Source organism: Phodopus roborovskii, unplaced genomic scaffold (genome assembly GCF_943737965.1).
Source record: "Phodopus roborovskii unplaced genomic scaffold, PHOROB, whole genome shotgun sequence".
NCBI lineage: Eukaryota > Metazoa > Chordata > Mammalia > Rodentia > Cricetidae > Phodopus > Phodopus roborovskii.
This window is the reverse complement of record NW_026126625.1, coordinates 2146317-2290495: the sequence shown is the minus strand read 5'-3', so window position 1 is coordinate 2290495 and position 144179 is coordinate 2146317. Positions and strand designations below refer to the sequence as shown.

General features: G+C 40.2%; 1 protein-coding gene across 1 annotated transcript; it reads right to left on the bottom strand.

The window, feature by feature from the left end:
• Window positions 1–56781: 56781 nt before the first annotated feature.
• Window positions 56782–120019, bottom strand: Agbl1 (AGBL carboxypeptidase 1). Its single transcript, XM_051206580.1, has 5 exons — window positions 119714–120019; window positions 64976–65039; window positions 64079–64225; window positions 60837–60968; window positions 56782–56999 (listed from the first exon to the last, which is right to left on the bottom strand). Exons 1-5 carry the CDS (start codon window positions 119762–119764, stop codon window positions 56782–56784), a joined length of 612 nt encoding a protein of 203 aa, XP_051062537.1. The 5' UTR covers window positions 119765–120019.
• Window positions 120020–144179: the final 24160 nt, after the last annotated feature.

Sequence of the window (144179 nt, the reverse complement as noted above, 5' to 3'; positions counted from 1 at the left end):
ACTGGGTAGGGAAAGTCACAGTCTATGTGGAAGGATGGGATAAGCACATTAGTGCAGTGAAGGCTATACCAACCTGTTGGTATTTGTCTATGGCCACCAGACCAAGGGGAGCACAAAGTCAACCATCTTCAAACACATCCATTCTGAAGAGATGCCAGCACGCCTAGCATCTTTGGCAAATCTTGAAATTGGTCTATCTTGGAAACTTTGCAGTAGAGCAATCATCTGGTCACTGTGTCCTATAGTATCTGCACTGCTGATACTACACCAGGCTACACCAGGTGTTCATTCGGGGCATGAGGCTGTCCAGCCATGCTAGGCCTCAGGGTGTTCAAAGGTTTGCCCTTCCTTCCTATTCTCTGCAGGAACACTGCTGCAGGCTGTCCCCAGACAGACAGAACATTAACTAGGAAGGGCTGTGAGAAGTCTCATCTTCCTGCCAAACTTTCCATTAGCTCTCTTGTATACTCCCCTCCCTCCTTTTCTCTGTGTTCCTTTCTCTGCTAACTTCTCTCAGCTTCCTCCCACTCTCTAGCTTCTGCAAACTTCCAGAGTCTTCTAAATGCTAATTCCTAAGTAGGAGAGCAATATGAAGGAGTCTCCTCGTTTCCTTAGTAAGATTTAGGGCCTGAACCAGACAGAAGGTGTTTCCTTGTTGCAAGATTATGACCTTTAAATCTGGGCAGCAAGGTTAATGCCAAGACATTATTAGAAGATTCATCCCTGGGGCCAGCACAAATCAACTCTAATCCCATCGCTGCCCCTCATTCAAGGGCTGCTTCCAGGGTCACAATTTTTCATAAATACATTCATGGTTAATGCATGTGGAAAGGAGGTTAAGAAACAAAAAGGAAGAGGGAGGGGCTGCGGGGACAATGATACCAAGAGAGGGCTAGGAAAGTGAGGGAGAAGGGCAGCGAGAGAAGTGGGAGAAACAAAAGCTCAGTGGAGGGAGGGCAAAAGAGGGTGAGAGAGAGAGAGAGAGAGAGAGAGAGAGAGAGAGAGAGAGAGGGAGAGCGAGAAAGAGGGAGAGGGAGAGGGAGAGGGAGAGAGCACAAGATGCTGTTTGGCTTGTTAGAGAAAAACAACACAAGCAATTGAAGCAGTGCGATTTCTTAATCAAGGCTTTATTAAATTTTGATAATAAAAAGCTAAGTGCTTTTGGATAGAATAAAATACAAAAAGGCAAGTTCTTGGTGCAGGATCATTCGGTGGAGAATTTGTGCATGTGTGAGCACAGAAAGGAACTGATTGGAGGAACGATGTGGAATTTAGATCAGACCATTCTAATCTAAAAGACAGAAACAAATGGACTCTTGAATACACAATATTTTTTTTTTCGTTTATAGTGTCAAATGGCTGAGATGATTTGGCAAGGGGCCTGATTTCTGAGCAAAATTTGCCTGCCCAGGAATTGAAAGAGATGTGAAATACCTTTTGCTTCATTTCTCTTCCATGTATCCTATTCTTGTTTTCCCTGAAGCCTCTGTTCAATAAGGGAGAGAGAGCCAAAGAAATCTGGTAAACTCTCCCTAATGTGATGGGCAAGCCCCATACCTCCTGAAACTCTGAGTCCTGGTTTTCTGCCACTAGTGCGGATCTACTCCAGACATCCACAAATAAATAGGGTCCTGGTGACCTCAGATTCCCAAGTCTGTCCTAGTATTGACTGTCATAGGAATACTGACTACCCCCAAATAGTAAATATTTTCATCTAGTTTTATTTAGACAGGACAATGTCCTCTGTTTGTAATGCAGTTACTGAAATCTACTACAACTGCTAACTTTTACAGTCACTTATGAGTAAACATCAATGCCAGAAGACCCATCACCTAAAAGAAGTATGTCTTTTATAGATTAAAGTTTGACTATCATTCCATGAGAGCTGTGCCACATGCAGTTTGAATTTTAGACAGAATCCAACTTCCTACATTTAAGTTCAGGTGATAGGAACTCACTCTGCAATTCAAGTTAAAAGGAAATCCATGCTGAGGCTTGGCAACACATGACATGTAGACATCATAAAGTGACTAGAACCTTCCATGATACTCAAAATGCATAATGTTGTGGACCTCCAGCCCACCTGATTGGTGTCATCTACATCCAGATGTGTGATGCCATGTATACATCAGTTAGGCTAATAGTCAATGATGGAAACTGTTTGGTAATCTGTTATTGCTCTTCAAGCCCAGGGTTCAACTTTTCCATCAAAATGCAGCCTTCTTTAGTGCTGAGCTCATATATAATCTCAGAACCCTTCTACCTACACACTAGAATTGCCACTTGTGATAAAACCTACCTGACCTCTTCCAAAAGTTTCCAGATCTTCCCCAGAAGGTTTCTCTCCAAGTAATTTGTGAACATTCATAACAATGGTCTCCCTTCTGGGTTCTTACTGCTTATGGATGCATATGAATGGTGCTTGATGTTCGGGAATCTTAGATCAATTATGAATGATGAAAATGTTTATGAAATGCCAAGAAAGGCATCTAAAGAAGGACTCTTTGAAATTTTGGGTACATTTCAGCTCATGGATATACCCAAATAGTTATTGGTGGTTCTCAAAAAAGAAGCAGGGTGGTGTAGGTTGTTACATCTAAACACAATGCTAAGTGCTATTGCATAGAGATCAGGGGAGTCACTGAATAGTCTATAATGCATAGAACAGATCCTGACAAGAAAGAAATATTGAATCCAAAATGCCAATGGTGCTCAGGTTGAGAGTCTGATATGGATGAATGCCTCGTAGTTAGTATAAGAAAGAATATTAGAGAGCTTCTGGTGCAACTGTGCCATGGTATGAATAACCAAAGACCCAAGCAAAGACTCATATGGACAGTTCAGCAGAATTAGCAGATAACTCCATGTATCTTCCTAATGGGACAGGAAAGCCTGCTTTGTATGTGGAAGACAGCAAGCTTTCAGTCCCCTAACAGTCTATTAGTAAAGTAAATAGAGATTAGAACTACAAATGTTAAGATCATTGGTTCTAGGCATAGATTGTTAGATTTAGGTTATAAAGAGCAATCTCACTATTTCGTGTGGGTAAATATCACAAATCATTCAATTAATTGTAACCAACAAATATGTACTTTCAGTTTTGTTGTGCTGCTACAAGAAACACATGGATGAATATAGATGATCCCTGTCCCTTAAAAGCTTTTGCTGAGAGACAAGGACAAAAACAACTTCAGGACAGTGAAGTCAGTGCTGAGGCAGGAGAGCCTATGGGAACACGGAAACAGTGCCTAATCAAGTTATGGAAGGAAGGCTCTTCAGAGAATAAGAGTTAGAGCCAACCTCTTAAACAGTGGTTTCAGACTATGGATTGTGACCCTTTTGGGAATCAAATGATCCTTTCACAGGGGTTGCCTAAGACCATTTAAAAACACAGATTTTTGCATTACAATTCATAGCAGTAGCAAAATTACAGTTATAAAGTAACAACAAAAATAATTGTATGGTTGGGGTTTGCCACAACTGAGGAACTGTATTAAAGGGTCACAGCATTAGGAAGGTTGAGAATCACTGCTCTAAAAGAAGAATATAAGTTAGAAAGCCCTGTACCTCTGAGGCTCTCTTAAACACAGCCAGTGTGCAGAAAACCTAGGCACAGTGTATAACTGAGTCCATTCATATTTAAACATACTATGTTCTTTTCCCAGCCCAAGACACCATGATCTCTAAAGGTCAGGATCATGAGACTAATTTCAGATTTTTCACGGATAAACATTATGAAAGGTGTACATTATGACACGGTTCCTAACTTCAAGCTTAAGGGATAAATGGGTGTGTATGTTAGAGGTAAGGATAGCTCTCAGGACTCTCTTCCCAGGATGCATTAAGTTTTCCATTGCCAAAGCTAGACTGGGAGGACTCAGGAGAAACCTATTGTCTGGAAGCACTGTATTCATTGATTAGCCCAATGGGCCTTTGCATCTCTCACTCAACTGCATCAAACAACAAGCATTAGAGTGGAAAACGATACCACATGACATAATGAGAATCAAGACGCTAAACCTGTAATAATTCCACTCTGAAGAAGCAATGCTCCTCGCTAGAAGCCACAAGTAACATCTTTCCACCTTAGGAACTCCACGGACTCCCTCTCTCCCCTTCCCAGTCTGCTCTCATGCCTTCAGTCTATCCCATGTTTTAAAGCTGTGTTTGTGGGCAGACTTGGATAGAGTATGAAGCTCCAATCAACCAAATGAATTCAAGATTCATTTTTCTCTTCAGTCTATAAAAGGAACCATCATATGTTTGGCTTTTTCTCCAGGCTTCTGGTTGCCAGAGATGTATGGTTGGTGGAGAAAGAGTGGTTTGTATTTATTTATTTATTTATAAGTTTTATTAAAGTTTACCTATTACCCACAGGCCTCAGGCTCCCTATAGAGAAACAAATATCACCATTGAAGAAGTTGGTTTCTAAGGTGCCAAATTAAAACAGATGAAGCGATAAGGAAGGGTGGAATAAAAACATTAAGCCAAGATTTCACTCCCAAGTGCATCATACCACCTATTATATTGCACACGTGAAATTGACTCCCAATGTAATTAGACTAAGGCTATGAGGCAAAAAAAAATCTTCACAATAATTCAAACCCTTCAAGCTATTCTTTTGCAATCACTCATATAGCTGAGGAAAGAAATAACTTTTTAATAAAAAAGAAAAAAACTTAGCAATATCTACATTGTCCAAGTAATTCCCAACACCCTACCTGCCCAAGCACATAGAGTCATGAGCTAAGTTAAAAACCAAATGCAAAAAACTACTACCTACCCAGTCATAGCCTTTCTTCCACTGGACAGCCCCACAGGCTGGGATTTATTCTAGTAATGCTTAAGGGCTGCTTTCTATGTCAGAAGGAATTGAAGAGTCCCCAGGGCTGCAACAGACAACTTACTTCCTTGTAGGGAAGGCTGTCTTTGCCTTAGCTATCTTTCTTGCTGCTGTGATAAAATACTCTAACAAAATCAACTCAAGGGAGAAAAGGTTTATCTTGGCCCAGAGTTCAAGGTACAGTTCATTATAGCAGAGAAATCAAGGCGCCTGAAGCTTGAAGCAGCTGGCCATTTGCACCCATAGCCAAGAAGCAAAGAGCAATAAATGATCTCTACCAGTAAATGGTTGTACCCATATTGGCCAGATTTCCCTTCCTCAATTAATTAAGTCATGATAATCCCTCAGAGGCAGGCTAAGAGACAGTTCTCTCAGGTAACACTAGAGATGGTCAACTTGACAATCAACACTAATGGTCATATATTATAAGTGGACATGTCCACGTGGAGATATAGTCACTCTCTTTTCTACAGCCATCAGATTCTCTTCTTTCTCCATTAGATTCAGGACACAGCTCTCTATTTCTTCATAGGTCAGAAAGGAGCAATGGAACAAACGCAAAGAGGTAACCCCCCTTTTAAAGGGATGCTTACTGGATTTCAGCAATGCTGCAAGAACTTCAGTGGCTGACCTGGGGAGAAAAAAGGAAAAGTGAAAAGTCAATGTTCAGTGGTCTTTTGTTGTTGTTGTTGTTGTTGTTGTTGTTGTTGTTGTTAGCCCACAGACCCCATTGGCAGCATGTTCATGGCTGCCACCTATCAGACTCATTATTAACCATGTATAAGGCATGCTATTGACCTCTGCTGACCATTAAAGAAGCATAAATGTAGAAATCACATTAAATGAGGTGTCTATCTTCCAAATCGGTCTCAGGGGTCTCTGCTGCTGCTGAAAATATCCTTCTCTCCCCTCTGTTGCTTCACACCTTCCACCAACTTCATTGCACAGCATTCTTCTTTTAAACTGATGCTCATACCAGCCAGTGTGCCTGTCAGTTTCTTGATTTGTACCTGAAAACATGTGGAGACTCTGGAGGATGACTGAGAGGGAGAGGGTGAGGAGGCACACTGAACATTAGCAGTTCAGTGCAAACTTCCTGAACCACCCATGCCTCTCGGGATGCACTGGAAAATGTGCATCTATTGGGAAGAGAAGCTGTTTTCTTAGGATGGAAGACTGTTGCTTGAGATTTTCCTCTAACCACATTACTTGTGCCCACAGAAAAATCTACAACGTTTGCAGCAAAAAGCAGAGGAAAATAAAAACATCTCTTGTTCCATGTCTTAGTGACTTTTCAGTTGGTTCCTGAAATCTAAGAATACACAAAGCTGTCCCACTACTAGCTTTTGAATACATCCTCCACAGCTTCCTTTCCTGGGAACTTAATTCATTCATGCATCCATGGTATTTTGATGTGAAGCTATGGAAGACTGATTAAACTTACATGAGTTGATGAGGGTAAGGTCCCAGGATGGCATTTGTGGTTTGATTAGTCTTGCTACTCAGTATGTGGGTCTCTGCCTACAACCTCACATTTGCTGAGACCCAAAGAGAAATGTAGAATCTCCAGTCAACTCTTGATCTCTTGAATTATAATCCCATCATAACAAAGCCTCATGCACACCTTGAAGAGTATTAATAATGGGTTTAGAGAATGCATCAATTTGGTCCCTATCCACCTGGCTGGTGGTCCAGTAGCACAGATACTGGGACATTCTCAAACCTTTCCTGCCTTCAGGCTCACATACTTCCCTTCTCTTCTAATATGGTTTGGAGAGGTTAATTTGGCTGCTCTAATATTTCCTCTACATACTGAGCTATTTCTCTGACTTCCATTTCCTTTCTTGCCCATTCCAAAATAGATCCTATGTTCTGTAGCACTTGGATTCTGCCAATCTCCATGAAGTTATGAGTGGGGTTGCAGAAGCCAAAATTCAAATTGGGAAAAAAGATGTCTATCAGTGAATAATGGTAGAGTTTCACTGAGCTGAGTGATTGTCTCTGCTATGAGTTTGCACTGGGGGTTTGTGATCCATTGCTTTTCACTGTTGTAGAAGTCCTGAAGTTAGGAGATGCAACTGTATCTCAAATGCTTTTTTCTATTTTAGTCTCATTTTCCCATTTGTTTGTCTTCTTAATACTGCTGACTGTTTACATTATTAGACAGCAATCTGCAAAGAGCACTATGAGCTAAGGAATTAGCCAATGAGAGATTCTGTAAGACAGTATGAGGAATGGAGTCCTGGTTTAGGCACAGGTGTATTCACCTGTGTGTGTGACATAGAAAGAACAATCCAATCTCTCTGGCCTAGTTCCCCAATCTTCTGAGGTGATCATATGACTGCTTCATAGGCCTTAGCATAAGTTACTAGGATCATATTACTAAATCTATTATTAAAAAGAACAAATAGCATTCCTCCAAGATTCATGTTGTGTTGCTCTCTAAGTCAGTGTTTTCCTCTGTAGGTATCATAGTCTATTTTCTGTTACTATGACAAAATACAAGAGATTTCATAATTTAGAAAGAACAGAGGTTTATTTGGCTCATTGTGTTAGAGTCTGGTAAATCTAAGAGTATGGACGCAACAGGTTCCTGATTTAATCCTTCTTGTTGAATAACACAACAAAGAACACTGCATAGCAAGGCAGAAAAGACCAAACAGATTAGAAGAGAAGAATAAAAGTGTGAAATCAGGAGATTATGAGGAATATTAAAGCAAGGCACCTAACCTAGTCATAGATCACCAGCCAGATCTATAGAAACAAACTACCTGGTATGACTGATTTGCAGAACACTAAGACAATAGGTTCAAGGGGCAGAGTAGAGGTGAGCAGACAGGAGGGGCTAAAGGAAAATTAAGTCTTGCTGTTCAAAAGGTGAGTCTTTACCAGCAGGCTCACATTTGTTAAGAGTCCAATAGAAAAGCAGAATCTCAAGCCTGTTCCCTGACAAGCTGAATAAGAATCCCATGATAGTAAATCCTCACATGCACATATAAGCATGTCAACAAATGGTTTGGCCATGAATCGATGGGCTTGGTCATTCTTTGGTTGAAGTTAGAGGCATTAAATATGACTCTAGATCTTAATTCTCCAGATAGTATCAAATAGCATGATGGCATAACAAATAAATATGAGGCCAATGGTGACATTCTATGACACAGTCAGTGTTACAGTCAAATTGAAGCTGGTTCCTGATGCACAGGGGAAGATTCATTGCTTTGGAGGTCATGATTTGGGAATTGACAGTTAGTGTCACAAAGAACACACTCAGGGAAAAAAATGATGGAGGTCAAAATTAAGGCCAAAGTCCAACAGTAGAAAGAATTCAAATCCAAACCTTTATATAATAAGACATTATTCATTTTCTTTTAATTAAAAGGTATGATGTCAGTGATGGAAAACTGAGATGAATATTACATTCACAAAACATAGTGACAGAATGCAAAGGAGAGGAAAGAGCTGAGTGACTCTCTGAAATACTTGCCTGGGTAAATCTAAGCATCAGAAAGTTACGGTGATGAAGAAGAGAAGTCATATTAGAGAAAACAATGTCTTTCATTTAGGACAGGCTAAGTTCAAGGTAATCTATGTAAAAGCTACCTGAAACTAGTCAGAATACTGCTGCAATCATCCACCTACAATTTTGGAAGGCACTCAGATGTGGGACTAATTTCTACAATAGCTACACTAGTTTGTAGACTTGAGAATGGGTATCTTCAAGAAAATTCAACCAAAAGCTGGGGGTGCAGCCAGGGAAGGTAGTGGAATGGGAACTGGGTAGGAGGCCAATGGGGTGGGATATTTAGCTTAGAAAATAAAAGTTACTAGATGGTCTAAATCCAATACTTTTTCAAGCTTCAATCTGTGGCTGTGTGGTAGGTTTTAAAAATCAGTTTTATTGGTTTTTAAATTTATTGGATTTGCAATAAAATATATTGAAGCAGAATGTAATATATTAATGTCCTGAGAAACTTTTATATCAGAGAGAGAGAGAGAGAGAGAGAGAGAGAGAGAGAGTGTTTATTAGGAATGTTATACAAATGCTTTGCTTCAAAGGAAGAAGTAGTAAAGATGTTGTTTGTGGTGTAATACTTGTATAACATTTAAAGAACAAATATCTAGAATAAACAAATGAGTAACTGAGAACATTCAATATTCCAGTGGTCCCTGACATGTGGAACCCAGGTTACTGCATGAATGCTACCAAGACGCTCTTTGTTTTTGATCTAGTCACTGGGCAAGTGTGTAGCCATGATGTACTGTCTGAGCAAGACTCCACAAATCTGTTTCAGTGCAACATGAGAAACAGTAACACACAGAAGATGAGATAACTACTTTAATCAACCGATGACTATACCAACAAAAAGAAACAGAAGCATTTGAGAGGCTAAAATAGGAAGATCATGAGTTCTAGGACAGAGTTAGCTACATACTGAAACCCCACCTCAAACAAAAGTCAAAATTAAGCCATTGAGCTTAAACAAATAAGAAAGCTTAGCTACTTCCACTTAAAGAAACCAAGTCTATTGCATTGGGAAAGCAAACCTGGAGTCCCATTTTGTGTCTTTGGGACACCATCCTGCCTCCTTCTGGATGTCAGTATCTAGCAGCTGTTACCCTGATAGACCCACCAATTCTATGAAAGGACAGAGAGGACATGTTCCCTTAAGTTCATGTCATGTTTAAATTCATCATTCCTTACTATCACCTCATACTGTTTGAGTGCTGACTTGTAGAATGGAAAGTAAAATCTTCCAGCTTTTTCTTCCAGCTTTTTCTGCATTCCTATTAATGAATGGGTCATTTAGGAAATGTTCGAAGAATATTTTGATTCAAAGAACTACAACAGCACCCAAAGACCGAAAAACAACATTTGTTCCACCCATTCTTCAAAACAGGATACTCCAGGTCAAGATTTGAGATACCACGATTACTTCCATTTTCATAGCAATGGCTAAGGCCAAATTGTTGGCAGATTTATAAATATTCTCCTGCCAAGCATTTACAAAAGAGCTACAGAGTTGTAACAATGCAATTTACTTCTTGAAATAAATTTTAAGAGCCGTTTACTAGAGAGTCTTTAATAATTGTCAGCACTACTTAGGGAGCCTCTATAAGTGTCAAATGTTACATGTCCTGTATTCATCAGTATACATCACTTTTGAACTTCACGGGAATGACAGATGATGACATTACTTGGTACAGGATAAATAGCCCACCTAAGGCCCTGCAGCTACCTAGCAACCACACACTGAGGCACAAGTCTCCTTCTGCCTCACTCTAAACATAGTTCTCAACTTCCTCCCACTTTCAACATAATTCTAGAAGGGGTCCAAAACGACTCTCTGTAACTTCACTATCTTTCAGATATGAGCTAGAGTTTATGATCAGATGACAGAAGCAACGTTCTAGGGTCAATGCACAACAATGGAACAAACTTGCCCAGCTGAGTCAACTTCTTGGCTCAGCTCTATTTAGAACAATCATTCTATATCTTGAGACTTAGACTTAGATATTCAATGGTGGCCATGGAGACAAGGACAGAGAACTTCATTGGAGCCAGGTCTTGAATATGTCATTTGTTCTAGTAATAGGTGTTTACTGAGTATCAACTACATACCAGAACTAATTGAAAGAACAGATATTGTATTCAAAGAGTTTGTTATCTTGGGGGCTATAGCTAAATAAATAGTAAATAGTAGTGTTTTTATACAGTCCGCAAACCTTAGACTCTCAAATAATAAGTGGCATTTAAAAAGTAAGGCAAGGGCTGGGAAGATAGCAGTTAAGAGCTCTCCTTGCCCTTGCAGATGGCTCAAATTTGCTTCCCAGCACCCTCATGATGGCACACAACCATCCATAACTCCAGTTCCAAAGGATCTGACACCGTCTTCTGACCTCTGAAGGCATCAGGTACACACATGGTACATGCATGCAAGCAAAACACTCATGCACATAAAATAAATAAATTTTAAAAAGAAAACATAAAGGTGGGAACAGGGTGAAGAGATGATCTGTGTAAGGATGAACCACAAGTTCAGAGAGCATAGCAGGGGTAGTCATAGCAAGAGCATGACAAGGTAACATGAACAGAATGTGAAGAAGAAGAAGAAGAAGTAATCACGTAAACATCAGGAAGAAGCCTGTGTCAACATGAAAAAGAATAGCCTGCACAGGCATAGAGCCATGCTAAACCAGCAGACGGAGGCAGCGATATTATAACTATGGATAAAATGAAAATAGGAATAAGTTAAATAACAGTTGGAGAAAACAGGAGGTCCTTTACAGGAACTGAACACATTGCCGTGAGAACAGACACCCAGAATGCCATCTGGTACATTCCAGCCCCCTGACTAGCTTGAGGGGAAATAGAAGGGTAGAAAACAGTCACACTACCACCTCCCACCCTACCCCACACACACACAAGCCAGGTGACCAAGAGAAATGGACAACACATGGCTTTAACTGATTATTTCCAGGAAAGAGTAGAACCCAGAGGTGAAGACTGAGGTGGACCATGCATGGTGGGGGAAAATAAAAACCATGAGCATATGGTACCCAGGCTGAATCAGATCCTGCGCCCAGCATGGAGCTTTTCCATTTCTCTCTGGAATGGAAAAAAGAAAGAAACACACTTACCCAGCTCTGTCCAGATGCTGTCAAAGGCAGCTTATGGGAACTATCATTGATCATTATAAATTGTAACAGAAACTGAAACCCAGGTTGATTTGGCACATAACACACAGGAGGGAGAGGGACAGAGGATAGCTACTGAGATGGAGACCTAGAGTCCAACTCTGCAGTGAACGAGTCCCACCCTATCAGAGTTGTCATATGCAGAGGCTCTGCAAAGTGGGAATGGGTTAGAACGTCTTCCAAGTCTTCAGGCAACAGCCACAGGATGGAGGCAGCCAAATGTTTGTGAGAATTCCCAGCACCAGAAGTAAAAAGCTAATGTCTGGGAAGAAAAGAGCAGGCTGAAATTGCCATCGGCTCCCCCACACAGGAGAGTCTCTTTCTACTTGGGAATGTGACTCTCAAATTAGCACTTAAGGTAAACAGCTTCAATTTCCCTAAATTATTCATAAAGTAAGATATACATTAATGTGCAATTCTAATCCCATGTATAATGTGTATATATAAATGTATAATGTGCAAAGTCTATAATTAAGCATATATATGCAAAATAAACTTTTACAGAGTGTGTGCTAAATGACTATGGTAGAAGAAGTGTTGTACCAATCCTAGTTGAATAAAAAGCTCAGACTTAGTTTTATAAGAGCTACACTTGGCCTTTTAATGATGTCTATTCAACTTGGGCAAAGGAATTCTCATGTCTATGTTACTGGATTGTTCTTCCCTTGTAGGTAAAAATCAAAGTCTTCATAAACCAGATGATAGAGAAGACTTTACGAAAGAAGTCTCAATCTTCTTTGTTTAAAAGATGGGATTATTACTATGAAACTCCCACAGTGGCCATAGTCTCCCAGAGAACTGTAAGCACAGTGTACTGCCTGATATCTTGCATGTACCACAGTCTTGGCACTGTTCCACAAGTTTCAACAAGAAGTCCTGTGGTGCCCTACAAAGTCATCCTTGTTTTCATCTTTTTTTTTTTTTTTTTTTTTTTACCCTATCCATCAAAATCCTGTTCCCTCATCTACCCAAGGGAATCTTGAAATTCACAGGCAACTGGATAGGACTAGAAGAAACCATCCTGAGTGAGGTAACCCAGTCACAAAAAGACAAACATGGCATGTACTCACTAATATATGGATATTAGACATAGAACAAAGGATTACCAGCCTACAATGTACACCACCGAGAAGCTAGAAAAAAATGAGAACTCTAAGAGAGACATGCATGGTTTCCTGGAGAAGGGAAAGGGTCAAGATCCCCTGAGCAAATTGGGAACATGGGGGGAAGGGGAGAGGGAATTAGGAGAAAGAGAAGGAGAGAAGAGGAGGGAGAGGAGAACATGAGGGAGCAGGAAGATTAAGTGGGGAGAGAATAGAGAACAGCAAGAAAGAGATACCTTAATAGAGGGAGCCATTATAGGTTTGGAGAGAAATCTGACACTTGGGAAACACCCAGAGATATACTAGGAGGATCCCAACTAAGGATCTAAGCAATAGGGGAAAGGCTATCTTAAATGCCCTTCCCCTATAATGAGATTGATGACTACCGTATATGCCATCCTAGAGCTTTCATCCAGTAGCTGATGGAAACAGAAACAGGGATTCACAGTTAAACACTGAGCCAAACTCCTGGAATCCAGTTGTAGAGAGGTAGGACTGATGAACAAAGTTGTCAAGACCAGGCTGGGGAAACCCACACACACAGCTGACCTGAACAAGGGGGAGCTCATGGACCCCAGACTGACAGCTTGGAAACCAGCATAGGACAGAACCAGGCCCCCTGCATGTGGGTGACAATTAGGAGACCTGGGTAGTCTATGGGGCCCCTGGTAATGGAACAACATTTATACCTCATGTACAAATGGACAAATGGCAGCCTACTACCCATAGAGGGATACTCTCTCAGCCTAGCCACACAGGGGAGGGCCTAGGCCCTGCCCCAAATGATGTGACAGACTTTGATGATCCTCCATATAAGCCTTTCCCCTTTCTATGGGGCAGAAGGAGGGGATGGGGATCAGTGGAGAGCATGGGAGAATGGGAGGGAGAGAAAACTGGGATTGATATATAAAATAAGATTGTTTCTAATTTAAATTTAAAAACTAAGGAGCATCTAACCCTTCTGACCCTGAAGTATTGTCTCTGAATCTGTTAAAGACAAATGGACTAGATATGTTCTCTGAATTTGTCAAACACAAATAGACTAGACATTGTTGATGAACTTGTTGCCTGTATTGTTGCATAAAGTTTTTCTTATGTTAGTTGTAGCCTTCTTTTTGTATTAGACAAAAAATGGGAATTGTAGTGATATTTATGATTATTAAGGCTTGACTGAGGAGTCATAAAAGCAAAGTTAGCCTCAAGCTATAGAGATCAGGCAGTGGTGACACACACCTATAACCCTAGCAGCCAGCAGCTAGGAGGTGGTGGTACACACTTTTAATCCTAGAACTCAAGATTAAAAGGTAAGCTCTGTGAGTTCAAGGCCACCCAGATCTACAGGAGCTTGAGTCAGTCTAAAACAGTAACTGGTCACATGTCTTTAATGCCAGCACTAGGAGGGTATAAAAGATAGAGGCAAGGTTTTCTGTAGTCAGTATCAGGCATTCATTCTTCAATCACAATGAGTAGGAAACATTCATTATCCAGCCACGATGAGGAGAGGTTACAGTCTGAGGCTTGGTGAGAGCTGAACCCCAATATCAGTCTCTGGGTCTTTTTTTTTTTTTCATGTTACATGACCCTATGCAAGCTACTGAAGTATCTAATATGATAGGCCTAAGTGATTAAAGTACCACACAAGTGTAGTATTTACCAATCGAAAGAATGACTTAGATTCCCTAGGTGGCCCAAGAGGTGGGCATAGTCTAGGGATGTTCTTGTTAGCGGCATCTAGGTTATAAGACCTTCTAGTCTTCTTGATGATACTCAAATAACATCACTTCATAACAAATGAACCAAGGTCATTTTCTTAGATGTGTGAACACATGAACTTCTTACTCTGTGACTGGCAGAGGTTAAAAGGGAGAATTTGACATTTGCCATGATGTCATGGCAACAAACTTCAATATCTTTCCCAGGTTTTAAATGATCCCTAGACAAGTCTGGTATTCTATACATAGATACTTTAAACTATTATTATGCTTTATTAAAATTACATTAATGCAATAGACAAAGTATAATAATGATAATGTATGAAGTATTTAAATATAAGTATTCATGCATGCTGTATCATTGAATATCTGCTTCAACAAACACAGTATTTATTAGTATAATTATATCTATTATACATTATCACATGCTTTTACTATGTAAAGGTGTTTGGGGGAGACTTTAAAAAGCTTTTTAATTTCATGAATCTATGATTTTCTTTTGAAGCAACACCATTATGCGAACAAGTGAAAAACTTGGTGGCTACTAGTCTATAAAAACAATGTAATAAGTCTTAAAAGTGTTAATGCACATGGAATATCTCAGCCTTGGTGTCGTAATCTAATAATTTGTAAATTGCTCATATTTGTGCCATAGATGAAATAAATGAGGTGCTAAAAATTTAGTGAACTTGGGGAAGAACTTTTTTCTTAACCATTTTTGAAAACAGAACAGAAAGTTCATTAAAATTCTTAAGTGTCTGATCCATCAATTTAATGATGCTGGTGCCTTTTCTTTGCCTCTGTGTATATGTCCACCCTCCTAAAATAACTCCAAGCCAAAACAAGGCATTACAAATGAAGATACAATTAATTAAATTTTGTAATTATTTAAATATTAAATTGATAGATTTTTTTCCCCAAATCTGTGGACCTGAAAACATCTGGGTCAACAAACTGAGATATGTGGATGACAAATGGGTAACAATTACCAATATCCATGTGGGATTGGGACTTGTGGAGTTAACTTTGCTTTGGAAATCAATCCAATCCTCCATGAAGGCCATCCCTTGTCTAGGATAAACACAGCAATATCTTGGCTCTTGCAAACAGGATAGTGTGTAAACTCACAGGCATGCTAGAATCATCCATGTTTATTTTAACAACCCCACTGATAGGATTAAATGGGTTTAAAGATTAAATGGCTTTACGAGAGTGGGTTTTGTACATATGTAGAATGTTTGTTGATAAATAAAATTAGATTCAAATGGTGTAAATTATGAGAAGCAATTTTCCTTGTAAACACTAGGCAAATTTTGAAAACTTTTCTAGTGAGGCCAGAGTCTTTCATGTTGCCAAAATCCTGCCTACAAATTCATTAGTCAGATTCACTCTATTCAAGGCATGCATGGAGCTAAAAAGAGAATCAGTCCAAATTGAAACAAGTCAGCTGTTGAGTAATGTCATAATTTCCATAACAGTAGAGTACCATGAATGAACAAGCAGAGTGTGATCCCCTAAAGAATGGGACCTGAGGAGTTTTGATGCAAGGGAGCCAAAGGATGCTGATCAAGCATTGAGTATGTAGTAGGACCTAATCTGACCATGCCCTTTGGGAAATATCAGCCAGATTCATTCTGCTGTGGTCAAAGAGCCGATGGTCAGGAGAGATTCAAAACAGTAAATCATGTTTAGGACAAATTGATATATAACATAACTTCTGGATTAGCAGTGTCAAAAAGTGTCCTGGAAAACAAAAGTCCCAGATTTTCTATTCAGATAAGTGTGGGCACTGGTTAAGATAACACTACTCACACAGAAATGATTGAAGAAATCATACATATACGCAGTGTGTCTGTGCACAAAGAGTAAGTTGGTATTTAATACCTTTTTGAATAGAAGAAAGCAGCTCAGATAACAATAAAATGTATGTTTAAAATAAAATTTAGGTAGGGTCTAGGGAGATGGCTGTATAGGGTTCGATCCCAGAACCCACACATAAAAGCCATGTATGACATGCTAGAAATCTCAACACTGAGATAGAGACAGGTAGATCTGTGGGATTAGTAAGCTAGCTAGCGTAGTCTACTTGGAGAGTTCCAGGATAGTAAGATACCCTATCTCAAAAAAGTAAGATAAGTCATTGCGTACGGAAAATACCCTTTTCCATAACCTTCACCCAAGGTTGACCTCTGATCTCCATACACCACACACACACCACACACACACACACACACACACACACACACACACACACACACACACACACACCCCTAAAATTTGAACTTCCAAACTGTTACCTAAATAAATATTTTTACTTTTAAATTAGTTACTTCATGTGCTGTTTTATAATATTATAAAACTGACCAATATGGTCCTAAATCTGGTGACTATGTCTTAATATGTATTATATATAAAACTTCCAACTCCCCAGAAAATTAGATACTTCCAAATGACCTCACCTTCAGAGAAACTCAAAGAGCACACCCGTGTATGCTTGTCTACTTTGGTCTCAAAGGAACACAAGTACATCTAACCAAACCAAATTGCAAAACATCCTACCTATATGCCCTGCACTAAGGGACCTCCCAAGGGGTAGAAATAGTCACTGTGCTTCTACAAGAATTTAAGGGATGCTTGATTGATATCTGCCTTTTCACTTAATGAATAAAATCCTTAAGAACAGATACTACATTATAGCATTCCATATTGGTGTCCATGTAATAACCTCCCTACAGTAAGTTGTCAATAAATACATGATGAAAGAACAAATATATAAGTGAATGACACATTAAAAATCCTCACAAATCAATTGATGAAGTAAATCACTCACTATGAGTGACTATAATAAAAGAAAAAAATTTATGCTCCTCATAAGATAATGTCTACAAGTAGACAAGAACATGTCAAAGACAGTATATTTGAATCAAGTTCTGCAGAGAGAGATAAATTATAGATTGTAGAAATATGTGTCTTTCTTTATATATGTCTTTTACTTAAGGCCCTGCTAGCTTATTCCTGTTGTGCTGAGTTTGATGGAGTTTGGACTATGATTTAATCATCACAGTGTAAATTTCCAGGCTGTGACATTCATGTTAGAATAAAGAGCTGCCTGTGTATCTCTGAAAGCTAGCATATCCGCTCCCTGTCCTACCTACTCAGCATGGAATCAGGAAATCATTTCACATTTTAACATCTCTGCTTGCCACTACTCAGATTACAGGCTAATTTGCAATAAAACTGGCTTGTGAATCAGGGAGTTACGTGTTCTGGTACATGGATACAGACAAAGCATCAATTTCCAGAACTCTCTGCTTCGAAAAGCACCATCATCACAGAAATTCAAAAGCACATCAAACTGAATGATCTTCAGAGTTAGACAGTGAAGGCAATCCTGAAATCCAGCAAAGCAAGCAGGAAGCAGAAGCAAAACCATGGGAGTGAAGATCCCAAGGCTATAGTCAAGTAGACATGGGACTCCTTCAGTATGTACCACTCCTTCTTAGCAAGACCTAGACAGCCTGACAAATGAGCAGGATCATGGAGAACACTGAAGAAGATGATTAAGGGAGTGGAATAACTGATATATGAAGAGAGAGGATTTTGAGAAATTTAATTAGAAAGATACCCAGCCAAATGATGAGTTTGCTGAGGAAGTGCAGATGTACTTCTGGTTTGCTCTCATGAGCAAAGACACAAGCAAGATAAAAAGAAAATGTGTTAGCCAAAAAGGATGTGAGTGGGAGTGAAAGGAAGAAATAATAAAGGTAGAAATCAAGAACCAGTGTCAGGGCCAAGTTCCCACAGGAGAATGTGTAACCCATGCCTGGCAGTCTCATTCTCAGAAAGAGCATGTGAGCTCATTCTAGTCACTCCTTTCCATGCCTCCTCCTTGGCACAGCGGGTTAACCAGGAAAAAAAAATCACTTGTAATCAGTATAACTGTTTAATACAAGCAGCCTTTGTATTTATAATAGGAGCTTGGTTTAAAAGTAAAACAAACAAAAAGCTTAGGAAATACTCCAAAACCAAGGCAATTTTGAACCTCCTTTGGAATCTGGATAAAACTGTCATGCCAGGGGAAATGTGAGAGTGTCTCAAAAGTCCCATAAGTCCCATAATCTGCACCCTGGTGCCCTCTAGTGTGTCAGGAAATAGGGTTTCTCACTCAAATGTCTATCCATTTCTCCATGCCAGAAGGGTCTTCCAGAGCCCTAACTGAGAGACCCATGAAGCCTGTTCCCCACTACTCTGTGTCTATGTGTATGTCTCAGTTACCCCAAGATTGACCAAAAGCAGAACTCACTAGGAATGGAGATGTGTCTGTGTCATCTCAAATGGGCAGCAGAAGGAAGGTAAAAAAAAAAAAGGCTCATGTGAGCTGCAATGACACCTGCTCATCGATGAAAATGCCACCCAGGTGTTGCTATATCCTTCTGCTCTTCTGCGAATGACAAATTCTTGACCTGGAAGTTCACAGTCATCCATATATATGGTAGACTACTCTCGTCCCCATGTCTATATGGCAGACCACAGTCGCTCATCTTTATATGGCAGACCACAGACCCCCATCTCTATATGGTAGACCACAGTCCCCGTATCTATATGGTAGACCACTATCCACCATGTCTATATAGCAGACCACAGTACCCCATTTCTATAACCGTGTTCTTTGGTTTTTATTTTTATGTTCATACTCTGGCACATCCATTGGTACTCTATCCTTTGATTTCCTGTCTTGGCAAAAGAATGCTGGAGGAAGCCAGGGAATTATAGAAGGAAAATCCACTCCTCCTGGTGACATCTCTAAAGAGTCAGTGAAGCATCCCATCTGGGGAGAAAATGTCCCAAGATCCCTTCCACACATTATGGTGGCTAGAGTGAGCATAGTTACTAATGGATCAAGAAATTATCTTTCACTAATAATTATTTAGCTTTATAAAAGCGATATTAGATTAAATTTTTTAAATGTGCTAAAGTTAAAAAAAATGTGTAAAAAGCCAAGTACAAAGTTAAAAATCTGATTTTGGAATGTACCAGAATAGATCTAAATAGATAGATGAATGTAGTGGATCTATAACTGACAGATATCTAAAGTAGATGATTATATGGATATATGTACATGAATATTAATTGATCATACTATACAGTGTGTTCTAGAACCTCTATCTGGATCTATCCATCTCATTAAATCCAATCATATTATTCTATACATTAAAATTATTTTCCTAAATATGATTATTCTATGGCTGCCTAGTGATGTTACTTACATGCTATTATTCACTTCATCAATACTCCATGGTTCCATTGAAAAAATATCCTTTATCCCTCCATTGCTGATGGGAGTGTAAACTTGTACAGTCTTTTTGGATATCAGTGTGGCAGTTTCTCAGAAAACTAGGAATCAATCTACCATAAGACCCAGATATACATTCTTAGGCATACACTCAATGCCCAATCATGGCACAAAAACATTTGCTCAACTATGTTCATGGCACCTTTTGTAATGGCCTGAAACTGTAAACAACTTAGACATCCCACAACTAAGGAGTAGATAAAGAAAATGTGGTGCAATTACACAATATAGTATTACTCAGCCATTAAAAACAATGACACCAGGAAATTTAAGGCAAATGATTGGAACTAGAAAAAAAAATCATCCTGTTGAGGTAACCCAGACCAAGAAAGACAAACATGATATGTACTCACTTATAAGCACTTATAAGCGGATATTAACTATAAAATAAAGAACAACTACGCTATATTCCATAGCCCCAGAGAGACTAGGTAACAAGGAAGGTTTAAGGGGAGGAGAGGAATGCATGGATCTCCCTGAGAAGGGGGAAACAGATGATTATTTCATGAGTTGACTGTGGGTGGGTGGGAATGAGAACACGCAGGTTGGGGGTAGGGACATAGGGGCAGACTACTAGAAAGGGGGCATTTCGGGTCAGGTAAAAACCTGGCTCAATGGAATCTTGTAGGAATCTATATAGGTGACCCCAGCTAAGAATCCTAGCAATAGTGGACACACTATTGAGCTGGCCATCTTTTGTGACTAGGAAAGATTTCAAGTGGAGGGAGTGGGACACCAACCCAGCCACATAACCTTAGACCTAAAGTTTGTCCTGTGTGATGTGCTGGAGTAAAGATAGCCTGGAGATTGAGGGAGTGGCCAATCAATGACCAGTCTAGCCTGGCACTGCCTGAAGCACCAGAGACCTGGGATAGAACCAAACACCACTGGAGGAAAAAAATGTCAATGTAATGATACCTAATGATACCTAATCATTGCCTAATGATACCTAATGCTATACTCATAGATTGCTTCCTAGCCCAACTGTCACCAGAGAGGCTTCATCCAGCAACTGATAGAAACAGAGATATTAGGCTAAGATCAGAAAATCCTACTGAAGAGGAGGAGAAGGATTGTATGAACCAGAGGGGTCAAGGACATCACAAGAAAAATCTACTGAATCAAGTAATCTGGGCTCGTAGGAGCTCACAGAGTCTGAATTGACAACCAAGGAACCCGCATGGAACTGACCAGGACACACTGCATATATGTTACATTTGTGTAACTCAGTCCTCTTATAGAACTCATAGCAGTGGGAACAGGGGCTGTTTCCAACTCTTTTACAGGCCTTTGGGATCCTACTGCTTATACCGAGTCACCGGGCCCAGCCTTAAATACATGGGGAGGTGTTTAGTCTTACTGCAGCTTGATGTGCGATGTTTGTTGCTATCCATGGGAGACCTGTCCTTTCCTGAACAGGAAGAGGAGTGCATTGGGGTGTGGGGACAAAGGAGTTGGGGAGGGCTTAGAGGAGATGAGGGAGGGAAAACTTCAGCCAGGGTATAAAATAAAAATTAAAAAATATAACGCTTATCTTTTATTGTTAGGAAGGTTGTCAAGATTCCTATGTTCATAAATATCTGATCAGTTAAAAGAGTTTCAAAGATGAAATTTCTAGGTCAAAGAAATCAAGCACTTTTACAGCCTTTAATCAGCATTAACAACTCTGATGTATGAACAAATCTATTTTACTACATTCTCCCCCAAACTAATGCTGTCATTTGTCAGAATGACCCATATGCTAGATAAAATAAACAAGTGTCTATTCCAAATAGGTCTGCACATCAAGAGACAGTAAGAGGGGGTAAATATGATTAAAATACACTATATACAGGAACTAAAAGTCACAATGAAACAAATTATTGTATATTAATATATACTTACAAAATATTGAAAATGTTTGAATCTGTGTAAATTAGGGGTAGTGAGAGTAGGTATAGACTAAGAAACTAGATAAAAGAACACAAGGGGAGAAGAGGTTTTGTAAAAGTGGGGGAGTGGACAAAAGGCCACACAAAAGCAGAACAAAAGCAATTGGGGTCAAGAGGACACACAGGGCTGAGTGGGGCGGGAAGGGGGAGAAAGGGAGGAAACAATGGGAAACAACACAAACTTTCCTTGAAAACATCCATGGTTAAGCCTGACTGTAAGCAAATCAAATATCTTAAAGCTACCTAAATTAAAGTACGAAATACTTGATAACATAGAATTATGAAAACTTGTTATATCCTTTTCCTAAATTCACCTTGATATTTAACTGTAAATACAACCAATGACTTACCAGTAGTGGTTAATAAGTGTATGATTCCCTCAAAATTACATACGTAATTTCTGTTTCATGACCAGAAATGTCCCTATACTTTATTCTAACTTTTTAAATTGCTTTGCTCCAATCCCCTTTTCATAAAGTTTTGTCTCTCTATGCTCTACTGAACTGTAAGGGAGACACAATGGACAGCTGCACTTGCACGCTCCATCTACTGGCTTAGCATGACACACACTGCTACCATGACTTGGGAATGGCAATGCTTTAATAGCCATTACACTTTTTTATTGATTTGTTTTTATTTCCACATGCTATTCCTTGCCCTCTTTACTGTTTTCCATCTAATTTTTTTTCTGTTGGAATGTCTTTTTCTGTAGTTGCTGTGGCTGTTGCTATTGCTGTCTACCTGTTGCTATCTACCTGTCTCCATGTCATTATTTAACAAAATTTCTCTATTAAATGTCACATGGCCAGCCTTTGGAAACCAGACTCAGGCAATTCATGTTTATCGGGGTGTGCCTGGATATCTGCTTTCTTTTGTGTTTTTCACTGCCCAGACATACTTTCTACTGTCTTTTTTTTTTTTATAGTTAAAATCCTTGTTTCTTTTTCCTAGTCTACAGATATAGAAGCTGAGGCTTTTAAATTATTTCCCAATGGTTATTTGTAATTTTAAATACACATGAAAAATGCTGAGAGTTAGATTCAGTGAGAATTTTACTTAAGAAAAAGCATTTTTCAGGGGATGGGATGAGGTTGGTGCGGGGTGGGGGTGAGGGGACAGGGGAGGACTGGAGGGCACAGGAACTGGGATTGACATGTAAAACAAGCTTGTTTCAAATTTAAATTAAAAAATTATCAAAAAAGAAAACACATTTCTCCTTTTCTTTTCAATCTTTGTGAATTTGAAGGTTTGGGAGGGTTATTTTATTTTATTAGGTTTCATTTTAATTTTTATTAGTCAAATCCACTCACCACCCCCAATTCCCCTCTGATTGCCCCCCACCACTTTCCCTCCTAATACTTTATACTCTTACTCTGCTCACTGACCAATTGTGGGTCTCTTTACTAATTAGCAGCTACTGCCCAAAGTTCTTGTATGAGGCTGATAGATGTGCTATCTGTGGGTATCGAGATAAAACTTTAGGGCAGTCTATTACTATGTCCATGTAGGCGATCTGGTGCCCCTCATAAGGCCAGTGACCTAGCAAATCTTGGATTTTTTGTTCCAGTCAATAGTGGCTTTTTATTAGGGTGAGGGGCAAAGAGGTGAACACAGAAGTCAGCTAACAATTCCTCTTTTTTTTTCTTTTCTGTATTTCTAAATGATGTTTGCAATTTATAAAGTTAAGAATAAGAATAGTGTTCACAAATTTTGTTGATCCCTCCTGGAAGGTATCACCCTCCCTGTGGAGTGGGGGGGCATGGGAGGGAGGGAGGGAGGGAGGGAGAGAAGGGAGGGAGAGAGAGCTGGGATCGATGTATAAAATAAGAGAAAAAAACACACACATGGACATTGGGTGACAGTTATGAGGCCTGGGCAGTCTATGGGGCCCCTAGTAATGGAAAAACATTTATACCTCGTGTATGAATAGACATTGGGTACCTACTCCCCACAGAGGGACACTCTCTCAGCCTAGACACATGGGGGAGGGTCTAGGCCCTGTCCCAAATGATGTGACAGACTTTGATGATCCCCCATAAAAGGCCTCACCCTTTCTATGGAAGAGGAATGGGATGGGGGTTGATGGGGGGCATGGGAGAATAGGAGGGAGAGGTAATTGGGGTTGATATATAAAGTACAATTGTTTCTAATTTAAATTAAAAAATAAATAATATACAAAAAAAAACCAAAGTGCTATTCTTGATTGAAATAAAATCCAGATTGATAGATTGATGTGGAAAACAACAAAATACTGCCACACTTCTCTTTGCATTTAAACCTCATTCCTTGACTAGAAATAGGACATAGCAGGTAAAATGCTCAGCTTCCAAATGTGAGGACCTCAGTTCAGATTCACAAAGCTGGTATAAAAAGCTGGGCCCAGTGGTACAAATCTATAATCCTTGTGCTACAAGATAGGGCCAGAGACTGAAGGCCCTTTGGAAGCCCACAGGCTAGCTACCCTCTCCTACACAATAAAGTTCCAGGCCAATCAGATACCTTGTCTCAAAGGTGTAAGGTACCTGAAAACTGATGCTGGAGATTGTCCTTTGACCTCCACACATGCGACATCACCATATCCATAAGTGTACACATAAACACACACACACGCACACACACACACACACACACACACACACACACACACACACACACATACACACACACGTACTACCCAGAGGACACTTCTTAAATAGTATATTTCTCCTACTAGTTATCTTTACATTGTAAATGACACACTGACCCTGCTACTTATTGGCATCAGACACTGACTGTGGACTTTTGTTCTGTTAGATGATTCTGCATTGGCCTCTCCATACCCATAGATAACTCTTTGTCTTGCTTTCACCAAGGATGAAAAGCTACAACACCTCTCTTGACTCCCATGAATCCAGGTGTGGCCATGTGATACATCTCTGACCATTGAAAAATGCAAGGCTCTCTGGGGAGCTTATTGCTTCCTTCCCAGAAAGATAAAATTACACTAGTGGAAAGCAATTTGGTCATGTCCTGCATCCACTTTCCCATCAAAACAGGAAAGCACAATTACAGTACCTCAAGGATGTTGAAGGAAGAGCACAGACAGAGCTTGACCCCTGATGATACCATGTTTCTAGTTCACCATGCCAGATCAAGGATTTCAGGTCACTCTGGTATGATCTTGTCTCCCTCATAATTGCTATATTCTTTCCAATTTGTGTTTAAGAAAGGCCAGTTCTCCTTAGATACCATAATCTCCGGCTTTCATGTGAATGTTGACATTCTAATTATGTTAATCTTTATTGTTGTTTGTATTCGATCATTACAAGTCATTTAGTCATGAATTAGTTTTCTGTCTGTGTCTGTTCTGTCCCCATCCTATTAATTGCATTTAAAAGCAGAACTTGTGTTCTCACTCTTTCTTTCTCGGCGATCTCTCTCAGCTCGGCTGTCTCTATGCTCCTGAATCACTGAATTCATGGACTTAAATAATTCTACACTGTGAAGCAGTTGCTGGAAACAACCATTTGTCTCTTGAGTAATATCTTCTTCATTTAGGTTCTCCATGTGCCTTTTGAATCCTTCCATGCTTACATATTTAGAAGGTTTTCATTCACAGATTGTTACTTCCTATACTAATTAGGACAGTTTGTAATATATATTTTAGTTATCTTACATGAACTTAGTTCAAGTACCCACTAGTTCATTTCCCCATCATTTGACCCCTGGTTAATTTCCCCTCAAATATGCAATAAAGGTACAAGCATTTGAGATCTTCTGCTGTATGAGCTTATAGGGACAGAAGGAATGTTCCAGTACCTGGTTCTGATACATTCACTAAGTAGAAATACAGAAACTTTGAAAATCAAACTAGTAAAAATAATAATATAAAAACATGTATGCATTATTGCTTTAAATTTAAAATATTTATTCAGAATCATGTTATCCCTTATTATTTATTTTTGTTACATAAGTGATAATATTTACTTCAAATATAAGACTAAAAGTCACAATTAGCACTAACTAACATTAGGCATAAGCAAATAATGTAAAGGGAGGTTATAATAATGTTTTATATTTATCCCCTCTCTGATAGAGTCACTTATTTAAGTGTCTCAAACTCTTTAGTGGGCATTGCAGCTATGTTGGACTTGCCTTGGTCTATGTTAATATGTATTCTTAGCATATGTAGAAGAGTTTTTAAACTAAGAGCATCAATATGACAAAACTAAGCAAATATTAACTATATGTAAAAAAAAAAAACAGGAACCAAGTTCCCATCTCCCATACAGTCAGACAGTCTGACCTTTCCATTTGCTTCCCCAGTGATGCCTCTGTGAAGCATCTGCGTGCATTTGGATAGCCTAACTTTCTAGTGTGCTGAGACAAAACTGATGTAATGAAATTCCTTTTGCCTTATAGCTTTTCTCTTGTGGTTCATTCATCACACTGGCTTCAGTGTTATGTAGACCTGGGGATGTCCAGGTTAGGCAAGTCTGCTTAACAACAGCATTGAATCAAGAAAAGTTTAACATTTTATTTACTTATAAGAGTAGGTTTTTAGACATGTAGAAATTCATTTCCACTCTCAAAATGACTGTCTACGTTGTTCCTACAGGCTACTTAGAATAGACTGGTGTGAAGTCTGTCCATTGGGCATTTTATGTCTTAAATGGCTAAAATAGCTATGATTTAAATGCTCCAAAGTCAAACATCTCTCAGAGAAAATGGTTTTGAAGCACAATTTAATCTCAACTTCTAAAATAAGAGTTGAATGGAAACACATAACAATTTCAATGAATAATTGAGAAAACTTTTTTAATTGGCTAGATTTTCCCATTGGCATTTTAAAAAATTCTGAAATAGTCCTATTTCCAGATCTTGAGAGGTATTGCTGCTGCTGTTGTTGTAATGGTTACTGTTGTTGAGTCATTCTACATAAATGCCAAAACCTAAAGCAACTCAAGTACAACCTATTCATCCTTTCTCATAGACCATGGAACCCATCTGAAGACAGAGCATATAAATCTGTATTACAGTGGGTTCCTTTCTAATTTCCATCCTCAATGTGTACAAATCAGAGGAGATTCTGCCATCTCACACTTCAAAGGTGTGTTATTGCAAGTCTATGTTTTAGGATGTTTTCTGTAGATGGTTGCAATACAAAGTCTTACAACCTCATAGGCTTGTGTCTAAGAGTGTACACTATTCCATTTACAAGTTCAAGCATGTTATTAATAGTGCCTACATGCTGTAAGGAGAACTACAAGCAACTGGCTTTATTAGGAAAACTCAATGTGGCAGGTAAACAAACCACACATCTTTGAGGAAACAAAACTGTGAGGAGATGTGAGACCTGTAGCATGTAAGATCCTTCATTTTCTTTAGCAAACCTTTTATTAAGTAGCTAGAATTGTCAAAATTGACATAGCTCAGTGTTCTGGAAATATGCACATAGATGAAGAAATTCCAGGGCACATTTGGAAGGGATCATCAGCAATCTTTGCATCTTCATTAACATCTCCAGAAAAATCAAGAAGGTGGTTTGAGTATCCATTATCCTAGCCCAAAGTTGACACATGACTCAATCCTATGAAATACATGATCTTTAATGAGAATTGACAGATCCCATACCAGCAAGACCCAAAGAAAGAAAACACACACACACACACACACACACACACACACACACACACACACACACACACAAGCACACACAGAGAGGAGAGGGGGGAGAGAACAATAAATAATAGGAATTAATAATCACTGATTGTAAGTACCTCTCAATATCAATGGACTCAATTCACCAATAAAAGGCCACAGACTAACAGAATGGATATAAAACAGGAGCTATCCTTCTTCAGCATACAAGAAACACACCTCAACATCAAATACAGACATTACCTCAGAGTAAGGTTTGGGAAAAGATTTCTAATCAAAAGGACTTAAGAAGCGAAGCAAACTAGTATAGCTATCCCAATATCTAACAAGATAAACTTCTAACAAAAATTAATCAAAAGAGATGGAGAAGGACATTTTATATTCCTCAATGAACAAATCCACCAAGATGATGTCTCAATTCTGAACAACTATGCCCCAAATTCAATGGCATCCATATTTGTAAAAAGAAATATTACTAAAGCTTAAATCACATATGAAACACCACACATTAATAGTAGGAGACTTCAACACCCCACTCTCAACAATGGACAAGTCTGCCAGACAGAAGTTAAACAGAGAAATAATGGAACTAACTGATGTTATGACTCAAATGGGGCCTAACAGATAAATTCAAAATGTTTGATCCAAACACCAAAGAATAAACTTTATCCTCAGAACCTCATGGAACTGTCTCCAAAACTAACCACACACTCGGTAACAAAACAAGTCTTAAGAGATACAAAAAAAAAAAAAAAAAAAAAAAAAAATGGAATAACCCCCTGTATCTTATCAGATCATCATGGATTAAAGTTGGAGTTCAACAACAACACAAACTACAGAAAGCGTACAAACTCATGGAAACTGTACAGCTCTCATCTGAATTATCACTGGGTCAAAGGAGAAAGAGGAAGGGAGGAAGGAAGGAAGAAAGGAAGGAAGGAAGGAATTAAAGGCTTCTAGAATTCAATGAAAATGAATGCACAACATACCCAAACTTACAGGACACAACAAAATCAGTGTTAAAAAGGAAAGTTCATAGCACTAAGTGCCTTCATAAAAAAACATGGAGAAATATTATACAAGTGACTTAACAGAACACCTGAAAGTTCTGGAACAAAAAGAAACAAACACACACCCAAGAAAAATAGATGACAGGAAATAAACTGAGGACTAAAACCAATAAAATAGAATTTTACAAAGAATCAATGAAATAAACAGTTCTTTGAGAAAATCAACAAGATAGACAAACCTTTATCCAAACTAACTAAAAGACATGGAAAGGCTATCCAAATTAACAAAATCAGAAACAAACAGGGGACATAATAACAGACACTGAGGAAATCCAGACAATCATTAGGTCACACTTTAAAAACCTGTACTCCACAAAATTGGAAAAAATCTAAAAGAAATTCATAAATTTCTTGGTAGATACCACATACCAAGTTAAACCAAGATCAAATAAACAATTTAAACAAACTATAACCTCTAACAAAATAGAAGCAATAATTAAAAGTTCTCCAAGCAAGAAAAGCCCAGAGCCAGATGGTTTCAGCACAGAACTCTAACAGATATCCAAAGAAGTGCTAATGTCAATACTCCTCAAATTATTACACAAAACAGAGACAGAAGGATCATTGCTAAATTCTTTTTATGAGGCCAAATTTATCCTGATATCCAAACCACACTAAGACAACAAAAAAGAGAATTACAGAACAATTTTTACTCATTTATATTGATTCAAAAAACAATAAAATACTGGCAAGCCAATTCCAAGTATACATCAAAAATATCATCCACCATGATCAAACAGGCTTTGTCCAAGAAATGCAAGGATGATTCAACACATAAAAATCCATAAATGTAATCCACCATATAAACAAACTGAAAAAAATGGATTATCATCTCATTAGACACTGAAAAACTTGATAAAATCCAACACCCTTTCATGATAGAGGTCTTGGAGAGACCATGGATACAAAGAACAAATCTAGATATAACAGAGCAATATATAGCAGCCCTTTAGCAAACATCAAATGGAGAGAAACTCAAAGCAAATCCACTAAAATCAGGGACAAGACAAGGCTGTCCACTCTCCATAGCCATTCAATACAGTACTCAAAGTACTCAAAGTTCTAGCTATAGCAAAAAAGACATCAAGGGGATACAAATTGGAAAAGGAGACGTCAAAATTTGCTATTTGCACATGACATGGTAGTATACATAAGTGACCCCAAAAATTCTACCAGAGAACTCCTACAGTTGATAAACACCTTTAGCAATGTGGCTGGATACAAAATTAACTAAAAACAAAAGCAGTAACCCCCTTATAAACAAATGGTAAAGGGTTGAGAGAAATCAGGGAAACAACACCCTTCACTATAGCTACAAAAAATATAAAATATTTTGGGATAAATCTAACTAAGCAAATGAAAAACCTGTATGACAAGAACTTCAAGTCTTTGAAGAATGAAATTAAAGAAGGTAATAGAAGATGAAAAGATCTGCCATGCTCATGGATTGGTAGGATTAACATAGTAAAAATGGCCATTTTCCAAAAGCAATCTACAGATTCAACACAATCCCCATCAAAATTCTGACAAAATTTTTTACAGACCTTGAAATAACAATACTCAACTTCCTATGGAAAAACAAAATCATCCAGGATAGGTAAAACAATGCAGTAAAATGAAATAACTGCCAGAGGTTTCACCATCCTTGGACTCAAGCTCTATTACACAGCTATAGTAATAAAAACATCTTAGTATTAGCATAAAAACAGACACACTGATCAATGGAATTGAATAGAGAGGATTGTGATGGTTTAGAAGAAAATGACCCTCAAAGGAAGTGGCACTATTAGGAGGTACGACCTTGTTTGAGGAAGTGTGTCACTGTGGGGTGGACTTTGAGGTCTCTTGCTCAAGCTTCCCTCAGTGTCACTGTCAGTTGACTTCCTGTTGCTTGCCAGCCAAGATGTAGGCATCACCATGTCTGCCTTCATGCTGCCATGATCCCTGCCATCATGATAATGTTCTGAACCTCTGAAACTCTACACAATCCACCACAATGAAATGTTTTCTTTATAAGAGTTGCTGTGACCATAACGTGTCTTTACAGAAATAGAAAATTTAACTAAGACAAAGACTCAGACATTAATCCACACATCTGTAGATACTTGATTTTTGACAAATAAGCCAAAATTATACAAAAGAAAAAAATCTTCAACAAATGGTGCTGATCTAACTGCATGGAAGCATGTAGAAGAATGCAAATAGATCCATATGTATCTATCACCCTACACAAAACTTATGTCCAAGTATATCAAAGGCATCAACCTAAAACCAGATACACCAAACCTGATAGAAGAGACAGTAGAGAATATACTTGAATGCATTGGCACAGGAGACAACCTCCTGAATAGAACAATAGTAGTATAGACACTAACATCAGCAATTACTAAATGTGACCTTGTGAAATTGAGAAGCTTCTGTAAGACACAGGATCCTGTCATTGGGACAACTGGCAGCCAACTGAATGGGAAAAGATCTTCACTAATCCCACATCTGATAGAGGGCTGATCTCCAAAATACTTAAAGAACTAAAGGAACTAGATAACAAAACACCAAATGATCCTATTTAAAAATGGGGTACAGAGCTAAACAGAGAATTCTCAACAGAAAAATCTCAAATGGCTGAGAAACGATTGTAAAAAATATCCACCATCCTTTGCCAACAGGGAATTGCAATTCAAAATGACTCTGAGATTCTATCTTATACATGTCAGAATGGCTAAGATCAAAAACACAAGTGACAGTTTATGCTGGAAAGGATGTGGAGCAAAGGGAACACTTCTCCATTGCTGGTGGGAGTGTATACTTGTACAGACACTTTGGAATTCAATTTTGTGGTTTCTTAAAAAATTGGGAATTAATATACCTCAAGACTCAGCAATACCACTCCTAGGTATATACCCAAATGATGCTCAATCATACCACAAGGACACTTGCTCAACTATGTTTACAGTAGCTTTATTTGTAATAGCCAGAATCTGTAAACAACCTAATTATCCCTCAGTCAAGGAATGGATAAAGAAAATGTGGTACATTTACACAATGGAGTATTACTCAACTGTTAAAAAACAGTAACATAGTGAAATTTGAAGGCAAATGAATGGAACTAGGAAAAAAAAATCAACCTGAGTGAGGTAACCCGGACCCTGAAAGACAAACATGGCACGTACTCCCTCATAAGTGGATATTAATTGAAAGTAAAGGATAACTATGCCACAATCCACAGATCCAGAGAGGCTAGGTAAAAAGGAGGGCTTGGAGTGGGGGACAAGGTGGACACGGGTATCTCCCTGAGAAGGAGAAACAGAAGATATCCCCTGGGTGGATTGTGAGTAGGTGGGGATGAGAACCTGAGTGATTGGGTTGAGAGGTCGGTGGAAGGGGAGAGTACAGAAAGAGATAACTGGAAGAGGGGAGCTTTGGGGGACAGGTAGAAATCTGATGCAAGGGAAACTCCCTCATGTCTATAAGGGTGACCTCAGCTAAGACTCATAACAATAGTGGATACATAGCCTGAACTTGCCATCTCCAGTGATCAGATTGATTGCTGTCTCAATTGTCATCAGACAGCCTTCATCTAGTAATTGATGAAAACAGATGCAGAGACCCACAGCCAAACAATAGGCCAAGCTCAGTGAATCCTGCTAAAGAGGGAGGAAGGATTGGGGGAGCCAGAGGAGTCAAGAACATAACAAGAAAACCCACAGAATGAACTAACCTGGCTCATAGGTACTTACAGTGTCGGAACCAACAACCAGGGAGCCTGCATATGACTAACCTAGGCCCTCTACATATATGTGACAGTTGTGTAGCTTAGTCTACTTTTGGGACCCCTAATAATGGGATTAGGGGCGGTCCCTAATGTTTTGCCTGGCTCTTGGGAGCGTATTCTTCATACTGGGTTGCCCAATCTAAATGAAAGTGGAGGTGTTCAGCCATACTGCAACTTGATACATCATGCTTTGTTGATACCCCTGGGAGGCTTTCCCCTTTCTGAATAGAAACAGAGGAAGAGTAGATGGGGGAGGGGTGAGAGGAGAGGAGGAAAGGGAAACTGTGGTTAGGATGTAAAATAAATAAATAAATAAATAAATAAATAAATAAATAACAGAGTATCTCCACATAATGAGAAGCCAGCACAACAGCTGTCCTGTCTTCTCCTCCTCCCCTGTTTTTCAATCACTGGGTATTTTCATTGTAATCCATGGGACAGGAAGTACTACTCTGCTTCATAGAACATTCAAGAAAACAGTAGGGTAAATATGGTAAATGTGCATTTGTTTATGCTTTGTCCTTAAGCTAATTTAGAGACCACCACTTTCAGTTGAGCATCCCATCACCAAGAACATGCAAAACAAAATGAAAGGGTTTAATTACTGAAGAAGGACTTGGTTGTCTTATACCAAAGTTTTGAGACTCTGGTGTCTACCTCTTCAATCTGGGTATGATCATCCTTCTATTTGTCACTAAAATTATACAGTATACAGCCTTCTTCTAAAGTGGCTATCATTTTCACTAACTGCACTCTTTAAAACCCAACCATAATATCCACAACATTTAAGGACAGAATCTCAGCATCCCATTTAAGTGGCATTGCTCAGAGTGAGGAGACAATGGAGTCAATTTCTGTAGGCTACAAATCATGTTGCCAACATCAGCCAACATAACAGCAATATAGACAGGATCTACTTATCCATCTATCTACCTATGTCATGTCTGCAACACTACATCCATCCATTATCTTAGAAGTTCCCACATGCCTTACCTTTCTCCAAACTTCCTGCATCCATAGTGAGAAACAATGGTTTTTAATAATTTATTGAGTGGTTTTCTAGAACACAAGACTTTCAATGGACTCATTACTGTCTGGTTGAAATGATTGTTCACCCTTATCTTAGAACATATATTGGCTTTTGTTTGTTTTGATCTTTGTTTTTGTTTATTTTTAATCAGGATTTTGAGAGAAAGAGACAATGACAGAGAAACAGCAACACAGAGAAAGAAAAAGCATGAAGTTGGGGTGGGTTAGGGAGAAGTTTGGGGTGGGGAAGGAGAATGGGGAAGATGTGGGAGGACTTGGGGTGGGGAAAGAATGTGATAAAAATATAAGAAAAATTTTAGATAAAAAAATCTAATGACAGAATTCAGTTTACAAAGATAACAACATATACTATTCACATGAGCTTTGTTAACCATGCCTCTTATAAACTTTGGGCCATGACAGAAATCATCAACCCCGGAAGTTCAAAGAGAGGGTTTGGGAGAGACTTCTGTAGCGATGTATGATGACATTTCATCTGGGGGAAGCAAAGGTCTGAATAAAACTCATGGGCTTCTCTAAATAAAACTCAAGTTACTTCTCTACAAGGTCATGAGAAACTTTCCCTAGGTCTCTGTCTTAGTTACAGTTTCAATTTATGTGTAGAGACAAGATGACCACGCCAACTTTTATAAAGTAAGACACTTAATTGAGGTTCACTTACAGTTTAAGAGGTTTAGTCCATTATCATCATGGCAGGAAACATGGTGGCACAGAGGCAGACATGGTGCTGGAGATGGAGCTAAGGGCTCTATATCTTGATCCACGGGCAAAAAGAAGTGAACTATGTAGCAAATAGCGTACTTAGAGCAAAGGAGACCTCAAAGTTCACCCCCATAGTGACACATGTCTTCCTACAAGGCCACACCTACTCCAAGAAAACTGCATTCCTAACAGTGCCACTCCCTTTGGGGGGCCATTTTCTTCCAAACCACCACAGGCTCCTTGGAAAATATTACCTTGTAAGTTTGCCTAAAAATGTGAATATTTGTTGTTTATTTTACACAGCAGTTATTTTCTTTTTTAAGGACACCATGCCTTCATATTACACTGGAATTAGGTGGTGCCTACCACCTTAGACACATTTTAAAAGTTTGTCAACAACAGTAAAACAACAAAAAATTAGAAATATTGCATAAAGCAACTGACTTGGCATTTGTGTGAAGAAGATACACAAAAAGTCAGTGTAATGGCCAAACTTGGTTGTCAATTTAACACAACTGAGAATCTGAATCTCACTGCATCAGACTGGCCTGTGGACATGTCTATGAGTCATGTTCTTGATTGACAATTGATGTAAGAGGGTCAAGCTCACAGAGAGCAAGCAGTACCATTCTTTGATGGGAGATGCCATTCTGTAAATATGTTTCTTATTGGTTAATGAATAAAGCACTGTTGGCCAATAGGGAAGCAAGATAGGCAGGACTAGGAGACTAGGAGAAGAGAGGAAGTAGTAGGGAGGAGATTCAAGATGGAGGACTGGGAAAGCAGAATGCTGGCCCTTCTCTCTGGTAAGATAAGACCACATGGAAATACTAAGATTAATAGAAATGGGTTAATATTTAAGACAAAGCTAGCCAATAAGAAACTAGTAACTGGCCAACAGCTTCATATCTAATGCAGTGTCTCTGTGTATTATTTGGGGCTGGTGCGGCGGTGGGACCAGACCAGCAGTGAAAACCGCTCATAACAATTCTTAGACAGGTGAACCTTACCTTTCTAAGAAAAGTAAGTGAATGTAAGCCTGGAAGCAAGCCAGTAAGCATTCTTCCACGATTTGCTTCAAGCTCCTGGCTTGAGTTAGTGCCATGGCTTTCCTTATAGGACTATAACCTATAAGCCAAAAACACCCTTTCTTCTCCCAAGTTACTTTTTGTCAGAGTGTTTTACCACAGAAACAGGAAAGCAAACTAGAATAGCCAGTGAGCAATAAAAAACAAAATTCCACCGCATTAGTCTTCATAGGAAGGTATATCAAAGGAGATACCACCTCACTGAAGACCAGAGTGAATTAAATAAAAATAAAAAGGAAGTATCACAAGTTGGTGCAGAGGTTGACAACTGTTAGAATCCTCATTTATTACTGGTGGGAATAAAAATGGTGCAAATATTGTAGGAATGAATCCAATGGCACCTCAAAAAGTTTGCCTTGTAATTTTTGTATAAACTAGCAATTTTACTCTTATATATGTACCATAGAATTAAATGCAGGTAATTGAATATATGCACATATATGTTCTTACCATCACCAATCATAACAGCCAAATGGCAGAAAAATAATGTGCATGAGTTCATTAATGGATTCACAGAATGTGATATATCTGTTCAATGGAGTATCATTGATTCATAAACGAGAGGTACTGAGGCATGATGCCATATCAACAGACCTTGAAAATAGCATACTATATGAAACAAAAGGTTAGACAAAAAAGAACACAAGTTAAATCATTTCATCTATATGAATCATCTAGACTAAATAAATGAAGAGAGACAGAAAATAGATTAGAAATTATTAGGGGTTAGTGGAGGTGGGAAGAGAGGTAGGAATGAGAGTGAATGTTTAATGGCTGTAGCTTTTTCCTTGAGAGGGCAATGAAATGTCTTCTATAGCTAGATAGAGATGGTTATGACACGACCTTATGAATGTATAAAGTGCCACTGAGTTGTATACTTTGAAATTGTTAATATTGGGTGCTAGAGAAATGTTTCAGTGGTTATGAGCATTTACTGTTCTTGCAGAAGACCTAGATTTGACTCCCAGCACTTACATGATGGTCCACCAGCATTTTTAATGCCAGTCCCAAGATACTGAACACCCTCTTCTGACCTTTCTGGGCACCAGGCAAGCACTCAAACATACATGGAGGAAAAACACTAATACACATAAAATAAATAAATCTTAGTTTTGAAAATTGGTTAATCTTCTGTTATGCGAATTTTACCTCAGATGCAAAAATAATGATACAAGACATGTTTATGACCTAACTTATGAAGTATCCATAAAGTATCATTAAATTAAAAATGTAATAGAAAGCAAATAGCTTTAGGACAGTCTTATTTTGTAAAATAATAAAAGCTATCATGCACATTATAAATATGTACAATTTAGTGAATATGTAAAATAATTCTAAGCATTATAAGGAATTACTCAGAGAAGTTAGCTATGGACACAGAATTACAGGAGACATCCATTATATACATATTACTTTCTCAAAGAAAATATAAAATATGCAGCAAACTTTTACAATATAATTATAGATTCCTCCTAAACATAAGATGAGTAAATTATCACCAATTTTTAACCTACTTACATATCTCAGTTTTCTATTTTTGTGTGTATAGTTTTTAAATTTTAATATTAACATTTTTAAAAAGATATTTCACCTCCATCTGTACTCATGCTAACAGCTATCCTCCTACATTAGGAAATAGGAGAAAATGGAAATGGCAAGGTGGACATTGCCTCCTTCACTCAATCTGGACCCTGCAATACTGTAATTACAAGAAATGCTTTAAGTCTTCTAGCATATGTTGACCCTTAGTTTCCAGCCCTGAATGCTTGCAGATACAGGGAGATGGTACACTCTAAAGTTCTTGTCTTACGTAGTCTACATATGACCCTGGAAGTTCTACTGAAAGAGTTTTGTGGAGTTACCAATTCACATTTGTGGAGTCCTAGAGTCACAGACACAATGATGGGGTAGGAACATTTTGGAAGCAGAGGTAGTCCTTATCTGCATTCTTTGGGAGTCCCATGTAGGGATTCATTTTAAAAAGAAGCAGGATCTTCCACTCTAAGGAGAAATTCTTTAAAGAAGTCAGACCTTGAACACCCATGAATACACAGCGTAATGCCTTTCTTGCCCTATACCCTTCCTACTCACTGATCCTGTATTAGATGCTGTTGCCCAATTGGAGGATGCAGATGTTGGTTTTCAACAGGGTGTGTGAGGTGCTGCACAGTTTGGAAATTTTTTTTCTTAGAATCGAAGAGGAGTGTGCTTGGTTTGAGATAGTGTCAGCATTGACAGTCCATAGACAAGCATACACCCAGCCTAGGGCTGCACGAATTGAAGACTATGAAAGGAGTTTAGCATTTAGAATTGGGTACTCTGACATGACTCCACCCTGACAAGACCTCAGATATACTAATGAACATACCTTGTCTATAAGGTGGCGATACCAATACCACATTCATACTCATGTAAAAAATTAAACAAGATAATGGATTTGAAAACTTCTCTTGTGCCTGGGGGGTACAACTGATGCTTCATTTTTATTAATGCTGGTGATTCAATATTTTAAAAATCTATGATAATAACAATCCTCCATGAAACTTATTTATGAGAGACCCTTCTATATAACAGCCCCAGGGTTTCATGTCAAATTACCTCCTGAGGACAAAACAGCAGCACACAAGGAACATTTTGACAGATTTGCAGCAGGCATGCTCTATTACTTAACACTGTGAACAAAATCCCTAGGAAGAACAGTACTGTGCCCTGAACCCCTGTGAGGATGATTAACTGATGAGCACTTCATTGTTGTGGAGAGACAGCATGCTGCAGACCCAGAGATTAATTATAACTTTTCTTGTATTCTCCTTAGCCTCCCTGACAATATTCCCTGTCCACCTCCCTGTCACATCCAGCATCTTTGTGACCAACAGCCGAAAACTTTAGGGATGTAGTAACTTAGCTTTGATCAACCAATAGGCAAAGAATATTGTCAATTTGATAGCAACCAAGGCCTTCAACTGAGATTTCCAAGTTTTGATTTAACCCACCAAACTAATGTTTCTCAGTGTGTGTTTAAAAAAAAATAAAAAATAAAAATTAAAAAAAAAAAAACTTGATTTGGGGCTGGGGAGATGGCTCAGCAATTAAGAGTACTGGTTGTTCTTCTAGATGACCTGGGTATAATTCCCAGCTCCCACATAGCAGCTCACAAATGTATGTAACTCCAGTTCCCACAGATACAGTACCCTCACACAGAAATACATGTAGGCAAAACACCAATGCACATAAAATAAATCTTATGGAGGGAAAAAAAAGTTAAAATAATTTTTAAAAAAGTGCCTAGATTTAGGACTTTCTTTGTTCTATTAGTATAATGGAAGATGGAATTTGTGATAGCTTGACTCTATGTTTCTAAGCCATAGTCACTCCTATTTGGCTCTAGAGTAAACTGTATCCTATTCCCTTTGAGATGAGAATTGAGTTTTTATGTTGATACCCCAACACTTAAAATCCTGGTTACACAAAACAAAAAGATAAATCTTTATAGTTTATTAATGATATTAATTGTCTCATTTTGCTTTTAATTAATGAGCAAATAAGGTCCAAAGATTTATACTGGGGTGAATGACTTTTCAAACTCTATCACAGTCTATGACAAGGTACCATCTTTCATAGATCTGAGTGAATTCAATTCTCCAAGGCTGGGATACTCATATATTAGTTTTTGCCATGGAACGCCACTTTCTAGCAATTCCTTAAAAGAGAATTATTCATATATCAGTATTGCACACACATACACACAGGCATAGGTATACACCCATTCAAGGTTCAGTAACCATCATGGAAGAGGTGGTGAAAAGATTGTAAGAACCAGAGGTTAGGAAGGACTGCCATGAAACACTTTCTTCTAGACAACACAGCACTCAGGAACTCACAGAAGCTGTGGTTACCTACACAAGATCAACACAGTCAATATTTAGCACAGATGGGGAAGGGCTCATGAGTCCCCACTCCCAAACCCATGCTGAGTAGCTATTAGCAGTTGGAGGCTTCTGGGGAATGGAGAGTAACTTTAATTCAAGAGTATACCCCCCCGGCAGGTTATCATACTCCAGTAGATGGCTTTTTATGTGCAGAGTTAATTGGACCCAGTGAATTATTTTTTTTAAAGAAAAACAAAGAATAGGCCATGAACCTAGAAGAAAAACATTTTAGGTGGGGGTCTGGGAGGAGCTGAAATGGGGAGTAAGTAGATATGACCAAAATACCTAGTATACATCTATGAAGTTCTCAAAGAACAAATCATATATATGTGTGTGTACAAACACACGCACACACACACACACACACACACACACACACACACACACATATATATACACACACATATATATATTCTTGGTCACAAGTTTTTTATTTTGGAATTCCTTTCCTAAGAAACAAGAAATTATTTTAGAACTGTGTTCTTGAGTTGTTTTCCTTTAAAGCAAGCAAGACTAAAAAGGCAAGGTTAGAATGTGTACAAAACAGCATTGAAAATCAAAGTCTTTTCAACAGTTGCCTTCCAAAATACGCTCTTCTATTTATGCTTTTAAAAACAGAATAATTATTGACCCAGTGACTAATTGTTCAAGGAACTCACTTCAGCCTTCACCGGTAGCTGTGATCAGAAAAAAAAAGAAAAATAATAATGCTCCTTTGGAGTGGGCATGTATCCTAATCAGAAATAAAACTTAAGAAGTCAATATTTGGGCCCTTCAAACAATAGGGAGACGATAATAGCGAACTGAATTTTCTAAAGCTATTTTCGTTGAATCGCTTTGAAATGACAGGTTTATATCTAAATAAGACTAGTTTGTGAACATGACAAAATTGAGCTGTAATACCTACAACTACCAACAGATGGCACAATGTTACACATGCTCAGGATTCATGGTCTATTGTCATCTCCAACAGTCCTTTGTATTTCTCTGTTTTACTGACTGTTGGTAATATTTCAGAAACATTGCCATCCTCTACTGCTATTGCCTGATTATTTTCTGCTCTCCCTCTTTCTCCTTTTATATTTTAATCTTGCAACTCTATTATATAACCCTGTAAGAGCATCACATAATTGGGGGAACCTTGATATTAACTTTGAAAATCCTTTTGGGGGGATTCATTTGGCCTGCACCAAACATTATCAGGTGGGATTATATTATATGTGATGATGATTACTATGATTAGGGTGGGTCATTTTCAAAGACAAATTATCTCAACCTCCAGGAATCAGAGGCCTGAGACTGCCTCTTTCCTCTTTAGAGCCCTTGCGCTATAGTAAAACTGTCCACTGCACATGTTTTATTTATTTATTCTAGCCAATTCATCATTTCTGTTTTTAAATTATACTGAGAGAAAAGGCCATCACACTGCAGCCGGGTGTGCATGTGAGAGAATAGTTTCTCCTGCCCACTACTTGCTTTGTTACAGAATCACCTGATTCAGATCTACATTTTATAAAGTGAGACTATTAAACTGAGTACACACCACTCTCCAACCTGCATGTAAAAATATTCAAATCATAAAAAATGGTAGCCAGGCTGTGGTGGCACATGGCTTTAATCTGAGCACTCAGGAGACAGATGCAGGTGGATCTCTGTGAGTTCAAGGTCACCTTGGTCTACACACCAAGTTCCAGGACAGCTAGGGTTGTTACACAGATAAATCCTGTCTTGAAAAACAAGCAAACAGGAAAAATACAAAAAAAGTTAGCAGGAACAAGAAACAGAAATATAACATCTTAAAGTAGAACATTTAGAAGTCTCTGGTAGCCAGAAATATGATGGAGGGTCTGGTGAATGATTGAAAAACAAACAAGTAGGAAAAAAACCTCAATTCCAGAGGAATGAAAACTCACGGCGAAAACAACATGAGGAACTTCTGGATTGTTCCAACTCAGGTTGGAATTCCTCCCCACTCCACGTGTGACAGGTCCTTCAGGTTCTTGTCATCCACACCTGAGAAGTAGCTGCAATGGGGAGCATCATTCAGTGACTGAGTGCCATGGCTTGGATGCTAACTGCCACAGGAATGTGTTTGAACACCGGGTCACCAGCTGGTGACGCTGTTTTGAAAGGTTGTAGGTTGTTTTGAAATGTTCTCATTAGATGAAGCTGGTGGCTGGGGGCAGGCAGGCAGGCCTTGAGGTTTTACAACCCCACCATATGCTCTGCTGCCTGATGGCAAGAGGAATGTGAACAGCTCCCTCGAGTTCCTGCCACTCAGTCCTCAGTGTCTTGGTGGACCATACCCACAAACTGGGACTTTAATGCAAATGCTCCATGTCTTAATCAGTGATTTCTTATCAGGGATTTGGTCACAGCCATGAGGAAAGCCATGAATACAATAGCCATCACTCCAGGCCTTTTCTGTGACCCTACTCCCAGAACCCAACATAAAGTGGTAAATAGCAACTATTTTTGTTTCTATTTTGAGTCTATCAATCTGACTCGACAGATCCTGCTATACTATATTGAAGTAGAAATCAGTATGACTGTTTCTGATTTTAAACTAATACCAGGATTGATTATACACTAATATACATGCCTCTGAAAGGACAACACAGCAGAGAAAGCTATTCTTCAGTTCAGAGATGGAAGGAGTCAATTTTCTGAATATTCAAAGGGGACTACTTACACAGAAAAAAGTATAATGAGAAAAAGGACAAAGTATCCGATTTTCACTCTGAGGGATATTCCAGAGGACATGTGTGTCTCAGATACAAGAGCAGTTAAAATCTTAAGAACATGCAAAATGGAACATAGGTAAAATGCATAGCAATGGGTTTGAGACTTGGTGGCTGCCAACAGTAGGCAAGATTCAGCAGAAACCGGATTATTTAAACTGAAAAAAAAATAGGATTTACTTGTAATGAATAGCTTGTTGTTGTTTTTGCCTTTTGCTTTTTAAGTAAAGTGACAAAATAATCTAGGAAAAGGAGAGGAGGAAAGAGGGAAGAAGAAGAGATAGAAGAAAACTTATGGCAATATAGGAAGAAAAGGCCTTAGGTATGTCCATTATCTATCTGGCTCTGTGTTCCATCACCATCTATGTGTACCATTGCTTTGAATAGCCAACCATTTCTTTTCCTCATGCAAATGCTGCCACTTGTATTCTAAAGCTTGTTTCTCTGCCCAGGAAACACTGTTTTGTCCCATTTTCCATTTCTCATACCTAACACTGGGGACGGAAGTCAGGCTCATCCATCAAAACCCCTCTTCAGGTCCTCTTTGAACGAATGAAGTTATGACTTGATTATTGATGGTGGTGCTGTTAATGTTCTCATAAGCCAGATGGTGTATTGAAACATTTTAGACTAGGTAGTACTCAATAATTTCTGTTTAGTTTAAATTTTCATAGTTACAAAAGTGATGCCTAATAATTACAGAAAATGTTAATAACGTACAGTCCCATGACCCCAGAAATGCTGGCACTCTCCCTTGAATACTTCACTATTCATGTTCTCCACCCAGCTTTTATAACTGATATATATTAAGATGTAACTGGCATACAATAATTTGAACACATTTATGTACAATTTGCTAAGACTACGATGTGGCAGTCAGTGACGGTGCACCTTTAATTCCAGCACTCAGGAGGAAGAGGCAGGTGGATCTCTATGCGTTCATGGCCAGCCTAGTCTTCAGAGTGAGTTCCAGGACAGCCAGGACTGTTTCAGAGAGGAAACTCTGTTTCGAAAAACAAAAACAAAACAAAAAAGACTTGACAAGGCCTAAATCTTTGGCCAAAATTAAGATGAGGAACAACCCACAGAAGATTCCTTGTGTCCTTACACAATTCTTCTCATTGGACTGACTTCACCCCAACTCCCTATCTCCAGACAGCTACCTCCTACTTTCTCTTACCTTAGATTATTCTAAAATGTAGTAAATATAGAAACACATACTATGCATTGTATCTGAACTTTCGATGCATTTTTTTCTCTATTATTAATGTTTAGGTTAGCATACAAAGTAACAGACTTTTTAATACATTTCAGGAGCATATTCATACATTTGTATCATTGTGCTTTGTTTACATTAGTTCTATCCCCCCATTAATTCTGCTTTGCCCCTGTTATTCTGCTTTCTGCTTTTATCACATATATTCCTTGAATTTCATATATCCTATACCCTTTTAGATCCCTTCCTTCCCTTACATGAACCATTTCTAGTGCCATGACCAACTCATCTACACATATACAAATACACCCATATATATGCAGCTTCCTGATATGTGGTATTTGTCTGAGACTGACTTGTGTCACTTAACATAATTATTTCCAGTTGAAATAATTTTCCTGGAAATGTCATGATGTCATTTTTCTATCCTTATGCATAAAATACCTTAGATATACACACTACACATTTTTGATCTATTCATTTTTTGATGGCCATCAGTCTGATTCCACTTCCTGGATATTGTGAGGAGTACAACAAACATGCACTCTAACACAATTAATTTGATATTTGCTCATGTTGTAGCTTACACCAATAATACGTTTGGGTTGCTGAAAGATATCTCATTGTATGAAAGCATTACAGTTTATCTGCCATGCTTTCAATTTATCCATGCCAGTGGATACTAGGGTTGTCTCCTAGTTTTCATTGTTGCAAATAGAGTTGCTATGAGCATTGTGACCTCATATGTATAAAGACATGTGCCTTCATTTCTATTGTGTAACTGCCTAGAAAGAGAATGTCTAGATCACATAGTAGGTATATGCTTAACTTTAATAAACCATTTTCTGCTGTGATTTTGTATTATGTATTTCCACTAGCAGAGAGCAAGAGTTTTGATTCTTCCTCAGCTTTGCTGACTCCTTTGATACTTTAAGTTTTGATATTATAATTTAATAATAACATTCCTCTTTTCCTTTTTCTCCCTCCAAACTCTCCCATATGCCCCTTTCCCTCTCCTTCAAATTCTTGCCCACTTTTTCCAGTAGGTGTTATTGTATTTGTGTGTGTGTGTGTGTGTGTGTGTGTGTGTGTGTGTGTGTGTGTGTGCACGCGCGCGCGCGCGCATCGATGCATGTATTCCTAAATGTAACCTGCTCAGTCTGAATAATGTTACTTGTATGTATGTTTTCAAGGCTGAATGTGCTCATACTCCCAGCTTTCCTCAGTTGCCTATAGGTCTTTGCCTAAGGCTAAGACCTTATGGGCTTTTCCTCCTCCAATCTATCATGTCCACTGCTAGCATCTTTCTTCAGCTCAAGTTTGGCCATTCACATTGGTGAGACTTTATAGGTGTAGCTTCTAATATTACTAGGAAACACAACCTCACAGCAAACTCCCTGATCCTCTGACTCTTATGACCCTCTCCTCACCCTCTTCCACAATGTCCCCTGAGTTTTAGATGTGGTAGTATTTTATAGATGTACCCATTGGGACTGGGATCCACAACTTTGCATTTTAATTGGTTATGGTTTTCTATAGTGATCTCTATCCATTTCAAAGAGAAGTTTCCTTAATGAGGGGTGAACCTGTGGGTATAAAGACAAATATCTATAGATTGTTGATAGGGGTTATGGTGATGTAATAATATAGTGGTTGCAGATTCTCCTCCACTAACCATAATTTCACTAGCTCTAAGGAGGTACCTATGTTTACAGTATCAGGCATGGTTTCCCTTTTGTTGAATGGGTCTAAGGGAAATCAGAGAGTTGTTGGTTACCACCAAGGTATATATGCCATTACTGTACTGTTAGAATTATCCTACTGTGCTGGTCACTTATGTGGTTCATAGGCATCATCACTTGACAGTTTTTTAATCATAATCTTTTAAAAGTTCTATATTTGCTGTTATATTATTCTGTGATATATATCTCCCTAATGAAATATATGCTGAGCTTGTCTATATGCATGCTTTCCATTTGTGTATCTTCTGGTAATATATATGTTCATATCTTATATCCATTTTCAATTGAATGCCTCATTATCGTTTTTAGTTATAAACACTGGTTGTAAATAAGATAAGGTACAACTTTATGAGATACATGATTGGCAAATATCTCTCAGCCTGTGCCATGTGTCATCATGATTTTTTTTTTTTTTTTTGGTTTTTCACGACAGGATTTCTCTATAGCTTTGGAGTCTATCCTGGAGCATGCTTTGTAGACCAGGCTGGCTTTGAACTCATGTTAAAAGCCTTTTGAGATTCAGGAGTTTTCAATGTTGATTAAATGCAATTTATCTAAATAATTTTTACCTAGCCAACAATGACAAAAGCTTCCATCTCTTCTCTTCCAGGCATCTTACAGGTGTGAGTTAGATAGTTATGTCTATTATTATTATAGGTGTTAAGTCCTTTTAAGTGTGAAAAATGAGCACCATTTACTAAGCAGATGTTTGTTTATCCATGGAATTCACCTAGGCCAAAAATTAATTGTCCAAATATCTGTAGGTTGATTTCTGAACTACCTGTTCTGTTCCATGAATCTGTTTGTCAACCAGGGCAGCACAACCCTGATTACTGGGGCTTTATTTTAACACTTGAAATCAAGTGCTATTACTCTTCCAACTTTGCATTTCTCTTTCAAAATTGCCTTGGTGATTCTAGATCCTCTGTATTCCCAAGTGATTTTTTAAAATCAGTTTATAAGTTTATAATAAAAAGAAGCTTGATAACTTGTACTGGGAGTGCACTGGATCTATAGCTCAACTGAAGGAAAATTGACATTTTAACTCTAACACGTCCTCTGAGCCATTAGATCTCCTTGTTTGGGTGCTATTTACTTTGTCTCTGCAGTGTTGTGAACTTTGCAGTAAACATGTATTTTTTCATATACTCTCAGATTCATCCCTATTTACTCAATCATTTAATGTGATTGGAAATCAAAAGCAATCTTCAGATTCAATGCTATCCCAGTAAAAAAGATTTCAGCACACTTCTGAACAGAGAGTACCTAAAAGAATAAATACAAATGTCTAATAAATATTTTCAAAATGTTCAATGTCATTAGCTATCGTGGAAACATTATTTAAAACTACCCTGAGATATTGTAAGATAATCTTTTTGTATACTGTGAAGATTTAAATAAGAATGGGGTAGGGGATAAAGGAAAGAGTTGTGGGGACAGTCAATTAAAACCTGTGATGTATAAACCAGCCATGTAGAAACCTACTACTTTATAAGCTAACTAAATTTATGTAGTAGTAATTTTTAAAAAGAAGTTTAAATGGAGTACTCTGTATTGCTACACAATGCTGCTCTAAGAAGCCATCATTAAATAATGAATAAACAGTGTTGGCTGTGGAATACTCACTCGGTGGCCATGAAACCCCCAGAAACTCTGCAAAAAAATCCGACTATCACCACTGTTGCTCTTGGTTGCTGACCAGAACTAGATAGCAAGACCCAATTGGTAAATGTACCCCACATTCTTTGAATACAGAAAAATCAGGGTTACCTGAGATGTAAGTGTCTTCCCTGGTGGCTCCCATACATGGTGCTTGCAGGTAGGAAGGAGACTTCATCTATGGCCCTATGCAGCTGTAAGACCAACATGTTACAATACCTACATGCAGACAGGGTATGTCCACTGATGCAGTCATGACACAATTGTGGCAAATAGTCACTTCCTGACTGGATACGAGGCCAGCTCATGGGAGGGGATACAAATCAGATACTATAAATCTAATCAAAAGATTATGACTGACCAAATGTGACCCGTACATGCCAAACTTGATGGAGAAAAGCCTATAAAACCTGAACCCTACACAAAGAACTATGGGCAACTTAAAGAAGCTGGGAGTAGAAGGGGTAGCTTCCCTAAAGAAAAGGACACCAATTGACTGTCCAGTACCAAATGATCAGCCCCAAACACATATATACAAGCAACAGTATGCAGACTGATCAGGTTATGTTTACATATCCAAATACAAGTATCGATGAAATAAGCCATGAAGTTGAAGGAGAGCTGAGAGGGGTATGTGAGAAGGTTTGGAGGGATATAAGGGAGGGAGAAATGTAATTATATTACAATCCCAAAAATTAAACCAAAATGAAATGAACTACCACATTAACCACTTTCATCAAAAAATAATAAAGTCAGTAATAATTTAAAAAAAATAGATTATCCCTGGGGAGGTCACAGGCCCTAGAAGGTGTTTTCTTTTTTACTGATTTGATAAGTTTCCATGTGATCAAACTGCACTCTAACATGTGCGTGGACACCTATAGACTCCTGCTGTTCTCACTCTTAATCAGAAGCTTCTCATTAGTAGGGGTGATGGGTAATGCAGAGACTCATAACTCTTAAGAGCCACAGGATGGGCAGAAGTACTGCGAAACACTATTTTTTGGATCTGGCATGGCCATGGCAATCATGAACACACCAAAGCGGTAGTGACCTGCAAAAAATAAGGAAGTGAAAGCAGAAGGGGAGGAAGAAGAGGAAGTGGAAAGGAAATAAGATTACGATAGGAGGTGGTCATGAGCACAGTGTATCACAGGTAAGTCCAAAATTAACGAAAATACATCCCAATACCTTGTTTTCAAAGAACACTATTTTTAAGTTTTGTTTTCTTTCCCAGGGCTTAATGAACCATTTATAGATAGGGCTAACTTTTGTCTACTGATCCCAGAGCCTTGCTATGCACTACATTGCAGAGACACTGCACATCCGTATTGATTGCTGCTCTAATCATAGCAGATAGGAAATGAAACCAGTCTAGACATCCATGGAAAATACAACTGTGGTACATATACATAATAGAATGTTAATAACTTCTTTATGATATTTTATGTCCTGTTAATAACAATTTGCTAAAATTAAGTGGGATCTTGAATCCATTCATAGGAAATACTAGTTGGTTGGTTTTCATTGCTTTGTTCAGTTTTCCCTTGCCAACAGAATGATGGGTTAACTGAGACTAGTCCCCACTTTAAAGTTTTCTGCAGGGGTTTGTGCACAACTTCTATTACTCAGTTTCATCAACTGTGAACAGGAAGAAGGATCACTTTTTTTAAGATTTATTTATATATTTCATTATATTCATTATATATACAGTATTCTGCTTGCATATATTCCTGCAGGCCAGAAGAGGGCATCAGATCTCATTATAGATGGTTGTGAGCCATCATGTGATTGCTGGAAATTGAACTCATGACTTCTGGAATAACTTCTGGTGCTCTTAACCTCTGAGCCATCTCTGCAGCCCCATCACACATTTTCTTACTCATATTCATTTCCCTCCATCTTTCCCGCACTCATCCCTCTTCCTTTCTCTTCTCCCTCCAGCACTCTTGGCTCCAGTACTCTGTCCTATAAATTCCAGGCACATTGGACCCTCCAAGCCCCATATTGACTTCTAAATTCTATCTCCTTAACTTCAGGTTTCTTTGAGGCTGCATCTGGATCCTTCACTATCAATGTCCCCTACACCGTCCCTTAGAAATTCAGACAGTCATCAGGGGCAATACAGGAACTCACGTTTCAGGGATCACTATTCATTATTGCTAGGTGTTTATATGTTTAAAAACATTGTTTTGTCTATATTTTTTATCTTCTTCATGTGGGAAGAAAAATCTATCCATAGTTTTCCCATCTTGACCTGGGTCATTTTGTGCATATTCTTGCATGAGTTTTGAAAGTGATGTTTTTTTATTTGATATTTTATTGCAAGCAATCTTCCATGACAAACCTCTTTCCCTAGTCTATTTTTTATATTTTGCTACATAACACTCAATATATAAATATATCACATTTACCAAGAATTCTGTTATTAAATTTTTCTGTTTATATCATTTCTGATTATAAATAGCATTGTGACTGATATTTGCAAGCATGAGTCTTCATCCACCTTTCACAATAATTATTTAGGACAGATTTCAAGAAGTGAAAAAACGAATGAGTTGAGTAATGAGAACTTCCTTCTAGTCTTGGTGAACTTCACTCCTTTGTTTTTATGAATATATATATATATATATATATATATATATATATATATATGATATGATATATATGAGTTTATCCATTTTCTCCTTTCTTTAAGGATTGTATATTCCTATTACCTTCTACTAAGATAAATTTTTTTAGATTAATTTGGGTGAGCTTTCTACTTCATACTCTTGCATTATATTCCAACTAGACATTAAAGTGTGTGCGTGTGTTTGTGTGTGTGTGTGTGTGTGTGTGTGTGTGTGTGACTGCACATCCATGAATAAATGTGTATGGTTCTGTGTCTTCACTTATTCTTCTTCTGCCTCTATCAGGACATGCCTGTTTGCTTTATACCCTTAGCATCTAGGAAATGCCTTACTTGATACCTAAAGCTCCTTTCCTTCTTTCCCTATAAATTCCTCTCTGCCAGTTTCTGAGTACACAGAGACCCCCTCGCTTCATGAATACCCCATAATTGTAGCAGTTGTCTTGCTCATTTGAATGCTGACTTGTTTTGTATCATCTACAAGCTCCTTGGGGACAACAGTCATTTCTTTTCATCTCAAATCCCACACAACTCTGCTAAAAATAAAATCTTCAAATACTACTGAATGAATAAATTAGTGGTTGAAAGGATGAACCTCAGGTAAACTGAAGCATCAGGACTCATTAACATAACTGGCATTTGCTGAATACCTATGATGTATCATCGGAACGACATTCAAACTTAATTCATAATAATTCACTTCTTTTAAATAGCCATCTATTGTTCTCTGTTTTTCTCATCAGCTCTGTTGAATATAACTGATGATCACACCAAGATCCAATATCAAAATAGCTCTGTAATTGAACAAAGCAGAAAGCCTCCAAGCTACCCTCATCCTGAAATCTCTGCTGAAACTCTTGAAACAATTAACTTTCAGTAACTATGCACAATGGCTTCCTCCGGGCTTTTTCCTTCCCAGCTGACTGGGTGGCTTTTATTTGTTGAACATACTCATTCCCAAGACACCACACCACCACACTCTCAGCTCCACAAGAAAAGAGCTACTCCAGTTTGCCTTATGATCTTATGTTTGTGATATGTGACTGTGGAACAGTTCCCTGAAAAATGGGGCCATGGCCTATTAGAAATATCAGCCCCTCTAGGGAGAGAATGATGGTCTCAAGAGTGTTTACTGTTAGGAAGCCTTTTTCTACCTCTTTCCAACCCCCTGAATACTCTCCCAAATGTCCATGGATGCTTATAATTTTGTAAAGAAGGTGTGACCTATAGGAAGATACAATCTTGTGTATGAAATCTTACTGCATCAGGCTTGGCTCAAAGACATGTTTCTTTGGCAATTAAAGGTATCCAAATATGAAAATGGAAACAGTAGCAAGTAACTATGGAGGTGAAATATGAAGAAGCTTTTAGAAGATACAAAAGGAAATGGGAAGATGATTACAAGGGACATATAAAGCATGTCAGTTACCCTTGTATACATAGGGCCCATGATATTTGTTGTTTTGTGTGGAATCCTGTCTAATATCAGAATATCAGCCCAATTATGACTCCCCATTATGTCATCCTGAGGAATAAATGCCATAGCAACAGTGGGAATTATCTACTTGCCAAGCTAATGTTCATAAGTCAAAGAATGGTCTTGGAATCTCGGGATATCCCAGCCACACATAAGTCCCAGAGCCACCCTTCCCCAGAACATCATGACTACTTCACTGAGGCGACAAGAGATCAGATAGCTCTTTAGATGGAGGAAAAGGAAAGACTAGAGCCTCAAGCTCCCAGTGCTGCTACAGACTAAGCCTTTCAGGCCCCAAATGAATACTTAGTGCAGATCTCAAGGAAAACCCAAGCAGACACCCTGACTGGCAAAAGCACATAAGAAGTCTAAAACACTCACCCACTTTGCAAGCCCAAGACTGGATGAGCACAGGCCTTCCTGTCATACGCAGTACATTTTAATTGTTGCATAGATTTAGAAGCTTAGGGATAAAAAGCCATCTTCTGTTGTTTGTAAATCTCCAATACCTACTACCAAGATAAATATATCAAATGTCAACTAAAAGTTCTAAGCAAGCACATCTGTTTTGTATAATACAGTAGGGGGCCATTTAGTAATGGAAGATGTCTTAAAGCTCATTAGGAGTTTGATGAGCTTCTCCGTGCTTAATTGACCTCACCTTAGATGAAGGAGATGGTCAAGAAAGAAAGTTCCTTGGACACTTCCAGCTTTCAATCCTGTGACTTGAATATCAATGACTGGCCCCAACAGAGAGAGGTCACTGGCTTCTTAGGAAGATGAAAGGGATTTCAACCATAGGCCTCATTGCCAGGGTTTAATTCATGTAGGAAACTATTCATCCCACTATCAACTACAGGCTTGGGGTCAGGTTGCAGAGGCTATAATCACTTTGTCAGTAAGTTGAGCCCATGGTGTACATCCCCAATATCAGCACTTGTGAAGCTGGGGTGGAATTTTTTTGTTCCTGTTCCAAAGCACTTGAGTCCAAGTGTTCCAAAGCACATGACCTCTGAATCACCAATATGAGCCCATGCCCTGAAAAGCCCAGAGTCTACTTATATTGAATGGAAGGTTCTAATGCTTTTAAAGAGAATGGAAGCAAAGAACACCCACGAGGAATATGGTAGCTATTTCAAGAAACAGAGAAGTCTGTTTTCTGTAACTTCAGTCCCCACTCTCTCAGTGACAAAGTAACTGTGTCACCTAAGTTTCTATGATCACAAGGAAACCATTAGCTTTGTCTGGGTCTCCATTCATCTATCAGCTACTGTGATTAAATAAAATGGAATGGTATGCTGGTGAGAGAAAGTCCAGATGCTTGACTTTGGAAAGATAGTGGTTTGGGGAGGAGAAGAAGCATGGGACATATTTCTAGCTCATAAACTGAAGATGAAATCATCATAAATAGCTGCCAATGAAGCAATGCCCGGTAATCCTGCACTCAGGCAAAGCTCAAATGCCAAAGAGTCCTGGCAGACAAGAGCTCTAAAGGGAGAAGATCACTAACACTATTCTAAGTACAGGGAGCAACTAGGACAGCCAACAGGACGGCAAACTGAAGAATTTGCTTATGAGGCTTGTTAGAGACCCAAACACAACACCGCCCTTCTGTTGCCAAGGTATTTAATCCCAGGTCCTCTAGAGCACAGAAGATGACCCATGGTTGTGCCAAGAAAGTCCATGGCCCAAAGACCCCTGATCTTGAAAGTAAATCCCAGCATTATAGACCTGCTGAAAGCCTGAGATAGAAGAAGTGGTGGTTGTGAAGAAGACCTCTTGTGTAAGGATGAGTCCAGCACGGTCTAGAACACAATTCTTTACTTTCCATATTGTTGGGGAAGCTTCATAGACAATGAAGAATAGACAAACAATCTGAGCCTATTGAAAAATCCTTGATCTTCTTTCTCAATATGTGCTGCAATGATCAGAGAATACAATGGTGTTGAAGAAGCAGCTCCAGTAAGAAAACTCTAATTGACTTAGAAATCTGTGAGGCATAGCAGGCTTTCAGATTTTGGGAGCTACTGTATGCTGGTAACATCTGATAAGCCGCCATCTGTAATTTTGGGATAAATATTATGGTATAAGGGAACCAAGATATCGGGCCCTAAAACTTCCTTTCCCTCCACTGAGCAACCACCCCCCCACCTTTAAAGCTGATGCTCTTCTCTTGGCTGACTTCCCCCAAGGTGCCTCGGTCCCTCATGTCACACAGTTCTTAGTAGAGTGGTCATGTGAGTTTTCAGGTGTGTTTAGACATATGGCAGAAGCCTACATGTGGATCCAGTGTGGGATGGAGAACAAAATTGGCAATAAACATGAAGTGATTTATTCAATTGATGCTGGAGTTCACTTACCAACACATTCAGAACTCACCATTATCTTTTAGTTGAAGTATTTCTTTAGATGCATGTTCTGACATCATACATACTAATGTTGGAGTAATACAGAGATGCTTAGCATAGCCTCTGCCCAAAATAACACTCAAAGCAAACTTTGTGAAGTGTTTCATACATTAGTAGGTGGAAACACTAATTGCCCTGATTTACTCATTACATATTATATACTTGCATCAAATTATCACACAGTACCTTACAAATAAGAATGATTAAATATGTAAACCTTTTCATTTGCATTTTAGTTAAGAATCTTTTGAATTTCATTAAGAATCTGCCCTAATCTACACAGAGAGCTAGACCCTGTGGAGAAAAACAAGGTAAATATGGTTCAGTTTCTATCTTGATAAGCAGAGAATTTAAGGAAACACTGTACAAGCTTAAGTACAAAATGTGTTGAAGGAAAGGATGAAAAACATTCCAGAGCATATTTGAGAGATAGTTCCCTCTCCCCTACTCCACCGACATGGAGGCTGGGTAGCTGTTTTATCCTTTGATAAAATGATGACACCATTCCTGGAGCAGGCCACACTTAGAGACAGCTGGCTGGATGAAGTGGTGAGAAGAGGAATGGGAGATAAAGAAGCACATTCTTGATGGTTTCTAGTCAGGGAAGACCACTTTGAGGGCTGTAGTAGCCTTCCAAGTCTGACCATGACTTTTCACACTTAAATGGTGGACATGGGGAGCAAAAGGAAGTGTGAAGGCCCAAGCAAACACAACAGTACATTGGTGAAGAGTGCCAACATGGTGGGCATCTAGCAAATGAAGGAAGACTGGAATGGCTTCCTTCCCAGGCATGAAGGTTGGCACAAGGCCACAGGAGGCTTGTGATATCACCTCACAGGCCCTAGTGAGGCTGGAACTACAGTCATAAATCTTGCCCTGAGTACCACTGGAGATCAAAGAACAGCTGCATGTCTATTTTAGGTACACATAGGAGAAATAGATCGAGCTTAATCTCTTCAGGAGGAAGGAGTTACAGTGGCACCAGACTGGGCACCACTCTCACAAAGAGAATAACTAACTCTCCCATAGCTTCAAGGGTGATATCCAAGGAAGCTAGTCATGTCCTACAGCTGTGCTACTGTATCCTCCCCTGGGAGACCCTTCAAAGCTATACGTATGGCATGTAAGTGCAGGAAATTAAGTGGAATTTATTTGGGTTCATCTTAGCTGAAATTTGGGAGATGGAGCTTATGGGACCTGTCTGGCCTTAGGCAGGCAGCCTATCACCCAGCTGTGTCTCTATTACTGGTGACTGACATCTGCTAGCATGTCAAATCCCACAGACTTTTCTAGCCATTATTTCTAATGTCTACAGCAAACCTATAATGTAAGACTCATTGTTTACACTTGGAGAAATGCCAGTCAAGTTAAGGAAAATGAAGCCCCTCACCAAAGCAACTAGGGGTCATCTTCCAATTTCAGTGCCTTGACTCCTCATCTTCTGGTTGGAAAGTGTGGATGTGAGGGAGTGGAGGTTAGAAAACAAAGTAGCATTGGGAAAGAATTCAAAAGCAGGGAGAATAGCTATTTAGCCTTTGAGAGGAAATGGTCATTCAATTGAAGAGAAAGATTCCCTATCATTAAGCAGATTGTTCTACGGATACGAACCGTTTAGACAGTAAAAGAAATTTAAACAAACTTTAACTACTTATGATTGTCTTACATATGGTGGTTTTAGAAATATAACACTGGAAATAGACTGCAAGATACTCCAAGGGTGCTTTAAAAGCTGAGGCTCCTGTATCAGGCAGGGCTTAAATCCTTGCTCTTTCATTTAAATCCCCAGCAGGTTACTCAACTTCTTTCAGCTTCAATTTTTTTCCCTGTAAATTTAGGCACAGTAATAACATCTGCCTCAAAGAACCAAAGAGGCTCAAATGAGATAACACATGCTAAGTACGAGCTGAGTGCTGTGCTAGGCACCTAATCAACACCATGTCCATGACAGCTACATTAGAAAGGCTGATGAAGAGGTCGCTCCTCTGTGGATGTTTGGATTTGGGTTTGGCATTTTTCATAGGAAGGGGTACCACCTGGCACAAAATTTCTAAGGCTGATGAGACGTGCAGAAATAGTGGGTACGGCACTTAAAAAATACTCCTGAGATCCTAGTCTTAGAAGCATTTCACCCCTGTAAACCCCTGGTGCTGAGGCCCCTTCATCAGATCTGTACCTGAGCTTGACTTTTTGCAGGAGGAAAGGAAAGCAATCCAGATGGAGACAGCAGTTATCCTTAAGAAAGGGATGTCTATACTCTAACTACTTTTACATATGGTGGTTTTGGTACTTTGTCCTCTCAATCTTAGCTATAATAGCAAAGACAACAGAAACCATCAGGACTGGAAAACTATAGGGCCTCATGCCTTGATACCCAAGGATAACTGACGAGGACAAGGATTTCTCTTTGAAAAATCTTTCAAACATCATGACTTTCATGGCAAAGAAGAGATTACCGAAAGAGACTCATATGTACAAGGGCACAGTGAACACTACATTGACTTCCACAATGTATATGAAGAAACAAACAAGTGCATATTGTACAAACAGAATGCTATGGGCACCCTTATGACTGGAACAGGAGGATAAAGCTCATGTGTTAGTGACCAAAAGACACATTGAAACTACAGATCTCAGCAGCAAAGGCCTTGCACAGTGACAAAAGTAAACACGCTCAAGACCTAAACACCCCAATGAGCTCAGATGACATAGCGCAAGCTAGGTTTTCTACCAGCATTTCTCTCTGCCACCCATAGCTTCTTAAAACCGAGGATATACTCCTAGAAGAGGAACACAATAGAAAGAAGGGCATTGTGTGCTGAAGAATCACTAATCTGATTTCAATAGCTGATGAAAAAAATGTGTCATCTGACACAATGGACATTGAAGACCAAAATAAAGTAAAGCTATAGGAAAATGACGGGGTTATGTTTACCCCTGATTTTGACTCAGAGATTTTTCCACCTACTACATACAAGTCCCTTGGTAGAGTTGTGTTGATTCCTACTTTGCAATAAAGTTCACTTTAGAGTGTAAAAATCCAAAATGAAATGCATACTGTTCTAGCCCCTGTATGTAGGAAGCAGTATTCCCTGGCCAAATCGTCTTGGAATGGAGCACACTACATATATAGGCCCAGTGTGTATAAGTTTTACAAAAGGCTCTGCGGAAGTCTTATAGTAAAAAACCCTATCTCACTTTGTTTAAACCAGAACTTCTCAATTTATTTGATGAGGCCATTTTTTTGGGGGGTGGGGGCTGCTATGTAATGCATTTCACTTCAGGAAACGCTGGTGTAGAAAACCGTAGGTGAGAATGGATGATGATGGCATAACTGTGGTGACCCAAGAGAAAAATAATCAGGTGAAACATGAGCCTAAGATTGATGCTAGGGTGCAGAAAATATCATGGCTGGGCATGGAAATGCTACTTGCCAAATGACCCCATATATCTTAGAAATTGGCTGAATTTCTTCTAATATTCTCTCAAGGTCCTCGCTGAGTCACTCCCATAAATGATGGATCTTAATGGTTCCGAATATCTCTAAAGCCTTTATGTGAAACCATCTCCCTTTTTAACTCCGTGATTCACTCCACTCTAGGATACAGAGGCAGCAGGAATAGGCCAACTCCCATTCTCCAATCATAAAACCACATCACAAGAGCAGCACACGGCCATGATGAACTATTAGAAGGCTTGGAACTCATCTAAGAAGTTTAGACGGCTGATTCTTCTGAGACCCTGTCACTTTCAGGCTCTCTCGTGAGGACTGTACTCATTAATCACCCCAGGTAAGAATGGACTCATCTGAAGGCACCCGACCGAAATCAACAACAAGAGAGAACATGAGGCTTCCAGTCTGATTGATCCGAATTTAAACCTCACCTCTGCCATTCCATGGCACTGTAACCTTAGAACAAGCTCTCTCTGCATTTTAGCTTGAGAGTTATATGCTCATTTGGGATTGTTATAAAGATAAGAGGAAATGAGAAATGTGGGAGCAGGTAGAGATGTAGACTAATATGGGGCGTAGTCACTGTACATCTGCAAGAAAGAAGGCACCAACAGATTGGCCTGGAAGCATGAAGATGTGAGGGCAACCAGTGTTATCTTGCCATCCATCACACAGCACCCAGGGTACCTGATTGTCCTGGTGTGCTTTCGAGTGTAAGGAGAAATGACCTTGAAGAGCAGTTCCATGGCTCCATTAATTCCCAGCATGGCACCTGTGGTCACTGAAGACAAAATGTTCAGTAGTCAGTAGCTATTGTCATAAGAAAATGTGTTAATACAATTTGGATTTCATCACTGACAACTTCAAGGGGGTTAACATATATCAATGAAAAATAAAACAAAACTGAAAAAATAATAAACCTCTTTCAGCAGCCTAGTAAGTGGGGTAGCTCTTTCTTGATTGGCCTCTATTAGAATACCAACAGAAGAATGAGTCCTTGTGCTCCAAGGTAAACTAGCCTGGGAATGTCTCCCTTTTCATTCAATGGAGGTGGGGGATGGGGAACGTGGTATTAAAAGGTGGTCATAGATCTGAATGACAGAAAGTGTAGGGGCCAGATAAACAAAAACTTGTAGATGTCACTGCCATCTTCCAGGATGCCCCAGCTTCTTTCCAATATGGTCCACACCCCTTCTCAATTCTGCTGAATTTGAGAAGAGCCCAGAAGAGGAAGCCAGGAGATGCAGAAATGTATGAGGGACAAGGAAGTGAAAGGAAGAAAAATGTTCCTCTAATAAAGTGACTCCTCTCTTTCTTCCATTGGAAAGGTGCTTTGGAAAGGGTAGATGTAGGGCTCCTTGGTACTTTAGGCCTGACTTATTCTGGGAAAATAAGTGGGAAAAGGGCATCTCAAAGAATCAAAGAAAAGAACAAGTGTGTCTTAGATTGACTATTTCGGGCCTCAGGAGAAAAACACAGTATTGTCTCTCAGACAGAGACTATAACCAATGCCTTGACTGTTGCAAGGAGTTATAATGCTATAAGGAGTACATGTTCCTCTGTCTGTACTCCTACTAAGAAGAGCACAAATTAACTTGAAGGATGCAGGACCTGGTGGTGGCCATCAGTCTTCACATTTTTATAGTTACTAATTTAGTCTTTACTTACAAAGTGGAAAATAACACTAGAATAACAATTTTGGCAAGTGGTTCAATAAGAATTAAGGAATTAAGTAGATTTAGCAAAAATATAAGTTTTAATTCCTCTGATTCTAACATGGAAGACTAGACTTGTTATGAGGAGAGGATAACAAAAGAAACATCATTGGGCTCACAATTACTGGGTGGCTGCTCAACATGGCCATCTGGCTGTTGACAACAAGTTCATTGGCTATCATAAACCCACTATGGCTATAGCCAATTTAATCAGAAGGAAGTAGCTGTTCAGAAAGCTTCCAGAAGCAGTCAATGGTGGCTCACGACTCACCAAGGAAACAGAACACACAGGTTATTTGGACACTGTCAGCCTTTCACCAGGAAATGCAATGTACAGAGGCACCATGACCTTATGAGACTGCTAGTTGGTATAATAAATGTAAGTAAGCATATAACCCAACTGGTTATGTTCTCACACCCACACACAAACTGAAGGCTTTCTCAGAGCTAAATTGATACTAAATTGCTAGATATTCATAACCATGGCATATATGTTCTAAAGAAAGCAAGTCACTTGGCCTTTAGGAAACCAAAAGATACGTAAAGTCTTGTACTGTTTCCAAGCACCAAATTGGCTGGCATGCTTTTAGGCTACTCATTAATGGCAGCTGTCTTTCATAAAAGGCCACACTTCCCCCTTTTATTATTTAGGAAATGGGTTTGTACAGATTCATTCAGATATTACCAAATGCTCTCTGGTAGTCTTTGTTTGAGAGAGAGTTACAGAATCAGAGACAGAGAGACAGTGAGAGACAGAGAAGACACTATCTGTGAACAAAGAAATTATTCTGGAGGAAAACTGTCTCTTTATATATCCCCCATGTTTATTAAGAGAATACAACAGTGAAAACTGAGATACTGATCCAGGCATAGTGGCACATGACTACAATCCCAGCTTTTGGGAGATGGAGGCAGGAGGATATGGAATTTAAAGTTATCTTTGACTACCTGGTGAGTTTGAGGGCAGTCTGGGGCTACAGGAGACCCTATGTCTAAAGTAAAATAAAAATGAGTAAAATTGGGATACTTCAGGAGTTCTTAGGATATCTGGAGAATCTACATAGATACACACCTATGTGTGCTCATCACACAATTTCAAAATATTAAAGAAGAGAGTAGGGTGAGGAAAGGGCGGCTGCTGAGGTATGGTCTTACTATGACCTGATCTTGTTTATCACATCTATGAGATCTGCTGAGGGTTGAATGCATTCCCTGAAATGCATTTTAAAGCCCTAATCCCTATGACCTAAAGAAGTAATTAAGGTACAGGAAGTGGATGGGGAGGTGAGCTGGAAGGAGGAGGGAGAAGGGAGGGGGTGGGGAACTGGGATTGGTATGTAAAACTAAAAAATGTTTTAAAAATAAAAAAGAATTATAGAAAAAAAAAGGGAGGCTACTGGAGGACAGATATAATCTAGCCCACCTTGTGTCTGTCATAAAGAAAATATAAGCAAAGAAAGAGACTAAGGTTGTGCAAGCCCATAGGAAAAACCATGTGGGGACACAGCTAGATGACAGAATCTTCCAAAGACCACAGGGACTGGATATAGAAGCAAGCCTTGCCAACATCTTGATCTCAGACATCCAGCCCTTAGCACTGGAAGAAAATTAATTCCTGTTGTTTTAGTGAGACAAAACCTAGCAGATTAACAGTAATAATTATTGGTGCTATAATTTTACAAGGTAAGAAAAAAAAATGAGGTTAAGCAGGTCAAGTACCCATGTTCCATGACTCATAAGAAATAGTATTGGAGTCAAATTCAGGGCTCCCTGGCTCTAAGCCCACATTCTTTCCCCTACAGAGTATATTACATCTAAATAATTGTCACTTTTATTCCCCAGGAAGGGAGCTCAGAAAGGAGAAATGAAAGTCTATGCTCATTACATGTGAGATGGGAGGTATAGAATCTAATCTATTAATGAAAAGTGCCTCTGCATGGAGTAGAATTAACATGATTTTTGGAATTTTAAAGCCAGCCTTCAGGACTTTTTATCAGTATAAATTTAAGTAATTATGTCACTCTTCTAAGCTGCTGGCTTTTCCTTTGCTGAAATATAAAAATGTAGATCTAAATACACAATTATTGTGATAATTAAAAATAGTTAAGTAGATGCTTAATAACTATCAGCTAATATGTTCTGATGCAATCACCAGAGAGAGGATTTGTTGGGAAGGATCATGAGGTTAGACAAAAAAATCAGTTAGGATTTTGTTATATCTGTGAGTAGCTTCATGGAATTAATAAGGACTATTCTTTGTTTTAAAGTGTGTGCATGTATATGCACAGATGTGTGAATGGATCCACATGCACTTGATTGAGGAAGCCAGGTGTCAGCCACAAGAATGCTGTCTACTTTAAGACAGGCTTTCTCATTGGCTTAGACCTCACCAATTATGCTATACCAGCTAGCCAGAAAGTTCCAGGGTTCCTCTTGTCTCTACCTCCCAAGCATTGGAATTACAAGTGCATATCACCATACTAGCATTTTTATGTGGGTTCTCAAGCTCATGCTCAAACCCCAAGTGTTTCACTGCCTGAGCTATCTCCCCAGCCATTACAATGTTTTCTTTTTTTAAAACAGATGTAACACATAATGTTATGAATATGTCGAGATCTAAAGAAAGTCTTTCTCCTGCCATAGGATTTCTTTATCTGCTAGTACTGATAGAGAAACTTGGAATGCTGTAACACAAATCAGAGGGAAAACCGAAGCCAATACCTAGGAACTAGATCAAGAGCTCTACCTGACCCAGGCAATAAATACAATTTCTGGCCTCCACAGCCTCTGGATTATCAGGTTTCTTTCTGTCTGAATGGGACCACATGCATGCTCCATGCAAACCCTTGCTCCCCCACACCACTACATGGTTTCCGGGTGTCCCAGTCTGGTCTGGAACTTACCACTGGAGGCAAACACACGCATTGCCCAAAGACAGTGCAGGAGATTCTGGCTATGAGACAGGTTTTTCCTAGCCAGAATCAAGGTCACATCAAGTGCTTCTAATTCCAGTGCCTTCTGTCCAAACTTCTTATCTAGAACACAAATACATCTCTCTTAATTATGTCTCACATTCATTATAAAGGTTTTGGAAGAGAAGGAAAATGACAGGGGAGGGCAATTATAGACAAAGACATTTTTTAGCCTCATTAAAAATACTCTAAATATGCTCCCATTGGAACCAAATGCATCAAAAGGTGAAGTCTGGATGCACTTATTGACATGAAGGATATGGGTTCTAAGAATGTAAGCATTTGACTCTATAGACACCCCTGGTCATTTTCATATGTATCCATGTCTTTAAGACAAATCTGAGGTGAAGAAAACAACACAGCATTCTAATGCAGTAATTTAATAGTTGTTTGTTTTGAGACAGGGTCTCTTGTAGCCCAGTCTGGCCTTGAACTGACTATGAACTTCTGATTCTCCTGCCTTTATCTCCCAAGTGTTAGTATTCCAGGTGTCTATCACCACATCCATGTGGAAAGATGGGTCAGTGGGTAAGAGGTCTTGCTGTGGAAACAAGAGGAACTTAGTTCAGATCCTCTGCAGCACTGAACACAGCTGTGTGTGGCTGTACTTGTAACTCCAGCACTGTAGGGAACAATAGTAAGAGGATCCCAGCAGCTCACTGACAAACAATTCCAACAGTGAGCTTTGAGCTCAATGAGAGATTCCATCTCAAAAAGAATAAAGTGGTGAGAAATTGAGAAAGACACCCAATATCACTGTCTGGGTTTCTACATATACATGTGTAAATGTACATACATACATGTGAATACATGGACACATGCATATAACACATACACACATATAAAGAATACACATATAAAAGAACAGTAACTTGGTAATCACTGACTTTGAATGTCTTTTATCATTTGACTGATAGTCCCTGACCCCATATGATAAGGATATAACCTAATACTTCATTTCTTCCTAAGAACTCTAGAATTAAATTCTATGCTTCCATTATAGACATAAGGGCACCATGGTTCATAAACCTTAAGTAACTTGACCAGGGTCAAACAGCTAGTGAGCATCAGGGACTTGAAACCAGCCTGCATTGTGTGACAGGGGGATATAGCAGGTCTCTACTGTCTTCATAGAGTTCACTTAGCCCACTCAGCTTTGCTGACTTTCCCCCTTCCTTCAGGTTTCAGCTCAAACGTCACTCTCTCTAACCATGCCCCCCTAGGGTAGCATCAATATTTCTCTTCCTTGAAGCACTCAGCATGGTCTGCTACCATCCAGTTAATTATTTGCTGACCAGCTGACCTGCCCTACTTGGAACAGAAACTGTGTGAGCAGACTCCTTTACTGTCTTGGTCACAAAGATGTTTGCAGTGTGGAAAACAGAGCATGAACAATTACTAAATGAATGTTGTTAGTTATACTGGGATATATTCATGCAGGTGCTAACTAATGCCTATTTCTCAGTCCATCTGTAGAATGCTGATGAACCTGAAGTAAAGGTATAAACAGTTAAACCTCTGGCTTCAGCTGCTGGCAGTGAACATCAAAGGGGCCTGAGCTTTTCAGTTGTGACCGACATGATATTCAACATGCAGTTTAAGCTTAACTGTGAAAGTGTTTTTGCAAAGTATGTATGAACTCTAAATGCTTAGATTATTCAACCCTGCTCCAGGAAGTTCCAGCAACGTAAGGTGTTTCAGGATCCTCCAGGTGGAAAGAAATATCCAGAAGCTCTATTACTATGAGACTTATCATAGTAGGTTGAACTAGCAGTGCCCTACACACACACACACACACACACACACACACACACACACACACACACACACAAACACACACACACAAATCCATTTCTACCCAGACATTCAAGATGGCATGTTATGCTGGGCATTGGTGGGGCATGCCTTTAATCCCAGCACTCAGGAGGCAGAGCAGGTGGATCTCTGAGTGTGAGGCCAGCTGGTCTACAGATCAAGTTCCAGGATAGGCTCCAAAGCAATGCAGAGAAACCCTGTCTGGGGGGGCGTAGAAATGTCATCGTATTTGGAGAGTTTTATAGGTCGAATTGGCTAAGAAGGGATCAGACAGGACAGACTGGAACCTAAACGTAATGACTGATACCCCTGGATGAAGAGGAGAGGACACACAAAGTGAAAATATGGAGAACACTCAGTGAATACAAAGATAGAGATGGGAGTGATGTATCTATGAATCAAAAGAAAAAGAGAAAGGAAAGAAGAGGGGGAGGGAGAGAGGGGGAAGGAGGGATGGAGGGAGGGAAGTAGGAAAGGAAGGAATGAAGGGAGGGAGGGAGGAAGGAAGGAAGGAAGGAAGCAAGGAAGGAAGGAAGGAAGGACAATGTTTTTGGCAGCACTAGGAGAGAAGCAGAAAACAGAACTCTCAGGATCTCCAAAAAGACCCTACCCTGACAGTACTTGGTTTGGGACTTATAGACTCCAGAAGTATCAAATTATATTTATAGTGCATACTGACAAACTGACTATGGCAATTTGCTATGATAACACTAAAAATCGAATACACAAGTATGGTCAGACTTGGTGATGCATTATCTATAAACCCAGCAGTCAGGAGTTCAAGACCATCCTTTGCCATATAGTGAGTTCCAGAACAACTTGGCTACATGATACTGCTTCCAAAACAAGAGAAAAAAAAGCTAATGCACATTCCTAGGAGATGTATTTCCTAAAACTGTTTCATTTTGTGTAAGGGTTTAAAGTGCACTGTAGTCACTCCCATCTCTTCTGACTTATGATCAATGATTTTGCAGCCCATGTCAACTATGATTACAACTATGCATTATCCATTCATTTCTAAGCACCACATCTTTTACTGCCTGGCATCTGTATACTTTTTAATTTACCTTGCCAAGCATTATGGTGTATACCTCTTACCCCAATATGCAGGAAGCTAAGACAGAAGAAATGTAGTAAAAACTGAGGCCACCCAGAGCAACACAGTTTGAAGCCAGACTCTGTGCTTCAAAATAAAAATAACAAAAAGTAAAATCACCTCCCCTGTAAGACTGGCCCTGCTATCACCAAGGCACTTGAGGCATCCTTTCTGCCTCCCCACCAGGGCTGCCCCAACTGCTGTCAGGGAACAACCCCAGTGTATGCTGTCAGTCATCAATTAGGCCTTGAAGTGTTATTACCTCTTAGGCCAACTTTGGCCATCAGCCTGAAGAGAGGCAGGAGGATGTCATAGTCGGGAGAAGCTGACCTTGCTGTGTCCACCAGAGTCTGCAGAAGGGCTTCGCTGCCACCCTTATCGATCATATAGTAAATCCTCCGGTCTGTGCCTGGGAGGAAACCAGAGGCAAGATGAGCCACAAAGTGTATCCCTTCTCCCTAGAGCAGACCTCAGCCCTAAAGGTCAGAGACAAAGCAAAGGTTCATTCAGTTCACCACAGAAACACAGGCTGGCAGATTCTTGGCATGACTCATCTTCAAGGTATGCTACCAACCAAAGGGAGAAAGGTGCGGAACACAGCAACTGTGGAATATTTAGAGATTTTAACATATTCACCTTCACAGATATGATAAATTGAGTGATACTACAAGTTCTGGGGACCTGTTAGCTCTTCACTGATGTGTATGCATGTATGTAGGAGTACATAAATAGATATGCATGCATCATATATACTACATATGAGGGACATTATCATAAACTAAATATTCTTCTGCAAAAACTTGAATTTAGAAAGAGGAAAGGAGTAGTGCCTTATCTAGAATCATTTTATTGAAGGTGTAATGATTTTCTAATTCTGCTTTAGCAACTAGTAGAATGGAAATACAGGAATCATTGTAGGAAACCCCTAAGAAACAAAATGCCCAGGCATTCCACCTACGGGCTCTTGATCAGACTCCAGAGCAATGGGAAGTATTTGTCTTATTGCATCACAACAAGGAAAAACATGAGCTGCTGGTTCTCTCTCACATAGTAAAAGTTAAGTTATAAAAATACCCAGCTACACAGTTTTCTGGAACAGATCACGGCCAGCACTATCCCCGGTCCACAATATGATTTGACATGACCGTAGTCTACTCACCGACAGAAAGCAGATCGCTGAGGACCTGGAGGATGGCCAGGATCGATGCTTTATCAGAGGAGTTCTGCAATGATAACACAGACAGGTATCTTGACAATGAATGCAAGAGGATAGAAGTAGCCTGGTTAGAGATGCAAGAATAGGCAGAGTTAAGCTTTGTTGCACTGAGAAAAACTCTGTAAAGTAAAAGAAATGGCAAGGGAGCTCCCCTTAAGTTAAGTATCAATGAGTACACTCTCTGAGATAGGGGTTCAGAGACTGTGCCTAGACAGAATTCAAGACCCCACTTTGTGAACCAGTTTGATAATAGCATTATTAAGGTACACACAAAAACAAGTACTAATGAATGACCCAGACACAACAAACTAAAGGAGTTTTGTGGACCTCGGTCACAAGAACATCATTTATTTAAGTAGCCTGGATTATTTTTAATGGTGATCACAAGAAGAAACAGAAGCCACCTAAATCCTCTGTTGCAAATACTGGCTTGTCAAACAAAGATAAGCTTTGATTTTTCTCAAGGGAAGTGTAGAATAGTAGCAGATCCTCTTGTGGGGTTTATCTCAGAAATCCTTGTAAGTCTGGACACTGTCACTTGTTTTTTAGAAGAGAAGTCTTCATTCAGAAAGTACAGGACTATGTAGAATTCTCTGAGGTAACCTATATCATAGCTCAAGAAATAAAACCCCCTCTTTGCAGGTTCCCACTGTAAGGTTAGGTTGTGGTCATTTTTGTCTTAGTTTATTTGGATAGGTATGCAATTTACAACAAAACCTTAACATTCCCATGAGGAAGTCTTTTGGCTTCAAAAGTCAAATGGCTTCAAAGACCTCAATAACTCTTCAAAGACCACTATACCTACATAGGACAAAGGCAGGAAACCAAAATTTTTCATCTTCTGTGGCTATCTCCAAACTTCATTATTAATTTAAACACTCCTGTCCAAAATAGATGTTTCCAGTGGTATGGAAACTTGTAGGTTCCTGCCCCCGGCAATGTTATAGCTTGGTCTACAAGTTCAACCATACTGTTCCGTTTTATGGCAACTCTTTCCCTGCCTTTCAACCTGGTCAATGCTAGCTCATCCTTCCAGTGCATGGTGAACCCTGGGGTATCTCCAACCTTCCCTCCCACAAGCCAGGTCTGGGACGCCTTCTGCCTCTCCATCACCTAGCTTTCACTTCTTGATACCACACTCACTCTGGACAGTACTGACATTGATGTGCCACCTTGCTTCCTATCCCACCTCTACTAGGTACCAGAACCTTTAGCAAACAACACCAGCAGAGGGGTTGCTCCAGATAAAATATGAGATAAATGTTTCTAATGGAATCCAAAAGAACACCAGGAGATCCACAAAGTCCCCTACCATCCAAAATACATTCCAGAAAGTCACACTTCAAATGAGACTGAATGTATTTAGGGTGGTACGGCTGTAGACAAAAGTCACACTTCAAAACACCTAACAGGGCTATATACTCCAGCATAAAATTTTAGAGGACATTAAGAGACATTAAGGCAAATATCTTGATAGTATATTTTTACAAATAAAAGCTAATGAAAAACAATTGTTATGGACAAAATACCACTTATTAATTCCTTCTCCAAGTGACTAAGGCTTCTGGGACCACCTGCCCCTCAGAACTTGATATATAGACCTAGCAGGAAAAACACTAGATATACTCTAGCATCTCTTCATGGAGCTTTGACTTAAAACAGGCATCTCCACGAGGCCCTCATCATATTAATAGAAGGTATCACATCCCAAATTTCTAGTCCATGTCACCCTCTAGCCACTGCCAGTTATGGATATACATGATGCCAGTGCCTTTCTCTACTCAAAGCTGGGAACAAGAACCAATGTTCTTTTCTGACACGGAACTATCATTTGGGGTTTGCATAACTCTAAACCTCTGCAGGTTGACCCAAAGATTATTTGCAGTAGAATAAAACAAGTTTATGAAATTATTTTTCTGGCTAATATTGACATTTATGGGTCACACTCAAATCACATCCTTTCTGTGAAGACAAGATATAAGCTTTTTGTGAGACTACAAATGTTTGATAACTTAAAATGCTAGACTCATTACTTGATTACTAGGAAAAAGAAAATAAAAAGGGAAATGAAGAGATGAGAAAAAAGAGAGAAAAACTAATAAGGGAGAAGCTGATGGAACAGAAATAAAGGTCTAACTTTCATTTCCTTCTGTTCAATTATTTATGCATTCATCCCACAGACCTCCATTGGATGTCATCTGTGTTCTAGTCACCAACTAGGCAGTGAGGATACATATTGATCAAAACACAATCTGCCATCAGGCTCCAGGACTGGCAGAGATAACAGCTGGCAGACAGTCAGACCTGGGGATGCTGAGGCTGTGGCAAAGGTAAACACTGGTGCTGGGAGAATCGAGGGAAGGGACATTTAACTCAGCCATGTCCATGACTGAAAAATCAAAGAAATCAAATAAAGAGGGGATAGTGGAGGTTCTAGGCATGCTGTAGCCTCTTGTTCCCAGAGGGAAGCATGGCAGCATGGTGACATTGGTATGTGAATCTGCATTCTATGTGACCAATAGAGCAGATGGTGCAGGGAATTTGAAATGCTTTGTGGGCAAAATCTAGGTCTTATTTGTCTCTGTGTTCCCATCTCCTGAGGTATAATAGGCAATCTGTATATTTTATTGAATTAATTTTTCCAGCTAAAGAATTGTCTCCTTTGTTACAGGGCCCACTAATACTCCCTGAGAACATCCTTGTCTTGCATGTTCCCATTGTATTTTACAGAAGGGATATAGCTGGCCATATGTTACATATTAAATCACCACCCCCAAGTTACTTTGACCTGTGGCCAACAGTACAGGCTGCACACAAATCAGCCATCCTTCTGTAGTTCTTTCATCAAAAACCATGCATGTAAGACTAGGGCGATGCCATAGTGGTTAAAAATATTGGATGCTCTTGTAGGGGACCCAGGTTTGATTTCTAGCACCCACACAGTGGTTCACAACCATCTATAATTCTACTCCCAGATCTGATGTCCTCTTATGGTCCCCATAGGCACTGTATGCATATATTACACATACATTTATGCAGACCAAATAACCATTCACATAAAAGTAAATCAAACAATAAATAAATAGTTCAATTTTTTTTTTTTTGCTTTAAAGGAGCAATTGAGCACAAACAGATGATATTGGTGCCTCTCCCCAGCCTAGAGAAGAAACCTGACCAACTCTTTGGAACCCCTCTGGAGTTAGCATGACTAGTTTACAAGTGGACATCAGCCCTGATTCTGGGAAAAGAAAACCTACATAGAAGTCTGCCTGAAGATTGTAAAAATTATTTTATGCAGAAAAAAATCCCTATTTTTTGATGTTCTTGCATGAAGACATTCTTGAGTCCTAATTGATATTGTTAAGCCACCAAGTCCACTTATCTGTGGACTTTCAGATAAAAAAATATAACAAATAAGCCCACTTACAAAGTCTCTTAAGGTTGGAAAGTATGCTACTAAATTCAGTTGTGACCCTTAAAGAAAAAAAAATTATACTTCTATGTACTCTCTGCCCAAGCCTAGTGGTCTTAATAGAAAAGAAAGAAATTGATTTTACAGACATGCTGTAGGTCCATCCAGAGAACTCTGATATGACAAAGTAACAAAGAAGACAATTCCCTCCTACAGATGTTGAGCTTACTGCCTTCTCACTCAATGCTCAGCTAGAATATATCAGTGCTGTTTTTCTTTAAGTAAAAATTATGACTATCAGTGGAGGGGAAAATGTTCCTCAAAGTTGCAAATGGCATTAATTTATGCATTGCTATATTTACCAATAAATATTTTACACTATTTAGAAGAATAGCACAAGCCGTTATCTCACCCACAGTAATAATAAATGAGCAATTAAGGAAGGCAGGATGTGATGTGCCTCGATTTTCCTTTAATGATTTCGTTTAAATGAATCACTGAGTAATCTCCTGTCAGTTAAGACTTTCCAATAGAAATGGATCTTCCAAGCTTTCAGGGAGAGACAAACAGTAGGAAGTACAAACAGTGTCTTTCAGGGACTGCAGTTTTGAATTAAAATTTTCTCATAGACTGTTTTGAATTTGTTGCTTCCTTGCCTTTAGATTATCTGTCTCTCCCTTCTACCTTCCTCCTCTTGCCTCAGCACTATAGTGTGAAAATAAGACTCTTCATATCACTGCCATGAAGGCACATTTTCAGTCCTTTCCCCTACCCCAGGGCAGAACATGTCAACTACACAGAGCCAGTGAGCATCATGGGTACTTGTGCTTTCCGGGATATGTTCATTCTGATTGAACATCATTTATCCTCCCTCATACAATCATATTCCAGTTTCCAGCTCCAGTTCCCCCTTTCTGCATTATTTTCACAGCTATCTTATTTTCTCAGCACCCATTATCCACATCTGCCAAATGTCTGAACACACTGGGTACTGCACAAGTCCAGTGGATCAGTAGATGATGTTGTTCATGTAGGTTACAGTATAACTAGTAACCACTTGAATGAGGCAGTGCTTGGCCTCAAAGGAAACAAACTTATTTTCTGTACATGTGTTTTTTCAACACTTTATAATGCCCTCCTTAGACAAAGCTTGCTTGAGCCAGATTATTTTTCTTACCTCTCGTTCTGGTTATGTAAGATGGGGTACGGTAACAAACTATTCTAAAACCCAATGGCTTCAACAAACAATCTTTTACCTTATTTTGTGATCTGGGGAGTGGGAGAATAGAATAGGATGTGGTTGGGAGTTTGTTCTGCCTTCCTTAGTGACAATTGGGGGCAGATGTGCTGATCAGAAGATGTCTAGAATGGTGACAATGAGATCTGGAGAGTTGGGCTCACCTGGGACTATAGACTACATATGTTCTTTTTAGTAGAAGAATTTTAAGTATCTTGAATGTCTGATATGACAACTGATTTCCCCCAGGGATAACATTCAAAGAGAATTAGCTCGAAGTCTCGGGCTTCTTTTGACATTGTCTCAGAAATCATATGAGTCATATCTACTACGTTCTATCAGGTAATTGGGTTATGAGGTTGTCCCATATTCAATTGGATGGTCCTAGACCATCCTCAAGCAGAAAAAGAAAAACATTCCTTAGTCACTTTCAATTGTCCACATCTCATCTCAGCTGTGAATTCCTCTAGACTAAGAATTACGAATTACTCCTTTTGGAGTCTTGCACAGAGAAGCATTCCAGTAGCCATGGAATGGGATAAGTGAGAAGGGATGGGATTGAATGAAATGAGAAGATATAAAATGGATGGAATCTAATGAGGTAGAACAGAATGAGTTAGAATGAGGTGGAATTAAATGGATGTGATAGGACTGGGCACTACAAACTAGATGCACGATATGCAATCTGCTATGGCTTTGCTGCTCTCTTCTCCTCAATCTTGGAATTTCCCTTAATGCATGTCACAGCATGGGCATTGTTATGGAAATACACCAAATATAAACCATGAATATGCTTGACAAGTGTTCTACAACTGAGTTATACCCCAGCCCAAAGATGTACTTCTAATGCAGGTTCACTTTAGGCCAGCTTCCATTACCCCCATAAAACCCAATTTCCATATTCTCAATATTCCCCAAATAACTATTCCAAAACATAGAGGTTATTGGGTTAGACACAGCAATCCTATGTAAAAAAAAAAAAAGGCTTAGTTATAATAAATACTCAATAAAACATGAGTAAATAAACACATGTGTGAGTACAGATGATGGAGAAAAGGTGAATAATCTAAAAATGGTTTGGAAGGTCATTAGAGATAAAGCCTCTTGCATCAGTTTTCCATCTGGTTTATGATGTTACAGACTTAGCAAAATATTCATACAGAGAGTAGAGGGAAAATAAATGTGTGTCTGAAGAGAGTGATGCTGCTCCTCTGGCAAAAACCATCTGGAATCCTGTGCTTTGTCAACCATGTCCAGCACACTTGTTGTCACTTGGGAGATGAAGTCTCCGAGTCCTGATGCTAATCATGACAGTAATCAACAGCATTAGATCCCTGAAAGTTCTCTGACTTCTTTTAAATGGCATTCATTGGAGAGCCAGCTCTGTCTCTATTCTAGGCAGGCTGTGATGTCTCTCCAAGACACAGTTGACAAATTATAGCACGGAATGTGCAGGTTAGAATTCAAGATGACAGAAAATCAGTGTCAAACAATGTTCAGCTCTTTTAGCTTGATTCTAAACACAGCAATGCCTCCTAGTGCTACAACCCAGGCCTCAACACCAACACTGAGGAAGGGGGTCATTACCTTTTTGTTTCGGCCTGAAGCCACCATTTCTTGCTTTGTTGCTCACTGGAACCACTACTTTTAAAATATATACTAAAAGCATCCAAGACATTAGACTGAGCCATACTTCTGAGAAGCCACTGAAGCAAGCACTTATCAGGAAACTTCATCCCAAAGGCACAAAGAAGATGCCCCCTTTCCAAGTCCTATACCCAGTTACTTCTTAAAAGATGTTCTGAAAACTGTACAGTGATGGTTCATGCATTTAATCCTAGCACTCAGGAGACAGAGGCAGGTATATCTCTGAGTTTGGGACCAGCTTGGTCTACAGAGTAAGTTCTAAGACAGCCAGGGCTACACAGAAAAATCATGACTTGAAAAAAAAAAACACCAAACAAAATGAGAGAGAGACAGACAGACAGAGAGACAGAAAGAGAGAGAGACAGACAGACAGACAGAGAGAGACAGACAGACAGAGGGAGAGAGATGATCTAAAGCCAAGTTATCACTCAGTAAAGTGTAACCTTGGTAGCTATGATATAAAGTCAATTACCAGGCTTGATTAAGATCCAAAGGACGCATGGTGGTGGTTTGTCTTTAAGATCAACTTGATTGAATATATATTATTCTAGGATACACACCTCTAAGTGTGTCTGTGAAACTGTCTACAGAGAGGTTAGACTGAGGAAAGATCCTGCTTGAATATAGGCAACATCATCCCATGGGGTAGGGTCCTGAAAGTAAATAAGTATGGATACTAAGGGCCAGAATTCATCTGCCATGTATATATGCATGCATGCATGCATGTATGTATGTATGTATCTACCTGTCTACCTACCATCTCTCTATCTAACATCTCTCTGTCTACCACCTCTCTATCTACCATCTCTCTATCCATCTACCATCTACCTATCTGTCTACTATCTATCTGCTTCCTAACTGCAGATACCATGTGATCAGTGTCTTGCACTCCTACCTTCATGATGTCTTCACCATGATGGACTGTGTACCCTGAAATTGGAAGTCAACACACATTCTTCCTTCTTTCAGGTGCTTTTGTCAGGTATTTTGCTACAGCAATAAGAAAATACCTAATACAAGCATAGATTCAACTTTTTAGTGGTATACATTACAGGGATGTCTGTTCTTTCATGGATAGTGGGCCAACTTGAGTGCTCTCTAAATTTACAGGGAAGAGCCATCCTTAACCCAATCTTAAGGTCTATTTTCAGAGACATTATATACAATTCTAGAGTTATCAGATAGGCAACCAGTACTGGGGAGATGGTTCAGTGCAAGCAAGAGGACCTGAATTCAGACCCCAGCACCCATGTAATAGCCCAGGTATGACATCACACATGCCTGTAGCCTGTGCTGTAGGACACAGAGATAAGAGAATTGCTAAGACTTGGTAGCCAACAGTTTAGCTCCAGGTTCAGTGAGAGACCCTGGCTTATTCAGTGCAGAATAAGGTGCAGACTGATACAAAAGGATTCAAAATGTCTTTCTCTGGCCTCTGGGAATGTACACAGAGGCATAAGCACACGTGTGTGCACATATACACACACAGACACACACAAGCACCCAGACTATACTTACATGGTGGGGGGCATTTATGTGTGGACTGGCATACCATACAGTCTACTCTATTACAGTCAGTATTGTCTGTCTACTATTTCAGGGATGATTTACTTTTTAGCCCTCAAAACAAAATCCTTTCATTTACCTGTGTCTATTCCTTGTATAATGATGAGAAAATTGAGGACAACAGAAACTGGGTAATTTGTTCATTAATAAGAGCAATTTTCTCCATGTTTTGTGAATTGAGTTTTGAAACCTGGAAAGTCTGAAAAGGAAAATCAGGCACTCAATAATGGCCAAATTAATGTCTGTTTCATGAAAACATTTTAAATGTAGGATACAAACAGTGAGAACTTTAACATGTCCTCAAATACTTTGGCAGACTGATCACCAATAAGTAGAATCTATGTCTCCTGCCCTTCAATTTGACAATCTTAAAACTTCCTTATTGCCAGGTAGAAATGAACAGGGGTAAAACTGGGTGCCTTTTGAAACTATATCATAAAAAGTAATGTAATCTTAAGGCTAAGGAATATGTATCTTGACAATAGGACATTGGCATTAAAAATCCCAGAATTTCCATGTAAGAGTATAAAATACTGTGAACCAGCCATACTGTAAGGAATCCCAGGCTCTGGAGGAAGGTCTGGATGGCGTTCAGTTGGACAGCCAGTGAAGGACCTACTACCCTGAGAACAGCCACCTTCAACTGTTAGCTGTGAGAATACGCAGTCTCAGATGCCCAGAGCAGTAGCAACTTTAAATGGCAACTTCTGATAGCAACCTCAAAATCACACCAAGTAAAACCACCCTGGAGAGTATTTTCCAAATGCCTGATTCATCAAATTGTGAGGGGGAAAAAATTTAATCCACTTTAAAAAAAATAAAGATTTCATTCAGAACAATAGTGATTAGAACATAAAACTATCACAGCAGCCAATCAATAAAATCTGTCTTAATATCCCTGAGTTTGGAATGCAACCAGTTCAGAGGGGTAAAGCATAGAGCACAGTAAATATAACTGAGGGGCCAGGGAGAGGGGAGAGCTAGCTAGATTGGTATTTAAACTGAAAATCCAACGAAGACTTTAACTGAGCTTTTCTCTGAATAACTGATTTTTTTAAGTTCTACACATCAGATTTACAGAAGGCAAACCTAATCCTAATTCTTTTTTTTCTCCTTTATGACTTCAGATTAATCATGTACCTTCTCTGGACCCCACGTTCTCTCCTCCCCCATTGGTTATGTCAATAATTAAAGAGAAAACTCCTCAGGTTTTTCCCTTTCATAGCTTGCTGATAAGCCGATACCATTCTATGAAGTCAGACTACATCACTAGGTCTTCATGCTAAGAAGCGTGCTTTCTGTTGTTGTGGCATTGGGGATTAGCAGTCACTTTTCAGTGCCAGACTCTGAAAATGAGAAGTTGGAGAGAGAGTAGTAATGTGTCCATCCACTAGAAGTGTGCCAGGGACCTCAGAGGACAGGAACCTACTCAGGCAGAATATGAAGCAATGTTATTAAAACCCCAAACCCCGGAGGCCTCAGGAGAAAAGGGAACATTCTAACCACAGAATAATGGCCCCTGCTTTCTCCCCACCACAATCTCTGCTGGACTTTACTGATTTAAGACCATATTGTGCCATTTCAAAAGAACATCTGGACAATTGGTGTATTCTCAGGAAGATATAATTCTTTTACTTCAGTCCACATTTGTTGGACTGCAACCTCTGGTTTATGAAAACATCCTAGCATTCACCTTCAACCTTCATAATTTTTTATTTATGTCTTTTTCTACAACCTGCACAAATTCCCTCAAAAGTGTCTACTTTGCTTATTATCCTTTAAGATATACTGCAACGAATTAACTTACACTAATGCAGAGTTTCTCAACCTAATGTCTATATTTGAAGCAAATGAGAGTATGTTGAAGTGGAGGACTGGGAGATAAGACATGTAGCAATATCTGTGGTTTCTACTCAAGGGCAAAGCTACCTACCAGTCCCAGCTCCATCTGTGACTGATAGCCAAGCGCATCTACTACTACAAACCGCATCTTGACTCCAGTTGAAAAACACTATGATGATGCAATATGATGTCCCTTCCAATGTAATGAAGATAATGATATAAAATAATGGAATAAACGTCTTCATGTTTATATAAAAGACCTAGGATAGCCTAAAACAACCCTAGGCAACAAAAGCACTGCTAGGAGTACCACAGTTCCAGATTTCAAGTTATTCTATAGAGCTACAGTGATTAAAAAAAAAAAAACAGAATGATACTGGCATAAAAGCAGACACATAGACCAATGAAGTAGAATTGATGACATCCATATTAGACACCACTCCTATAGCCAACTGATTTTTTGTGGAGGGGAATACATATTGAAGAAATGACAGCATCTTCAACAAAGGCTGCTGGTCAAAATGGATAATTACATATAGATGAAAGAAACTTGATCCTCATTTCTACTCTTCACAAAAATCAACTTAAGTGGATCAGGACACAACATAAGGTTTGATACCCTGAATATGATAGGGGGAAGCAGGGAAGATGCTTGAACATAGAGACATTGGGAAAGATTTTCTAAGAAGGACCTTGTTAGTCAGGCATTAAGACAAAGAGTTGGTATATGGTACCCAAAAAAAAAAAAAAAATCAGTACAGCAAAGGACAACAAAATTCAAATGAAGAGGCAGCCTATAGAATGGGGAAAAAATATTTAATTGCTATACATCTGACAGAGGGCCAGTGTATAGAATATGCATAGAATATGCAAAGACACTCAAGGCTATCAAGAAAACAATCAATCTAATTTAAAATTGGGGCATAGAACAAATAATAGAGGAAAAAAAGAAAAAGAAAAAACAGATACAGAATATGGAGAGATGTCTCAGTGGCTGCTCTTCCAAAATCCCTAGAATCCATGTGATGGCTGATGGCTCACAACAGTTACAGGGAACACGATCTCTTCCTCTGGCCTTCTTTTGGTGCACAGACATCCATGCAGGTAAAACCCCCATACACATAAAGACACAATAAATCTTATTTAAAACAGAAGAATAAATGAGGACAAAAATACAAATAAGTAAGAAATACCCTTAGCCATTAAGGCAATGCAAATTAAAACTAATCTGAGATTTTGTCTGATGCCAGTAAGAATAAGATTTAAAAAAAAAAAAAAAGAAAACAAGACAACAAATGCTAAGTGTAGGCATGGAGAAAAGGGAACCACACTCCTGAGTTACCCTGGAGTTACCCATGCTCCAGCAGGTAAGTGCACACCCATGTAACTCTGGCTGCACTAGGTGGGCTCAATGGATTTAAACATAAACATGAAATTAAGAAGGGAAAATTATGGGGAATTATGGAAAAGAACTGGAGGGGAAAGAATGGGGGTGGGTTTTGTCAAAACACAGAAGAATTATGAAATTCTCAATCAGTAACAAAAATCTGCTACTGCTCTCAAGTGATAGAATTTGATTTTAAATTTCTTTGCATTAAGCCTAATTTGTTTCTAGCAAATGAGATCTTTCAACAAGATCTTCTTCAAAGAATGTGGGTGAATCAGCATAATTTACATCAGTCATTCCTGTCTCCATTGATAATGGCAGAACACTGAGATCGAGTTGGGATGAAGGGATGAGATACATCACATGTAGAAGGACAGCACGTGTTCAGAAATTGACTCTGTTCAAACAACATTATCTCCCAAGTCCCTTAGTTAGCCAACAGAGCCAGAACAATGGTGCTACAAACAGTTCCAGATTCCATGCCTTTTACATTACAAGAAATTACTTAGTAAGCAGAGGAGAAAGTCTATCTCGTATAATTAAAACCATGTGACCACTATAATAAATAACCCCAAATATATAAATGGCTTAATTGCAAAAAGAAGGATTTCTTTTCCATTCACACCAAGTCCAAAAGATCGTTTTTGACTGATTGATGACTAACTTGTGTACCTTCCATGTGTGGTGATTCAGGAACCCAGATTCTACCTTCCTATGGCTTTTCTTTACCCATGTACTGTAAGAGGTCAATATATTTATCTGCATCAAATAAACATAAGGGAAATACAAGCATCTTTTTCAGAAGGCTCCATGCATTGCGCCTAGAAGTGGTCAACATTTCTAACCCCATTTCTTTGATTAATATTGTCACATGTACATTTATAGCTGTCAAGGAAGACAGAATAGGAATCCCAGGTGCTCTGTTGAAAGAGGTACAAACAGTATTTGTGGACTGTGAGTTTGGCTCTGCCGTAATCAAGTTTCCACTTATGGTTTCCCACTCACCTTTGACCAGACTCCCTCTAGAGAATTCCATTGATCTGTTTTCACTCTGGATTACCTTCGATGTCTATACCACAAAAGTATAAACCAACATAATGCAAGATCAGCAGACACTGGCCTTCCCATCCTACCAAGTAAGGCACTCTCCCAAGTTATTTTCTATATGAAGAAGTACCCCATTCATCAAAGATTTAACTCTGGCATTGATCACAGCTTTCAGGAAAGGAAAATCTTCAACATCAGAGGGAAGAAAAAATCATACGATGGAGCTTTCAACAGTAACAATAAGGAGTTCTCAATGACACCAACAACAACCAAGGTTGAAAACAAAACCACATAATTCTGAATAAATAAGTTCCTTTATAAACACAGTCACAGTAGGAAAGGTCAAATATGGAAAAGTTAGACATTAAGAATTCCTAGAGCTATTCCTTCTTTGATAACCAGATTTCTGGGAAGTATCTCAGAAAGAAAAATACTTGTTAATACTTACCTTCTTGAATTTTGCATGAGAAAGACATTACACAGCCTGCCTGGACAGCATAACCTCATCTCATGAGGTTCATCTTGGAAATATTTTAAACCATATCATGAGCTTCTAGAAGTAACTGGTTCATTCCAAGTGTCTTTGAAGAAGCTCAGCTGTGATTTCCATTCAAACAATGTTCATTTTCAAAGCAAATCTTCCTTAACTATTATATCCAAGATGGCTATATGGTCAGCTAAAATAAGAGTTTATTGCAAGATGGGTTAGATGAGAGTAACTAAAATGAACCAGCTAAACAGAAAGCAGTTTAGGAAGTAAATGAAACAAGTCATTAATCTTTCTTTTCAGGTGTCTAAAAACTTCATTTCCAGATCATTCCAAGACTAAATAGTTAATATATTTTTCATCTGTTTATCTATTATGTAACCTGGGGGTTCCTTTACTGAATAAGATGTCCAGAGTTAATCATGGCTATGTAAATGTACGGGTATGTGTGTTTTGTAAAAATTTCTTCTAGAGAAATTGCATCCTTCACAGAAAACTTCACATAGATCTTGCCCTCAATTTATAAATATGCTAGATATCTCTTTGAACACGTAGACACCCCATCCTAGAACTGTAAGAACCCACAGACCCACATTAGAACTCCACCAGAACACTGTTTGGATTCTCGATTGTGGATAATCTCACTCAAGGCCTCAAGCATCCATGCAGTATGTCATGAGGGCTCAGGTGAGAATAAATGCCTTTTATATGATAATGCTGAATACATAACCCACTTCCCATTCCCCAAGAGGTGTGATTTTTTTTTTTTTTTTTTTTTGCCTTTTTTATAAAGCACACCCAAGAAAACCAGAGGATTCTTTAAAAATCAGTGTCAACAGAAAAGGCTATAAAACTAATAAAAATCTATGTCTACAGTAAATAAGAATTATGATAGAGAAAAAGAATATCAAAAAATGGAGGCAGTATTATACTTTTTCTATGTATCAAGGCTTCAAGGTAAAAGACTACCAAAAGACAGAAAAAATGTTCTGCATAGATGGCGATTGGCCAATAAAGTCAGAATTTCAATAACCTATAAAACTGTGTGCAGGTATGTAGGATCACAAAGGGCATAGAAGACATCAGGTAACTGTCATCTAGTTGTTGTAGCTGAACTCCAAGAATTAACGAGACAATCAATAGGCTCATAGTTTAATAATCTCACTTATAGAGGACAAATATCTTCCATTTCTCCTACCTGTAATTCTCCTCTGTGTCAAATTATTGAGTAAGTGTCATGAACAGAAATTGGTTTTTGTCTATCCTTTCAAAGAATCTGAAAACATGGCTAGGACTAGAGCCATTGGGAATCCAGCAGCATCTCTTTCCCTAACCAGAAGGATGAGATGAGATGGCTACTAAATTCATCACTGAGCTGTGACTTTATGGCAGAATGACCATTTACCTGTCTTTTTATCCACCCATTCAACCACTTATTTACTTAAAACTATGTGATGTTCTTAATACATTGAGCCAGAGTGGAAGGTGACTTTAAGAATGTGATTGGTGTGAGAAGTTTCAACACAGCTATAAAACAAGCCCTCAAAATTCAAGTCATCACAAGTTATCACACTCATATATCTAAAGTGAATTCAGTGTATGAGAGGGGCTAATGCACATTCAGCAAGAGTGAAAGATGGAAACTCCGTAAAGAGGCCTATCACAGTTAGTACAGGTAGATAGTGAGGAAGTAGGGGTCGCTGTTCTTTTGGTGAGTCATAGCTATACCATGCCCTTGTGGTTTGCAACAATTACAGATAAATACAGTATGATTATTAATTGCTTTTCTCCTTTGGGAACTTGCATAGTGCCTTCTAACACTATGAGAGCTAGGTCTCCCATAGGAAGCTTCAAGGTCAATTCCAAGTCCTGTGTCCAAAGTCTGTGCTGTCTTCAGAAACAGTGTCTTATCTTGAAGTTCTGGTTGGTAACCAAGGGCAATAGCATTAGCCTTTATTGTTTGGGGAGTCTTGTAGAGCCCTCTGATCAACAATTCAAAAGGAAATCTAACACTGGAGATACTGCTAGATAGTCTATGGTTTTGGGGGGGGGCGGCATTATCACCCCACGTGTCATAACTCCACTTAAAACGTGTAGACATATATACATTTATATATTACATATGTATTTTAAGTAAACATATTATTTCCTGTGACTTTTTCAAACATGTTTAGTGTTATGTGTCCCTCCTCTCTCCCTTCCTCCATACTCTCTACTTAACCCCTCCCCACTTTGTTTCTCCCATTCTCCCTTTATAACACCTGTTTCTTACTATCTCCCTCTCTAGAGCTCCTCCTATCTTTGCTTTCCTGGTTTCTGGGATTACCAGGTTATATACTTACATCTAAAAACTCAAGGCTAAGATTCTGAAAACAAATGTTAGAGAGTATGTGAGGATACAGCAACCATCATTCACTGATGAGACTGAAAACTGGTGCAGCCACCATAGACATGAGTGTGGAGAATTCTCAAAGTGATAAAAGTAGAACTACCATATGACCCAACTATCCCACTCATACACATATGCCCAGAGGACTCGCCATCCTATCCACAGATGCTTGCTCAGCCATATTCATTCCCACTCTGTACATAATAGCTAAGATACAGGAAGCAATGTAAATATCCTACAAGGTATGGAGAGTGAAAATGTGATGCATATGAACAATGGCATTCAGCTGGGTGGTGGTGGTGCACACCTTTAATACCAGCACTCGGGAGGCAGAGGCAGGTTGATCTCTGTGAGTTCAAGGCCATCCTGGTCTACAGAGCAAGTTTCAGAACAGGTTCTAAAGCAATGCAGAGAAACCCTGTCTCAAAAAAAAAAAAAAAAAAAAAAACAGACAAACAAATCTGAACAATGGAATTCTATTTGTAAAGAAAAAGTAAACCATGAAACCATTGGTTCTCAACCTGTGGGTCACAACTCCTTGGGAGGGGGAGGGGACAGCTCAAACAACCCTTTCACAGGAGTTGCATATCAGACTCATACCATTACAGCTCAACAGTAACAAAAAAATACAGTTTTGAAGTAAAAGACCTGCAGAGTGTGGACCTTCACACTCCCACTCAGGAAAGGCGACACCCCAAATCATTCACCAGAAACGGTCTGGATGCAAATAGCATGAGGAATTTTTATTCCAAGTGCACTGGGGTCCACAGTCATATGCCATGTGGGGGGGGGGTAGAGGACTGAGGACCTTGGGGGCAGAATTGAGATAGCTTTTATAGGATTTACATCAAAGCTAACAAGGCCAGTTTCAAAGCTAGCCTGTTATTTTCACTAGGCCTAAAAGCAAGGTCATGGGACAGTTTAAAACTTGGATGGTTAATAAGGTTTCCTAGGTTACAGAGATTTCATAAAGTACACAGTTTTTACAAGGCAGGATTGTTTAGCGCACCTGCAAGGTTAGGGGCTTTTCTTTCTCTAGGACCAGCGGGCTCAGTGGCCTTGTCCTTAAGATAATGGGGGGCAGGGACAATGTACTCTCCAGTCAGGGAGTTAGCTATATCTATTGGTAGAAGCACTTGTTCTTTCTAGTTTTCCCTTCTTGCCATTAGCTAGTTATTAATTTTCTTTGTAGACAGGATGACCCATAACAATTTCCAGAGTGTTGTTGTGGACAACAACATTCCTCAGAAACTAGGTGGTTATGAATAATAATAATAATTTCCAGAAACCGGTCATCGTGACCAAGCTATTTCATGTGTTTTTCTTTTTCCTGAGCTTTGCATGTAGCTAGGATGATTTTTTTAAATTTCTAACTTTCAGTGGTCATTAGAGAGTTAGGCTGTATTTTTATCCTTTCAGAAGTAGCAACGAAAATAATTTTATGGTGGGGAAGGAACCACCACAACATGAAAAACTGTACTAAAGTTAAAGTATTACATAAATTGATAACCACTGTACAATACTGAGTAAGGTAACCCAGGCCTAGAAAGCCAAAGCTGAACATTTCTTGTCTTAAATTTTTAAGGAAGTTGACCATGTAAAACAGGCACAGATTGGCCAGGATTGAAAACCACATTCCTCTCTCTCAGCAGACAGTGGGAGTCAGCTGAATAAGCAAAAACAAGCAGCTCTCAGTCCATCCGGCTACTAACAAAGTCACTGCCTCACTGTGAAGGATGTTCAGCAAAACTACTTCTAAAGACCCTTTCATTCATTCCACCACAAAATCAAGTTCACTGTTTTAGCATCCATCAGCTTTGTGCCCGTCTGTAATTATAGTGGTGGCTTGCCATTATGAACGTTTATGAGTTACTTTGTCGATAATTATGTTAAACATTTTGATCCTCTTCTAATTTTCACACTCCATGGTCAATTGTCGAGAATTTGATGATGAATTACCACTGGAACCATTTCCTCTTAGGAAATAGCATTCTGAAGTTTTATGTCTAAGCCATAATATTAGAAGCATAGACAAAAAAGAACACACTAATTTATTTAAAATCACATAGAGGCAGGGCCAGGTTTGTGAAGAAAATGGGAGTAAGCTAGGGATGTGTTTCAGTTTGTAGAGTGCTTGCCTGGCATGCACAAGGCCCTGGGTTTAAGTCCTAGAAGCTTTTATACTATTGTGGTAGTGCATACCTATAATCACAACACTCAAGAGATAAAGGCAGGAAGTCAGAAATTCAAGACCATCTTTGGCTATATAGGGGGCTCAAAGCAAAGGCTAAAGATAGGAGAGAAAGACATAGAACTAGAAAGATGTAGATGGAGAGCTACTTGTATAGAGAACAAAAAGCCTGAATTTTAAAATTTTTAATAATTTGGGTTGACAGGAAAGCTTCAAACACAGTACAGAAGGCCTGTTTCCTCCTTGTTAATCATATACAATAGCATATTACATTTGTTAAAACCAAAAAAGAACAGAAAACAGAGCTGGTTGGCAGCAAAGCATTTTTGCCTAGTGTGCATATGAGGTCTTATGATCCATTCTCAGCACCAGAGAAGGTGTAAGAGGGAGAAAGAAAGAGAGAAAAGAGAAACTAATATTTGTACATTATCAATGCCAGACTTCCCTGAATTTGTGAGTTTTTCCACCCTTGTTCTGGCTCTGTCCTACTGTCCCATCCAAGCAAGTGCATCTCATGTAAGGGCCAAGTCTCCCCAGTGTCCTCTGTTTGGAACTGTTTCTCAGTCATTCCTTTCATTTCCTTGGCAACATTGAGAGATGCTGAAGAGACCCTATCGCATGGTCCTATATCTAGGTTTTTCTGGCTCTTTTGCTAATACCACACTGGGATACTGGTCATCAGTTGTGAGAGTTCCACCCACCCCCACATGACAGCACCGATGATGCCATCACTCAATTAACCACTTGGGTAAAGTGAATGTTAGTCATGTTTCCAAACTATGAGATTACTGCTTCCCTTTCTATGACATTTTTTACCATTGCATCATCACTAAAGCTAGCCTACTACTGGAGAGATGGTATAGAATTCAGTCCCATTACACAGACATCTAGGTAAAGTCTTTACTAAATCCTGGAAGTGTGAGGGAGAAATACATTCAGTGCACTGAGTTTTCATGGGAATTTCCAAAACAGTTCTTCATAATCGTATGGCCATTAACTCTGCTTGAACGTGGTGCTCAACCTGTCAGTGCCTCCTGCAACCCTGTCAGGAAATGGCCAGTATCATATTGCTCTGATAAGGGATTCACCATCAGCATCAACAGTGAATTGTGGCTGCTGAAAGGTGAAGGGGGAGGAAACTTGGAGAAGGTTCCTTGGAGGAAGAGCATACATTTAAACGCAAATGTATGCGCTAATTAGGTATGATGGGCTGTAATTTTCTGACTTCCTTTTGCAAAGCAAATTGCTTTTTTGAGTTGAAATGTTCTCTGGCTTTCTTTCACTCAAGTTTGGCCTTGTATGAAAGTCCCCATTTTCAAAAGCCAAATTTGTTTCATTTTATCCTATAACTAATTTAATGCTAATTACACAATGACTACATTAGGCATTGTTGGACCGAAGCACATTGTGGTAGGAAAACTCATCTGTTAACTTGAAAAAATGTAAGTAAGCTAAGAGACTGCTCAAAATCTAATCCCAAAGAGCTTCCTTGGAGCTTTATGCTGCTTGAGACAGGGCTGCAGAGAAGTATGTGTCCCTGGCTCTCAACACAGCTGACAACTTCTAGAAACATTCATCCTCCCCAGAATCCTTCCGAACTCTCCAAGTAGGTAAAAATCTTGGACATCAGTTCCCTAGTCTGCATACATAACTCTAACAATATACAAATAAATGTTTTGTTTTGTTTTTTAATTTGGGAGAGATGTCTTAGTTAGGGTTACTGCAATGGAACACCAGGACCAAAAAGCAAGTTAGGGAGCAATGGGTTTATTCAGCTTACATTTGCACATTGCTGTTCATCACCAAAGGAAGTCAAGCAGGATGGGAACTCAAGCAGCAAAGGAACCTGGAGGCAGGAGCTGATGCAGAGGCCTTGGAGTCCTGGAGCTCACTGACTTGCTTCTCATGGCTTGCTCTGCCTGCTTTCTTATGGAACCCCGGACCACCAGGAAAGGGATGGCACCACCCACAATGGGCTGGGCCCTCCTCCATTGCCATTGATCAGTAATTAAGAAAATGCCTTACAGCTGGATCTTATGGTGACATTTCCTTACTTGAAGCTCCTCTTCTAGCTTGTGTCAAGTTGACATAAAACAAGCCAGTATAGGGTAGTTGTTTGCTTGGGTAGTTTATAGGGCTTCACTGTTTTCTTTATCTATTCAGGATATAATCCAAGGTGGCCTAGAATTTATTATCTTCCTGCTTCAATCTCCCAAGTATTGGGATTACAAGCTACCCACCATACCTGGCTTCATTCATTCATTCATTCATTCATTCATTCATTTATTTATTTTTTAATACATTCAGGGATAGAAAATTGGGTATCCTCTAAAGTAGCTTGTACCCTGTTTTAGACTCTAATTTTAAAAAAGGTCCCCGTGAGACCTGAATAATTCTTTGTGGTTTATAGATTTACACATCAGCCTACTCTCTGTGAGAGGATAATAACAAATTTGCTTTACCAATAATTCATATCCCACATGACCACCTGGGTCTGCTTGCCCTAGGTGGGTAGGAAAAAACCATGACCCATTGTGTGTAGTGAGCAAACAAATGGTGGGGTATGGTTCATTTCCTGTGGAAAGAGGCAGATCTGAAGAAGTGAATATGGCAAGGAATGAGCTGATGTGGGTGGCCTACTTGCCACCCAGGGCCATGTGATATCTGGGTCTGGTCTCCTGCCAAGGTTCATATCCATGGGTCAGTGTCCATGCTGTGGCCATGGTCTATGTTGATGTCTGTGGTATCTGTTACCACAGAAGGCCATGAGGATGGACAAGGTCTGGTGATGAGATACCACATTGGTGTAGGAGTGCCATGACAAGGAAGGGGACATCCTGATCTGAGTGTCCTGCACTGCCATCCAGGACCTTGGTGACATCTGGGTCCAAGCTGATGCTTATGACCATGTCTGGGTCCATGGTCCTGTTGCAGCTAGCATCTGTGTTGCAGTCTGTTGCCAGTGCTACCACAGGGAACCATGCAAACCATGTGTTGAAGTATAAGGATGTTGCTGACCTGGTTCACCACTCACTGGCGAGGGGAAAAGCTGACCTCCTCTCACTGGAGAACTGAATCAACCCCTCTCTGGCCCTGGGATAGCTGACCTCAATGACCCTAGGGCTGCACCACACTTGGGAAAGCTGGTTCCACCCCTCACCTGGGGGAATGATCCCCCACCCAGACTGACCAATTCATCTACCACCCAGGCTCACATCCAGGGCTTTAAGTTGGCACTTCCCAACATCTACCCTAACTATGACCTGCTGGAGCCCACACAAGAACTGACCTTACTGAACCATAGCTGTAGGACCTCCATGACTCAAGGCAATGGTAGGATATCCAAGAGGAGTCTTGGTGAGAGTCCAATACTGATGGTGTACCAGAGGCCAGAGGCCTTGAACCTGACCAACAACATATTACACAACAAATATTTCCAAGTACAGCTGTTTGGGCAAAAGAGTATACTGCATGTACTGTATGATACACAGCTACTAAGATCAATGAATGGGAAGCCTGGAAAGATGGAGGGTCGAAGGGTTTTCTTGTTTTATTTTTGTTTTTGTAATCTGGGAGGTTGGGTTTTACTGTTGTTTGTTTTTTATTAATATTCTTATTATTTCTTCTTAATTTTCCTTTGTGGGGGATACACAGAGTAAAAGGCAGAAACAGAGGGACTAGAAAATGAGTGAGATTGGAGTGTATTATGTGGAATTCCCAAGGCATCAATAAAAATTATGTTAACATCCTCATCTATGTATCTTTTCGTAGAAAAAAAAAAACCCCAAGGGAAACAGATGGTGACAGTTCTGAGTAGCAGAATTACAAATAATTTTGCTTATTCGAATGTAGAATTTTCTAAGATGACCATGAGCCTCTCTTATAATAGAAACTGAAACAAGAGGGCTGGTGAAATGGCTCAGAAGCTAAGAACACTTAACAGATTTTTCAAAGAACATCAGATGCCTCCCAACCACCTATGGCTCCAGTTCCAGGGGATCCAATACTCTCTAGCCTCCAGGGACTCCTGCACATAAGTGGTACACACAAACTCACAAAGGCACACATAAAAATAAATGAAGAAATATTTAAAAAAAAAAGAAACTGAGAAGCAAATGAGAACAAAGGAGAAGAGGAAAGTAGGTAGTAGGAGATACACAGAGCCAAAGGTTTCTAATATTCTTGACTTGGTAATATATTTATTAAACTGCAATATATAGCAATTAATATTCTTACAATATATTTTAAACATTTTTGCATCAATTCAACATACATTTATTGACAATGAAAAAACTATGTATCAAGAATTATGCTAGGCACTAGTAATATATATATTTTGGGGACATAATTTGAGCTTAAAGAACAATAAGAGACATAAGTAGACTGAGTAAGATGGGAGGTAGCTCCTGGGCACTGAAAACAGTCAACTTTTTCTCTATTCGGTGGTACCAGACCCAAGAAGACATGTCTATCAATAGTGATGATTTACATATTTATACCAATTCTCAGCATTTGACAAAGTGTTTCCAGAAAAGGACACCTTTTCTCAATGCCACGTAGGTACCCTGAAGCTTAACAGCTATCCTGAAGATGGGTTCACTAAAGACTCTGTGAACATTGGGGAGGATTCACTTAGTTTTGGTCTAGAGTCAAGAAGGGTATTATAGAGAATGAGTTTGGGAGAGAATGCTAGACATTTGCCTTACAACCAAGTCATGTTCATTCACCAAGTAAGGGAAGTGAAAGGCCTTTGTGAGTTTCCCATTAACCTCAAGTACATGCAAGGGAAAGCAAAAGATGACCGAAGAAGAGAGGAGTGGATGGGAAGCTTATATTTTATCCTGTAAACAATGAAAAGGCTCTTGAGCTTAGGACCTGATGTCCTGTGCTCAATGAGACAGTTGAAAGATAACTTGTTTTGAATGAATAGAAAAACAAATGACTGAATGAATATAAATGTGAAAAGGTGAAGAAAAATCAATCATTCATGAATTCTTGAAATTGATGCTAAGAAGAGATTATAGACAAACTCTTCTCTGGATTCATTTACCCATCACCAGAACATTTCCACTTCTGTCTCTATGAGGGGCCATTCAGAGACAAAACTGATGTGTTGCCAACTAGACACCCACCAAAATGCTCCCAACAAGGAGATACCTACAGTGTGCACAGAAGCAAAGTGGCCATATACTGACAAACACAAGCACACATACACACACAGCTTTTCTTAAATATGTTCTTCCCTTTCCATATCTTGGCCACTCTGTATGCAGCCAGATTTATTATTGTAACTACCCCCACTATCCCCAGTAAGTGGATGGAGGGCTGAGCAGCTCACTTGAACTGGGATTCTGATTCTCTGATCTGTGAAGGTTGGTGTTTCTCTCTGAGTGAATTCAATACAACTGGTAAACTCACATATTTATTGGCCTGTTGAGTTATATAATGAGGATTGATAGAAAGAGCCAGAAGGAGCTCGACTATAACAAGGAGGAAGTGAACTGATGTAAAGAAAAAGAAAGACAGCAGTTTAAGGTGGGTGGAAACCAAAGCCTAGAAAGAGGTTCATGAAGAGAGGGAAGCTTTAGTGGAGGGGTTAACAGAGTAACACTGTGACGTTAAAGTGGAAATTGGGGCACCAGAGGTTATGAGCATGGATGGAAGGCAAGGAGGTGGAAAGGGAAGAGATGCAGGGACACTTTAGACCGAGACCTTCAGAAATATTCACATCTCCACAATTAATTCTCTTTCACAGCAGACTAGAGTTGTGTTAAATTACTTTTTTTTTTTCCTATTCCAAAAGTATGGCTTAAATTAGACTTTCTGGAATCCAGAACTGGAATTCTTTTGTTTTCAATCAAGCTAAAGATAACATGACAACTGGGGGGAAGCACAAGGACCCCAGAAGGCCTATGAGTGGATCTCACTTGTACCACGTAGCTGCCCTCTTATGTACCTGCTCAGATACAGAACATCATACAACCTCATCCCACAATCTCAGATCTCTCTGTAGAAACTAGCTATCATGACTACAAGATTCCTCAGACACTCCTTAAATAAATGGTAGTCATTACCATGCCTATACTAAAAGACTCTTTTATAGTACAGTTAATACTGAATACGTGAGAAATTGAGATATTTGTAGTAACTAGTATAAGATTAAATCCTAGGTCCCCAAAGTATCTCATTGACATCCTCTCCCAAAAGCTTTTGGTAAACCTTCCTAAATTTGCTTAACTGTGTTGGGAACAGAAACCAAGCAAAGCATTGGTGTTTTCTGGCCCATATGCCCCCCACCCCATAACACTTAAAACAGTCTTACCTATGATGGATATGAAAGTAAGCTAGACCACAAGTTCAAGTTTTTAAGAAGCGTGTGCTTAAGCTATTTCTGCTGAGCATACACACATGCTCCTAGAACAACTAAATAAGAAATACTTAAGATGCAGCTTTCTGTCGGCCTTTGTTTTTAAGCATAATTATAATGTTGTCATCGGTGCTGATTCGCAGAGGGCCAACAGTGTGTGGGGAGCTGCAGTGTTCTTGCAGAGACAGCCTTTTGTGAGCATAAACAGGGGAGTTATGCTTCGAATATTATTTTTGTGTTTTGAAATCCAACCTGCTGGTTAGGACTCTTTATGCTTTCTTACTTGTTTCTCCTGCCAGCCTTGGGCCTACACAGAAGGAAGAGGAAGATGAGCAAGCCCAGCATCTCCAAGGACAAAACTTCAACAGACCCCAAGCGACAACCTCAAAAACGGAGGGGTGGGATCCACCTGGGAGAGGGTGCATTCAGGAGACTGCTTGAGAAGGAGGGCTGTATTGACACTCCTCAAGGAGATGGTTAGATGTCAGTGGGACAACAAATTCAGAGAATCAGGCAAGCACAAACATTGGAATAAACAAAGACTTTTCAATCCAAGAAGATAATACCAAATTACAACCCACAGAGTGTTTCTGGAAAACTCTACTTCTTATGCCAGAAGCTCACCCATGGAGATAGACATCAACTTTCTAAACTACAAATCCTCCCAGTTCTTCTACTTCCAGTATGTAGGGGAGATGTGAATTTTGTGTTTTGCTCTTTAAAGCCCCATGACAGTCTTCTGTCATCTCCAATCTCATTGGGTTTGTCTTTTCTGTCAAAACCCTGGTAGAGGACAAAAATGTGCCCCATGTGATGGTCAGAAAGAAAAGTTTCCACTTACACTACGTAAATAAGTTTTGAAGACCTCTTTTGTGCTATGGGAAATGCTGATCTTATACATTTTACATTTGACACCAAAGAATGTTTTACTAAACATTTTGAGCTTAGGTTAGCCCATCTGTAAAAGATAGACAGTGCTCACATCCAGGCATTAGTGAGAATTCAACAAGATGAGTGTGTAAAGAACCCAGCACACTGTCAAGGAAAATTAAGGGTTTTTGTGTTTTTTTGGTTTTTTTGTTTTTTCACAAAAAAAAAATTAAAAAATTGCAATCAGGTTAGTTTGATGGCAAATCAATATCATTCTATTTTATCCTTTCCATACCCTGACTCCTTCTTGTAAACAAGTTCTAACTTAATGGGAGGGGCTACTATGGCAGGAAGATATCATTTCTGTGCTTTCCTAGTGAAAGATCAACTTTAGTAGGAATTCCTAATAGCCACGTTGGAATGTAGAATGGGCTTACAATAAGCTACCACATATTACAATAGTAGTATGGAAGAAGAGCCAGAACCATGAGGACAAGACCCTGGGACAGCTTACGTCCCTATTTCCATACTGAGAAAGAGAAAACGCTGACATTTCATTCTCCAATATCCATAGCCACTATAAATTCTAACCAATTCAGCCATAAGAGGAAATCTTTAGCAAGACTATGAAGATGACAATTAATAAATCATTAAGCAAATGGTCCAAGTAACACAGAAATATATATATATATATATATATATATATATATATATAAAATCACTCCAGAAGCCAACTGAAGAAAAGTGACTAGAAGCAAGAAACCAATGAGATAGAAAGATAGGGAAAGGTCATAGGAGAAGCAGAGGGAAGATGAGAGAACGAAAGATGAAAAATTTTACTTTACAAATTTGCTATGAGACTATGGAACCTGGGAGGTCTCATGACATCTTTAAGCTAAATAGCTAAGAACATCCGTAGCCTAATTCCATACAAGCAAGGCCTGAGAAGCAGGGCCATGGATGCTCAGACTCCCAGTTGCACCTGAAGGCCTGAGAACTTGGAGTATGGGGTTGCTACTCAAATGCAAGCCCCTGAGTGTGTAGACCCAAGAACCCAGAACTCAGTGCCCAGCTACTCCTCAGCCTTTTCATATTGAAACAAGGTCTTTAGAGGTTAGATGATACCTACTATACATATTGGTGTATCTTCTTTATTGAGGCTACTAATTCAAATGTTAATGTTGTACAGATCTATTCTTATAGTTACATTCAGAAACCATGCTCATCCAACTGACTGAACATCCCTTAACCACATCAAGCTGACACTCATTAACCATCACCCCAACAAGTGACTGGAAAAAATGACCTGGGATTTTGGCACTAGAGAGAACTAACTTTCAACCCAACCCCAACACAATCAGGACTTTGGGTAAGAAAGAGACATGTTCTGATTTAAATGCTGACTTGATTTCCGTGTGGAAAAATGCATTTTGAGGTCTATCTAAATAAGAGATGACAGGCTTGAAGTAGAGTTGTAGTGGGAGAGATGAAAGGGGGCACATCTGGGATGTTTGAATGCAGGGCCCACAGAATATATTGATTGATTGGCTGAGAAATAAAGTAATTAAAAAATAAAATAATCAAAAAGCTCTCTTAGAGAGCTGATGTGTGCAGCTAGTAACTGCTCATTCTATGAATTATAAGGAAATGGCAGTACTGGGTATAAAATCGGGGACTTAGGAAAGATTTAAGAGCCAGAAAGGATATGTGAGGCCAAGGGAAACAGTGTCTTCCAGACCCAAGAGCACTGATTCACATGTGAACTCAGAGAGACTGTGGCAGCATGCACAAGGCCTGCACATATCCAAGCCAGCTGGGGTCCCAGTGCTAGGAGGGGGAAGTAGACACAGATCCCCACCCCTAATCAACAAGCTATCTTTAATTGACCACCACTTGCAAAGGCAAAATTAGTTTTCCCCAATGGAGTCTCAATGGGTGTACTTAAGGGCAGGCCCTAAGCACAGCAATAGATGGCCAACACAAAAGGAACTCAAATATATTTTTGGGGAAATTTTGTCTCTGGGGATTATTTTTGTTTTACTCTGCTCATCCTTTGCTTGTATATTATTTCCAATTTTGTGTTTTATGAGGTGTGGGGGAGGGACTCTTGTGCTTTCTCTTTTTAAAAAAATTCTGGTTTGTATTTTGTATTTGACTGTTTTCTAAAGAGAGAGAAAGGGGGCATGAAGGAGATGGAGAAGATCTGGGATGATGAGAGAGGGGAAACCACACTCAGAATATATTTTATGAAGAAAATATATTTTCAATAAAAAGAAAACTTGGGGGATGTTTAGTTTTCAACATAATAATTGTGATTCCTGTAAAATATTCAAATAAAGGTGACAAACTGTCAGAGGCATCTGCATACAGTGGTAAAGCTGGAGCCTTATGAGGGAGAAATGGAGTGTTACTTACTAATAGGATAATAATTGTAAACCAGAACTTTTCCCAGAAAGATGGGGTGTTTGGTAATTGTGGATTCATGATTCTGGAGTTTTAGGGTAAAGTAGGGACAAAATATATTTCAGGCCCTGTAGCCCTGTGAAATGTAGACAGTATGAGATAGAGAATGATGCCTAGGAATGGAGAAAGGGGAGAAAAGAGATCAAGAAACCACCTCAAGCAGTGACCATGGGGATGTTTCTGTGCGTTCTCCCAAGCTACAGAGCACAGGAGAAATTAGTGTGCTTTTGTTGTTGTCTGTTTTTAAAGGGGAAGGAAGGCAAACAGCAGTCAACAGTGAGAAGATTCAGCAGGAAAGCATGTGTGCTGTGTTTATACTCTAGCACAACCTAGTGGTCCCGTGCTTAACAGACAGGTGTAGACAAGGCCGGAGGAGAAAATGCCATTAAAATTATATCTCAACAGTTTCAATCCAGCGCTGTGACTTCACGGTGCTCACCTGGGACATGGGATTAGCAGCGTGAGGGATGTCATGACACCACCTAGAGAATGGCATATGTATTCCCCAAGAAGGATTATTTTTAGGATTCTTATTGTATCATACATACTGTGTCATTTTGCACTAGCAGTAGCTTTTTTTTTTTTTTTTTTTTTTTTTTTTCTCCTCAGTTAAGATATGGCCTGGAGTCTTCTTTCTCTGATACAGCAGGCAGATGCTTATCTGTTGCTCAGTGATTGCTCTGAAACAGTCACAATCTCCCTACCCTTTTGCCTTAAAGTATGACATGGAGCTCAAAAAGTCTTTCCAGAAAAGCCACAGAGCATAGTTCACTCTGAATTTGGCTTCCAGCAGAACTAGGTTCCAAGAGAACTCGCTTGAACAGGCTTGCTCAAGGACCTTCAGCATGGTTATGCATAGGTGACCCAATACCGATGACCATACACTGGAAATATTCTGAAGTGACCAACAAGCACAGTGTGAGCTGCCATGTGCACCGAGCTCAACAATCACACAGTTGCTTTCCTGGCCACACTGGAGTATACTGAATTCCTAAGCCAGCAAAGCATGGTCTAGAGCTCCAGCAAGCTTTAGATGTGTGAGGCATCAGTAACAAGATCCTTCCTGGACTCTCCCACACCTCTCTTCATTTTAGAGATGAAGCCCTTTGAATGGAATATTCACAAGAAGTAAGATGCCCAATCCTGTTTGGGTTGGGTCAACATTTGGGTCATGGTAAACTAAGTTCCTACTGTTTTTCATACATGTGAGGCTCCATAGAAAACATCTCCTGAAGGCAGGTACACAGGAAGAAACTTAAATAGATGAAGGCCACTTCCCACAAATTTCTTGGGAAATGAGACCTTCTGGCTCACTCTTCTGGAACGTTGGCCAAGCAGAATTCACAGGCACTTTCCCAGAGAGTTCATGGCTAAAGACACAGAATTACAACCCAATAACCAGTTGTAAGTTCAAAACATAACATCATGTTAATATTTCAAATGGAAACATGGCATACAGGTTATGTATAAAGAGTACCTTAATTGGATTGTTGAACAAGGCTAGAAATAGTTATTGGATTTCCATTGCAGCCAAGTATGTAAATAGTTACAGTTTGTTAAGGCTTGGGTATTAGGAAACATCGCCCTTGAAATGTCAATAGTAACTCATGTTTTATTTTAAATGTAGTTAATGAGTTGTGAGTAGAATGTTCTTAGTTGTTTTTCTTTTGTTGTTGCTGCTGTTAATTGTTTGTTTGGCTCTGGAATAATTCTCAATATCTTCAAAGAACTAATTAACATTTGCATACCTTATAAACAAATATCTGATTTTTCCTTTGGGGCTTGGAAAATGAGAAGGAAGGGGTCATTTATCTAAAACTATCCAGCAATTCTGAAAAAAGCAAAAAAAAAAAAAAAAAAAAAAAAAAAAAAGTTAATAGTAGAATGGTACAACCTGAGAAGTGGCATTACCTCTTAGTCACCTACATTAGTGAGCATCCATTATAGGCAGCAGTAAAAGAAGAAACTGCCATTGCCTATTTGAAGCTTGAAACCTAGAACAAGGCACAGAAATGCAGGCCTGCAAATGTTCTGAACAATGAGGCACCGTTTAGCAAGCCCTCTAAAAGAGTGGCAGTAAGGTACTGAGCGCCATTAACAGAACTTCAGGAGCCTGAAAGGCAATCTGGGGTCTGACTTAGGAGCAGAGGCAAGAGGCCCCAAATCTACCCCTCACTCCATTGCTGCAGATTCAGCAGCTGTTAATAGGAACAAATTTTTTTAATCTGATCCTGGTGCCTTCGGAAAGAATTTCCTAAGTCAAAAGATTCCCTTGCCCAAAAGAAATAAAACAGGCAATTTACAAAAACAGAACACAAGTGATAACAGGCTTATAAAAATGTTCAGTCACATTAGTAATCAAAGAAATGCAAATTAAAATGAATTACCATCTTTCCCCCTCTCCAATGGGCAAAGATTTAAAAGCATGATAAAATCCAGCCCTGGTGAGGATGAGAAGAACCAGGCACTCTCCTATAGTGCTGAAGACAGAGTAAATTGATGCAACATTTTGGATGGGCAATTAGGAAATACTTAATCAAAAGCCTTTAAAATGTACAGGCCCTCTGACCCAATAGTTCCACTGCAATTATTTCCAAGAGATGGAGACAAATATCTATTTGCAAGGATCATCATCACTTCATCCCTGTTGCTAATCCCAAGAAATTGAAAACACTCTAAATGGCTGACATTAAATAAATTGCTAGAGCACAATAGGATGATACTCAATCATTGAAGATAATGTTGTTGTAAGACATTTTTATTAATGTGAATATTCATTTTGTGTTATTAGATATGTAAGGGATATTTATAATGTGTCCTGGTATTTGTTTGTGTGTGTTTGTTTAAATGTCAGCATACATATATATGGACAAACATAAAGAACAGGGTATGAATAGTATGGACATCCAGCATCCCTGTCAGCCCTTCTATCAGTGAACATGCTCTGTCCATCTGCAGTTTTGTGGAGACAATGTACTATGTGATTTTTCTCTCTACATCTGATCTCACAGCAAACCTCTACTAGGTCTTCAAAATGTAATTCAGCTAGCACTTCTGCCCGAGTACCTCCAATCCTCCCACATAAAAGGCTCAGTTACTAGCAGGACAAGGGAAGCCATGAATTTTCATACTCAACCTCTAAGCTTGGAAAGGCAAATAGATTGGATGGATGGATGGATGGATGGATGGATGGATGGATAGATAGATAGATAGATAGATAGATAGATAGATAGATAGATAGATAGATTCCACTTCACTATCTTGACATCCAAGTTCTAAAATAGATGCAGATATTTTTAAAAAGAAATTCTCTGGAGACTGTCCCAGAGCACAAGTTTCTTGGTTACATAGGATGCTACAATTATATGCATGTGTCCACAGCAAGTAGCATTCAAGAATATACTGGGACTCAGCACTATGCACCTTACTCTTTGTCAGGCTACCCATCCAAAGATGATAATTAAAAGCCATGAGATAAGTAGAGAAGGCAATAGAATCCTGTCTCCTACATAACACAGGTTCATTTGATTTCTAAATCCTCAATAACCAAGAACAACACAGGACCAATGTGTCTGAGCTCTGATGCCTTCAAGGCAATTCCACATCTGGGCTGATGGTTTTCAAAATAGAAAATGTCCAAGCAAGTCAATCCCAACTTCTCAGTCCACTCTCCTTGTCTCACTTGGAAGGCGGTTGGGACAACAGCTAATTGTAGCTCTGGGCAGTGGTGTAGTTCCATGACCATGTTCTGTTCAAAAACCCTGGGATTGGTTAACTAAGGGAATCTCTGCTGGAGGAAAAAGACAGGGGTGGGGATGGGTGGGGTGGGGTGGGGGGTGGTCCTAAATCCAGTTATCATGTCTTCTTGCTTTTCCCAATCCACACTGACCCCCGCTGAGCTGGCTTAAAAAGCAGTTCCCAGAACTGCACACAGCTGTGGGTATTGGGAACCCTGACACACCCCTAACCACAAACCTTTCTTCCTTTAAGTTGCTTATTGTCAAGTGTTTGGTCACAGCAACATTAAAAAGTAACATAGTAATGTTCTTCAAAATTCTGTTGAAAGAAACTTGAAAGAGATTTTTGTTTTCCTTCAAATTTGACAATAATCCCAGATGTTTACCTGACACTGCCTGAAAACAGTTTGTGAACCCAAATAATTTTTTTTAATTATAAATAGTAAAAAATAAATTTTGATCAACCATGCTGGGCAGAGGTTTGAATTGTCTTTATATTCTCTGTAGAAAATGGCATTATAAAATGTCACATGAATAAGGCAATCAAAGGATATTCAGGTCCCCAAAAAGATATGAAAAGGCATTATAAAGAAATGCCAAGAAGTCAACTTGAAAATGTTATTTTTCTGATTTTGTGAAGCTTGTGGTATTTGTCAGCTTTTAAGAAACCATTACTTCCTAATGACTTCTTAGTCTAGATAAACAACCTCATTCATGCCTAATTTTATATTTGTTTTGTATCCATTTCCTTAAAGAAGGATCCAATGTTGAATAACCTTCAATAGCCACAAAAAAATCTGATAATCATTTATAATATTTTCTGTGTTCATACTAAGTACACCCACAGGTTCCAATGTATAAACTTCCCCTTCTCATTTTACATTCTTCTCTCGGAAAACAAATGCCCATTTCACAGCTAAAAGGTCTGTATTCAAAAGAAATAAGAGGGCTTAAAAGTTTTCTTGTGCATAAAATGTTTGCATGTTAAGTGTGAGGACCTGAATTTGGGTTCCCAGTACCCACATAAATACTGGATAGGCAGAGCAGCCTCCCTGTAATCTCAGCACTCAGCAGGCATCCCCTTGGAAGCCTCACAGCCCACCCCCATCCCTGCTAGGGAATTCTGAGCACACAGAGGACCCCCCCACCCACACACCCACCCCAACCCACCCACTCACCCCCACCCACCCCCACCCACCCACTCACCCCCACCCACCCCCACCCACTCCCCAAAGCAAACTGTCCAGCTCACTTAGGATTCAAATGACAGCTCTTATCTCAGTATAGAAGATGAAGAGTGGTCAAGAAAGACATCCATTGTCAACCTCTGGCCTCCACATGCTCATACATACACATATGTGAACATGCATGCACATGTAATACACATATATGCATGCAAAAGGAGAATCCCGTCTATGGTATTCTCACTTCACTATGCCCTGTTCCTTGCTAGCAAAGGATCTCAAATCAGTTTCTAATCACCTTTTCAACTTCCATGTATTTCCATACCAGAAGATAAACTGAAATGCATGGATAATTTCTCATAAAGCAAATTAATAGTGAGCCTCACGGCCCCAGTTTTCCATATGAAAGATATACCACATCCTAGGATGGCAGGAAATATTTCTAGGATCTGGTCTAAATTCTGTATCTTGGAACAATAAGTCATTCCTCAAAGATGAGGATATTTGATGACTTTTAGCATCATATATATATAGCATCATATAATACTATATATATTATACATATTATGTATATATTAGAAATTCTTCATTCCTTTAAACAAAAGAAGCTCAAAAGTATCATACCTTTCTTGGTATGCTTATTGTTACAAAAATTAATATTGAGTTCAATGAATGTTCATTCTATGTGTAAACTTCAGCCTCTAGTCAGCCACCCTGTTTATATTAATGCCTTCTGCTTTAATCTGCTGACTTCAATGAGAGAGCTGGCTTGCAAGTGAGGCCCAAGGGCTCATTTAGCTGCACTGCAGATCAGGGGGTGGTAGCATAGGGCTGTCCTCATGCTGGTGAAGATTTATATCACACTATCAGTTTCACCCATCACTTGGTCATTTTCTTGATTCTCTATTATGATTCAAGAGAGCTGATGCTCCTGGAGAATTGAGCTATAAAAAGGAAGTTACTGCTCTACATGAAACTGGAATCAGAACCCATATGGGCACAGGAGCCTTTGAGAAGCACAGAAAGCACAAATGAGCAGCAATCTGATCCTACAGATTCCTGTTTCTCCAGAAGACTGAGATCCAGCATTTGCCATCCTCCCTCCTTCCCATCCATCACTGCCCACCAATGAAAGAAGAGGGCAATACTGTTGAACGTGTGCAGTGAAGTCATGAATGGTTCATTCTCTTGTCCTTGTTGTCGAATCCTAGAGTGTGCCTTGCACTCTAATTATCACCCTAAATCAGCAGTTCCCAACCTGTGAGTCATGACCTCTTTGGAGGGAGGGGGGCCAAACAACCTTGTCACCAGCGTCACATATCAAATATTTATGTTATGATTCATAACAGCAGCAAAATTACAGTTATAGAATAGCAACAAAAATGATTTTATGGTTGGGGCAGTCACCACAACATGAAGGACTCTATTAAAAGGGCTGCAGCATTAGGAAGGTTGACAACCAGTGGTCTAAATGCTTGCTAGAAAGCTCCTCTGAGAGTCTCACTATTGTGGTAGGAGTAGGGTGGTGCTGTGGATAAGAATGATCCTCATAGGCTCATATATTTGAATGTTGGTTCCCAGCTGGGGAAACTGTTCGAGAAAGAGTAGGAGGTGTTTCCTTTTTGGAAGAGGTATGTAACTTGGGGTGGGCTCTGAGGTTTCAAAAGCCCAAACCATTCCAAGGTCTCCTCCCCCACCCCCACCCCTGCTCTAATGCATGTGGATCAGCTATAACCCCTTAGCTACTGCTCCAGTGCCACACCTGCAGTCTGCTACCATGCTTCCCTCCATATTGTCATGGACACTATCAACATCTGAAACCATGATTCCCAAACCAAATGCTATCTTTCATCAATTTTCTTGGCTATGGTGTCCCTTCACAGCAATAGAAAAGTCACCAAGTCTGATGGACTTAGTCAGCTGCAGAAAACAAGAGGGTGAATGAACATTCACCAAGCATCTGGTATGTGCTATGACTATGCTAATATTCAGGATCTGTCTCCACAATAGGTAGGTATCCTTCCTCCCCCCATTTATATATAAAGAGCCTGAAATTGAAAGACACTAGAGAGCTTAGATAAGCACACATAGCTTCTGTGAGTGGTTCAGCTAGAATTAGAATTGAGTTCTCTCCAGGGCTAAAGCAATGTCTAGCCACTACAGATCAAAATTAAGCTCCACTGTCTTCAACTATGTTGCAGAGGGGGGGATAAAAAAAAACAAGAGCAGGATAAAAATCATGGAGGAGCAGAGTTGTCAGTAAAATCTCCTATTTCACCTTGCCCTGTGTTCTCCTGTGCACTTGTAAACCACAGGGAGTCATATCCATCTTTATTTTTAGCATGCCTGGATCTTGGTGTGCCTACACCAGCTTGCTGAATGATTTGGAGCCTAAATGAATCCACCGTGTGTTTGGTTTTTAATCAACTCTAATTGGCTTCTACCTCCCCTTTGTGAATTATAATATTCCTTGCCTCTAGGCATGTGTCACTCACATAGTTCAAAATTCCTCTAGCCTCAGGAATGCATCAAAGCAGATCACATTGATCACTGCCAATTGGCTCTCAGGACTCAGCAGCATACCACCAGAGGGAAGTGCGGAAGAGGAGGGGGAGGCCACTCTGGTGAGGAAATGCTATCCAGAGAGCCAACAGCCTGATCCTTCCAGAGCAGAGCAGCAACACAAATTAGCGATTATGGTCCCTCTCCTCCTCCCCTTTCCTCTCCCTCTCCTCCTGTCCCTCCCTCTCCCTCTCTCTCTGAAAACATTATTTGAACAAAGTATACTCAGCTATTACATATTCTACCATTGAAATTTCCAACCTAGGTTAATAAAATAAGTAAAAGGTTGATTGAATAGAGCAAGTATCTGGGTGTGTGTGTGTGTGTGTGTGTAACATTTTATTTTTATTTATTGTTTGACAGTCCCTTTTTAATTTAAATTTGAAAGAAGCTTGTTTTACATGTCAAAGAAGCTTGTTTTACATATCAATTCCAGTTCCCTCTCCCTCCCCTCCTTCCCTGGCCCCCACCCCAACCCCTCTCCCATCCCCTTTCTGCTCCCTAGGGAGGGTGAGACCTGTCATGGGGGATCTTCGAAGTCTGTCATACCACTTGGAGCAGGGCCTAGGCCCTCCCCTGTAAGTCTAGGCTGAGAGAGTATCCCTCTATGTGTAATAGGCTCCCAAAGTTCATTTGTATACAAAGGATAAATACAGATCCACAACCAGAGGCCCCATAGACTGCCCAGTCCTCCTAACTAACACCCATGTTCAGGGGGTCTGGGTTGATCTTATGCTGGTTTCTTAGTTGTCAGACTGGGGTGCATGAGCTCCCCCTAGTTCAGGTAACCTGATTCTGTGGGTTTCTCCAAGCTGGTCTTGACCCCTTTGCTCATCACTCCTCCCTCTCTGCAGCTGGATTCCAGGAGTTCAGTAGAGCAAATATCTTAGTCTGTCTTGTGTTGCCACAAGAAAATACCCAAGGCTATATAAGGAAAAATGTTTATTTATCCCACAGTTTTAGAAATATAAAAGTATTGGCACCAGTGCAGGAGGGTGGTCAAGATCCATCTACCTTCTACCAGATCTACTTCTTAAAGACCTTTCCACCTTTCAGTGCCATCATTTTAGGGAACAAACTTCTAGCACATGAATGGGGGGGGGGGCAAATGATACCTAAAACATAACACCAGAGTTCTCAGTCTTGGCACTTATGACATTTTTGAATAGAGCTCTCATAGGGCAAAGGCTGTGCTTTTAGCCAATTTATCAGAACTACACTGATAAGCAATGGAATGTTTGGCCAGTAGCTACCACATCTATGATAACCTGACTTATCTCTAGACATTGCCCCCACACCCAAATCTGAAAATATTGCCCCTGACTGATGACCACTAGAATCAAGTAGAAATACCATGTGTTGCCTTAAGACTAGATGGAGGTTTCCGGCCTCTGATTATGACATAAGTTTGATTTGAGGGTCTTCTGCACTGCCTGTCCCTCTCCAGGGACCCTCAGCAAATCATACATAAAAACTGCATTGACGGTAGGTACCTGAGGACATACATATGTGTTTCTGCCCCAAATAATGGGGGATTTATCTTCTCTTAAACAGTGTTGTGAATCAATTCTTACAAAGACCCAGTACTTATAAGCGGACACTCAGTAGTTGTTGAACTGCCCTGTTCTCTGCACTTCCAAGCTATTGATGAATACATCAGAAGACTAGGTTATAATGAAGCAGAAAAGCTAACCACGTATCAGGCCTGGCACACTAACTTCCACATTATTGTCCACACAACATTTGTCCCTGTGTCCTGAAGAACTGAGTAACAAAACAGGGAGTAGGACATTTGAATACAAGGACAAAAGTGATTCGCAGATAGGGTGTGATGAGATAGCAGGACACTCTATAAATACTAGTGTAACTTCAGAAACCCCATGTGCCTGTAAGGGCACACCAAATAAAACTAAACATACAACACTGACTCACTTTCCCCAGACCTTATTGACTTGTTCTCCAAACTCACACACATTAAAAAGACGCAAAGCACCATAAAAAGAATTGAAATTAAGCTGTTCGGAAAGAAAGAACAAGAGACCAATTTAGCCTAAAGGAAGTTTTCAAACCTGTGAATGGGGACATCACAGAGAGGATGCATTTAAAGGCTTTTGGCCCTGTCCTCATGAAAAGTTGCACAGGGACCTGGAATTAGGTAGGTGCTCATTAAAGCCCCCTTTGCAAAAACTTTAATGAGCTTGAGTCTCCCTTCTCTGCTAGCAGGCTGAGAACTATCATTATCACTCTATTTATATATTGACAAATTGGTTTTATACCCCATAATCTTGATTCCTCAGAAATACTCAAGTTATAGATCAATGTTAGTGGTAGCCACCTCACACTCGTGGCTTTACTGTCCCAACTGGAAGTGTTCCCGATGTACTTAGGAGAACAAATGGGTGCTGACAGCTTCCAGCTCCCTAGCCTAGGTGAACTGTGGTAAGCTTTGGTGAGTGCAGCAAGAGATGCCAAGGATCCTAGCAGCAGATTAAAAGATGCCAACCCTGAGAAGAAGCAACTGTTGTTATTACTGAACAAAGAATCTACAACAGATTATAGGTGCAAATCTATAACCCCTGGACTGTAGAGAGGATGGCAATAAAGCTGCAAGTTCAAGGGCAGCCTAGGATGCATAGTGAATGGAGGCCAGTGTAGGCTGTCTGTCTCAAAAGACAAAAAAGCAAAAGCAAATATTGGGAACAGTAACTCTAGTAAGCCTTGAAACAAATGTGAAATTTTAAGCTCAAAACTCTGTGCCATAGACATTTGGAAAGGCACTAACATCCAAAATGCATAAAGCTCCCAAAGAGTAAGGAGTGGGTAGAACCAAAATATACTGCACAAACAGATATAAATTTCAAAGAATAACTAAAAATATTATCTTTTTTAAAAAATCAAGGAAAAAGAACCCAAATAAGCCATTTCTTAAATGGGCAAACAACCTAAATAGCCAGTTTTCAAAAAAAGTTATCAGTGCTGTTGAGATGTCAAAGCACCTACTGCCAAGGCTAAGGACCTGAGTTCAATCCCCAAGACCAACATGTAAAATAGGAGAACCAAGTTGTCCTCTGACTCTGTGTAGGGTAGGTGTCATGGCACACATAGAAAATAAATAAATAATAAGTAAATAAACTTGAAGAGTAGATCTCATGGAAGCATAGAGTATAATGATGGCTATCGAAGACTGGCCTAAGTGGAGGAAGGGGAGAAACTGACAGAGAATACATAATTACAATTAAGAGCAATTCCTGTCAAGAGTTCTACTGCACAGGAGGTCTCCATTTATAATAATAATATTTCGTTCTTGCAAAATGTGCAGACTGGATCTTCTGTGTTCTTGTCACACATGCACACACACACACACACACACACACACACACACACACACACACACACACGAAAATTTCAAGGCGAGGTGGTGAATCTGTTAATTAGCTGGGTTTAAACATTCTACAGTACTCTCATGTTTCAAAGCATCATGCTGTACAATCTTAGCCTTAATAATTTTTAATAAAAAAAAAATGTAATGGCAAGCAAAAAAAAAAAAAAAAAATCTCTGCTCCAGACTGGGACACACCTATACAGAAGCAACAAAGTTCTGGAAGCTGGCAGGTTTGAGTAGTTCACTTGAGTATCCTATATCTTCCAGAAAGATAAAAGAACAGAAGGATTTTCTAACATCCTAGATGCCACAGGAGTTATTGGCTAGCCTCTGGTCATCATGGAAAATGAGTTTAACAGATATAAATCAGTGGTCTCGCCATGAGGGAAATCAGAACAAGCCAGGCAAGTAGCAGGGCCATAGCACTGATCTCAAGGACCAAGTGTGTCTGCTGTGAAAGGCTCCATCTTCCAAGAATACTGGGAAAACTCAAGTGCTGACTGCACTCCTCTAGTTGTCATGGCTACATTTCAGATATGGAGCCCCATCCAATCAACTTAATTCTTCAAGCTGCTGGCCAGTAAGTACTCAATCTGATAGATGTATAAATTCAACAACAATATGACTCATACCTTTCCCCCAACACTCCTCTCTCACAAGGAGAGAATCGTGGGGTAATATAATTTTACCCAAAGGACTCCCTAATCCAGTATGTTTTTGAAAGGTCACAAACCTCCTACAGAGAGTATATGACTTGGATTTAGAAGCCACTGGAGATATAGCATTAAATATCATGGAATCACATGGAGAAAAATGTTTATTCTCAGTAAAGTATTTATTCTTCTTCTGGGAAATATGATTCAAGTCCTAGTTATTAGTACACTTCCAGTACCTCGCTAATATTGGTTGATCTTTTTAGAAAACAAATAGCAGGCCCAAGGCTCATAAACTCCAGAGAAACACTATCTAGTCAGACTTTAATAACATTATGTTGTTTGTATTACATTTATTTTTGTGACTAGTTTCCATTTGTGTGAGGTGCTACTGCGGTGCTTATGGCTGTATATAGAGTTTCACCTTATGTTAGAATTATAAACTTAATAGAAAATAGTAAACAAACAATAGCAGAGTAAAAATGTGAAAAACTCTGGGCATAGCTTGCAAACAGCCAATATTCAGGAAAAATTGATTTTTATCTCCTTACTTTATTTTGTAGATAAATCATGACTAAAGGGTTAAGGGGCTTATGCAAAGTCAATTAACAACAAATGCAGGATTTGAACCAAGGTCTCATGATGCCCACCCTTATCAGTCACCATGTAGTATATGCTTTAGTGGGCTTCAGAGGTCTTCCAGCCAGAGGGAAGACAGTGACAGACAGCTCTCAATAATGCCCCTCTCTTTGTCTTGTCTTCAATGTCATGAGAGTGTGTGTTATAAATGGGTACATTTACTTATGTTCCCTGATCTTGGCACAAAGTGTCTAAGACCTTCATAATATCCTGAGATCTCAAAACAATTTCAGAACCTTTTGTTATGTTTGACTTTCTTCCTTAGAGAACATAATGTCTCCTTCTTAAACCCTTGGGATATTCAGAGTGAGTGTTTCAACGTATGTCTCTGGGATGACTGGTGAGTAGAATTTCACAAATAGTTTCAAGATGAGGGCTACTTAGCAAAACAGCTAAGGCAGGGTTAAAGGGTTGATATTTTCAGATCCATCTTCTAAATTTCTGGTAAAAAGAAAGAGATCATAGACTGAGTTCATCACCAACAGCCATTCCTACATAATGCAACCTACACAAAAATCCTAAAAGATAGTGTTCAAAGAGCCTCCAAGTGGATGGATACCTTTATAGTCTATGAGGATTTAAATTTGTACTACCAAGGACTTAGGAAATTGCGACCAACTTTCTCACCTTAAAAGATTTCTAGACAACTCAGGTGAGTTGAAGAATGGCTGTCTGTAAAGAAGGGCTTATGTACAGTTTGTGATAACATATAGAACAGGGTGTTAGCTTCAGCCTCAAAGCTGGTGTGGTGATTGGGGTCCCACTCTTAAGAAGTCTAAACTTAGTTCTCATAGATATTAAAGGCCATTGAATGTGTGATTTCCCTTTCCACCCCACCTTCCCCAATTGTAAATTCCTCCACAGCTGCTATGGTCTGAATGTGTCCCCAAAAAGGCATATTTTGAAGTACATCCCCCAATGGAACAGTTTAAGTGAGGAACTCCCCAAGAGAGGCCTCTCTTTCTTTCTCTATCCTCTCCCTTTTTCCCCTCTCTACTTCCCCTTCCCTTCCTTTCTCCCCTCTTCCACACTTCCTTTTTTCCTCCCATCCTTACCTGTCTACCAAATGATTCCTTCTGCCCAGTTATGACATAGCAAAAAGTCCCCTGCCAGATACCAACCCCTCAGACTTGTACTGTCCACCTTCTAGCATGGTGAGCCCATAAATTTCTGTTCATTATAAATCACCCAGACCTTGGTACTCTGTTATTGCTGCACAAAAGAACCAGAAACAAAGACAAAAGCACCAGAGTTTTGCTCTTTCCTCTGGGTCCCTCCCATCTCCTGACCTCAGTCCACTCTACAATCATTATCTCATTAGAACATTGATGCTTTTTAGAAAAGGTACTTACATTTTCCCTGTATTTTTAAATTATCTCCAGTGCAAAAGCTGGACTGAATTACCTAATCTACCATTACTCAGAAGCAAAGGTTCCCACAAGGTTGAAGGTTGATTAAGGTCTTCTTCATCCAAGAGGAACCTGAGCTTGCCATTTCTTCTAAATTTATAATAATACTTAGTCATTACCTAGCATCACAAGCAATCCCAAGACATAGATTCTTGATCAAACTACAGGTAAATCTTTCGGCACCTAAATGATGTAAGTGAACATATGTGCTTAGGTAAGGAGATCTGAACTATTTTACATTTTCAAGGGTTTATCTAGTGCTACATCTCTGAAAAGGCAAATGCAATGCTAGTTTTCTTTCGAGATTCTCGTGGAGGGAGGTGTGAATAAATGGAGAACAACTGTACCTCTAATCAAGGAAAGCAGAGGCTACTTCAGAGGTACAAATGCTTGGGTGATGCTAGAAGAACAGGGAATACTGTACATCTGGGTTATGAGAAGGGGCTGTCTTGTTTTTATTTTTTTATTTTTTTGTGTTTTCTTGAAAAGTAACATTTCCCTTGATATAACAAAAGAATTAAGTTTATTTTATGTTTACTTTTTATTTTTAATAGTTTATATTCATTGTGTATAGCACTCAGTTTCATAAGGACAATTTCAAACAAATCAACAATATAAACTGAGCATATTTCACCATTCCTGCCCTCTCCTCATATTTCTTCCCTTTGCTTGCCCACTAATGTTAGTCCCCTACATCTTCACGTATGGTTTTCAGTTCTATTTTTGTGTTATCTACATGCATGACTTTATTTTTCTATATAGAAATCTAAGATCCACAAATGAAGGAGTCAAGGGTACTTTTGCTTTTCATAAGGATAGATGAAGTATGAAAGATGTTCAGGTCTAACTTAGGATGCAGAGATAAGACTGTTAGGATATAAGAAACAGAGGATGGGAGATTTGTGAAGGCTGCCTTCTAGATATGGCATGGCTATCAAAACATTAACTCACCAGACTAGGCAGGCCAAAACCTCCAGCACAGATGGGGAAGATGATCCCCATGTCTGTCTCATCCCTTACTAAGGAGCTACTGGTAGTTAATAATTGCTGGGGAAGAGAGAAGCAAACCAGTAGATCAATTGATGGTCGCAATCCCATGCATTTACGGACACAACTAATTGGATAAGGTGGTCTCATCAGAAACAGATTTAAAAAAAAAAAAAAGGAAGACATTTTGGAGGTATGTGGAGAAGGCTGAAAGGTTGTGGGTGTGATAATATCTCATCTTACACACATAGGCAATTGTCAAGAATAGAGAAAAATATCTTTTAAAAAAGAATATTGTGTCAAGTCTAGAAGCATGAGGAATTTAACATGATTGGATCAGAAGTTAAGCTATCTCTTATTTGATTAGAACGAGCTCTACTATTTTGGTCTTGAAGAGTCTCCATTAGAAAAATCTATATAAAGACTTGGAAAAAGCAATCAAAATTTTCAGTGTGTGTGTGTGTGTGTGTGTGTGTGTGTGTGTGTGTGTGTGTGTGTAGCTGAGGAAAGTGTCTTTACTTTTCAAAGAATATCCATAGCATTCCACCCCAGGTAAAGAAGATCAACAGACCTATATTAACTAGCATAGGGACACAGGTGTAACAGGATACACAGGTGCTGGGGTCTCAGCTCTTCCTCCTAAACTAGGAATAATAATGTCACCATGCTTTCAGCCAGCTCCCATTACAGTGTCCTGTGGAGCAAAGTCACAGGGGTGACTGCCATGTTCTTGAGCTCTCTTTTCCTGAAATGAGATAGTAGCATTTAGAAGACCTAAATGTATGCTGCTGATAACTACTCAACATACGAAAAAATTAAAAATGAGAGACTTATAAAAAAAAAATCAAGGAAGTGAGTGTCACTATCATTGCTGGACAAATCTCATAGTGCTAAATCCTGGGAGTTATCAGTACACACAAGATACTGACCCAGGAATTCAGGTCAAACAGAAAGATGATACAGTGTCCAAAATCATCCTGAAACTTAGTCAAGAAACCTGCATATGCTCATTTTAAATAAAATGTAGATGAAATGAGGACTTTCCACATGCTAGCAGGCAGAGCTCTAGTGGGTGATGCAAGAGAAAGTCTTCCAGTAGAAGAAACGCCAAGTGCAAAAATTCATCACTATTGGCATAAATGAAGTATAATATGGCATAAAGCTCTATGGGAGCAAAAAGGCAAGAAAACAGAGTGACACTGTGCAAAATTTAAGTGTCATTAAGTACAAGAGTTAGACTATAGGGAGAAAGTCTTACAGACAAAAATAATCCATGAAAGAAATGTCTAATAAATCTGACTATAGCATACATCATCAAAAGTAATAAATATAAAGTCAGGGTTAAGTGAAGTACTAAAAAATACTTGTATTCATTTAAATTATTATATGTCATTTATTTTAAAATGTACAGTGTATCATAAAAGAATGAACTGAGTCTACAGGGCTAGATTGAGAAGTGTTCAATTATATTAGTATGCAGAAAAATTATATGTAAAAATGTTAGAAATTTAGTTACATAATCAGAAATATATGCACAAACATCTAAAAATATTCAGTAGACATTTACACACAGTTGTTTTATGGAATAGAATTTGATATGGGGGATTTTTACTTCCTTCAATTTTAACTCTAGATTGATGAAAATTTTAAATTAGTATATTCATATTACTTTTATATATGTACTAGAAAAGAAAGGGGTAACTGAGAAAGAGGCTATAGCCCAGTGGGTAGAATGCAGTAAAATCTGGAACAGAGTCCAGCAATGTTCAGATCGTCATGTAATGGACCTCATGACATTAATCAAGAATTCTGTTTCTCATGTGTAAAGCAGGCCTCAAAGCAGAGGCTACATGAGACAGGAACAGGGAAGATGGATAGAATAGTTCTGAGCAGGCCGTAAGTACTTAGCAAATATAAGGCGCTCACAGTGAAAACACTCCCAGAATCTGAATAGCCATTTTCCTTCAACTATTATCATCTTACCCTCTTCTCTCCAAAATTTTAGCAGGTATTTGGAGCATTTTTTTACCTTTGGGACATATTATATATACTGTATTGTTCAATGATGAATATCGAGGAGAAAACAAAATTTGCTTATAGTTCCTATCTAACCATTATAAAAAAAATAAATAAAAGATGCCTACATTGTCCTTCCTAGGAGCTACTTGGATTGGCTGTGTCTTTAAAGGGCCAGGATAATGATACTCAAGGGTAGGGAGTATAGGACACTGGGCCTATACAGCTCAAAGGGACTGGGAAGTCAGAGGTGTTGACACACACGTTTGCGGTGACAGCAGAGAAGGGTGAGAAAGAATTCATTACTGACCTTTAATGACAGACTGCTTTACTCCAAGTCCCCTAGGAAGAACTTCATCAGATAGCTTGACTCTGAAACATGACCCTGCCTTTGATCTGAAACCCTAGGCTGAGGCTGTGGACTCTATATGGCTCCCTGATCATATCAGGGTGCCGCTCCTGAGCCTCCAGGAAGAATATTCATCAGCTCTGACTCTGACGCTTATGGTTTTTCTGCTGGTGAAACTCAACAAGCAGACAAATGACACCAGGCTCCCTGTAGAACTGACTTACAATCCACTCCCATCAGATTCTTCTCAACATTCTGAGATCAAGTCCCACATCAAAAGAAAGTCAACCCCACAAACCAGCAGAAATGAAATGCAGCATTGGTCTAAAACCATTGTTTTCCAAATGTGCTCATGTACTCTTTTTAAAAACTGTGAGATTTTGCCCCTCAAAGTTAACCCAGTTCCAAGATGACCTGGAAATATATAAATTACATCTTCAATTTATCAACCATACATATTTTATGAGCCCATCAACACAGTTTCACTGAACATCTGCTGTGCTACCAGACAGTGTTTCAGGTGACAGAGATATTAAGATTGAATAAGACAGAGGAGATTCTAATCCTGGTGGAAGAAGAGAGAGAACACCAAAGAAAATACCAGGGAGTATGCAGAGAGTTAGAAATGGGACATACAGTGACAGAGTAGACAATAATGCTCTCAGAGAAGCTTACTTATGGAAAATATATATCTAAAATGAAAGTATTTTTAAAGATTCTTTGGTAAAGATATCTAAGAAATGTGCCTGTACTAACATTTCAAATCCATACATCCCTTGACAGTGGGCATTAGAAGCTTATTTGAGAAGTGCAGGTTTGCATGTAGACTTCTTGTAGGTTGTGATGGGGAACATAGATACTATCTGCACTACAGCACCCACCACAGTCACCCATGCTGATAAAAAACACATCTCCAAAAACTGAGAAGTCCAAATGCGGGACAATGGGAGCCTCTGGAGATATGGGCAAAGCTGGGCATTTCAGGGTCTACAAGATTCTCCCAGGACCACCAACACCTGAATGGATGTGCTGTTGTCTGTTCCTTTGTAAGAAGGACAGTCTGAGATTGAGGAGGATACATACTTCCACAGGTTCCATTTGGCAGTTTGCAGAAGCAAATGATCCCACAGCTCCCTCCATTATTATCTGCCAAACTCAGCAGCCCCCTTGGTCCTGTGACTGTAGTCCACGATCAGCAAACTCCAACTTCAAAATGTGGTTCTGCCATATAGTCACAGTTTTGTATGGGGATCAGCTACAGCATATAGTGACAGACTCGGTAGGGATGGCATCAGAACTGTACTGTCACCCCTTACAGACAATGCTAGTCAGAGAACTCATTGTTGTAACAGAATGTCTGATGTAAAAACCTTAAGGAAGAAAATGTTTGCTTGGACTTACAGTTCCTGAAGTTTCAGTCTATGGTTGTTTGGCCCCATACAGAACATTGTAGTGGCAGGTGCGTGTGGTAGAAGAACATGACAGACAGGAAGCAGAGATTATGCCCACCAGGAACTGGGCATAACTTTCAAAGATCACTCTTCCAACCCAGTGACCTACGTTCTTCAATAAAGCCTTACTTCCTTAAGTTTCCAGAACCTTCTAAAATAGGGCTACCAGCTGAAGATCAAGCACTGTGGAGGACATTTTATGTCTATCCTGTGACATAGTTTGAAGAGTCCAGCAGTGGGCACCTGTTCTCTTCTTCTATACCAGTGATTCTAATCATAGGAGCAACTGACACCCTTCCCAGATTTGCAAGCATGAGTATCCATCTCCCCCAGCAGGCAATAAGCCTATCCTATTTGAAGTGTTTGTAAACGCTCACGTTTTCCTTAAGAGACTTAGTACACTTGGAAAAGGTGCCTCTCTACTGGAACACCTTCCCCCCACTCAAATTCTAGCAATGGCATGTGCTAGCCTTGAGATTGTAGGACATTTATTAGTCTCCCTGGTCTTCCATTTTAGGCTTTTGAACAGAGGAAAATAATGGTACAGTCTTCATAGGATTACTCCAAAGACTAAATGAGAGGACACCCATGAAGAACTTTGCACAGCTTCTAACATACAAAAACTGTTTACTAAATGTGAGTTGTGCTTTAACTATTATTATGAAAGAATGAGAGGGTTCAGGATGTGGTTTAGTCAGTAAAGTGTTTGCCCCAGAAATGTAAAACCTGAGTTCAGTTCCTCAGTACCCAGGTAAAAAGACACTTACTCAAGTGCACATACATGAGAGAAAGGAGGACATTATATACAACATATAATAAAGACTTCTACAGAGGTCAAGAACAAGCGCCTCAAACCACCTCCAGCTGATAAATATATATGAAGCAAGTTCCTGCAAGGGTGCATAGTAGCCCAAACTTCTTCAAACTAATGGTATCTATGGGGATAATAAACGTTTTTTTTCTAGAGTAAACCATTTTTGAAAATTAATTGCTGTTTTCTATGAAAGCTGAACATATGGGTACCCTAAAACACTATTTTGGTAGTAAGTATATATCCAACAGACATGTATGCATATGTTCACAAAGACTTTACTAGAATGTTCATAACAGCACTATTTTGTTCTGGCTCCAAACTGGAAATTGCCATAACTATCACCAAGCCCAGAATGTAGCATAATCACACAATGGCATTCTATTGGCCATGAGAGTCTGCATCTTCAACTATATGCAAAATTTGGAGGAATCACAGAGTTAAATAAAAAGAGCCAGACACAAGAGAAGACCTTCTGTAGGATCCTATTTATATGAAATACAAAGTCTTCAGAAGCAATCTGTGGTGAGAGGAATCAGAGCAGAGGTGAATCCAGGGAGCAGTAGACACGACAAAATTCCTCTGGGGCACAGGGAGTTCACAATTGCTTCATCTAGGTGCTGGTTATGTGAACAATTATCTTCTGTATAGTTATGATAATAGTTTAGTTGATTTGTTTGTATTCCACTCAGCTTTGATTTCAATTTTAGAGTTTGCTTTTTCTCTTTGAAAATTGATTTTTTTTTAGTTGTTTGCAAAGATGAAATTTTTATTAATTCTTTTCATAGACTCAGGTAAGGACTTTTTGAATAGGACTCTAGTCACCCAAGACAGATTGTCTGTACTAGAAAGGAAATTAAGACATTTCTGTACTGCAAAGAAAAATGTTAACTGACTGAAGAATGGGCAGCCTACAGAATAGGGGGAAAAATAACAGCTATATGTGACTGAGGATTAGTGCCTAGAGTATACAATGAACTCAAAAAATACATAACAAGAAAACAAACAAGCCAATTAAAATGTGGGCTGTAACTGAACAGAGTTCTCAGAAGAAACATAAAGAACAAGAAATATTCTTTAAAAGTAGTCACTATCCTTAGCTGTGGGAGAAATGTAAATGAAAATTAGTCTTCCATGTTGTCTGACACTAGTCAGAATAGCTAAGATTAATAGTACACTAATTGGTTATCTAATATCAAATGGTCAGCCCATTGTAACATGATACAAATGAGGCAGGTTGTATTAATATATTTAGGGATACATATAATATATACACTTATTGAAAAGAGGCCAAGAATTTGGAAGAGAGTGAGGGGAGGGGATTTGTTGAAGAGTTTGAAGAGAGGAAAGGTAAGAAGAAATGATACAACTATATTAATCTCAAAAAAATAAAAGAAAGAACTTTTTTAAAAGAAGTAAAAACAAAGGTGACAAATGTTGGAAATAATACAGGGAACAGGGAACTTTCATGCACTATTGGGGGAACTACCACCTGATGGTGCCACTATGAAAATCATTTTGACAGTTTATCAACAAACTAGAATTAGATATATACATGATTGGAACCACTCCTGAGCATGTACCTAAAGGACTCTACTTCCTACTAGGAGATACGTGCTCATCCGTATTCATTGCTGCTCTATTTGTAATCGGTGGTTTTTAATGCAGAAATACTTAAGAGTTAAAGTATTAAAATGTCAATGTGCAGGGAAATGAACAAGGATCTACTCAAAAGAATTGAAAGCTAGACAGGTGTTTGTACACCCATGTCCACAACATTACTGTTCACATTACACAAAGGGTAAAAGCAAACACGGATGAATGGAGGGGGATATGTAACATCTGAATATGCTGGGATATTTATTCAATCTAAGGAAATTCTGACACATGCAGCAAGAAGAATGAGCCCTGAGTATTCCAAGGTCTCTCATTCTCTGTTCATTGATCACTGTTGGTTCCTACATCAATCATCATCTACTCCAAAAAGAATCTTCTCCAATGAGAGCTGAGAGATGTGCTAATCTGTGGGTATAATGATAACTTAGGAAGCAGTTTATTACTGAGTCCATGTAGCAGAGTAATAGTAGTAGGTTCTTCACCAACGCCTGTGATACAGGCAACATTAACTGGATTCAATGATGCGGGAAGGTGATGGGGAATATAATGGAGGAAATGGAGGGGGAATAGTGATGGATTTGATCAAAATATATTATATGGATGTATAAATCCTCAATCAAAACTAAATACATTTATTCATTTAAACAGAAAAAGAATGAGCCTTAAGAACATTATATTAAGGAAAGCAAAGCAGACTCAAAATGGCAAATGTATGATTCTGCTTACACAAGTTGTAGAATTGTGGTTTCTCATGGGCCAGTGGGAAAGCATGGGGAGCTGCTGTAAGACGAAGTGACTTGGAGGTCGCATGAACAATGGTGAAAATGTACTCACACTAATGAACTGAATCTTAAAACTGGCTAAAATGACAATTTATGTGTTATGTGTATTTGATTACAATTTTCTTAAAATAAGACAAAATCTCATTGCATAGCCTAGCTGACTAATGTCAAAATACAGGCCCCCTTCCAAAAATACAGCCCAGTCAGACCTCACCCATAAGCCTGTCTCAAGCTCCTGGGTGCTAGAATTATAGGTATGTGCCATTGTATCTTGTCAATAGCTAGAATTTTTAAGTAAAAGCACATGAAAAGAAAACTTAAAAGAGGAAAGAAGGAGAAGAACACGTGTTCAGGACAGAAATTGGGCTGCTCTTCCCATCATCTCTCATACCCCTCCTTCCTCTCTAGATCACTGCTCTTGACCTGCTTCACACTGATAAGGAACCTGTTTGCAGATCTCTTTTGAGGAAACCATGCAGCAAAAAAGCACAGATCCAAGCCTCTACTTCCTTCCCTCTGGTTCTGGCAAAAGGATATGAAGGTCACACCCAAGAGGATGCATTTCCATTCACCTTTTTCTGAAATACGAAGAGGCACCCAGTCTATTTGATAGATGGGTAACAAGTCACCAGCATCTCCAATGAGCAACCACCCCCACCCCATCCTTATCCAGGGTTTAGTCTGAAACTGGATTTGGCTATCATAGACCCATTCCTGCTTTAGAAACAGGAAATTGCAGAGCAAATGCTGCTGATTTATAGATTCTGTTTGGGCATGGGCCTGTCTGTTGGCCATTTGTCTCAGCCTCTCACCAAGACCTCCATGTTTCAGCCTGTGCTGTGTGGAGATGGATATTCAGGGGCACAGCCAGAACCAGATCCAGGGCTCTGGAGGTAGAGACGCTAACTGCTCACAGTACTGACCTGGGGGCAGGACTTTTTGAGTTAGCTCTGGTTGCTTTCATTTAGCCATGTGTTCAGAGCAGCACTGATGCCACAACATTTGAACTCTACCCCAAAAATAACTGTGCTTCTTCCAAATTAAAGTGACAACCAAAAAAAAAGGTATTTCAAAACATTCTCCTCCCTCAGGCTAAGACTAGACTTAATCTATCCCTTCTCTGTGAGGTGAGACTACAGTTGGAAAGCAGTTCCAAAGCAGGTGAGCTACAGGGGCAAGGGAAAGTGAAGACCTCCAGACTGTGGCCAATCAAAGCAAGTTAGGAAAAGGACCAGAGTTGGAGGGGTGGGGACACACAAGTTGGGTCAAGAATAGAGGGTGATCATTTTCTTTAGTGGTGCAGGCACTGGCAAGATGCCCAAATACAGTGACTAGACTCCCATTCAGGCACACCCAAGGAATCCCCCTCCTCTCTCTCTCTCTCTCTCTCTCTCTCTCTCTCTCTCTCTCTCTCTCTCTCTCTCTCTCTCACACACACACACACACACAGTGATACACTGAACATCACTCTCTGTCCTCCACATGTAAACACATCCATACATGAACACATCTGAACACATCCACAAATATCCATAGTGCACAGGCACACACACATGAACACTTACATATACCACATAAAGACACAATAAAATAAAGTTTAAAGGAAGAAAAAATAGGGCAAGGATACAACATGACAACATCATGAAACAGTGTTGCGTCAAATCAAGTATCACCCAATCTAAACAGCTCTACAGTTGAAGCCACATTTAGTAATGAACAGCTATTTCCAAGAGCACCTCAAGCCTGAAGCTCACCACTCAAGACCCTTCATAATCTGAGCAAACCTCTGTTTCCATATTCCTTTTCCCTTAAGGATTTTATTTTAATCAAATTGGATATCACAACAATTCTCAAATCCCTTGTACATTCTCCCTAGATAGGAATGATCTCATGTCTTCTGCTCATTCTGGAAAGCCCAGGCTCACCCCCACTAAAACTGGGGTTGCCTTCCAAGGCCTTCCATGAACCTCTACCTAAGAATTGTTTCCAATCCAAATTCCATGGAATTTTTTTTTGGCATTCACCTTTACCACAGCTTTCACCACATGTGAGTTTTTTTTTTTTTTTTCAGGTATTTGTCTTGCCACCTTTTTACTCTGCACCGGGTTTTCATGAGGACAGGAACTGCATTCAACTATGATCATTGCAACTACTGGGCAAAGGCCACTGTGTTTATGTCTTTGCATGCATTATTCTTAACTCATTGGCAGCCTATTGGTAGGTATTTTAAATCTTATTTTAAATGAGAAATGTCAAACAAGGGAAACTCAGTTGTATGTCAGGAGACACACAAGTTTTAAATAGAGGGTGTATGCTCTTTCTCTAGATCTCTTGTATCGCAGAGAAAATGATAGACAAATAGATGGGTTTCTGTCCAAGGGGAAGGTTCTGTTTCTGTCCCACCTGGCTCCATAGATAGAGTAGATGGGTAGTTCCTCATCCTCCATGGAGAGGTCTACAAGAGAAATTATCAAGCACATGTAGAAGAAAAAAACTCCTAAGTACTGTGAAGGAGACATATCAGTCATCATTTTCCCACACATTCCCTCATTGCAGTCTAGGCACCGAGTCCCCTGCAATCTTGAAAATAATCCTTGGAGGACCAAGTCCAAAGAAAAAAGGAGACTGGATGTCCCAAGCAAGGTTTCCTATTAGTAAGGTCAATGTTTACTCGAGACAGGAAACCCCACATCCTGAAACCTCATTCATTCACAATCCATAATAAATGATGTTCTTGGAACCTCATTTGAGAAAGGCAATCAGCTATACACATTTTGGCAAAGCTGCAGATCTGGGATTCAGTTTGAACATAAAATAATAAAGTATGAATGCAAACAGCAAACATGTGCCCACATCACAGCTCAGAGTGTGCCAAAGCTGACCTAATCATTATACATTTTTCATGATTCAATAAGGTTCTTAACTGGCATTTCATGGGACACTGCTGGATGAGGGCTTGTGACATCAGGGCTGGCACACAGTCCACATCCTGCGACCCTGGCAGCTCCCCATCTTCCCCATTAGCTCAAACCATACAAAGAGACAAGAGCAGGACAAAATGAGACACCTTCCTTTTTTCCAAGTGTATTGGACTCCACCCAAGAAAGGGCAGGTTTATGAAGGATGTGGAGAATTGTTCCCAGCATCCCAGGATTGGGTATTCCTCTAGGGAAATCACCCAAACCACAGTCATTTGGACAGTCATGTACAGTTTACGTGTGCTTTTTCAAATATGTTCTTTTAACCCTTACCCTAAGTGCTTAGGGACCTGTTTTTATTTTCCTCCCTACCCACACACATCTATAGATCCATAGAGGGATGACTAGGGAGGTCAAGCGACTTGCATAAGGATAAACAGCTGGCAAGAGCTAACTAAGGTTGGGCCACAATCCCTTACACCTCTTACACCGGTACTTCAGATGTCTCCCCTTCTCCCTGAAGATCCCCATCAGTCTAATTTTCTGCCTTAAACTGGAGTTGTCAAGGCCAGGAACTTAGAAACTATTCAGCAGAAAACTGATTCTCATACTCCAGGTAGAAGAAAGCTGAGTTCAAACTGAAACAGGACAAAAACCATTTGTCTCATCCGGTTTGCACTGAGAAAGATAACAGATCAAAAGAATATTTCATGATGGTCAGGGTTATGCTGAGATTCCAAAGAGGTGATATCCTCAAGGAAGGGAGCTTCCAGAATTGTAAGGCATAGTGGGGGCATCTGTCACATTGAGTATATTCTTTTTAGCCCTGTTCTCTTTTGTCCTGCCCTGGTAAAGTTCTGGGAAACTGTTCAAACACAAGGAAACTCAAACCTAAGTTTACCTCTATTCATCTTCCCCAGAGGTTTGGAAAGCTATGTGAAACCCTCTTCTGTCTCTCACTTTTGTGTATGATGAAGAAGGGGAGGGAGTTGAATTGGCAAGTTCTTGGAAATTCCTAATTAGGAGTATTCCTGCTTAAGCTCTTCCAGAAGCCTTTGGTAGCCTCTAGAAAATAGAGTCTAGATAAAGCAAACCTGGAACAGGCATTGGAACAGGGCATCAAATCCATCATCCAACTCCAGGCTTTTTCTGAGTTCATTTTTTTAAAAAAGAATTTGATAGTTCTAACTTCTACAACGGAGCTACATACAGGGCTCTTAGAAGTACTGGGGGGCGGGGGGCGGGTCAAGCCAGCTCAAGTTGGCTCAAGTCAAGTGTGCCACAACTAAACTAACCGTCAGGAGACACACACTGGTGTTATTTTAATGTTCTAGTTAATTGGAAACTAAGTAGGGCCTAGTGAAAATAATTAAATCTTTCTCTGATAATGGAGAATTGTGCAGTGCCCTAGAGTGTTCATTCTAAATATCAATTATAAATCCCCTCTGGGAGGAAGACAGAAGATGAGGCTAAACCTGCAGTGGCTTCTAGCCACCTGCAGGACATTCATTTTCACTGATGCCAGTCTATCAGCATCCTTCTTTCCCTAGACAGCTAGAGTGAGGAAATTCTAAGCAGCCAAGGCTTTCGCTCCTGTGAGAAACAGTTCATCAAGAATTCTATATAACTTCAGAAATTACAACAAAATTGAGAACATTAACTTGTAATACCTGGCTGTCAAAGCACCTAGCCACGTAAATGCTTTTAAGCTATACTTCATCAGTTTGTTTTGAGGTTGATGCCCACCTTCCACACCCCTGACCCAAATATGTCCTTGCCTTGTACGCATCACATACAATGAGACAAATGACACTAAAGAACTAGACTTTGGGTCTGGGGAGATGACTCAGTCAGTAAAGTGCTTGCCATACAAACATAAGTGCCTGAGTGTGAGCTCCAGAATCTATACACAAAAGCCAGGCATGGTGGCATGTGCTTATAGCCCCAACACTGGGGTGATGGAGCCAGGCAGGTTACTGTGATTTGTGGCCAGCCAACCTTGCTGAATCAGCAAGCTCTGGATTCAGTAGGAGACCCTGTCTCAAAAAGCAAGGTGAAGAATGATAGGTACCCATGATTGACCTCTGATGTCCACATAGACATATGTACATGGACATATGCACATGCTAAATACAGAAGGGAGAACACAAAAAGTATACACACAAATGGATTTTAAACTTCCTGAATGCTAGCCAAGGTGCTCCTTTTCAACAGTCATGTGATATTGCAAATCCCACTCCATTCACTTCTAGGGCTTACTCTACTCTGTATAGTTGTTCCTCGACATTTTAGGAACGCCAATTTCCTTCAAGTGGCAGGAGGAAGAAGCAAACATTTTTCACAGCAGGAGGAAAGGAACACATGCAGAATGTGTACAAGTCTAGTCCCCCTGCTCTGGACAGCTGTCTTCATGACTTCTGTTCATAACATTCAGGTTCCAGCCTCCCAGGGTAGAGACCCTGCAAGGCTCTTGAGCACAGATTACCACTGAATTCCACCAAAAAAAAAAAAAAGACAAGCATCTTCCCAAGTAGTTCTCAACCCAGGAATTTCCAAACTTTTAATGATGATTTTTACCCAGAACGATGAATCCACGTCTTTTTTTTGGGGGGGGAGGGAGGCAGTAGCATTGTAAACATCACTATTTCCACTGTACAAACACTTTTGCAAAACACTGCCCTGGAAAAGGGCTTCTCAAAATTACCAGTGAATAGCATCACCATGGAGAAAGCCAATTCCAAGGCTTCAGCCCCTGATTGGTTCCAATGCCTTCTGGCCACATCTGGCCTGAGAATATACACAGTTAGCATCCTGGGCTAGTCTAATGCAGAATGCAATTTGGAAGCTTATTGAAGAAACCATTTAGCAGGAGAAACCCAAAAGAAGTCCTCTCCCTAGTCACTCATTTCTCCAACACAATTCTCAAGGTTTTTAGCCTCGTTCAATAGCTTTACTAGACATCCTTCATTTACCAGACAGGCTCTCCAACCCCTACCCCACCCTGCTATGTTTCCTATATCTAGCAAACCTGTATCTTTTAGCCAGAGCCTTTGATCCCACCAGGTTCAATAATTTAAGCAGAACAATCACCAGCATTGTTGCGTTTAATATTTAAACACCGCAGCATCACTTAGGGCAGCTTCAAGGTGAGAGCTGGTGCCTATGCAGCTGCTGGCTTAGCAAGCCAGGCCACTGACTGCCAGAGGGGACTGAGTGTTCATACACCAACACAGGCCAGCACGGTAAAGGCAAAAGCCCACTGGACTGTGCACTTCCTACCTGAAGTGTGTGCAACAGCACCTGCAGGCCACTGCCTTCTTGTTCAGCCATCTCTGCGCAGGTCCTGGGACACCAGTGCCTGAGGCTGGATCCTGGCTAGAGAGGTTGATACCTGCCAGGCTGACCTCGCTGCCCGCCTTGCAGGAGACTGCTGTGCAGAGGCCTCAGCTCCACATGCTGCAGAGTGTGAAGTTACCACTGTGCAACCTTAGCCTTCAGCACAGGCGTGGATGCCCCCTGACTCCCACTGTGGGGATTAGGTGAGCCCTGGCTCTGGGAAGGGCTGAGCATTTGGATGTAGGAATGGGGAGGGCACCCTCATGAGTCACTCACCCACCTCCAGACCCATACAGGAGCCTAGAGGAAAAGCCACCCTGGATGGTTGACAGGCATTCCCAGCTGACCTGGTCAGAGTCCCTGCAGAGGTTCACACGCCTGCCCCACCCCCACCCCCACCTCACCCCACGCACACACTTATTTTGGTCTGTTGCCGGCTCCTGGTTGTAACAGGAGACCCAAGAGTGCTTGCACAACTGTGGCAGCTCAGGGCACAGAAGCCCAGGGCCCCCTGAGGTCCCAGGCTTAGGGAACAGAAGCTCTAGCCGAGAAGAAAAATAACCATCCTGGACATTTTTATGGAGCAAGTCTCTTATAGAATTCTTTCATTTAAACAGTAACTATGGGGAGGTAAGTTTTATTATCACTTTGTTTTTCAGATGAGGAAACCAAGGGAAAGAGATATTAAGTGTCAGGAGCATAGAGTTTGGGAATTTATGCCTGGCCACAAACAGCCAAGCTTGCAAACGCTACCACAATTCCGCCTGCTGAAGCAAGCAAGCATTCTTCAAAGCAAGAGACCAAAAAGGCTGGGATAAACACACACACACACACACACACACACACACACACACACACACACACACACACACCTCCCAGGTGACACTTCCTACAGAGCTGGGAGCTCTGAAGAGCATCCGAGGCATCTAGCCTGTGGCTGCCCACGTACTCTGGTACTATTGAGGGAGGACAGTGTACATTTGCAGGTCCTACTTGGCCTGAGTGTCAGTTCTGAGTCAGGGGTCAGGCATGGCCAAAGTCTAAATTCAAGGGTGAATTCTTGTCGTTCTTGCCCTTAAGAAATTTCCATGACAATTGCCAAGTATCCTATTGCACTGTAATGCTCTCAACTAAGGAAGGCAGAGGATCATAAGTTCAAGGCCAACCTAAGCTATGCAGGGAAATCAAGGTCAGTCTTATTTGTGTGGTCAGGAGGCAGGGGAGGAGAGGGAAGGGGCTTTAGTGGCTTTAACTGCAGAGGTCTCCCATCCATTCAGGCTAAAGTGCTAGCAGTGGGGTAATACTCTCTTCTGCTGTTTGCAACTGAAGATTTTCCTAAAGGCAGGAGCTAACCTCAAGCCTGGAATCCTCCTGGGTATAGTATCTTATCCAGAAGTAGAGTGAATTGGATACCATTAAAACACATGGGGCATCCATGAAGAGAAGGACACCCCTCATTGGGTCGTCTTTGAGAAAACTGCCTCCATGCCTTCATTTTCAAGGAGATTAGAGAGGGGAAAGACAGAAGATCCTTGAAGAAGCCCAAAAAGAACTACACTCTAGATTTCAAAGCAAGAGGCAATGCTATTCAGAGATTCTGAAGTCCCTAAGACTACCTGCTGATTTGATGTCACAGGGTGGGGGGTGGGGGAGTCCTTGCCCTGAAGCCCCACTGCTGGGAGGGGCAAACCATGCCATATTAGACAGAGCTTTGTGGTGAATTTTATTGGGGGAAGAGATGAGAGAGAGAGAGAGAGAGAGAGAGAGAGAGAGAGGCAAAGACCTGCCGGCCTCTTCAGAGGAACAGCAGGAAAAAGAGAGTGGGGGTGGGTGGAATTTATCTCTTAAAGGAACGTTTACACCTTCCTACAGAGCCAGAGTACTGCTTGCCATGCATGCAGGGGTCCTAGGTAAATAGGATCCCAAGTAAACAGACCCTCTTATAGTCAGAACATTCCAAGAGCTCTGACCTTATCTCCCAGGAGCTTGAAAACAAGGATCAAAACTTCATTTGGATAAAATCAATTCTTTACTGAACAAATGCTTTCTTATCCCATAATATCAGGCATGAGATTCTTGTATCTTGCTAATAAAATGGAGTCCTGTATAACTCAATAGCTGGCAGCATGCTAATGTTCAAATGGTAGTAATTAATAAACTTCACAGGAGTGGAATATGTTTTCTAACAGTGTCAGAAAAGGAAACCCATGGGTTTTTCTATCCATCATTTTTATCAATGATTTGGATGAAAATGCTATGCACTTATCAGTTTTCTGATGACACCAGTTGAGAAAGGTAGAAATATGTCAGATAACACAGCTGGGCTCCAAAAAGATATCAGCAGCCTTGAGTGATGAGCCAGGCCCTACACGATGAAACAGAACAGAGCCAGGTGGAGGCTCCTCCCCTAGGTCCTCCACACCAATGGTACAAAAATGATGTTGGGCAACTCAGTGAACTGGTATTGAATGTAAAACAGGCTTGAGGGTTGGCCAGAGGGGAGGCCAGGTTGTCAGCACAGCTCTATATTCCCAAAGTGTTGTTCCAACCCAAAATCATCACATTTGAAGGGGCATGAGGGTTGTCTCTGTTACCAGAAAGAAGTGAAGCTGGATGAAGATCTCATCTGAGAAGAGGATCAGTGTGGTACCCAGCATTGAGAAGGTGTATGTCATCAAAGCATCCTGGACCATAGCAAAAGGACCATCTTAACTCTAACAGAGGAAGACCCCAGACTGCTCAAATATGCCCAGCTTCTAGAGGCACCTGTGTACCCACAAAAACCCAGCAAAGGCTGGAGGACAAGTAGGTCCCAAACGCTAGAAGCATGGCGAGTGGATAAAGCCAGAGACACAAGGGAAGACCTGCACCAGCCTCCTCCAGACAGATGCTACAAGGCTGATTCTCAACACCAAGAATGCCCAAGGTGGCCTGGAAGACATCTGTTCTACAGGTAGCAAGGGAAAATCCAAGACTGAGTGACTCAAGACAGGCTCCAAGTTCACAAGTTAATGAGGTAAGGAGAAAGAGTAGTCTCGCTTACCCCAGGCCACACAGCCCAGAAGTGACAGAGGAATGGGCCTCTGTTCTTTTCTGTTCTCTCAAAGATCCTCTCCATGGAGGAAAGTTCAGTGCAACTTCAATGAATTCCTGAAGTTTGGATAGGTTTTATTTCAAACTATCTTAAAGATATGACTGTGTGTACACAGACAGAGTGTGTGTGTGTGTGTGTGTGAGAGAGAGAGAGAGAGAGAGAGAGAGAGAGAGAGAGAGAGAGAGAGAGAGAGAGCAATCTTTCCAGGCCTGAAGACACCTCCTTTGAAAGGTATTATTTTATTTTATCCCTAGCCTCCATATATATTTTTTTCCTTAACAAATCTGTTTTCTGAGATATTAATTCCCAGGATGAATGTTAAAGATTAGGAAGCAGGGCTGGTGAAATAGCTCAGTGGGCAAAGGCACTTGCTATCCAGCCTTACAACCTGGACTTGAGCCTTAAGACCCATGTAGTAAAGGAGAGAACTGAGTCCTTCAAATTATCCTCTGACCAAATATACACACACAAGTGCATGTTTGTCTGCTTGCACATGTGCGTGCACACACACAGACACACACAGAAACACACATACAAGGACACAGTAATAAAAAAATGAAGGACTAGAAAGGAGTCAATGGTGAGAGACTATTAAGTGAACAGTAACATATAGAGCACTCATTCACATAAACACCCCAGGGAATGCAGTTAACAGGTGGATTTGTGGAAGGCTCCAAGTCCCCCCAGTACTTGAAGCACATAATTTTCTCTCTAGTTGAACAGTGAGACTAAATCTCACTCAGATAATACCCAACATCTCTCTTGCTCAGGAGCATCGTGTGTGTGCTGACACAGACGATATGCTCATGACTTTTCACTGGTCATTATGAAGCTGCCTTACAATGTAGGTCAGTGTTGACTAACTGCTCCTCTTGCCCCTCAAAAGCCTTTCTTCACCTCCCCTTTATGTGTAATATTCCTGGTTCTGAGGCAGGGGTGTCACTCAACTCTACATCACTGTTAAAAAAAAAAAAAATTCCCTGAGGTAATCAACTTATAAAGAAGAAAGGTTTATTTTGGTGCAGTCTCTTGACCCCACCCCACTATGAGCCTATGGCAAAACAGAATATCATATCATGGCAAAGAATGGGTAGTTAAACAAAGCCTCAGCCTTCACAGAAGCCAAAGAGGAGTTAGGGAGAAGGAGGCTAGCAATAAAATACACCTTTCAAAAGCGTGTTATCGGGCCTGGAGAGAGAACGTTTAGTGTTTAAGGGCACTGGCTGCTCTTCCATAGGACCTGGGTTCGATTCTTAGCACCCACATGGAGGCTCACAACCATCTGAAACTCCAGTCACATAGGATCTGGTGCCCTCTTCTGTCTTCCTCAGGCACTGAATGCAGATTGTATACAGAGTTACATTTAAACAAACATACATTCAGACAAAACATCTACATACATAAAATAAAACAAAAAAAAAAAGAAGAATAAACATAAATACATCACCAGTGACCTACTTGTAACTAGGCTCTACCTCCTAATAATATTTACTTCAACACCTCCCAATATCCCTGAAACTGGCTCCGAAGTTGGAATAATAAATGTGTGATGTCAGAGTGCTCAGGATATGATCACCTCTCAAGAACCTTACCTATGAATAGCTGACCTGAGCTAGTGGGAGTGCACTGACTCCAGGCCGACTCCTATGAAGATAGGACCAAACTAGGCCCTCTGAATGTGAGTGACAATTGTGTGGCTTGGGCAACCTGTGGGGTCACTGGCAGTGGGACTAGGATTTATCGCTAATTCTTGAACTAGCTTTTTGGAGCCCATTCTCTTTGGAGGGATACCTTTCTCAACCTAGATATAGGGGGAGGGTCTTGGTCCTGCCTCTGTGTGATGTGACAGACTTATTGGGAAGCCTTACCCTCTCTGAAGAGTAGATAGGGGATGAGGGTGGGGAAGAAAAGTGGGGGAAGTAGGAGGAGAGGAGGGAGTGGGAGCTGGGATTGTTATATAAAATGACTGTTATACCTGGGCTAGTCTCTCTTTTCTCTTCTCCGCTAGCTATACAACTTCAAGATGTGAACCAAGTTAATGTGAGGGTGATAGTGTCTAGCTCACGAGGTGCCGGGAGTACTAAGGGGAGTAACAACCACAATGTTCTCAACACAATGCCTGATATATAAAAGATGCTGCTACTGTTATAGAGCCAATAAAAGCTACCTCAATTATGATGTGAGTATTAAGAGAGGTAGCCAGAGGGGTTTTTATCCAGGACATCCTACAGGCTCCAAGTCAAGGTCTTCATTATTGACCTGGTGTACTGTGTGTCCTGTAAACATCTTCACACAGACCTTAAATCATCTCTAGATTACTCAAATCAACTAACACAAGAGAAATAGTTGTTACTATGTTAAAGGGTGATGACACAGAGAGTCTATACGTGTTCGGTGTAGATGTAATTTTTGAAAGGTTTCAGTCTGTGTTGAATGCACAAATGCAGGACTGAAAAAACAGAGTCAATACCACATGTGGAAGGGATTCATGGAAGGGATGAATGGGTGGGAAACTTCTGAACAATGTGGCCTGGGGTTCCTCATCCCCTAGTGGGTGCTGTGCGGAAGAAGTGACACAATATCCCTATTTCTACCCAACAAGGAGAATCATTTGGCACTCTGGTCACTTTTGGATATCTTTGTCATGACCTCCTAAGACCACAAGGCTTGTACATAGTTGCAGATTCCAAACAGGGCAAACTTGCTCAGACTCGCTTGAGTGGTCTAAGAGAGCTGGAGGCAGTATAAAGAAATGAAGAGAAGCCCACTTGCAGGGATTATGGGAGGAACAACACTTTGCCTTTTGGGAAGAAACAAACTCAGAATTTCACAGTAAGGAAATAGAGACATCACAGCCATCTCCACCACAACCAGATCACTGAATACCTACTGCATGATCACTGCTATTTTTAGACTACTTTATGATGCCACCATGCCGGAGCTGAACTGACTGTATCCCTCATGGAACCTTTGGCATCTTACTAACCTAATACCACTGTATCTGGTAGAAGAATTAAATGTTTCTTTTCATATGTCTCCAGAGAACACATGAAAATAACAAAGTGGTAATTATATGTTCTAATACTTGGTCAATGTGGGTACTCCATCACTAGACCCTGAGTCCATTGGAGCCCTCTATGTTCATAATTTCCAGCATGGCAGTAGACACATACGCTGGGTTTCAGTGGCTGCCAGTGAAAGTGGAAAGTCCCACCTCTGGGCTAGGTGGTATATATCGGCCAATGTTCACAGCCTTGTCAGCAAGAGGCAGCTCAAAGGTCACCACAGCCTTGGCTCTGTGAGGCAGAAGGCCAGCTCTACTCAGCATCTACTCAGGACTTCGCTGTCATGGACACCTGACAGACTTCTTCAGGGAAAGCCAAGAAAAACCTCCCTCCAAGCCAGTCTCATCAGGAGCCAGGCCTACAGTGCTGACAGGTGTGGAATGTCCATCAGATCTTGCAGCTTAGCCAGCTCAGGGGCTCATAGCTTCTGAGCCCCCAAGAAGAAGTATCAGATCACAAACAAGTTGGAAACAAGGGCTTCTCAGGCCAGGCTGTCCAGAGTGAAATGGAGGAGGAATAGAGATATCAGCCATCAGGGCCATCCATCCAGATGATTCCCTCTTCCTCAGCAAAGACTGAGAGATTGCTAACTGGGGCTACAGGAACCCAACACCAGCGTGGACAGGGGCATGGGTTCACTAGGAAAGAGCTATGAGGCAAAGACCACACTCTGGCCTGTGGCAGGCCCATTCAGCCATGCTCCACATATATGTATTAATCACTGTTCTATAGCAGGAAGTATGAGTAGTTCTGTAGTGTAGCAGCCAAGAATAATATCTTTAGTCAAGGATCACAGCTTTAGTTTACTTCTAGGTACTTCCAATTCTAATTGCATAATGTAACAGGTTATATAAATTCTATGTACCTCAGTTTCTCAATGATGAGGCAAAAATAGAAAAAAAGGTTGCAAAGGTATAAGTGGGCACTACATTTATAACATCTGTCAGGCACAAATAAGTGACGAATGAACAATAGTAATTACTATCTTTGAGCACTAGGCTGTCATCTAATGGTCAGTATCTGATGCTCTGGATTTCCTTTCTACCATAAGACAGTGAATGCTTTCACTGAGCCATGTGTCTTTACAGAATTTCAGAGTCAAAACTCCCACACTAGCTCACAACCTGTCTTCTATCCACAGCCAAGATCCAAGAAGACAGAGTCCCTCGTCCACTTTGAGTCTGTGTCATACTTCTAAGTCAAGTGTCACTTCTCTAGCCCCCATGTCTTTCTCAAACACAGGATGATCCAGTGTGAGCCCTAAACAGTGATGACCCATCCATACAACTAAATTTGGTTATGAATAATATCAGGGGGAAGAGAATATGAGAGATCAGGAAGACTGAGTCAGGGGAAGAATAGAGAATAAGAAAAAAGATACCATAATAGAGGGAGCCATTATAGGTAAAGAGAAATATGGCACTAGGAAAACATCCAGAGATCCACAAGGATGACCCCAACTAACAATCTAAGCAATAGTAGAGAGGCTACCATAAATGCCCTTCCCCTATAACGAGATAGATGACTACCTTAAATTCCTCCTAGAGCCTTCATCCAGTAGCTGATGGAAGCAGCAGACACCCACAGCTAAACTGAGCTGAACTCCTGGAATCCAGTTGTAGAGAGGGAGGAATGATGATAAGCAAAGGGATCAAGACTATGCTTGAGAAATCCACAGAAACAGCTGACTTGAGCAAGTCAGAGCTCACAGACCCCAGTAGTAAAACTGGGGAACCAATATTGGACCGAACCAAACCCTCTGAATGTCAGTACCAGCTAGGAGGCCTGGGCAGTCTACAGGACCTCTGACAGTGGAAACAGTATTTATCCCTAGTGTACAAATGAGCTTTGGGAGCCCATTCTCCATGGAGGGATACTCTCTCAGCCCAGATACATGGAGGAGGGCCTAAGCCCTGCTCCCAAATGATGTGACAGACTTTGTGATCCCCCATGGATAGCCTCACCCTCCCTGGGATGGGGTATCGGTGGGGGGCATGGGAGGATGGGAGGAAGAGGGAACTGGGATTGATATGTAAAATAAAATTGTTTTTAAATTAAATAAATTGATTTAAAAAAGAAAATCAGTCAATGTAACCCACCATTTTAAAAAAAGAATAATATCAGAGAAGTATTTGACATTAAGACCCCCTGCCTTCTGTCAACATAGCTTAACAAAAGGCATCACTCCACTTAGAAAGGGACAAAGTAGCTCAAAACAAGTGGGGACTTTGATATAACAAGGAAGTAGACGGCACCTGAAAAACAACACCCAAGTTTGACTTCTGGTTTCCATACTCATATGCACCCGCTAACAAGCACACACTCAACTATATGCATGTGTGCACACATTCATACACAAACATATACAAGGAAATGGTATGATAGCTTCCCATTCCAATTCCTCACTTCCCAGGGTTCACATCTCTGCATGACTATGCAGGACTTCTTGAGTGTAGACAGGATCTGTCTCTAGCTAATTAAACATGTCAGTGACTGTCTACACTACACTGTATTAGACTCTACTCTGTTGTCAGCATCACTGTAGAGATTGTCCTCCCTCTTGACAGGAAGCAGTCAAGTTGAAAAGATCCATTCATCAAGAAGCTACAGGTGACCAGTAAGGGACAGCCAGCAAGGAGCCACCACCATCTAGCACACAGCCATGGTCTGCCTCTATACCACAAGTAATTGTCTTGATGTCTCAGCCAGAGAAGGATCAAACTGAAGCCTTGTAGAAGAAGCCACAGGCATGAGGAGACCATCAAGTCCAGATGCCCCTCCCTTCCATCCTTTGTCCTTTCCCTCATCTCACCCCATCCTACAGCCAGCCTGCCAAGAAAGAAGTCCTGGGAAAGTCATGCAAGTCCCTGTCCAGCTCTCACAGTCTCCATCTCTCACACTCTCAAACTAGGAAGTAAATGGAGAAATGCTGCTCTCATCTGGTTGTTCCGAACCAATTCTCATTATAGTGATTTACATGAACAGGGGTGTAAATTTGCATACCATCAAGTGTTTAAGATTAACTTGAGCACATTTGATTTGATTTGATTTGATTTGATTTTGGCCCTTAAATTCTTCATGGATGCTGAGCCTCCATGGTTTTTTCCTTCCAAGTAACTGAGCTTTACACCAAAAATTAAAACTGCCACAGCCAATGACTTTCTTCAAATGTGCATATTCGCTTTGGGGAAGGACAGCCAGGCACAGTTGGAAGGCTTTTTGGCACTGAAATGGCCCTGGTCCAGTGATCAATACTCACACAGAAGTGTCCTTAAATAGGAAATAGAATTTTAATAGGAATCTCTGCAGAGCTCCAGGCAAGAGTTTGCATACTATAACCTCCTGCCAGCAGAATAGTGGTTTGGGGAGAGGGAGGGGTCCTGTCGTATTTTCACAAGCAGAAAGAATTTCATATGCACTTAAAACCTACCTCTGGGATTCATTCACACCTGTCTACTTGGAGTGCCAAAACCTGGATGGGTGTGGCCCAGCAACCAGTCTCTGTAAACCCTTATAACAGAACTGTTCCTAAGAACCAAAAGTGACACCACATATCTCTTGGCCCTGGAAAATGACGGGGGGTGGGGGAGCACGTTTTTATGAGCTGCACTGACATACTGTGTCTCAGTGTGATTAATCCATCTCAGGAAAGTGACTTGAAGAGCCAATTAAAGGCAGCTTAGAGGAGCTACTTTGCATTGTCTCTTTATTCTGTTCCAGGCGACAATTGTACCTGTCAGGCAAGCTGTGAAAAACTATCAATTTTGGCAGCATGAATTTTCACAGGAAAACAAGAACCATTGCCCTGGGAGAGAACAACTGTCCTCACAGTGCAAATATCCATGCCCAAATGAAGTCTTTGTAGCCAGTGGCTCCCATGATAAAACGGGGGCTTTGCTGCTGGTTGGGCGGTTCCCAGCTCCAGGGGTATTGTTTGCCGGGTTGGGCCTCTTCTCTGACTCTCCATCTCCTTCTGCTCTGCAATAGGAGAGGGTAAGCACCTTCACATCTAAATTCAAGGAAGGAAAATACACTCCATCCTAGAGGATCATAAGGAAGAAGAAAAGGAAGGATGGATGAGAAAGGTCAAGAAGAGGGAGAAAAAGGGCCTGAATTAGTCATCTTCTGTGACCAGACAACACCTCAAGTGGAGGGACTGGGACATCAACCCAGGCACAAAATCTTTCATCTACAATTTGTTCTATCTGTAGAGTGTTCTTGGACCATAGCCTAGCAGAATCCTCATCAGAGAGACCAGAAGAACTTCATCCAGCAACCAATGGAAGCAGATGCACATCCAAACATTAAATGGAACTTGAAGAGTACTGAGGAGGAGGGGCAGGAAGGATTGGAAGAACCAGAAGGGTCAGGGACACCAAGAAAACATGGCCCACAGAATCATCTGACTGGGACTCATGGGGACCCACAGAGATCAGGAAGACTGTACAGGTCTGACCTGGCTCCTCTGCATAAATGTTATGGCTGAGTAGCTGGCTATTCTTGTAGGAACCCTAACATAGGGAGCATGGCTGTCTCTGTCTCTTTTGCTTGCCTGTGGGACCCTTTTCCTCCTACTGGGTTGTCTGATCCAGCCTTGATGTGATATTCCTGGTCTTATTGAGCATACTGTACTGTATTTGGTGGCTGTCACTGGGAGCCCTGCTTTTATGAGGTGAGATGGATGGGACATGGATCTGGGGGACAGAAGAAATGGGAAGGAGAAACTGGGGGGACGGTAAGGAGGGTATACAGTGGTCAGGTTATAATATATGAGAGAATAATAATAGTAGTAGTAAAAGAAAGCCTTATATCCTAGATAAAATTATTTTCCAGTTTAAAACAGCCAACAGAGTTAAAGACATGGCTCAGTCAATAAAGGGCTCACATGACAGCATGAGGAGCCAAGTTTAATTCCCGGTACCCACATAAAAGCCAGGCCCAATGGCCTTTGCCCTTAATCCTAGAGCTGGGAAAGAAGAGACAGGGAGGTGCTTGGAACTTGATGATCTGTCAGTTTAGCAAAACCCGTACACTCCAGTATCATTGAGAGACCTCGTTTGAAAATGTAAATTGGAAAGCAATAAAGGAAGACATTTGACATAGACCTCTAGTCCCAACAAACAGACATGCATACATTCACATGCATCTGGAACTCATACCTACATGCACACACGTACATGCAGCACATGAATAAATAAATGAAGGCAGATCCATGGTTTTATTCAGCATGATTGCAATTTCTTGATCCCTTCACTCAATTCTTCTGCATCAAAGAAGATAGTAATATACTTTTTAGTATATATAAAAAACAAGCAAGCAAACAAACAAAATACCTGTGTTCCTTATGCTTAATGTTCCTCTCTGAAAACAAGACCTGCCTGCCTTAGCATAAAAGAACGATTCTCAGCATTCAACCTATGGAAGGGCAGATAGTCCAAGCTGACTCCAGAGGAAAGCAAACACTCCCAGGCTTGGTCCAGGTGGCTGCATAGGTCACCACTCCTCACTCCTCAGAGGTGAGCCAGTGGCTGCCAGGGGCTCAGATGTCATATCCAAGTGAAATGGCTGGCTCAGCCTGTGCTCCGGTTCTTTAGCTCAGCTTGGGTAGGGTTACAAGTTTCTTGTGATGCCCGTCAACTTCTGGTAGGGACAAACATCCACTCATTTGCCTTTCCAAGAGTTCAAGGCTATGCCTAGTAGGCAGGGTCAGACAGAGACAGAACTATGAAGCCAAGATAGGAATTCTGTGAACCCATGAGTTGCTCTTCTGAAAACAATGGGGTATTTTCCAAATAAAATAGGGAGCCTATGGGTTCTACTGTCTGCTTTAGAGACCTAAAAGTCTGTGTAGCTCCAAGATTCACCAGGATGAAAAGATAGTCCTGATATTGTAACCTCCAAAGGCCTTGAGGAAAACACATAAGTTATGGTGGAGGTAAGGGGACAGGACCTGGATTTGATCTCTAGCATCCATGTGAAAAAGCCAGGTGTGTGGCATATGCTTCTAGAGTCATCCCTTGGCCTTGCAACCCAGTCATCTGAGCCTAATGGTGAGCTCTAGGCTAGTGAGAGTCCTCGTCTCAAAGGAAGTAAACAGTTTCTCTAAGGATGATTCTTAAGCCTGTCCTGTCCATCCACCCATCCATCCATCACACTGCACACACACACACACACACCACACACACACCACACACACACCACACACACACCACACACACACCACACACACACCACACACACACCACACACCACACACACACACCACATCACACCACACACACACCACACACACACACCACACCACACACACCACACACACCACACACCACACACGCACACCACACCACACACACACACCACACACACACACACACACACACATACACACACACACATACACACACACACACACACACACACACACACACACACACACACACACACACACGGTGGTGCCTTGGCCAAAATGATACCTCCTTCACAAAGCATCCCAGAGGCTTCTGGAACCACGCAACCCCAGAGCCTAACTCTGGACTTGGATTTCCAGAGATGCTTAGGAAATGGCATTAGATGGAAGAGGAGGGAAGGAGAAAGGGCTGAATTTGTATGTTAGTTGGTTTTCTTGGTTTCCAGAGATAAAAGAAAAAGTAAGGCAACCAACATGCAGCAAAGCAAATGTATTATATCTGGCGTGTTTCCAATAATTTCATTTCATTGTAAGTACTTTTGTTCCCCTCCCCCCTCTCTCTCTATATATATGTACATATCTAATAAACTGAGACTCTGGCTATTAAATAATTTTCCCAGAACTGCACAACTATTAAGACTCAGACCTGGAAATTCTAACCTCTATTCCATCTGATTAAACCCTGTAGTGATTTCTCTTACAAATTGTCTTCTTAGGCTCATAAAATGTTTGGATCAAAATGAATCTTAGCAATAGTCTTATCTGAACTGTTTGAGGCCAAAGATGTTAAGTCATTTGCTTTAGGACATCTAGTTGGTGCATAGTAGAGCCAGGAATTCATTTCTTCCAAATTCTGGCATTATCCTCAGCCTCTCCAAAGAGCTGTAAGCAAGTGTGACATTATCCTATCAAATAATCTCATTAGGAAACAGTGCAGGTGTTTTGGAAATAAAGTTACCACTGTCTGTTTCCAGAGCAGCTGCTGGTTCATACATGGAAACAGAAAATAAAGAGGCCATTAGTCTCCTCTGGTTCCCAGAAAGAAGTCTGCACCTGGGGGGCAGCAGGAGCTCTCTAGCAGTTTTGTTGAGCCATCAAAACCCACCCAAACAGACACAAGGAGTCAATTAGGCCAGAAATAGAAAAAAGTGTTCATCAGAGGGCTCCCACGCATGGGTCCTCACACCTCAGTAATCTTCGTGTCCGTGGACATCCTGCCATCATCTTCTGAGGATTGCTCTCTGTCAGCATTTTCAGGATGGCTAAGCAGACACTCTGAGAAGAGCAGTTACCCACTTAGCTGATGACAGTACTTGAACTATAAGCAGAATCCACTGGCAGCCTGAGTCTGATGCAGAACGTATTGTTGGGCTCATGTCCATCTCTTGGGTTGAGTTTGCTTCTGTTTTCTTTGTCTTGGTCTCTGTTACTCTATTCCTCTTGGCATCCTTTCTCCTATAAATTCCCACTGCCCATCCTCTACCCTTATTATCTCCAGAGTGGCTTATGTTCTCTACACTAGGGGGACAGTTGTATCCCCTCACTGTGACATTTTGTGGTTTTCTTTGGGACACTCTAGTTTGTACAGTTTCTGACCTCCCATGCATCACAACATCACTGTGTGGTTTGGTCATTGCTCACACAAGGCCATCTTGTCTGCTAGCTACTTCCCATACACAGCCTCGTTTCTCTAATAAATATGTTAACTGCTTAGAGGCAGGAACCAAGGGGAATGCTTCTTGTTTGCTCTCTGTAGAGGTTCTCAGAAGCAACACAAGACGGGGTATCTGGAAGATATTTGCAAATGAACATGCTGGTGGGTTTCAGGTAGGACCCACAGCTTGATCCTAATGTAATCATGCCCTGGAAGTGGAGCAGAGTAAGAGGTGTGAAAGAAGAGTCTAGCTAGCCATTCCAGAATCCAACCGTGAGAGATGCCAGTCTGAGCCCCACAAGGACTGCACACACTCTAGTGTCCATACTGCTCAGGCCACACCTGGGGTGTGGAAACATAGAACTCAGAAGGATTAAGTCAGCTGCCATCCAGGAGGTGATGCATGGGGAGTGATGGAGCAGGAGATTAGGCCCAGAACCAATGGATAAAAAGTGATTCCAAAGCTGTGCATGTTGAAAACTAGTTCAAGGGTTAGCTTTGAATCATAACCCAACCGTCCTGTCAATCCCCACTTCATGGGGCAAGCTGTGCTTAGAGGAACCTGACTCTTTGTGAAGATAGCTTTATGTGAAGAGTGGAGCTGTCCCCATCCTTCCTCTGGGCTCATCTTGCCTTTTGCACCGATTCCCCAGGAGGCTGTTTAGCAATACACTACCCCCACTCTGAGTAACTAAAGGGTGTGTGTTGTGGAGCCAGGCTGCCTGAGCTCCATCCTGGCTTTGCCTCTACTAGACTTATAACCTTAACTAAATTACTTCCTGTTTCTTGGTTTCCATCATGACACTTGGTTTCCTTGTGTGCAGAGTGGACATGGCAATGTCCACACCCAAAGGTTGGTATGAAAATTCAGTGAGTTCATATACTTAAAGTCTTTTGAATGGTTCCTAACATGTACATGCAGATTCTTTTTTTTTTTTTCCCTTTCTTGGCCTACTTTTAGTTAAATACACCACACATAGCTAAACGCATCCTTTGAGGCAGTTGCCTTTAACAGCAAATTAAATTTCCTGTCTGCAAAGCAAAGCTTTCCTAAGACACAAGTGAATTTTGCTCTTACAATTTGTCTCACCTTTATAATGAGAGAGAAATTAATTTAGCTTAAAATCATTTCATTCTGCAAATGACTGCTGTTCATGTTAATGACTTATGCACTGTGGTAGGCATGTAAATAAATTCTACTTCTCAGCCCTGGTGTGCTTCCAGTCTTGTACAGGACAACATAGCTAGATGCAAAGTATGCCAGGAGCCTTAGCAAATACAAAGTATCATGGGTACCACAAAGAAAAAGAGGATGTCTAGAGATTAGACCTCATCCCAAGTAAGCAATGGAAACCTACTCCTTCTAAGTCAAGTTAAAGGGGGGTTGCAATGAAAACACCAACATGTCTCACAAGCACCAAGCACCAATGACAAGATGAGTCCCGTGTACTTCCTCACTCAACACACAATTATTGTGGGTTAATGTATGTTCAGCACCAGGAATGAAAGCATGAGCCACTGGACAAAACTCTGGGCCTACTTGTAGTTGCTACTGTAGCAAAAGAAACAGAAAGAAAACAACATGAGTCAGAGATACATTAAGTTACAAGAGAATGGGACCAAAAGGAAGAGAAGGTCTTGGAAGGACGAGTAAGAATTAGCAAAGTGGTGATTTTGAACAGGACTGTGACTTTTAAAAGCCCAGAATGTAAAGCTGAAATAGTCCCCAAGGACACAAGGGTTTGCCTTTCAGCCTTAGGGCAGTGGTTCTCAACCTGTAGGTCACAGCCCCTTTCACAGGAGTTGCATATCATATAGCCTGCTTATCAGATATTTGTGTTATGATTCATAACAGTAGCAAAATTATAGTTATGAAGTAGCAATAAAAATAGTGTTATGGTTGGGGGTCAGCACAGGAGGAACTGTATTAAAGGGTGGCAGCATTAGAAAGGTTGAGAGCCACTGCCATAGAGAAAATTGTACAGGGAGAAGAACCTGACCCTGCAAAGAAATTGACCAGGTTAGCATTGACAACAGCCTGGGGAGGAGGGTGCCATGGTGGCCCAGATAGCATGGAGAGACCACCAGAAGGAAGGCCAGTGGCAAAGAGAGACCAGATGACACATGGCCGTCAAGGTCAGGGGATGGACTCTGACTTACTGTGAGGAGCCATCGCCATTGGGTTTTAGGTGGGCTTTGAGTCACACGTGGGACCCGAAAAGAGAAGAGAATTAAGGATGCTCCAATCTCATCAATCCAATGTGTCCAACTTCCTTTTCATCATTCCACTGAGCTGTCAGGTTGGCAGCTCCAACCTACCATGGACAACCTAAGACTTCAAATTTTCAACCTGAAACTGGATCTCCCCACAGGCATCACCATCTCAGGAAACTCCACTCATATCCAGTCATTCTCTCACATGTTAAAAGTAGTTCAAATCCACCAGCAAATCATCCTCCTCCATCAAAAAGACACAAAGCCCAGTTGTTTTCTGCCCCATCCACTGCCACCAGCTTCGTTTAAACTGCTATTGGCTCCTATCTGGAGAGCAGCAAAAACCCTAAAGAGCCTACTGCTGCTCCATGTACTTTGCCCTCCATATAATAACACAAATGTCTCTGTTGAGCCCAAATCAAACCAGGGCACTTAAAGTAGTTTTCTCTATGATCTAACACCAGTGCTTACAACTGGACCAGACTCCCAAGTAACACTTAGTCTCCACTTGTCACATGGAAACAGGTGGATAGACAAACAGATGAATGAATGTAACAGGGAACTCTGCAACCCCATCCCATAGTACCTCCCTCAGCTATCCAATTTGTTTATCTCAAAAGAGTAAGTTATCATCAACCTCACAAGCCAGCTATTTGTGTCTGGGTAGGAGGAAATACTCATGCAGGGCTTCTGAGTAAAGTATGGCAAGGAAGAGATGGGAAGGAGCCCTGATATGCAAACAATACTTATAAGGACCAGGCACACAATTCAATAGGAAGCTGGGAGATGCCTTCATAGCCCAAGTAGTTGCAGCCCAAGCATGAGGACCAGAGTTCATATCACCTCAAATTCTCATAAATGCAGGTTAGCCACCTGCCTGTATTTCAGCCTAGCAAGCTGGCTAAAAAGGCTAGCCATCCAAACTAGATCTGGGTTTGATTAAAACACTGTGCCTCATTGGAGGAGAGCGATAGACAATAACTCTTGACTACAACCTTGAGCCTCTAAATGCATTCACATCACATACACAATGATCTACATATACAAAGGGGGACCCAAACACATGTAAGCATGCACACATGTAATTTCATGCCACTCACATGCATATGAAGATGGAAAGATAAGCAGATAAAATTCAATAGGACAGATTAACAGAGAATCCTGAAATAAGAGGGTTTTTTTTTGTTTTGTTTTGTTTTTTTTTTTTTTTTAAACCAGAGAAAGGGAATTAGACAGTAACCTAGGGTTAAACAACCCAAGTGAGTAAAAACCCAGGAGTAGACACATATAAGACTCAAGGCAATCTGCCTGCCTCAGTCTCCCACAATGCACCTCTGTGCCCAGCTTGGCCAAGTGTACTAGTGCTTAATGAGGCTGGATAAACACATACCTGTCTTATACATTCAATCCTGCCAAAAGGCATAAAAAAATGGTAATGACTAGTTTTAATTAGACACCTGGTGAGTCCATTTTGGCTTGGATAGCAAAGGGTTTAGTCCTACTTCTCCCCATTGGCAGCTTAGAAATCTGGGGTAGTCTTTCAACTTGGTTCTGTCTTGACACCATATTTAAATTTTACCCACATAAAAGGATGTACCTCTATTTAAGAATGCCCATCCATCTCATTAGGAATTTCGCATAGGAATTTTGACTTGGGGACAATATGAAAGTTGACATCATGCTTAGGTCCTATCTGTCAAGGATAAGACATACCAGAGTACAGCACTGAAGGTGTCTTATAGGCTAGCTGCCAAGGAGAAACCAACTTTTAGTCACTCTCTACTATATTAACACAAGACTATGACAATGAACAGGACAGGTGGCATGTCTATACTTTCCCTTTCATTTAATATCAGCTTCATTTGTTCACAAACCTGGTTTGCCATTTATTGCAACTGTGCAGTCTTGCTAAGTAGTATCTAAACAAATGAAATATGGATGCAAAAAGATTTCATTTCTGTGGAAACTAAGTTAAATGCCTAGGAAAGTCACCACTAAGACAATAAACCTTGAAGACTGCTTTTGCTTTTTTGCTTTCCAAATACCTATGGTAAAAGAACATAGATGAGGGCTTATAAGTTGGCTCAGCAGGTAAAGGAGCTTGCATCCAAGACTGGCAACCTGTCTTCTATCCCAAGGATCCAGATGATGGAAGGAAAGAACCAACTCTGGCAAGTTGTGCTCTGACCTCCACGCTTACACTCATACTCATGGGCACGTGCGTGTGCACACACGCACACACACACACACACACACACACACACACATACACACACAGTAGTCAGATGAGACTACTAAGTAAGGAAGTGTTTTCAAACAATAAAAGGCAGCTGGCAGCTGCTACCTTCTTCTGTGTTGTTGTGGTACCTAATGCAATCTTGTTGTGATCCATAAGTTGCCCTAAGTATATTTTAGCACCACCAACTCCACCCTTTTAGGTATCACTTTCTCCAGTCCTCTGCTGGAGGAATTAATTAAGGGAATGCTGACAGCTGCTATCAGTGAGAGAGCCTTACACAGAAGAAGTCCATTTCTCATTGTGTTGGGTCATAACCCAACACAACACTGTCTTTCATGCAATGATTTTGAAGTCTAAGGTGTTCCAGGGCATCAGTATCTTCCCCAAATGAGAAAAAGAAAAAGCAGCTTCCAAAATGAAGGTGGGCACACATCACTTCTGCATCTTGTTGTTGGTTCTGATGTGGGCATATACCTGGGTGTAAGGGGCTCTAGAAATGTAGTATAGGCATCTCAGCCTTATAGAGCTAATTTCAAGGATAATTAATCAGTGGGGCTGGGGGGGGGGAGAGATCTCCCTCAGTACTATGCAAAGGGAGGGGTCTTGGCAAGGTTTCTAGGCACAAACTAACATCTGAATGAATAACCCCCAACCATCAGGTTGATGGATATCAATGGAAAAACTCACACCATATTATATAACAGTGCAGAAAGCTGAACTGACCCTACTACCAAGGCAAGAAGCAATGTAATAATGTTCTCTTCAATGGTGACCATTTTGATACATTGACTCTGCTTGCTTGGTTGCTGAGGGAAATGCTAGGGATTAAACCAAGGCCTTCAGTGCACACTAACCATGTGTTCTGCCACTGAGCTACACCCCTAGCCTTTGACTCTTTCCTTACATGTTGCCTTGTTATGCACAAAACTTAGATATGTAAAGGAAATGTGGTTCATTTCATCCATCCATCCATGATTTAATTTTCTTCTGTCTTCATGCCCTTGCTAATGAGTTTTGAGCAAGAACTAAATTTTAGCAGTGCCCTCCATACTTGCTGAAACCCCTGTGTCTTCATCCCATTCTGCACATGTCCCTCACCTCAGCCTTCTCCCAGGAAGCTTTGTTGATGCTTTACCATAATGGGATCCAAAGAGCTACAATAGGTACCACCAATGCAATTGTTTCCTGAAACAATCACTCCTCAAGGTACACTTGGCAATTGCTAGGATCCAATATATATGACCAGTCTAGGGCAGTTTAAGAAACTCAAGCTACACTAGACTGGGAAGCTTGATTTGCAGCAACAAGCAGGAGATGAGAGCAATGCCCTGTATGGCCAGACAGCCAAACAGGGAGTACAGAAAATTCCCCATTCTTAGAACCCTATAGAAGCACATCCCCCACTGGAATGACAGACACCACACACACACACACACACACACACACACACACACACACTCACACACACACACACACACACACACACACACACACCACTGTAGCAACAGAAACTTTAGTTCAAAGCCTAGTGATTCCTACTATTTGTCTCCCCATTGTCATTCACTAGAAGATTCACTGACCACCTTTCCACAGCTAGCTATGACCCTGCTTAGGTTTAACTCCCTGCAGCTATGGCTGGCCCTAAATTGTTAACTCTGCCAGGAAAGCATTTTCCTCTGTTCTTAATAGAACATGATCTAATATGGCAATCAAAGCTGAACAATTTCTTCTTTGTTCTAGAGGTTACCCTCCTACCCGAGGCACTAAAATTCATTGCCTTCAAGTTTGAAAGTCCTCATGCAGCAAGGTTTTCAGGTTTTGAACATCCATAGAAAATGACTTCGAACAAGCCAGCCCAATAACCAAGGCAAAGTAAAGGGAAGAAAAGGGAACAGTTCATTTGGTGCTGGGACTGGTACAGAAAAGGAACTACAGTGAGAAATGGTAGGTTCTGACAAAGCTAAAAGCCATGAGAAGGAAACTGAACTTGACTATATAGATAACATAAGTTTGGAGTTTGTGATACATAATCTTCATTGCCAACTGGATGGTTTAGAGTCACCTGGGAGACATAGCCCTGGTGTGTCTGTTACGGTGTTTTCAGAAAGATTCATCTGAGGAAGAAAGATCTCCCTTGAGCATGAGCAGTGCCATTCCGTGGACTGTGGTCCTGGGCTGAAAAGAAGGGAGGAAGTGAGCTGAACACCAGCATTTATTTTACCTCTGAATCCTGACTACAGATACAGTGTAACCAGCCACCTCACTCTCCTGCCACCATGACTTCCTGCCATGAAGGACTATACACTCAAACTGCAAACCAAAATAAATTCTACTTTCCTGGGGCTGATTTTGTCAACATTTTGCCACAGCAACAAGACTAGTGACTAATACAGAGCTGAACACACCTGAGACCGATTATTTCTTCCACTTGGTAGGGAAAAAAAATCACTCTCGTGAGTCACTCAGCTTTATAGTCTACAGGTAATTATGATTACTTTCCTTATAGAGTTGATGTAAGAATCAAATTCACACACTGGAATTCTTCGTAGCTCCAAAAAATATAGGGAAGGACTTTATGTACTTTGGAATCATCTTCAAAATACATTGCTTAAAATGGGAAAAAGTGAGAGACAGTTCACTATATGTGCTAGCTTCCAGTTCTAGCATGAGTGTCATGAAGAGTCAGTAGCTGAGCCCTCAGACATTTCTTTCTTTGTTTATAGAGGCTAAAAGTCCAGTAGCAGGGTATAAGCACATTAAGCCTTTCTACTATCCTTCTCCTTGACTTGAAAATGGCCAGCTTTACCAGGCATTCCCCCTTTGTCACCCAGATGCCCAGGCCATCTGTATTGTACTCTCTTCTTGAAAGGACACCAGTCATATCACACAAAAGCCACCATACTATGTTAAGAAAACCATATCTTCAAAGGTTCTATCTCCATATTTGGCAAATCCTGAGGTCTGAGGGGGCGAGAAGCAATCTCCTCCCCCACAAAATTCATGGATTGAAATCCTGACCCCCAAGTCAGTAAGTAGTATTAGATGGTAGGACCTTTGAGAATGATTAAGTTACAAGTGTAGGTGCCTCATAGTTGAGTTAGTGCCCATGTGTGTGCATGTGTGTACATTTGTATGTATGTAAGTGAACAAATATGTAAGGGTGAATGTGCACATGATGTCAAACTAGGTTGTCATCCCTTGGGAATACGTCCAACTTGCCTATTTGAAAGAAGTTCTCTATCTGAACCAGACTTCACTAAGTAGGCTAGGACTGGCTGGCTAACTAGGGAGCTCCAAGGGCCTGCCTATTTTTGGCTTCCCACCATGCCTAACTTTTCAGATGGATTGAACGCAGGTCTCTATGTTCAAAAGGCAAGAACTTTACCAACTAAACCCTCTCCCCAGCTCACAGCCTAGAGAGCTTTTCTCCCTTCCTGTCACATGACAACATAGGAAGGAGATAGAGGACTGGAAATAACCCTGAATCAGCCATCAAATCTGCCAAGGCCTTGATCTTGGGCTCTCTGGGCCCTAGATTCTTGAGAAATAAATTTCTGTTGTCTATAGGATACAACATCCATAGTATTTCGTCACAGCAGAACCTTTGAAGCAGAAGGCTGCCTTTTGTGTTGGGATACCTTAAGAAATTATATAAACAAACCTAATCAGAACCTAATCTCCAAATATGAAAGTTCTACCCCCTCCATGCTAAGCCTTCCATGCACCTACTGATAGAGCCGTTTCCTATAGCATTCTCTCATGCAGTAAGGTAAATCTTTTCTTCTGTTCATGTTTGTCAGTTAATGGACATGTCCTTGACCACATGGATATAAGTAGGTAGAAGAAAAGGTTTTTCCTCCAAACAAGCAAAACACAAAGCAAGAAAAATAAATGAACTTCTTACATACACATCTTAAAAGCATTAATGCAAGTCAAAGAAGCAAGGCTGAATAGATGGCTTATTATGTATTCAGTGTGTGTAGCAGTACAGAAAAGGCAGAACTGGGGAAACAAGCCAGTGATTGCCAGGTGCTAAGAGAGGGTAGAGGTTTGTCTGGCCACAGTTTGAGCAAGGAACTGCTCAGTGGGTGTGGCCATGATTACCTGTTGAAATTCACTGAGCTGCACTCCAGTAAAGGGTGTGTTTTATTGTGTGTAAACTATACCTCAATCATTAAAAAAAAACCTATAAAATATTTATTTTCTGTTAAAGGAAATTAGAGGTTGAGCTGATACATTAACTTGCTTGCAAATATGTAAGTAAAGTGTAACAGCAGTGTAATAGTAGCTGCAGGGGAATCTGGAAGGAATGGGATCCTAAGTACATGCAGGACAAAGAGGAGCTGAGGGAAACATTTTACTCAATACCTATATACTCCTTTCTTCCTTTAAGTGTGTGTATGTTCATGCGTGTATGGTGTGTGTGTGTGTGTGTGTGTGTGTGTGTGTGTGTGTGTATAGGTATGCATGCAAGTATATGTAGCAGAGATCAACTTTAAGCGTCATTCCACAGGCTCTGTACGACTTGTTCTCTGAGACACTGTGTCTCACTCTTACCTGTAATTTACTGATATTAGGCTAGCTGGCTAGCAACTCCAAGGGTTAGGGTTAGGGTTAGGGTTAGGGTTAGGGTTAGCTGCATGTGCCAATACACCTAAAGTTTTTCTTTCCCTTTTCATTCATTCATTCATTCATTCATTCATTCATTCATTCATTTATTTTGAGATTAGTTCTCATTACCTAACTCTGGATGACCTGGAGATCCACCTGTCTCAGACTCTTGAGTGCTGGGAATAAAGGCGTGTTCCATCACAGCCCAGCCACATCTAGATTTTTTTTTTTTTCTAATGTGAATTCTGGGTATCAAACTCAGGCTCTCATGCTTGCAAGGGAAGCATTTTAACCAATGGTGCTATCTTCCCAACCCCTTTTTACTTTCAACCAGGAAAATATAGTACCAGTCCACAAATAACATTTAACAGGAACTAATCATTTAATGGGCTAATGAATGTGGAATAGCTTGGTATAAACTCCTATACAAAGATTATTTATTATTTTTAAGACAGTGTAGTTTGAATGTGACTAGTCACCATAGGTTTATATGTTTGAATACTTGGTTCCCAGCTGGTAGTGCTATTTCAGAAAGTTGTAGAGCCTTTAGAAGCAAGCTTTGCTACAGGAAGCAGATCGTTATGCTACAGGAAGTGGCTCACTATGGTCAGGCCTTGAAATTTTATGAGCTGGTTTCACCTCCCATCTGTCCCTGCCTTTCTGACTGTGTGAAGTATGACCATGTGTTCCCTGCTTTGATGGATTTAATGAATCTCTTCAAATTACAAGCCAAATAAACCCTTTCTCCTGAAATTGTGTCTGGTCAGGTATTTGGACACAGAGACAAGAAATAGCTAAGAGAAGAGAGAAACCTTTTCTTAAAATCTGCTAAAATAGAATTGGGTAATTTTAAAACAATTATTTTGTTGCTACTTAATATTTGCCAGGTCAGTATTTTACAAAGTGGGAGCCATTATCCTAGACACAGCACCAAAAATGCCACAAGCTGTTAGTCAAATGTTGAAAACAGGTCTCTGTGTGTGTGTGTGTGTGTGTGTGTGTGTGTGTGTGTGTGTGTTATGAGAGATTTATTCCAGGGCCTCACACATGCTAGGCAAATTCTCTATGTGATCCCATCCCCAATAGGGGTGAACATTGTTTTTCCCACGAACTCTTGGCATTTCTCCACCATTACCTATTCCAGGGGGTGCTACAGAAAGATCATTCAGTTTCAACCTAACCCAAACTTCTCCCGATGAACCTGACCATGCCATGTTCCCACTTCATCCACATACTTGTGGCACATGTCTCTAGGCTCCTTATCCACAGTGGCAGCCTCTTGAGAAGGAGGTTATAGCCTCTGGGGGTCATCTTTTGAATAGCAATCCAAGGCTCGAGTTGACAT

What these genes read in the sequence shown, in the direction of transcription:
- Agbl1 (XM_051206580.1), bottom strand. Translation starts at nt 119,764, where the DNA reads ATGGCTGAACAAGAAGGCAGTGGCCTGCAGGTGCTGTTGCACACACTT. An exon ending in GGCCAAAGTTGGCCTAAGAG is followed by an intron (nt 60,969 to 64,078) that starts GTAATAACACTT and finishes TTTGTGTTCTAG; the next exon opens with ATAAGAAGTTTGGACAGAAG. An exon ending in GCGTGTGTTTGCCTCCAGTG is followed by an intron (nt 57,000 to 60,836) that starts GTAAGTTCCAGA and finishes TTTTGTCTTCAG; the next exon opens with TGACCACAGGTGCCATGCTG.